The 131,873-nt window shown below is 50.0% G+C and overlaps 3 protein-coding genes across 6 annotated transcripts; 1 reads left to right on the top strand and 2 right to left on the bottom strand.

Annotated features, from left to right (window-relative positions):
* Positions 1-16,294: 16,294 nt before the first annotated feature.
* LOC8025563 (uncharacterized protein P19A11.02c) lies at positions 16,295-20,154 on the bottom strand. Its single transcript, XM_029976134.3, has 2 exons — positions 19,780-20,154; positions 16,295-18,030 (listed from the first exon to the last, which is right to left on the bottom strand). The coding sequence occupies exons 1-2, from the start codon at positions 19,832-19,834 to the stop codon at positions 17,579-17,581; spliced, it is 507 nt and encodes a 168-aa protein (XP_029831994.1). The 5' UTR covers positions 19,835-20,154; the 3' UTR covers positions 16,295-17,578.
* Positions 20,155-33,286: 13,132 nt separating this feature from the next.
* LOC8025554 (patronin) lies at positions 33,287-119,874 on the bottom strand. Of its 3 annotated transcripts, none has more exons than XM_029976135.3 (14): positions 117,983-119,874; positions 93,298-93,698; positions 90,920-91,067; positions 85,409-85,790; positions 83,519-83,618; positions 82,978-83,033; positions 82,313-82,394; positions 80,059-81,391; positions 72,198-72,636; positions 53,739-53,821; positions 44,007-44,134; positions 40,709-40,956; positions 33,965-34,227; positions 33,287-33,913 (listed from the first exon to the last, which is right to left on the bottom strand). In XM_029976135.3, the coding sequence occupies exons 1-14, from the start codon at positions 118,742-118,744 to the stop codon at positions 33,626-33,628; spliced, it is 4,713 nt and encodes a 1,570-aa protein (XP_029831995.2). In that variant the 5' UTR covers positions 118,745-119,874; the 3' UTR covers positions 33,287-33,625. The 3 variants fall into 3 exon arrangements, with proteins under 3 accessions (XP_029831995.2, XP_029831996.2, XP_029831997.2); XM_029976136.3 differs by having other exon boundaries at positions 53,739-53,815; XM_029976137.2 differs by lacking the exon at positions 117,983-119,874 and adding an exon at positions 99,398-99,466.
* Positions 46,191-53,764, top strand: LOC115314015. Of its 2 annotated transcripts, none has more exons than XM_040212760.2 (2): positions 46,191-47,009; positions 53,701-53,764. In XM_040212760.2, the coding sequence occupies exons 1-2, from the start codon at positions 46,278-46,280 to the stop codon at positions 53,704-53,706; spliced, it is 738 nt and encodes a 245-aa protein (XP_040068694.1). In that variant the 5' UTR covers positions 46,191-46,277; the 3' UTR covers positions 53,707-53,764. The 2 variants fall into 2 exon arrangements, with proteins under 2 accessions (XP_040068694.1, XP_040068693.1); XM_040212759.2 differs by lacking the exon at positions 53,701-53,764 and adding an exon at positions 47,010-47,570 and having other exon boundaries at positions 46,191-46,700.
* Positions 119,875-131,873: the final 11,999 nt, after the last annotated feature.

Genomic DNA, 131,873 nt, shown 5'->3' with positions numbered 1-131,873 from the left:
GACCTTGCGCATTGTTCGGGCGTACGATAGACTTGAAATGCAGATTACCTACGTGAAGCTGTTTCGAACAAAAGTTGGAAGAACTTCTGGGTGGCTGGCATGTCGAATCTTGAGGCTCGGAAATGCTGCAACTTGCAGCGGGGGCGCATTCCAACACCATTCGGTGGAAGCCGACTACGCCGAACAAGCGCGGCGAGCCGTTGACGACGTCCACTGCAACTTTAGAACTGCTGGGGTCAGTGTCCCAGACTGGTTTAGTTGAGGCAGGAGGGGGGGGAACAACAAAGCTGTTCTCTTTCTTGCACTTGGAGGGGGGCATGTAGGTGTGGAAATATGCGAGACAAGTTTGGAACAAGTGGCACTTGGAGGTGCGAAAAAGATTAACCAATTAATGACTCGACCCTCAGGCAGAGCCCCATTGCCTCGTGTAAGACCTGCAACACAAGCAAAGCACATGTGGGGATAGGACAGCCTATAGAGACTTCCCTTCTGAGTAAGATAGAAGGACACGTGGGTGTCTGTGGCAGCCAATTGCACCTGCCTAGGAAGCCCATTGTTCCCAGCCTTGGATAGGAAAGCTGAAGAGTTCCTTGAATTTGAAAAAAACTACCCTAATATCCCCAGAGATAGGCCACCTAAAATTGAAAGCAAATCTGTTGGAAATGAGGAGTAGCTCACTTTTGGTCTGCGATAAAAAGAAAAGTTGTAAAAAAATGTGCTTCAGATTTAGTGACCAGCGATACTCGGAATGGCAGAGAGCGGCGATGAACCAAAGACTGTCCAGTCAATGTTCGCTCATGTCCCTCCGCGGCCGAGTAACACCATTTCTGCCAAAGTCCCCGTTCGCCAGGGCCTGCAATTAGCCTAAGTGGGCTGTTTTTCGGTGTTTTTAAAGAAATGGCAAATTGTGCCAAAAAATGGGGGGCGGATTATTTTTGGGGGCTGGGGCATCTCTGGATGTTACCGTAGTTTTAATGCGGGTACCTTAAAAATTGTCTTCAAGGGGCACTAAAGTACTTTGAGATCCTCGTTTCATTCTCGTGACTCTAGGAGCTCTAAGCCTCCTAAAAAGCCAAAAATTACACGATGCACGGCCGATTTGCGTATTAAGAGACGAGACAGATGCCGTTTGTGCAGAACAACAGATGGCACTACCGAACCTCGCCGAATATGGATGCACGATGGATGGCGCCTGTCGGCCAAGCGGTGGGTTCCCGCGCGGACGAACGGGACTGGTCGGCCGCCCGCCCATGCGGGAACCCATCGCTCGCTAAGGGCCGACGTGCGCCTCCGTCGTTCGATCGTGTTCAGCCAGGTTCGGTAGTGCCATCCATTGTTCTGCACGAGCGGAAAGTGTCGGGATCTTTTATCACTCTTTTAATACGCAAATGGGCGCATCGATGTAATTTCGGGCTTTTTAGGATGCTCCTAGATTGAGTTTACAATGAAAGGAGGATCTCGCAAAGCACTTGGATGCCCCTTTAGGTTCTCTTTACATCTTAGCAGGGGCATGGTAGTCGCCAATCAAAATTTCGACGTAGCCCCGCCCGTCGAGGCGCGCCAAACGTGAAGGGAGGGAAAAACTAGCAAAAGTGACGAAATGGGCGGACGCCCCTTGCCCACCACCGAGTTGGCGACACTTCGGAGAGAAGAGGCGGCCAAAAGCCCCGAAGCAATCTCATATTTTTCAGTGTGAATGTGGTTTACATTCGCCTCTGCCCGAGTGAAGTGCCACAATCGAATTTGTGGGACAAAAGGTTGGATGCCTTGCGAGTGGGTGCATTTCTGTCTTCTGCGCATGGAAAAAGTGTGAAGGTGGGAACGATTATACTAAACTCCGCCTCCTCGGGGGGGGGGGGGGGGTGTAAACATTCGGGTGTCGGCAATGGCGGACGTGCTGTAGCAGCTGTGGCTGTAGCCGCGAGTTCTTCGCGTGGTTGCTGGTTAAAAAAGAAAGAAAATGTTCCGCTTCTGTCCTGTGTGATTTAGAGGTCGGCTCCAACCAGGCGCTGTCCAAGGAGCAGCGTTGCCAGAGGAAATGAAAACGTGCCGAGTCTTCAAATGTGGTGGGCGCATTCACGACTGTGGCGTATTTTAAATTTGTGGGAGGATTGACAGATTGACCTTTAAAGGGGCCCTCCGGAGCTTTCTGCGATCGTCTGTTTATGTTGTTGATATCGTGCGTAGTAGGTGCAAGTTAATATGTATACAAAGTTTTAGATTACAAAACCGTTTATTAAGCAGATGGCAGAAGAAATATATCGGGACTATTTTCTCTTGGGAGACAATCCCCCCCATTCCCTGCCCATCGCTAAAACTTGACCAATGGAAATGCTGCATCTCGCGGTGAATGCAAACATTATTATTGCAACACTTTTTAAGCTTGTTGTAAATCAGAGTTTGAGAAAAATGTAAACTGATTGTGGTGTGGGAAACATAGTCCGCAATTATCGCTCCAAAGCCAGCAAAGTATGTTTTCTCCCCACAAGCTTCTTGCTAGGGGGCGACGCGTCAGCTCGTCTGCTTCCCGGGGCGTCTGCAGGCGTGCGTTTGCGGGACACGTGTTTCTTCTTCCCGTGGATCCCGACTCCAAATCCAGCTTTGCAATCCTTCCACGTCAACGAGTCAAACTTTTCCTTGTCATCTGTGGAATGCGACTGCGTATTGCAGTAGCAGCGCGACGGTGCGGTGCGACGAACGAAGACTGCCGAGCACAAAGTCCGGAGAGATTCCTCCGCGGGTCGGCGGTCGGCCGCGTTGGTGACGCGCAGTGACGCCCAGTGACGCCGGACTCTTTCGCTTGCTATTGGCTGACGCGTAAAGAGATGCCCCTCCCGTTTTCCGGGGTCATCTCAGAAAGGGGGGCGTGCCGGGGACTTTGATAGCAATTTTAATAGGGAAATCCGCCGCGCATGACCGTAATTTTATGATTTTTAGGATCCTTAGGGCCCGTAGATTGAGTTGCCACCATAAATAGACCATCACAGAACGCTCCGGAGGGCCCCTTTAAGGCCCAGTGCAGTAATGCAAACCAGCTCGGGGACGCCAATGCGAGCCCCGGGAAGAGTTTTCTTTTGTCTGTAAGGAGTCCCTGGAATGAGTTCACCTCGAGATAGGGATGGTGGCTCCGTAGGGCAGTGCGGCTCTTGCGCTGTCTGGTGCGCTCGCCTCGGCCCTTGAAGACCGTGCCGGACCCACATCCGCAGCAGGTCTCCAAGGTGAACGGCCCCTAGTCGCTAGACCGATGTAGGACCAACTAAGAACGGCATGGCCATTCTTAGTTGGTGGGGCGATTTGTCTGGTTAATTCCGATAACGAACGGGACTCTAGCCTATTAAATAAGTGCGTGGTTCTCTGCACCTTGCACCCTTCTTAAGAGGGACAAGCGGCTTCTAGCCGCACGACACAGAGCAATAACAGGTCTGCGATGCCCTTAGACGTCTGAGGCCACACGCCCGCTTCACTAAAGGAAGCAGCGTGTTTTTGTCCCTGTCAAGACAGCTTAGAAATAAGTGGCTTGAGCAAATACAGAGGGCTAATTGAAGTCCATCGGTTTACGCCTGAGCAAGTGTTCGTCTGTTTAAATAACGGGGCATAGAAAAGTAAGTTTCCATAAAATTTTGCAAAAAAAACAAAAAAGCAATAATTACTTGGTGTCAATGAATCTATGGCATAACTTCCGCAATACGCTCGGGTAGCTCGATCGATCTCGCTCGGTTTCTCTTCCACAGATTAGCGCAGGTTTTCAAACTTTTGCAACTTGGGTTTACGACACACATACGTACCCCGATACGCTGACTGCCAACAGCCTTTTAGTCGAGCTAAAAAGTGGTGACAACGAGCAGCGATCGAGCACTTTTGGGCTATGATGTGCTCACAGTACCGATTGCACAGCCGCAATTGCTTATTTACAGTCGCTACACCGGCTGTCATCTGTCTTTAGCTTATTATCTTTGAACAACTCATTAAACGCGAGGCACCATTCATGAAACTTGTGCAACTAAACGTTTTAACACAGCGATGAACATGGTGTCTACTTACCTGAGCAAGCGACCTGCTGCGGCATGCTGCTCTTGGGGCGGTGCAGCCACTGCTGTGGAAGGTCCGTCTTGGACAGTCCATTTAGAGCCGCGTAAAAGGCGGTAGCCACCATGTGGCTGTACTTTGCAGCCCTGCAAGGGCACTTGCAGTGACTCTCCAAAAATTGGAGAGCGTCATCTTTACCGCGTAGCTACAATTCTTAAACGACGCCTGGACATTCGCAACTAGAGTGAAATCCTTCACCTCAAAAGAAAGGACGTATCCTTCGAGGTATTTCCTTTTGCCTTTTTCGAAGGCCACATTCTCGCCGGTAAAAAGGCGGTGAATCTCCGACAGACGCAGGAAAGGTAAAGCAGCCATCGCTTTGACTAGCAGACGTAAAGCAGACGACGTTAACTGCGCCAACCCGCCGACGCCGTTAAAGAGTGAGGGGTCTCGCCGCACACGAATGGAGGGAAAAAGTATTTGGGAGGGAACTTGCAGACACTAACCACCCTCACCTCTCGGTTCTTAGCAAGCAAACCTCGGCGCCTCGGGACACCTCGCCAGTGAGTCCTTTGACTTCCCTCCTTGATGCGCGTCTGCTAGTTGTTAGACAAAAACAACCTACCGCTCGAGTTATTTCGTCTGCCCTCTCTGAAAGCCGAAGTCGAGTTGGCTCGTAAAGACCTGCGCTTTCGAAAGTCGCAGGAAAGGTAAGACGGACACAGACGACGTTGCAAAGGAGCAGACGACGCTCGGATAGGGGGTCGCGCCGACCCACTATTTATTCCAATCGGCCAATTGGGGTCGGACGAACTTGCCCTCCGCATAGACTGTTGAGATTTTCAATGGGAAAATGGCGGCTGACAGAGCTCAAATACACGGAGCTCTATGGTGCCAGTTATTGAAAATGGGCCCCATTTTCCGGCTGAAATTTTAAGAAAATCACTTTTGACGAAGGTAATGCTTAGTTCTGAAACTTTGGCATCTGGTTCAGACTGCTGGCGCTCCATTTGGGCAGAGGATGAGCATTGGAAGACCTACACTAAGGTTGCCGCACGTTTTTGGTGGCGCGCCCTATGTCAACATGTTCAGACATGCAAACACTGCCAGTTCTGGAAGGCATCTAAGTGGGACATACCCCGTTGCCCAGTCCAGAACATCCGTTTAAGCTCATCGGAATCTACTTTCTCAAACCTTTCCCCAAAATCCCGGAGCGGAAGTCGTCGTTATAGTTACTGCTTAACCAAATGGGCAGAGGCCCTAGCGGTGCCAGATGCCACCGCAGATTTCCTAGAGGAGTTTATTGATGTTAACATTGTACCAAGACGTGGCACGCTACACTCAATAATATTGGAACGTGGTACACCACTTATGTCTCACCCTTTCAGAAACTGTCTGGCGAGGCATGGCGTACGACATTCTCCAGCATCCGTGTATCACCCTCAAACGAACAGTCTAGTTGAGAGGAACAACCGTACACTTACTGATATCTTGTCCGCCTCCGCGCATACTAATTGGTATAACTTTGTCTCGCACGCCATGTTCACACTGAACATATACCAGCTAGAAACTGCAAAAGAAGTACCGTTCAGACTCGGTTGTGACGCGACGCTGCCTATTGAGACGAGGCTGGGGGTGAACGAGACGCAACGTTGCACGGACACTCGGCATACTCTATGGAATTCGTAGACAGGCACGGGACGCCATGCGGCCAAGTCGGGAAGAGACTGGCAGTGTCGGAGGCCGGTAACCGTAATGTGCCCTAGTTTCAAATTGGCGATTCTGGCGAGACGGACCTTGCGGTCTGTCGGGAGAGCTGCTAAGCTTCCTCCCCGAGGCCTTATGGAATCTTGGAACGAAGAGGGCCTGTCGCCTACTGCCTCACTGACGGACGACCTCCTGGCACACACCGTTGCTTTCCCGCGTATGTGTCGCTTGTCGAGCTACACATCCCACGAGCGCGCCAAGTCCAAGTTCCGTAAAGAATGTGCGCATCTTTTGCAGACGGACTACGATGAAGATCACATTAACTGCATTAAGAGCAGTTAATGCGTAAAAAAGACCAACCTTGTTTGTTTTTTTCGAGGGGAGGGGGAGAGTGCTACGATAGTAAAAAGAGAGGAAGACGACGGGAACTGAGAACGGCTCGACTGAGTAACTGAGGAGAATTATCGTTACACTATTTAAAGGAGGAGACATTTTCAATGGCGTCGCCACCAATGAAGTATCTGTGATGGGCGAGATGCCGTTTCGAGGGGAAGGCTGTAGCTTTTGTTTTATGTGTGTTCATCTTCATCAGCCACGTGTCACACCAGTCTGAAACTGTCCAAGTCATCTTGTAAAATTTCACTATCGTGAGGGTCCACAACGAGACGGTAGATGACGCAACCATCAGCGAAAAGACGAGCGCACGATTTGACGTTAGAGTGGAGATCATCGACGTACATGAGAAGAAGCACAGGACCCAGTGCAGACACCTGCGGGACACCTGACCCAGTGCAGACCCCTGCGGGACACCTGACGTCGCAAGAGGAGGGAAAGAGAGGAGCATGCCAATCACAACTGATTGGCCTCTCTTAGCCAAAAGTTTTTCATCCATTTAACACCTGTGAATAAGTTTAGTCAGCTTACATATCAACCGGTCATGTGGTACGCGATCAAACGCTTTCGGGAAGTTAATAAAAATGTCATCGACGTGTCTGAACAGAAATGACCATCATTTTCTGTGAACAGAAAATGATGGTCATTTCACAACTCAAACGTCTCGCATGAACGCAGAGAGCCATGCTGGTTAATAAAAAGAAGTTGATTAATAGTTAGGTGGGTCATGATTTGCGACGATGTGTGTTCTGGAAGTTTACATGAAACACAGGTGAGTGAGATGGGTCTGTAGTTGCCAAATTAATTTTTATCTCCAGTCCTAAGTCTAGGAACAACATGGGCACATTTCCAGTCATTTCCAAATTTTCTTCGAGTCTGACTGCAGCATATTCAAGACATCGAAGAAGCCCCGCTTGGCCTCTTTTATCAATTTCTTGCAACTTAAGGCACGATAGGAAGTCCAATCACGGTCCAAGTCTGAGCTCTTTGCTCGCTTATATAAACTTGTTTTCCAGATACTTGGTTTAATTTTAGACGTAAACTGTGGGGTATGTAGAGAAGCTGCAATGTTGAAAACGGGAATGCAGGCAACTTGAGACTATCAGTTTGTTGTGAAACCAAGTTTTCATTTACGGAACACTCATCCAACCCACTCAAGAAAGAGCTAGAAAACATCTTGACATCAGCTCCCTCACAGCGCTCCTCTAACCAAAATTTGTTTCCCTAAAATATCACGTTTTGCAATGTACAGAGAGAAGGTACAACGTACAACACGGTGATTACTCATTTCATCAATAACATTAACCGGGGTACCGGACACTTGATGGAATGCCGTTTTCATTGAATCGCTTGACGCCGTTTCATCGAATTTCCCTTCATTGAATTTTGGTGTAATACAATACTTTTTATATAATTTTACTATCGCTTTTGAAAGTCTTGACGCCGCTCTAAATTCACCAGAAATAGAATTACTACCTGGACAATTTCTCGTCCACCTAAACGCTACTGAATCATAGAAGGTAGCTATCGTATCAAAACTTGAGTGGACAGTTGACTTATTCTTTTCTGGCGAGGAAGGCAGCTCGGCCACACTTTTTCCCACTTCATTCCTCTATTTATTCACGCGTGACAGCTATCCTCCACAGTGGCTTTTTTTATTTTGCATTTGTCGATGTACTTGCATTCTCATTTTATCCTAGGAGAATAGCTTTCTTTCTAAGAACATATATGTTCTTAAAAAAACGCTCCCCTCTTCGTTAATTTATTGAAACCGAAAGAAATTGGTAGAGTCATCCCTATTTTTAAAAGTGGGGATCGTAATGTTGTATCGAACTATCGCCCAATATCTCTCACCAGCATCTCATGTAAATTACTAGAGCACGTCATTTTCTCTTCTATCGTGAAATATCTGGAAAATTACGATCTGCTTTTTAAAAATCAGCATGGTTTTCGTAAGACACATTCGTGTGCTACCCAGCTAATACATTTCATTCGTGAGCTTCACAGTAACCTTGACAAGAGATTACAGACCGATGTCATTTTCATTGACTTTTCTAAATCATTCGATAAAGTTCCCCAGCAACGTCTGCTACAAAACCTAACCCAACTGCCTATTCAGTAATCACTTAGATATAAAAATTTCCTGTTCGATCGTACACTGTTGTAAACGCGTCCCGTTCACCTCTTTCTCGTGTAACGTTCGGCGTACCCCAAGGTAGTGTTCTTGGCCCCTTGCTGTTTTTAATATACGTTAACGACCCTCCTGCTCACCTAACATCTGAAATTCGCCTCTTTGCTGACGATTGTGCTCTATACAGAAGTAATGATCACCTACTCTTACAGGCTGACTTACTAGTAATAGAAGAATGGTGTCAAACATGGCAAATGACAGTTAATGTAAATAAAACGAAACTAGTGTCTTTCACCAGATCACAGTCCCCATCACTCTTTTCATATCAACTCAAGGACACAATAATTGGTCCCTGTACATCTTATAAATACCTCGGCGTTCATTTCACCTGTGATCTATCTTGGGCAACTCACATTAATTTTATTTTATCTAATTCATCGTTAGGATATCTTTGGCGCAACCTCAAACTGGCCTCGCCTGAAATTAAGCAATTATCATACATAACATTTGTTAGATCTCGTCTAGAGTATGCGTCTTCTGTATGGTCCCCATGGCAGCATTACCTAGTTATGAAATTAGAAGCAATTCAAAACCGAGCTTTAAGGTTCATTTTCTCAGACTACTTTCGTTTCTCTAGCGTAACAGGCCTAAGGAGCAAAGCTAACCTTCACACACTCTCATTTAGGCGCATTCTTTCTCGACTAGCCCCGTTTCATAAATTATACTATAACACTGCCTCTATTAGAGCATCCCTCTTCCTTCCACCCTACAGCATATCCCTCCGCCATGATAACTCCCGCAAAGTTCGCCCGCTTTTTAGTTCAACCGTATCATTTTATAATTCCTATCTGTCCATGACAATCAAGGACCGGAATGAATTACCCGATAGCGTTGTAACCGAGACTAACTCTGATAGATTTGCCGAAGAACTGATCAATTACCTGGAACTTACAAACATGTCTATCTGCTAATTCTTCCTTTTCACTGTTCACAGTGCATACCGTTAAAATATTAATAATATTGTGTAATGTTGATAACTACTTGTATTTTGTTGTTCTTTGATTCATCTGTATTGCTGACTTGCTCTCTGTGAGTGTTAATTTGTTTTAAACTACGATTATTAGTGTGTTATTGACCCCGCTTGTATAATGCCCCAACGGGCCCTCGAGGAATAATAAATGAATGAACGAACCGTGGACCTGTCAGATCTTCGACGTGCAGGTCATACTGTATGTCGAATATTCGGCAGGTCCACGGTTCTGTCGGTTACAATAAATTAACAAAAGACGAGAGCCTCTTTTTTCACCCGTATCACGGGGCACGGAGACGGATCACTGCTTCAAGGATGAAGATATATACGCCCTTGAACGTCCATCACAGCACCTGATGATCACAGCTTTAAAAAGGGTCGTCAGTGTCTCCCAAGATTACTATTTCCCCATTAGTGCCAATTTCTCCAACATTCGTGGAAATATACACCAAAAGTGCCGCGCATTTCCCTCTCTCGAATCGGTTCCCGTTTTCAGATCTACAAATCGTACGAGTGTGTCTAAATCTCCGCAATTGCCTTTGAACCCCACGTGTTCTGCGCAGCATTCCATCACCCTTTCACTAGCAGTCCCCGATTTTCCTCCTTTCCGTTCCCCTCCACATGGATTGCATCCCGCCCAAAAATAACCTGCCGAGTGAGCTGGTTTCTCCCTATCTCCAAGCTGTATCTCTGCCAGTCCATACAATACAAAATCATTTCATTGTTCCACAATCTCCTCGCGCTTGATTCTATTTCTGCCCCCTTTCTAAATCCTGTATTCAGGCCTCCTCCCAGCCTTCCTATTTGAACCCTGGGCCGCTGACGGGCTCCCTGCCGGCTCCTAGAAAAGCCTTCACTCTGCAGCCCTCCCCTCTCGGCTAAGTGGATACCTCCCCGTTCACGAGAGGGACGTTAGCGGACGTATTGAGCGGTCACACTCTCGACAACGGGGCTCGCACCGAGTAGAAGAAACAGGGTGTACTTGAAACGGCACTACGCGATTATGGCAGCAGCAGATGCAGAGGACGACCAACTGCTTCCCGCTAAAAGAGAGACAATTCTTCAATGGATGGATGGAACACGAAGGAATCCAAAACTAGGGATGCCGCAAACTTTTTTCGAATCGAAGTTTCGATGATCGAATCAAGCGGTTCGAAAGGTTCGGAAGATTTCGATTTTTCGAATTGTCTATATCGTAAAATTCGTCGAATTTTCGAACTTGTTAAGCTAAGAAGTTCGACGCTTTTCGAACCGTCGAACTTATTACGCTAAAAAATTCGATCTTTTTCGAACTTTCGAACTTAGTGCGCTGCAAAGTTCGATGCTTGTCGAACTTCCGAACTTGACTGACCAAAAAATTCGATGAATTTCGAACTTATTTATTAAGAGAATCGAAAAGTTTCGAACTTTCGAATCCTAAAAAGTCAGAAGGTCGACGAACTTCGAACTTTTAGGGTAAAAGTTCGACGTTCGTCGAACTTCGAAAGACCGGCGGACGGTTTCACTTGAATTCAACTAGTGAGGTACATTCATAATTTTTTTCTTGAACTTTAACACGTGGTGCTGCGTTCCTTACGAAAGACAATGCCGTTTGTTTCAATATTCTGGCATGCTTAGTTTTAAAGAAATAAATTCCCGAAGGGGCGAGGAAGGACGACGGGTTTTTGACGATTATCGTTTGTGCCAGGTTTGAAGCGCGCTGTAGCCGAAGCTATTTATGGTAGAGATGTTAAACTTTTTAAAAATGATCTATGTATAGCCTAGGTAAGTGTCGTCTTAAGATGTGATTATTGTTATTCAACGTGAGTTTCGAAGAAATGTCCAAACATGTATCTTGCAATTATGCCCTAAACTTGGTAATTTTTTTTCGTCTAAATTGTTTGAGGTATCGCATTTAAATTAACACCACAGACAGTACATATCATTGCCATCTGCAGAATACAAAATATTGTATTTATTGTTTTTTCACGTTAAGGAATAAATTAACTCATGGGAGAAGATTTCTAATAGTGTTCAAGTTCAGTACGTCATTAAAAGAAAACTTTTTTTTTTTTTTTTCGCTTCACGTTCCTGGGACGTGTTTTTGTTAGCCTGTACACATTTTGGTAGGAGAAACTTGTTTCAAAGCTCTGAACCTCTGAATATGCAAGAATCAAACACTTCCGGCGAATTCTTGATAGTTTTTTTTTCCAACTTTTTATCCCCACATTTATTAATATTGGCACAGGTATTTAGGTCGAAAAGACATAGCTTTGAACTTCCGAACCACTAAGCATGTGACGAGTAGTGCCTTCTGACAAAGAGTTTCTAACAATGACCATCTACGCAATCTTTTATGCAGTGAAGAGCGACAGCATAAATAATTTCAAATTAAAATAAGATCGACCACGCTCTCTTTCCCCGTATTGTTTTCTTTAACAGTCCGGAATGTCTGGAAGGGGGAGAAGGAAGCTGAAGCCCCCCTCCCGCTACCCTCTTTCCCCCCGTTTTTTCTCTTCGGACGCCGCTTGTATGGTAGAACGCTCCTCGACCTCGAGTTGTGTCGGCTTTTTGCGAGGCGATTCCTCCGTCCCAGAAAACAAACCTCCAGGACAATTACAAACTTAACTTAATATATATGCCAGCGTCACTCGGGCGGCGTTCAATCGGATTACTACCAGCGTGCAAGGGGTGGCGAGGTAGTTTGCCAGGTCGCTTCAAGGTTTTTCTGAGCCTCAACCTCCTGCTCGCCCCTGGCCGTTTCGAACTGGATGAGTCTCGTAAAACAGTATGTTCGTGTGATCACTACTTCGTGATGCAGGTTAACCCCCCCCCCCCCGGGCTGGCGGTCACAATTACTGATCTATGGTCACACGTCACTCTGCACTGGCAAATATTCCAGCACATCCGGGACACTCATCGTCTCATTTAATTGCCTGACCAACTTCGCAGAATCTAGATATCACACCCTAACCGCCGAATTCAGAAACCTCACTCAAGCTACACTCAAACTTAAGGGCCCCTCCACTTGCTCGAGGACGGCGCGAGGGCCGGCGCTGGCCAATCGCGACGGCGGATCCGTCCTCGCGATTGGCCAGCGCCGGCCCTCGCGCCTCCCTCGAGGAAGTGGAGGGGCCCTTCAGTTTGAGCGTAGTTTGAGTGAGGTTTCTGAATTCGGTGGTAACTTTTCTAAACTTGATTTTGTGAAAACCAGTGAGTCGTGAAAACGTTATTTGAAACTGAAACTGTTAAGGAACTTGAAAACCGGACTTCGAACTTTGAAAACTTAGACCAGAAAGGAATTCAAAATCTTTTTTTTTTTTTTTTTCGAATTTGGCGTTATAAGAGAATCGAAACATTCGAACTTTTCGAACTTTATGCAGAAAGAAATTTGAAATCTTCGAATTGTTCGAACTTCATGTCTATAAAAATTCGAAGCGTTCGAAGTTTTCGAATTTTATTTCCAAAGAATTCGAAATCTTCGAATTCATCGAACCTGAAGTAAAAAAACATTCGAAATATTCGAATCCGAAATTTTAGAAACCGTGAAAGCTTCAAACTTTTCGAATTCGAAACTCCACTGTGATCGAAAGTTGCGAATTTTTCGAATTCGAACCTCGGTTGGTACGAAAATATCGAACCTCAGTTCGCTTCGCAAGTATCGAAACCTTTCGAAATCGAACTTAGGGTGGTTCGCGACATCCCTATCCAAAACCAGTCGTACGAGGACGGCACCGAGGAATATCGAAGACTCCTTCGGGTGGACCATGTGCGTAACAGCTGCAGCCACAACGAGCGAGGCGATCCCAACGCCACTTTTGACATCTTGCTCGGCAAGATCTGTACAGTTGGCAGACACGCAAATAAAATAGCGGCAATTGCAAAAGGATCCCCCGCCGAGGCGAGGAGCATTTGTGCAGCCCGAGCAAAAGCCCGACGTCGTTACCACGCGACGTGCATCCGGGGCAACAAAGGGAGCGATTCCTTCGCCGTGTGAATAGCCCAGTTGCCTGCAGGTCTGCTGGAGGAAGTAGAACTGGCCGCTGATGGTCGCCTGTGTATGCCAAGTACCCGCCGACGGTTGGCTGGGGACAAAGTACGTTGGACCCAGTCTCGTTTGCTGTGGACAATTGCGCACTACCGCAGGCAACCGGCAAGTCGTAGTCCTAGCGCTCTCTCTCACATCTGCGTTACGCCAAGCAGACGGATTGGGGATCGCACGGTTTGGGGTTCGACTCTCGCCGAGCCCCTCGGTGAATCTCGCTCGTTGCAATTGTGCCCAGTTACCATTATTATGGCTAAGCATGCCTCGTATATGCTCCCAAGTAAGGTTATAAATTGGGCCAGTTGGCAACGATTAAACACTACGAGAAACAGCCTCGGTGAACACGGACAACGAAGAGGAAACAAACACGATTGCTGTGGGAAGACACCGAGACGGAATGACTCGAGAAATAACTGAAGCTTTCTTTATTAGAGCGCAGCTCTTAGGCGCCCGTTTCTGGCTTGAGCGGCGTCAGCGTAACTGCGCAGTGCATTATGGGACGTTTCCCACGATGTCACACGTGATGTCACAAGGGTCACCAGCGATGTCATGGATGATGTCCCGCATGCCGTCACGAGGGTCAGTGACATCACCGTGTGTTGCATTATGGGTAAATTTCCCCGCTAAATTTAGCGGAAAAGATTTCCCGCTAAACTTAGCAGAAAAAATTTCCCGCTAAATTTAGCGGAAAAAATTCCCCGCTAAATTTAGCGGAAAACCTTCCCCGCTAAATTGCCCCTAAATGGGAGGCGAGGATGAGGTGCCTAGCTTCCTCTCCGTACCTTCCCCTCCCTCAAGAGCTGCGCTCCAATTCGGCAGGGGATCCAAACTTCTCATTTTTTTCTTCATTGGCAGAGTCAGGGAACCGTCAGTGGCGTTATCCGAGAAGGAGATAACGTACCTTCGGTCAAGTGCCAATTTGTGAGGCGTCCTTCTGTTGCCCCGCAGGTGTGCGTCCTAATCTGCGCGTGGAATCCGTTTAAAAGTTTCCTTCGTTCCTTTTGCGTAGAATCAACTTCAGCTGCAAATCGGCCGTTGTCCCGTCGTGTTCGTTTCCTCTTCGTCGTCCGTGTTCACCGAGGCCGTTTTTCATTGTGCTCTCTATGCTCCACTGTTTATGTGTCGGCTGCTACGGGTCATGCATGTCCTACATAGCCTACGTGAGACACTTTTTCATTGCGCTAGAGCGTTGCGCTTTTTGCGTAAAACTGGGTCCATAAACACTTTCTTCGTTAAAACAAACCGCAGCTTTTTTCGTGAATCGCGCGGCTGAATTTAGCGATGGTTTGCAAATGCTTCTGCAGGATGCCCACTTTTTGATAAACTGTTCCACAGAATTCCCGCAAACTGTATGACCAAACAAGTCTGTATGGAAATGCTGCTAGAAATATGGAGACCTACGATAGGTTAAGTGTTTGGAGGAAGCTCCACCCACCTGCACTTTAGCAGAGCAAACGCTGGAGGGGTCGTCTCCTCTCTAGCGTTTGCTCTGCTCAAGCGCCAGGAAGAGTCTCGCCATCGGAAACAATTTCTTGCAGCTGCAGGCACACGTGCGCCGCAACACGACGCAGGAGCCAGGTCGGCATTGCTGGTTGTCCCCATAAGATCCGTGCAGGCCACTGCACCTCACTGGCTGCAGTCCAAATAGAATCGGTTCACCTCGTCGAGACATTTACCTCTCGACCGACACGTTGGATCTACAAGTTTTATCCATCGGAAGGCTGGTGCACAAAACTACGTTATACTGGTACCAATGTTGCTAAACCACTCGGTTGGGAAACTGCCACGGAGACTGCTCTGAAAAAGTGTCCCAGATCTGTCCTCGAGCACCGAGCTAATGGCAAACACAACGCCGCCATTTCTCCCGCAGCAGCCACTCGAGGAACTGCACGCGACGTCTATTTTGGCTTAATCTGGCATTTTAACGGCGAAACAGATACAGCGGAAAGGGTTACAGGAGTGCCACCCCCGTCTCCCCAGCGGACGCGCCGCGTCTTACTAACCAAGTTAAAATGCACTTAGGTCGGGACGCGCTACCTGAAAGTACAGCTGGGGCATGGTTGTATAAAAACAATATTAATTGTGCCGCAAAACCCCGCAAATTAAAGATTTTAAAAACATCACGCGCCCTTCATTTTGTACTAAACTCCAATAAATCTCATGCAAAGAGAGTTGTTTCCGTTTGTTTTTATGCAAAAACATGCTTTCCAAAAGCTCAATGTGACCACAGTACAGACAAATGATAAAGAGTGGCGCTGTTGTAGTTTTTAGCTCGGTCTCGGTGGACGCCAGCGGCCCACGTTTCGACGGAGAGTTTCCCAACCGAGTGTTCTAGTAACGTTGACTGGTACAGACCGTTTGTGAAGAGGTCCAGCATTGCAGGATTGTCACCGAGGAAAGCGTGCACCAACATTTGTAACAGCAGCATCTCCTTTGTGGAATGCATAGTGAATATAGTACAGAGCAACAGCACAAAGGAGCCACCGTTTCCTTTTTTAAACTGAAAGGCCGACATGAGAAGCTCGGAGGAAAGCGCTCGTTCGGGGCACTAACCCAACAGTTCAGTTCCATACTCCTGCATCCGCTGCCCAAACAAAATGCAAGCATCCAGATTGTATTTTCGTTAAACAGAGTGGCTCAGCTCAATATCAGCTCTCACTCATCCAGAAATTGAGGTGTCATCACCAAGTTGTCCAGCCTGGCTTTTTCTCAGTCCCAACCATTGCTAGTAACGATAAACCACTATAATAATGCAGATACGTATAATTCTAGGCCATGTCCCAATATTTATAAATATAATAATTTCGAAAGTCAATTGGACGAGATGCCAATTACTAACCGTGTTGACTGCAAGTTTGACCTTGACGTGCATTTTGATTATGTAGAGCTCGCGCATCTTTTTTAATAAATCTGTCGTGGTATTCAGTTGACCTACTTGTATCTGGACACACCTCCGTACCAGATGGAAGGCAAAGAAACGGAGTCCACCGAAAAATCTAGTACCTTTATTCGCTCCATACCAGAATAAATTACAGGTGCAGCTCCTATTTACAGGTATAGATGTCTCCCGACGGCACTGTGAGGATCCAGGGGCCAGCTCGCAATTGGGCAGAGCCCTTGCAGGAGCGGGTTGGAGAGCATCGCGTTAAGAAATCGAGGCAGCGTTTGCTTCAGATTGGGGAAAAAAATGTACCGCAGGCGTGCTTCTGCAGCAGGTATTAAGCCTGGGCCTAGAGACGCAAGGAACTTGGGCAGCATTATGTCGATATTAAGAACAAATAAAGCAATCTTTAGAAGTAAGCGTTGGAAGAAGCATTCTTAAGCGACTCCAGCAGAAGCTTCTGCAGCCATTAAGCGTGTCTCGTAAGTACGGGGCAGTCGGAGGGAATGTGCAAGCTGCACGAAAGCGAGGTGTCACCCTCGCTAAGCTTTGCAAGCCGCAGTAGGTGCACTGGGAGCACCGCGCGGGAGTCGGCACAAATCGCCGTACATATCTACAACGACCGCCGGTTTCGAGCGTCCGCGTCGAATTTGCAGAAACTAACGACGGCAGCAACGAGTTTGCGGGAGCAGCGCGAGGCAACAGGCGCCAGTGACAGAGGGGCCGATCTCTCCGCTCGCGACAGACCCATCGCGGATCGAGAAGAGAACGGGGACGCATCATTTAGACTCGCAATTTTCTTTCACGGCAACTTCTCACGGCGGTTACCACGCAGTTTACGGCGAAAGAATAGCGCCGACGCGCACGTTGACGAAACGGCCTTTGCGGTGCCCCCAAAAGAAATCAGCTAACGAGTTATGCCCGAGAGACAACCTCTATTCCACGCAAGACGAAAACGCCGCCGCAATTTTTGACTCTCAACTGACTGCCCCATCCACTAGGATGCAGCCGGAACGGCGTAGACAAAAGAGGCTAGAAAGGTTGAAGCGACCCAACAAAAGATTGTCCCGCAGAGGCGCGGCTCGGGGGACCCGACTTTTTACCCTTATTGCCCGAGGACGAGACCCCGACCGACTCGATGGCGGGCCGGCCGGGCAACCGTGACGGAGCAGCGAGTCTTCCTCCCCATTCCGCCGCAGTGGACTAGCCCTGGCGCCGCACGGTCGGGAGGACCCGGCCCGCCCGAGGCCAGCTAGCTCGCGCACTTGCCGCCAGCCGCTCGTCCCGGGGACGTCCCGCAGAAGGACCGCAAGTCGGCCCCGAAACACGGGGCCCGCCTCCGTGGAACCTGCGGAAGGTGGCCCCGGGGGCCGAGCGGGGGCGGGCTCAGAGCGTGTGGTAGTTGCGCTCTGTGCGTGCCTTGTAGAACTTGAAGCCCACGTAGAGGATGGCCAGGCAACCCAGGGACAGGATGATGCCCCCGACGAAGCTGAGGGCGTCGAAGTGCCGCTCGGGCAGCTGGCCCGAGGGGGCCGCAGTCGGCACCGACGCGGGGGTCGTGGGCGCCTCCGTCCCGTTGGTGGTGGTCGACGGGGGAGCCACCGTCGTCCCGTTGGTGGTGGGCACCGGGGGAGCCACCGTCGTCCCATTGGTGGTGGGCACCGGGGGAGCCACCGTCGTCCCGTTGGTGGTGGGCACCGGGGGAGCCACCGTCGTCCCATTAGGAGTCGTCACCGGGGGTTCGACGGTTGTCTCGTTCTTCTGGGGTGCCGAGGGTACAGACACCGCCTCGTTGGGCGAGGTCGGAACGGTCGTAGGCACGTCCGGAAGGTCGGCACCTGCAGTGACGGGGCTTTGCTGAGTGAACAAGGAAGTGCCAAGATGTCATAGGCTGCACCGGACACGCCGGTGTGCGACATTCGATCCCAGCTGTGCCGCACTGACAAAAGGGTGGACAGACAACTCGTAGTCTTTCGCTCATACTCCGCCCAGTGCTCCGCGTTTCCAGAGATCAATATACGACCATAGTCTTTCGGGGTTCATCCTTGGCTCGGACAATGTCTGCCCACAATGCGGCCGTGCACTAGCGCAGAGATGGCCGGAAGCGAGCAGGGAGTGTCCGAGCAAGGGCACGCACTGGCGACCCGTGCAACGGCTCGTCACACAGGACTCAAATACCGCCCTGCAGAGAGGGCAGAACCCGGCAGTTTCAAGAAGTGCCCCTCCACAGGCAACAGCTGCCTAGAGCTGCGGTTTTCAAACTGTGGTCCACGGAACCGTCATCAAGAGCGTTCGTAAAAGTCCTTGCCAAGCAAAGAAAAAAAAAAAACTCTCGACATTGCATTTTTGATGCGGAATGCATCGGGGGTCCCCGAACAGCCTCCGAGTGAGTCGGAGGGTCCGTGACGGCCAAAAGTTTGAGAGCGGCTAGACTAGAGGGCTACCTGCATTCCTCGGTGTCGGTGGCCGTCGTGGACCATCTCATACCCGGAACTTACGAGACCCGCCACCTTTTACCACCGAGTGATGACACGCCCTTTCTCGGACCACTCAAGTACACATCCGACAAAATTGTTTCAAAACCGGTGCATCTACCGAGTGAGCAAAGAGAGCTGGACTGGCAAGATCCACTTTGTGGGTTTTTCTTGGCCAGAAGTCAGCACCATACTCCTGATAGTGATAGTGATAGTACTTTATTGCACTTAAAAGTTTGTGGTGCCGTTCGGTGTGCAGGTGAGGAGGGAAAGGCGTGCGCCCATACACATATTGTGCCCCTTTCACCAACCGGACGGCGCTATGAAGACTATTTTAGTTCTTATAAAAACTAATCAAGACAAAAAAAAAAAACATGTTTTTCCACGCACGCACGCACACACACACACACACACACAACACGCACGCACGCACGCACGCGCGCGCGCGCGCACACACACACACACACACACACACACACACACACACACAGGTGATTATGCTATTGTCCGAGTAACTGTTCTACACAACTCGCGGATGTCGTCTCGGTTGCAGGGGATTGACTCCGTGAGGTGGTGTGGGAGTGACCTCCTTGTGGACTGGGACAATTTCGCACTCGTCTCGCCCAAAGGTAAAAAAAGCGCATTCTGTTTCAACCCTGGCCATGCTCCGTCCACCTGAATCAAAAGCTCCCCGTCATGTTCCGGCCTCTCATTCAGTCGGAAAGGTCCCTCAAGTGACAGGTGGGTGGTTCTAAGCGCGGTGCTGGCAAGGTCTGGGGGATCGACGAGAGATAAGGCACGAGGTAGCGGCACAGGCCACGTCAGGCGTACTTTCCCGGCTTATCACCGGGGGGACGTCAGCCCTTCGAGGAGGGGGGCGTCTTTCGGACAGCATTCTTGGCCGTCTCGTGGTTGCTTCCAACAGTGCCTGATGGAGCGAACTCGTCACGCAGCCCCGACCCGCAGTCGGGACTCGCAAGTGTGACTCGCAAGTGTGACTCGGGGCGGAGCCGTTAGCACAGACAGCCGCGCTCTGCTAGGGCGGTCGTTCAACCGCGTGCAACTGCGGGACGATCGGCGAAAGGCTTAAAAGAAGCCTCGCTGCGCACTCACCCAACACGCAGTGTGCGAGCGCGCACAGCAGCACTGCGACGGCGGCGAGCTTCATGCTTGGCGCGAAGCAGCTTGCGTTCACGCCCGGATGGGAACTGGGAAGAGGACAGCACCGCTGGCGCGACGGCCGTCGTCAGAAACGCATGCGGGAACACGGCCCGAGGGAGACGGAAAAACAGCTCGGTGGCTCGGTCGCTGTCACAGTCAACGTTGGCCACAGTGGTCGCTACTGCGCTGGCTGGATAAATGAATGGACGGCTGTACCCTTTTTAATAGGCGGTAGCTTGCGTCACCTAGCCTAGAAGCTAAAATTATGATACCTCCGCCCGAAGCGCGTGAACGCTTCTCCGGTCGCCCCATTCGTGCGGAGAGGAGGGCGCAATCGGAAAAAGACGAAAAAGAGAAGAAGGCCGCGCCTCTTCGCGGGGAGGCGTGCGTAGTCGCCAAGTGAATTGTAAGCGGAAGGACCAGTGAGGATGAGTGCACTCAAAAATATAAACTGATTTTTCTTCTATTTCCATTGACTTTTCACTTATGCCCCTTATGCCCAACGGCTACGCCCCCGAGTGCGAGAAATTGACGCGGCCTCGGTTCGCGTTACAATAGTAATAATATATATATATATATATATATTTTCTTTTTGAGGGCATCAAAACCTGCCCTCGCGTTATATTCGTGCAAATACGGGTATGTCACTGCTCGAAACCAAAACTGGGGAGGAAGAATAAATATAGAAAAGGAGAAAGATAACAAAAGTCCCGTAACTCTGCAACCTTTTTTTTTTCTTTTTTTAATCATGCATTTGCAGTTTTTTAGAAGCCTCCAAAAATGGGTATCATATTTTTTGTCCATTTCTAGTCTTGAGCGTGTGCCTTCTATGACCTTTGACTTAGATTGTCTTTGGTGGTTGTGTCTAAACCATAGAAAACGGCCCGTGACCACAGAGAAGAGAGCACTGATCTCTAGTGTCATATAGCGAGTTCGTTTCACACGCACTGGCACCGTTCGAGTTCTCTCCCAGAATGCATCGCACTCACAGAGTGTTGCACGGAAAACTGGACTCAAACGAACTCGCCAAATGCACCGAGTGCAGAAGACTGATGCTGCCGCCATCTATGTTGTAGAAAAGGCACCGACTTCAAACCGAAACTAGCGCCTTTCTGTTCGGAGTGATGCGTGGGAATGCGTGAATGCAGTCGCTACCAACGTTTATCTACGAACGTTGGTCGCTGCAACCTGTAGTTTATAGTTGCGATGACTTCAAGCAGCTCGGCTGCCGTAGAGGTAGTTACAGACGGCGTAAATTTCCGCAACCAGCTGTCTACAAAGCAGCTGGTTATTCTTATAACCGTTTACACTGAAGAAAACTGATGATGCTGTCCGAGCAGAAGCTTGATCCGTTTGAGCATGGTATTATGCGTGAACCACTGAAAGGGTACGGCTTAAAACTAGCCTGTTGGAATATCCAGCAAAACTGGGACTTTCGATTTGGATCGTCATTATAGGTGGATCAGATATTAGCCTTGGTGAGGGCGTCGAGAACGAGAGCTTTCTCGGACAAAATACGGCGGGGCAAGTTATCTGACGTAGGTAAATGTTAAACATGATGATGTTGCCCAATCCTCGGGTAAAGTTACCATCTTTAGCTTTCTCTGATGCTTATTGGGTAGTCAGAAGGTTTCTGCTGGGGGAGTTTTGTCGACAAATGTTAAATTTTTCACCCGCACACGGATGGTGATAGACATCTCGGGGGCCGCTGTTACGTTTGTTTTGAGCATTTCTTTACACACTGGTATATTCCAGCGTTTGTACGGCAACAGAGCGATTTAAAACCTGCAAATAAATCACGGGTTGTCAATTGCTTTCTTCGGGAAATAGCAGACGCTCACAATTCAAGCTCGCGTTTGATTTCGTTGCCCGCGGGACGCGATTTCTATCAGAAAATCTACTTTTTTTCCTTTCGGTTCCGCGACACATCGTAGCAGACGAACGCTCGTCGTCTGCTCCCGCTCCTCGCCGGCCCCGCCGGAGCGAGGCATGACGGGATTGCATTTTGGCGCACTCCCGATTTTCTCGGTGCAGCGAGTGCATGCACGCGTGGGGTGTCAGCGCTGAAACGAACTCGGAGAGTGCAACCACTCGTGGAGTGCCGGCCGAAACGAACCCGTTCCACGCTGCGAGTGGGCACGCGTGGGCACGAGTGCCGTGAAACGAACTCGCTAATAGAGATCAGTGGAAGAGAGTGAGCGCGACTCAAAGCGGCTAGGGGTGTCGCGAACTTTTGTCGACCAGATATTTTGGTCGAACTTCCGGGGTTCGACTGGGTCGAACCGGTTCGACGAACCTTCGAACTTTTAACCAGATTCGACCGGTTTGACTTTGTGGACAGTGTGGCCAGACCTTTATAAAAGCATGTCTAAGTTTGGAGAAATGTTTTTTATGCGAAGGGTTATCTTTAAATTTATGAACAGTTGCAATTAAAGAAACCAATTTTAATCACTGAAGAAGTTAATACCTTAATTGTTTTGTGCTGTATTAACTGAAATAACCAATCAGCGCTGCACTTAATTCATCTCTTAGCCATTATCATCCAGTTCGAAGCCAACTGGCCAGCCTGTCGCGCATGCGCACACGAGTCGAACCTCAATAGAAGGTTCGTCGAAATTTCCACAAAAAGTTCGAAAAAGTCGAACCTGGTCGAACTCGAACTGCGGCCGGTTCGCGACACCCCTAAAAGCGGCCAGTTCTCAATCGGCGGTTTTCGGGCGGAAGGAATTTTGAGCCGCAAATTGCGTTCTGGGCAGCTGGGCTCTAAGAAAGCCGTTTACAACTTTTTGTAATGCCGAATTAGAGCGCAGCTCTTGAGGAGGAGGAGGGAAGGGTACTGAGGGTCACGTGTTCTCGGGAGGGGGGGGGGGGGGGTCACGTGACCTGGGGGGGGGGGGTCGCGTGTCCTGGGGGGCAGGTTACGTGACCCACCAGAGGAATTTTTGTGCTAGATTTAGCAGGAAAATTTATCCATAATGCACCGCGCGGTTGCGCCGACGGCGACGCGGCTGAAGCCGGAAACGGGCGCTTAAGAGCTGCGCTCTAAAACCTCAATGAGCGTAAATTTCCTGTTAGTGTCCCTAATTTTCGGTACATGCGAGCTTGTCAACAGACATTTTATCGGAGAGTCCTGAACAAACAAAAACCCACGAACTAAGAAAAAAAGAAAAAGTACATTTTGAGAGACTGTGTCAGATGCAATGTTTCGACAGCTCAGATCAGCTTCGTTCTGTAATAAGCTGCGTCAGACTGTCGCCTCGAAGCGGCGTAAACGGGGCGGCCGGATGGGTTAACACGCACCCCAGTGAAACACGCACATTGAAATGTTCCTACAGCATGCAATTCATGTAACGGGTGTCGACGAAACACGTTCATGAAAAGTTGTCTCCAAATTGTAATTCCACGAAACGATAGGGACCCCTCCAGAATGAAAGGGATCTAATTCTAACATGGAACCGAACATAAGATTGGGTTCCACGTCAATTTCGAAGTTCGAGAACCAGATTTTCTTTTCAGCATGCAATACTGTTCGTGACACGATTAAAGCAAACCGTGAAACAAATATAGAGTGAAACCAAATACGATATAGCTTCGCCAATACTGGAAACTCCTCCGAAAACCTATGGGAGCGGCGGCAAACGCGACAGCGGCGCCCAGAGGTCGGCATTTTAGGTCGCCCTCACTCACCCTCACCCTCACAGCCACACTCACCCTCACCCTCACAGCTACACTCACCCTCATCCTCACAGTCACACTCACCTTCAGTCCTTCCCTCACCCTCACTGAACCTCACGCTGTCACACTCACGGCCCTCACGCACTCATGGCCCTCACGCCAGAGCCGTATATGCAGAGAGTTTGGCCATTCGTTGGGAAGTATAGGAGACAAATGAGGAGGCGCCATTGGCCGAAAGCGGGCTGGGCGTGTTCCAGGGCGTCTTCAGAAATTCGAATGTGACCAACCAGAAGCCGGAAATAATACCCTGGTGGTAGTCGCGAGAAACAAACCTGATAACTGCATTGGAGTAACTCTCGATGGATGAAAATATGGTACACGTGATGTTTCAATCACAATCATCCAAAATGATGGTGGAAGAATGCGACTAACGGAATGATCGACATAATCCATACGCCAAACGCCGAGGGCCGGGAATCTGCCGTCAGAGCGGTCACACTCTGTCCGCGCAAAATAGAGTTGAGCGGCGCATTCGTTTCTTACATCTTTCTGCATGATCATGATGAAAACAACACGTGTACCCTATTTTCAACCACAAAGAGTTACTACACTTCACTCTTACGCACTTATTAAAACCATATACGAACATAGACCTTCGATGATCGATCGGCTCAGAACTGTTTTTCGCAACCACCGCTAGGGGATTCTTTTCGGCTTCTGGTTGGTCAAGAGAGCATGCCAAGCCCTCTTTCCGAGTCTGCCGCACGCCCCGACTCTGCCCGCACCTCCCATTGACCAAACTCTCTACATATACGGCTCTGCCTCACGCCACTCACCGCCCTCATAACCCTCACGCCACTCACCACCCTCACGCACTCATAGTCCTCACACCACTCACAGCCCTCACGCACTCATAGCCCACGCCACTCACCGCCCTCACCACCCTCGCGGCCCTCACACCCCTCATGCACTCATGGCCCTCACGCCACTCAGGCCAGCTTCAGATGGGGCAATTTCGCCCAGAAACTTGACGTCGCAACACCAACAATACGGGCCACCCGCGATCACACGCAGCAACCAATTGCTGCAAATTGCCATCGTCATCATAAAATTTGTTTTCTTGCACTATTTTTACGCATCTAAATCTCGTTAAGAATACTAATGCACCTCTCTGAAACAATTTACTTCAAAAAACGATCGATTTCAAATCAGAACCAAGTCTTTCGGTGTCATCATCTCCGGCACGAGGTATCACGTGAAAATTTTGCATCCCTGATTAGATGCAGCCGCTTCAAACGTCTTCGAATTGCTCCGAGTTGATTGCTTATTTTGAGCCGGACCCGATCTCAGCTATTTGTGTCGATCTAGGGAAAGCTAGAGAACAACCCGCCATCAACACCAAAATTGCTGAGAAAGATGCTCCGTCTGAAGGGGGCCTCACGCACTCACTGCCCTTACGCACTCATGGCCCTCACACCCCTCATGCACTCACGGCCCTCACGCCTCTCACTGCCCTCACGCACTCATGGCCCTCACACCCCTCCCGCACTCATGGCCCTCACGCACTCACACCCCTCACGCACTCATGGCCCTCACGCCCCACACACTCATGGCCCTCATACCCCTCACTGCCCTCACGCACTCATGGCCCTCACACCCCTCCCGCACTCATGGCCCTCACGCCCCACACACTCACGGCCCTCACACCTCTCACTGCCCTCACGCACTCATGGCCCTCACACCCCTCCCGCACTCATGGCCCTCACACCCCTCACGCACTCATGGCCCTCACGCCCCACACTCATGGCCCTCATACCCCTCACGGCCCTCACTCACCCTCACCTCACCTGTGAAGATGAGGGTGAGTGAGGGCCCTAATGAGTGAGGTTTGCCAAGGTATGGTGGCGCCTCTAGCGGACTCGGAGTCTACGGAAGCAGACGACGCAATGGAAAAATATAGGCTCCGCGACATCCCCACGCTTTGTGTGCCCCGTTTCGTCACCCCAACAGCAGAAAATTTCATTACTGTCAGTCCGCTTGCAAAGTGGAATCCACTGATCGCAACTGCAACGACAATCGAATAACAACACCTGCAGAAACAAAAATAGAGCTGTTTATTTTGCGGTATCAAACGCCACTCAGGGGGATCACACACGTTTGGAGCTCATCCGGGAAGCGGAAAAAAGTTGTTTTGCTACTCGAACTACGTCGCGAGAGCTTACTGTTGATCCATTACAAACTGCATTGTCAAAATTTCTTACCTGAATAGGTGATTATTAAAATGTGCACAAACGACATGTTAAAATTACCAGAGCAAGCACACCAGCCTCTGCAGCATTACAAAAACAAAAAGTAACGAGAAAAATGACAGTGAAAACACTTCCCGAACTTTACAGAAAAGATAGGGATCCCCATCCCAGAAGAAAATAAAAAGAAATGCGGAATAGACGCGAACATCGTCGAATGAAACAAAAAAGTTACCAGGCGATACACATATACAAATCACCCAGCAAAGATTTCCTTCAACGACGACGATTGCACGGGGCGTCAGTGAAAGCATAGAAAATTAGCAGGTGGTGCTCGCTGTTGGTGTTGAGTCCACAAGAAACAAAGCAAAAGCAACAAGACGGAACTATTAAAAAAAAAAAAAGAGCTTCTTTTTTCTTTTTTTTAGTTGCATACTATGTTACAGATTTGTTTATTTGCTTTGGCGGCATTGGTAGGAACTAAGAACAAAACAGAGGAAAGGAATAACCTAGTCCAGCTCACACTGCCCGGTAAGTAAGAGTAGCACGCTGCAATCTGCTTGGTGCTAGCAGTGTGTGACCTTTTTTTGCTTCAGCATTTCTTTTCCCAGTGACTTTGGCAGGTTGATTGTTTGCTTGCTTGGCGCAGCAGTTCCAAAGTACATTCCAGGACTTGTTGACGTACACGTCCAGGCAATCCTTGCACACCGTGCCTTTGTTTTGAGTGTCGATCAGCGGCCTCAAGTGCGTTTTCAGCTGAACTTTTGTTTGGTGAAATATTTGTCTGTTGAGGCGTCAGTGGCGATCTTGAAGCCAGACTTGGATACCTCTTCCAGTTTAATTTGAAGCGGAAAAAGGATTTTCCACCACATCACAAAAGCTTGTTTCTGCAGCGGTAAACAGCACATGGCATGCCTGCCATCTCCAAGTATTCGCTGGTGTATGCCCGAAGGCGGCCGGTTCATCAACTAACGATGACCCATAACAGACGTGACCGCATATACTCAAACAAAACCCGAATGAAAATGTATAACGAGCTTACACTCTTTAATATATTTATTAAGTACCAAAACGTACACACAAAGATTTCGGATCAGAAGCTCAATCGAAAGCAAACATAGAAGGTTATCACAGACTACAGGAAAAAAAAAGAATAACAACAAAGTTGCAGACGGCCCTCCAGATGTCGGGGCATAGCGTAGCAGACGAACTACAGTGGCTTAAAGGGGGTAGTGTGGTTATCGCGTAGCCTCCACCGTGCATCGGGAATGGCCACTCCTTGCAAGACGATGTAGGTAGCGCTTCGATCCGCAGCTCCGCTGGGTGCCTCAATTGGCCGGCAGATAGAGACACCCTAACACGCTTCATAACTAATATAAACACATCAAAAACAATTATTTGTTTCCAGTGAACTTCCAACGACATGATTTGTGTTTGAAGGTGAATAAAAAATGTGAAACTAGCAGACGACAGTGTAGTCGACAGCTGCGAATCGGCCGGAGCTGGCCGGAGCCAAGCTGACCAAGCGGCCAAGCCGGAGCCATAGCCGGAACGACGGTGCTGCAAGTGCCAGTGCCACCCGCGGCCGTCTTCCAACGCTGTGCCGCTTCTCCGGTTTCGTTCGTTACACTATCCCCTTTAGGCCACTGTAGACAAACCGGGGTAGTAAGCGATAAAAAGAAAGTAAAAACTAAGCCAATCAAGGCAAAGCAAAATACGCGATGGTTCCAACGCCAAGTAAACAAAAGAAAGGAAAAAAGCAGCGATTAAAAAGTGCAACAAGACGACGGACACAGTAGAAGACACAGACACAGCGCTACTTACAACCCTGTCTCTTCTGCGTCCGTATGGTGTCCGTCGCCTTGTAGCGCTCATTAGTCATCACGAATCATCAACTTGCCCAACTTTCTACCCTCGTCAGCTTCGTAAAAAGAAAGTAGACTGAAAAATGGAAGTGCACGACCGTCCAACCAGGTGCCTTTTTTTTTTCTTCTTCTAACTCTGTTTTTATTAGTTTCAGTAATAGCGTCAGATCTGCGTGTGCACAATCGACTTCTTCCAGAGCCCACCGACATCGCTGCAACGTACGTGGTTCAGAATATTGCCTTTTGCTTCTTCATCCGGAGACGATCGCGATTAGCCAGCTCGCCTATTCGACGAAACGGTTCGATACATTCATGAGAAATTGGAATTGCAATAACCAAACAAATTGATCGATATGAACGGTAAAGTTGGAACGTAGCTATGTTTTAAAATATTTTTACATTGCCCTTTTTAAAGAAACAAGGGGAAGGTGCATTTGTGTTTTGCCTGGCTTACGTAAGTTCTGGCAGAGTGTTTTCTTCAGGAACTTGAAAACTGCACCCTACAAGCTGCAACGTCTTTCCCGTGCAAAGAAAATGTGCTTCACTCATGAGATTGCACATATTTTTTAACAATCGAAGCAGAGAATACCCGTGACAATGTTTTTTTCATAGGCCACCTCGCACGGAGATAGGCAAAAACAATGCGTTGTGGAGAATTCTTCTAGCGGAGACCCCGAGCTCGCCAGGGGCGCTGCGATCACTTTCCGCCCGCGATCCGCGGGAGTTGCCAGTATTGGTTTAGATGGTATTGGGTGAAACCACCGGTACCTATCCCTTCCATTTTATCACTTGCCCACCTACGGGAGTCATGCGATCGTAACAAATCGGATGCGAAACAACCGTATACAGCCCGAGTTCTAGAATCCAATAGCCCCTCGACGTTCGTGTCTGCAACCAAATCCGCGTCCAGTGCTTTAAGTCTCTCGGAAGTTGAGAGGGAGGGGGGGGGGGGGGGCGTTCTGACGAGACGTACTAGATGCGCATAAAAATAAACCCCACTGCCGACTCTGACCACGCTGTACCTGCAACCCTCAAAATGCTAATTCCAAAAATGTCACATTTCTGAAAACAAGCCATTTTCTCGCAAGATATGACTTTGATTTCACTAATGCTGGGGCCGTGGAGGAGGAGGGTCCCAGACCATCCGTTAAAATGTGTGGGGGGTCCGAGACCCCCCAGACTTTAAGCCCCGTCCGCGTCGATATCATTCACGGTATCTCCGTGGACCACGATATATCCGTTCGTTGTCGGAAACACGCCACTCATTCTTTTGCGAGGAACAAGCGGCGCATGGGTGCACACTGCGCCGGCTTTGTCCCAGTCGCAGTCTCTCTGCATGTCGTCAACAACGCACCACTCACCTTTCCCCCGCACGATCGAGCGGCACAACCCTCCTCACTGTTCACACCCGACGGTCTCTTGAATGCTAAAAGGCATTTGATCACTGCGGCGAGACTTTTAACCTGGGTCTTTAGCGAGAGCCACGGAGTAAAGATTCCAAGGGTGCAGCTAGACTGCGCGTAAATCACCAAAATTAAGAATTAAAAACCTCGGGAGAAGGAAACAAATAGGACATCACCGTCTCAATTTAAGAAGGGGGTTTGTAGTGTGTTCCATTTGTTTCGTATCGAGGTACTTTTAATTACGATTGTTCACCGGCTCGCCCATGTTTCGACTCTTATTTCGCATACATGGTGTTGTTAATGATTTGAGGCAGCCATTCGCGGCTCCACACACTTACCTGAAAGACGTCTAAACATTGCCAAATGTATCGTGCAGTGTACTATGCGAGGCTCCAAAATGGCGGCACGGATATGGATGAATTTGAGTGCCACGGCACTACCGTGCACTAAAATACGGGGTAGTGCTTCGACCGGCACGACTCGGCAATGGGAGTTTGTGAGGGTGCGAGTGTAGACATGGCAGGCAGAAAGTAGCCGAAGCCTGCACGTGGCCAACCACCACCCTGTTAACCTTACCACCAACGCGCCGGTGTCAACACCTGTCGAGATCGGGTCCCAATCATTTCCTGGAATTACGTTCCGGGGACAACTTTTTAGGAACACGTTTCGTCGACACTCTAACGCAAATGGACCTTTCCCACATACCGACGGCATCAGGCAGTGGCTGCACAAACTAAAAATCGAGGAAGGACCTACCTGCGCTACCGATCGATAATGTGAGCTACGCTACCAGTTCCTTCGCTCTCCGAGCTGCGACGCGTGCCCAACGCGACATTAAAGAGGGGCATCAGTGGCGTCCACCCAAACATCGTGTTTTTCTTAATGTCCACTCACTTTTTTTGTGTAACACAACTATATATATATGCTGCCATTACGTGTTCTATTTGCCAATCCACAGCCTCCTCCCAGATTTCCTCGATATTTTGTGCCGACTTCCACCGCTTGGCATCGGGCGCTCGCGCGTGTGCTTCTCGGAAAAGGTCTATTGCACGCTGTTGTCGCGCGTCTATCACTGGGGTGCTTTGCAATGACGGTCTGCAGCGGCTCCTCACCCAAATGTTCACTCACCCACCCAGGTGCACACGCCGCTTCGTGGCGACAGTCTGATGCAGCTTGTTACAGAAAAAAGCTAATCTGAGCTGTCGATGAAACAATCTGTCAACGAAACACTGTGTCGATAAAACCATCTATTGATGAAACGTCGTTCGATGAACCTATTGCCATTGGTCGGGATCAGCATGCGCCTCTTGCGAGCCGCTTCAATTCCAACACTACCCCGTATTCTGGAACACTAATGGCACAGAGTTTGGTAGTTACCCTGGAAAGGCTCTCGAGCGACTCTAGATCGGAGCACTTGGGAGCAGGCCAGCAAAGCCTCAGAGCACCTTGACGGAGGACACACTGGGCGACACAGAGCCCTGCTGCCCGACCATCGCGTCCTCCGGGTGGCGCAGCATCCCCGTACCTGCTTGCAAAAAGCGGACCAACTTGCTCACCGTACCGCGTCCCCACAGGTCGACTTGCAGAACACCTCTACTTGCATTCTACTTCGACACGTCTGGGCTTTTGGGAGTTGCTCGGAAAGCCAGCCCCAACGCAAAACTGCGCTTCAAAAAATACCCGGAAACGGGCTGCAACAGCCCGAAATCAGAAAAGAAGCAGACTCTGTTATTGGCACGTTGAAACATGTAGAGCTTTCCCCTTTTTCCCACTGGCGCAGGAATGCTAGACTCAAGTACATTTTCCCCATGTATCCTGGCCTCTTGGACTACACCCAGTATTGAAAACCCCATATTACTCGCATTTCAGGAGAGAGCCATTCTAAAATGATCCAGCCATTTCAAAGTAGAATCATCGTTTCACTCTTCTTTCCTAAAACAAAAGAATGGAACCTTCTGCCGCAGAAAATTGTCAACTCACGTTTCCCTACAGTTCTTAAATAATTTGAAGCGCTCGTCGAACAAGTTTTTTTTGGTTACCATAGAGTGGTGCATGTACATTTTGTAACGATGCTCCACAGTCATCGTAATATTACGAGCGTGCTTTTGCTTCGTTTGTGCGTTTACTTTAATATTGGCAAACACAAATTATGCTCCATGCATGTGGCACTTTTATTTTCCTGCTGCTGTTTATTCCTTTCCAGGGCATCTTAAGATAAAGCTTGGGATTGCCGACCAGCGGGCATCGGTGTCCCAGATGTGCTCGGAACCTGGGGTTGAGTCGCTCGGTGCTCTGCAAGGTCGATTCACTTGTGGGCGTCCTTGCAGCCCATTCTGGGCCGCCTCGGCAATTCCATTTCAATGGGTCCCCCGACCGGCGGTGTCACTAGGGTCAGCGACACCGAGGGCGGCCTGCCGCGACACCCCCTTCCCGAGCGCTGCACTTGGGGACCCTGGGTTCCATCTCCGGAACCCAGGGTCTGCTGCGTGACACAAAGATGCAAGGGCAGCCCTCACACTGCACTGGCCAATTTCCTCATCTACAGAGACGTCAAACACCATTGGGGGCCAATTTCCTGCCGTCTAAATACAACAGCCACCACAAATGGAAACAAGATGAAAGCTAAAGAGGATTTTTAAGCATTGGGGGTTAGTAATAAATACAAAAAGAGCCCAAAGCCCATCGAATGACGGAGCAAAGCGGCTCTTTGCGGGAGTGCACTTTGACGACACCTTGGCACGTTTCGAAGAGCCCGCTGGGGCCGCAGCTTTTGCCACTTGTCAAGTTACCATGAAATGAAGTACAATAAGCGGGCATGTGCACTTACTAGGAAGTCTCGAGTTGGAAGCAAATTCAAAGCAAACAGTGACTTTGGTTGTCCAATCGAATGATCCTTTCAATACCGTTGTACCATGCTTAAACAAACACCAGCTCAACTCCCAAAGGTTGTTCCCGAGCTTCCACTTGTCCACTTCCAAGCTAATCTTCATCCAACTAGATTTATGGACTGTGGCCTCGGAAACTCCCAATGCCTACGTTGGGCTGGCAAGCGAACAACATATTGGACGTAACACTATAAAGCTGTAAAGATGCCCAGCTACACTTTGTTTCACGATAATTGCGCAGGTACCCGCGACCCATTAAGAGTGTCAAAGCGATGCGCGCGACACCACGTCACGGGAGCATTTGTGTCCCTGCGCCAAATGCGAGGCCCGGAGGAACCGGCCGTCGTCTGCTGGTCAAGAGTCGTCTGCTGCGAAACCAACCACCTTCGGATGGACCGCCGCAACATCGCCGTCCGCGAGCTCTTTGGGAACAGTTCACGAGACAACCATGCGCTCAATTTACCCGCAAATCTGTGGGAGGCCTAACGCCAGGGCGACGTTTTGACTGCGAGTGGTCGATTACGAGGCTGCGATAGTTCGAGCATCGTTCAAAAGCCGCGTCCATCTCGGAAAATGGTTGATCCGAATTAAGTATTGTCGAAAAGCAACCTGTCTTTGTCTTTCTTCCGCGTCACGGAGCATAGTGTCGACCGAGATGCGACCGCGCAAGTTCAATTGCCGAAAAAAAAAAGCCCGAACTACTTTTTGTCGCGGACGGCGCTGCTGCAGTGGCGGTAACAAGACCTCGGTGGCCTGGACCATGGGGTGTCGTCACGTCCCGCGTTCCCAAGCATTTATTGGTTTGCGGAGGCCTCCACAGTTCGCCAAGTTATCGTGAAACAGAGTACATAGCTAATCAAAGAAATTCGGGAATCTTCTCGCTACATGCGGATGTGTTTTCTTCATTCTCAATCTCAAAAAAAGAATGGCGAACGCAGGTTGTTGAGGCATGTATGCTTAGCATATAGCCAAAGTTTAACGTAGAAAATTTCACCGCAATGTAGGTATCAACATTTAAAAAGTTTCAGTGTCTTTTTTTTGGACACACTGGCACGTGCGTGCACCATCCCGTTTTAACAGTGTGCTTTCCTCCCAAGCACACAGCTGCGATATTCGTGCTTTCTGAAGTCTCGAAGCGAATGTTGAATAGGGTATTATTCTAAACTACTGCCATACAAGAGAAAGATTATTTGCGCAATTCTGAGAATGTTAGCCCGGAACAGTACTGGTGTTTCTTCGGAGATGATCCAACGGGTCCCAGTGGCGCCGCAGGGTGACCCATTACTGGGGGGCACTTTTGCACAGTGCCAGGACCGAAGGAGGACGTCTTCCCCGCAGAGGGAAAGGAGGAGCCAACAGACGGCCAGCCACGGACGAGGCGGGAGAAAAAGAGAAGCAGCATTTATTGTTCAGCACCGTAACGGATGTTATGGAAGCTCAGCAAAAGGACCGTAATTAGAACTGTTAACCATTTAAAAACCTGGGAGAGAAACCTCGGGCGTCGGTCTGCCCTCGTGCGGGGCCGCTAGAAACTATACATTTGGCAAGCCGTATCACATGCGAGGCACCCGGGAGGCCCCCACAGCCCGTTAGTAAGTCAGGTCAACAACAGGGGGGCGCCACCCCCCAAACGGCCCACGAGGAACTGCGTCCACTATGTACAGCCCGGGGCCCCGAAACGCGCGGGGGGGGAGCTCGGCCCGCCGAGCCCGCCCGGGGCGCCATCACGAGTCCTTGCGGGGGGCCCTCTTGGCCGCCCACAGGCTGTTGTGGATGGTGAAGGCGTCGATGGTGACCGTCAGGTGCTTGGTGTGGATGCGGCTGAAGCTCTTGGCCCCCGAGTTGTACTTGAAGAAGAGGTCCATCATGGGGGCCGTCACCGTGCGGGGCCCCACCCCAAACAGACGCCCCACCTCCTCCCGCTCCGGCTGGTACGAGTAGAGGCCCCGGAACTGGCAGCCCGCGTCCCGAAACAGGATCAGGAAGTGCTTGCTGTCCGAGACGCCCATCTCCTGCAAGGAACCAGGTTCGGGGACCCCGAGGGACGTCCGCGTGGCACCCACCTCCAGCACCCGGCGCTTGGTGTCCGCGTTCACCTGGCCCGCCAGCACCGTGTTGAGGGCGTTGAGGACAATGCCCCGGTTGGACTTGGCGGCGGGCTTGACAAACAGCTTGGGCCCCGTGTAGTCGCCCAGGGGCAGCAGGAGCTGCAGCGACCCGCTGCCCGCAGAGGCCGTCTCCGAGGCGTCGCTTCCCCCCCGCTGCCAGGACGCGTCCCCGCACGGGGGACTGGGCGCTCGGCGGCTCTCGTCCCCGCGGCCGGACTCTGCGAAGGGCGTCCCGTCTCGGTGCCCCCAATCTCGCCCACGACCAAGTGCTACCCAAAGAACCAAGCTCAAATGCTTCTTTCCCTTCATAAATGTCGAAAGGCCCATCGCTGCACCCCATGTCGCGCACGGTGGTCGACGGCAAGAAAGAGGAAAGTAGATGCAGTCGCATCTCCCAAAAAGAATATGTTAGAAGCTCATTGATACGTTTTTCGGGGGAGTTTGTAAACATTCGTAGGTGAAAACTGAAGTAAATGTACAGAAAAGGTTTGCAAGCGTACGTAGGTCTCAAACAAATTCAGTTTGAAACATTCGTCGATGTGAACTCGAATACGTTTCAAAAAGCTCGCATCTTCCACCTGGTGCTTTGGGCGAGTGATTTGCGGGCAAGCGACGCAGCCCCGGGTTTGCGGATGTCCGCATCCCTGCGCCCTCACCACTTGGGTACACCACAGCTGCAAAGAAGGTCTCGCTGGGTGAAAGGCTGTGGCGGGCGTGCCGGAAAGATGGCGGCCTGCTAGACCATTTTTTACGGAAGCTTCTCGACACGGACCCAGAATATTACCGGAACTTGCGGCACATCACAGACGGGAACAGCCGCTGCAGCTTCCCTCATGCGCGAAACTAAAAATTATAAAAAAAAAAGAAAAAAATTTGCGTCATCGCGATACAAGACGTTTTTCGAGTCAATCCACCGCCAAAGGTCCGCAAGGGGAGTGAAAAGCAGGGACCTAAAAAAGTCGAGCGCCTTTTCACTCGGGACTTTTAGGGGCGGAGCTCCTTAGGGCCTAGCCTTGTCCGTCCGTCCAGCGTCCAGGCTCACATAAAAAGAAAAAATGTTTGCGCAGTCGACAGGATTCGAACCTGTGCGGGGAGACCCCAATGGATTTCTAGTCCATCGCCTTAACCCCTCGGCCACGACTGCGGGACGAGTAGGAAGCTCCGAGATGTGGTAGTAACTCAAGAGCTGGGGATGTCATGGATGAAACGTTGCATGTAGCCGCTCAACATCTACAGGAGAGGGCGCTGCGGTCAAATGCGTATATAATCGCGCTAAACTTTGCATGCATTGGCTCAACATTTATAGACGAGAGGGCGCTGCGGTCAAATGCTCAAATGCGTATATAACCACGTTCCCATACCACACATTCCATACCAATGCAACCCGGAACTCAGCACTACCTATGAGCAATAAAAAAAGTCAGCACCATCTGCAGTACCTATGAACGAAATCAGCATCATGAGCACCACCAGAGCTTCGCCCCAATCAACATCATTCACCACGTGCAGATGCGGTCATTTTCGGAAGGGGATGGACTTGAAACCACTGTAGTCTGGCAAAAATTTGTTTTTTTTTCGTAGGAGTAACGCAAAGAAGGCGCATCATTTTGTATTGCTCCGTTTTTGTTTGTTCGCTAGTTCGTACTCCTTGGTTCCACGCGTGAAAGAAGCCGCAAGAACTTTGCCCAGCTGACATGCTGCAGGTTCTGGTACTCCCCCAGCTCTGTGTCAAGAAGTTTGTCAGAACAGCCTCCGGCAAGACCAAGAGCCAACCAGGTTGGGCAAGACCCTTGGCGGCCGTGGTGCGCTCGACTGTTGAAGGCCCTCCCCATGGCCCTGGGGCTCCGTTGCTTTGTTACTCGAGCAGGGCCAGAGCTGCCTTAAGCCTTGGGTTAGTAAAGCAAAGGGTGCTTTGTGCTGAGCCTCTCACGGCATTCTGTCTCGCTTGATACGTAACGGCAGCACAAAGCTCTTTTTCCTTCTAATGCGACAGCACTGCAGAAACAGTGACAAAGGTCACAATTGCTCTCGGACGACGGTGCCACTGTGCACTGCCGGCGTCTCGCGGCACTGTGAGACGCAAAGATCCATCCTCGCTGCTCTCTGTTCGTCTCCATTTTCGCGTCAACGGGCTTGGGAAGTGGACGGTCCGCAGACGTGTCGTCACCCGATGAATGCATTCACGGATCTGTTCGTTGCGTGAATCGACCAATGCAATGTTGGCGTCTTTTTGAATAAAAAAAACTGGGAAACAAAACGCACTACACGAGAAATTAATAAGCGCATTGTTACGGGAGCCAGGCGGGACTGGCGCTTCGGAACGTAGAAACCGGAATTCTATCAACGAGGTCGGACCATTCTACGAATTGAATAAAAAATGTTACTAAATACTAAATGCCACAGAATCACTCGGTAAGAGTTGAATTGTCATAGTTTCTGTACGTTGCCCGTCACTGCCAAATGATAATACCGAAATTAAACGGTAACGCGGAACCATGTCTAGAGATGACCCCAAATATTTCGAGATTTGAAACTGCGTAGTTACAAGAAAGAGCTTCGAGCGGGAAGTGTCGCTTAACTTTCCCTCCCTCTCATTGGCCACCGCAATGAGGGCTGTCTGCCGACTGGTCAATCCTGCTCTTGCAATTGCCAGGGGAGTTTCCTGCACACGCACCTGACATTTTAAGTCTTTCTTTAGAGGCCCTCTACATAGTAGTGGGTATCTCACGCTTTTTAAATAGGTAAAGAAGAAAATGAACACGAAACTGGTGAGCGACGCAAAGAATACCCCAAACTTCTTGATCTTTCGACTCGGATAAGCTCTCAAAAGTCCGAGAGGTGATCCGGTACCGAAAAGACCAACTCGTCCGAGCCATCTTTTGCACGTGCAATCCCAGTTTGTGAAAAGATGATCCGTATCTTTCATTAACTCGTGCGTGCGCTAAAAACCCGGTTTGTGGGAGGATGATGCAGGTCTTTGAATAGCTCTGGCACATGCTGAGCATCTTGGTTTGTGGGAGGATGATGCAAACCCCCTCAGAAATTAGCAGTTTCTTCTTTTTTGTTAGTAAAGGAAGACAAATATTGAATGACAACCAAATTGTTTCAGCCAGGTTGGGGACGGCCGTGTCTGTACTCGTAAACTGTAAAGTGCATAGACCACTACGCGCAAAAAAATGAGACCAATGCCCCCACCTCAGTTGTGAAAGCAGCCCTTCCCCGCGACAAATAATTGCGGGCTACGCCACTGGTACTTGTAGTTAGTCAAAAGTGGCACATGTTTCTAGCTCCAACTCTCGCTCACTACATTTTAAGGAAACATTTTTACGGGATAGGTTGTTTTATTTTAGAAATACTTACTGTCGAGGGAACGTAATTCTAATAACTCGACGAAGTTATTAAGACGATTTATTCTCGCTATATTAGCAAAGAAAAAAACCAGTGCTGCCCTTCCTTAAAGTGTTTCCCTCGACCATTTAGTCACCACCATCCAAAGTCAACTGAGCCAACCTCTCGCGCAAGTGCATAGCAGCCAAACTCTAGTCAAACTTTCTCGAACAGAGGGTTTCTATTACAGTCGAACCCAGGTATTTCGAGTTGTTGTTTCTATCGAACCGTCCAGACATCCCCTCGAAAATCCCACGCAATGGTATAGGGGTGCTGTCTTTTTCCATCCAACTGCCTCGGCGGGGACACTCGACATCCAAGCCCGGCTACCCACTGCTTTTCCCCCGACTGCAGATCCGATTGCAGCGGTGGCAAACCCATCGCTTGCCTTGCGTGGCTGGCAGACTGCCAAGCCACCTTACACGCTGGAAGATACCCAGTTAAAGATCACTCGTCAAAAAAAAACCAAAAAAACAACGACAATGAACCGTAAAAAAAGAGGAAAAAAGTGGAGGGTGGCAAAAGCAAGGGGAAAGGGAAGGGCACGCTTGTGTAGGGAGAGCAGGGACTGCCCGCTGTCCTAACGGCAGACTGCGCCCTTTCCCGGAACACTGCTGATGCTGCGCGACTTCCTAGCCCCAAAATAAAATAAGACAAAAAAAAAAAAAAAAAGTCCTCCACAAGTCCAGTCTGTTGACAACAACGGTTGCGCAATCACATTTTGAACGCCTTTTCTTTGCTCACCTTTTCCTTTTGCCCTTATTATTCTACCCATTTTTTTTTTTAGAGCGCAGCTCTTAGGGGCCCGTTCCCGGCTTGAGCGGCGTCGCCGTCGGCGTCGGCGTAACCGCAACCCTCGTAACCCTCGTGAGGGTTACGAGGGTTACGAGGGTTAATCTCATGAGGGTTACCCTCACGAGGATCACGAGGGCCACGAGGGTTACTTACCCTCGTAACCCTCACGAGGGTTACGAGGGTTAGTTACCCTCAAAAGGGTTACCTTCACGAGGGTTACCCTCACGAGGGTTACTTACCCTTGTAACCCTCACGAGGGTTACGAGGGTTAGTAACCCTCGTGAGGGTAACCCTCGTGAAGGTAACCCTTTTGAGGGTTACGAGGGTTAGTAACCCTCGTGAGGGTAACCTTCACGAGGGTTACCCTCACGAGGGTCACGAGAGTTGCCCTCACAAGGGTTACTAGGGTTACCCTCACGAGGGTCACGATGGTTACCCAGGTCGTGACCCCCCCTGGGGTCACGTGACCTGGGGATACCCCCCGAGGTCACGTGACCCCCCGTTGACGTCATAGGCACTGATGACGTCGTCAGTGACGTCACTGATGACGTCACCGGCATCCGCATCGTCATCGTCATCATCACTGATGACGTCATTAGTGACGTCACTGATGACGTCACCGGCATCCGCATCGTCATCATCACTGATGGCGTCATCAGTGACGCTACTGATGACGTCATCGGTATCGTCGCGTGGCCCCAGGTCACGTGACCCCCCCGACGTCACGCGACGCCCCAAGGTCACGTGACTCCCACAAGGTCACGTGACCCCCAAGGTCACGTGACCCCCCGCCCCCCGAGGTCACTTGACCCACCCCCCAGTACCCTTCCCTCCTCCTCCTCAAGAGCTGCGCTCTAATTCGGCGTTACAGGGAGTTGTAAACGGCTTTCATTTTTTGCCTTTCTTTTTTGTTGCCTCTATTTAGTGACTTTCTTTTCTGTTGCTCGCTTAACTTTTTTTTTTAAGGATCAAGGTAAATTTTTTTTATGCGTCTCGCTCTTCCATTTTTCTTTCTTTTAATAATTTTCGTGTTTTGTCGCTTATACTGGGTGAAGGTCCCGGCCAGGCAGGCGTGTAAGTGCGGCGGCGTTTGCGGTCTCCGCCAACTACGCTCTACTCTATTTAGCCACTCTTGGGTGCTTTATTTGGTAAGCTCCCGTTTGTCGCGACCTTCGGTATTAGCGGCTTAATTTAACATACATTTCTATATATCAAATTATTGATATATCAAACTATTTTACGATCCCCTTTGAATTCAGTATATCTGGGTTCGATCGTGTAAGCTCGACCAGTGATTCCAACTATTCTTACTCCTCCGTTTGCACTGAACGGAAATGTATGACCAGATGCACCACTCGCCAACGGTAACTCTGTCAAATGGCCACGACATTTGAAGATCCTCCTCGAGGTCGTTCTTGAGAGAAACTAATATTTTTATTTTTCGATTAATAATGGTTACCGGTAAATAATTTACAGTTACTTACGGCTGTGGTTTTCATACATTTCAAATAACTGTTTCGTTCCATCTCCAGTCTATGAACAACTTTCGTTCCTAAAGAGTTTTCGGTTTTGGTCTGAGTCCCCGATATTTATAGCTGGAAAAGAGGAGGATATCCAAAGTTTGAAGTTAATCCTTCAAAGAGTTACGTACAAGAACGTCAAATAAACGCTGCGCCCCCGAGAAAAACAATCGTTTAGAAAAGGGAACAACAATGGCCAGTCCTTTGGTGACAGATACAGCATAACACCCGCCTGATGCGGCTATGAAAAGTAATTACAGAAATTATAGAACATTTAATAAAAATTCAAAAAAAAAAAAAAAAACCTTTTTATTTTTTTGTACTGTTGAAGATACTGCAGCTTTTCCTAAAAAAGACATGAGAATGCAGAAGCCAAGCTCACAGTCACGTACCTTACAATATTTCGCTACAGAAACTTCAAAAACTGACTCCACGGATCAATTGCCAATCAAATGATCATTTTCCTGAACTGAGATTTGGTGCCAAATAGATCAACTGAGATAAACGAGTTTGAAAGATGAAAAAGCTGCACTTTAGATGGTGCAGACGCATCATAAATTATTCCGGAAAAAATACTTCAGTTACACTAGTGAAGCTTTCTGACAGCTAGGATATTTAAAAGCCGTTAAAACTACTCGAAAAAAGAAATTGCAATTGTAAGGTAGTGTTTCTCCTTACATAAGCTTACTGGTTTCGAAACTTGGAAACAAATTAGAGAGTTTTGTTACCGCAAGTGGCGTTAATCCGAGCAAAATATTCTCGAAACATTTTTGACATTGTCTTTTAGGCAGACACTCTTTTCACGGTGTTTACGATGTTAGAGGGGACCCTAGAGTTGCTCCGAAAGAGTAGACGCGTGGGGCGACTTTCTGCCCGGCGACACCTCCCAACCCACGTCCCTCCGCCGGGTTCTCCGCGCGATCCACCTGTTCCGACTCTTTGCCCCCGGATGAAAGATTCCCGTGGCGGTTCCGGAGGGGGTTGGGGAGGGACCCACCGTCCAGGCTGGCCTGGGAGCCCCGGAGGCCCGGAGCGGTGGCCCCCAGGTGGACCGACTTGGGCCTGGGCCGGGAGGACGAGCGGGGCTTGGAGGGACGGGTGAGGGTGCCCCCCGCCCGCGGGGACGAGCCCGCCTCGGCCCCCTCCGCCTCCTCCCGGGCCTTGCGCTGCCGGTACTGCTCCAGGATCTGCTGGCGCCGCTGCCGCTCCTCCTCCCGCTTGCGCTCCTGCTCCTCCCGCTTGAGCCTGCACCCGCCGCCCCTTCAGCACTCCCGGCAAGCCTCGGCTGGGCCGACTCCCTTCGGCGGCTTTGCAAGGACGGCCGTCGTGCGGCCTTCCTTGTCCAAGGCCTCCGACAAACGCGCTTGAGCGCACCCCATTTCCCAAACCGCTTGTCCACTTGCACCTTCCCAAATTGCATTTTTCTCGGTGCGACCAGAAACAAAGTAGTTTTCATCGTTTTCCGCCGAGGGTACTGCGGCAGCGGCTAAAGACGCGTGATGTGCAAAGTGTCGCCAGCCATTCGTCCGTGTTTAACGTTCCACGAAAGGGCAACCGCAGTCAACATTTTCAAATTTGGGACTACGACCGTTTTCAGCCAAGCCAGTGTTGCTGAATTACGAGGTATAATTTTTTTTTCTCTTCTCGTTATTGAGCGCTTTTATAAATGTCGTTGCTCAAATTTCGGTATTGGGCGTCTACGGCAAGACCGAAACTATAGACGCTTTAAAGGGATACTTCAACGAAATTTGAAATATTCCCGTCGTGTTCAAAAATAGGTTGAATATGATCCACGATATCCGTAAATGACAATCGCACGTTTGTATTTTGAGCCTGGTGGCTGTATTTTTCGTTATAAATGGCCCACTCTGGCAAGCGCTCAAAGAAGGCCCAGCGGAGACCACGTGACATCCAACGCAATCGTGACGTAGGTCGTCTCAAGACGAGCAAAGCTACGACGAGGCTGACGTCGAGAGGATGGCCTAGTCGTTCCAGCCACCGAAGCGGCTGCTTTTGTACGAATTTCGAGTGACGGGTTAATCTTCTGTAATCTTGTAGGGGGACAACAGCGACTTCTGTGACACACAAAAGGCATTTCCGGGAAGAGGGGAGTTCCTCCTGCCCCTCTTCTCTCGTCGTGGCCGGAGGCGAGAAACTCATCGTCACTAGCTGTCAAGGTTCCTAGACGGGCATTGCATGCGAGGCGTTAGCGACATCCACCAGGTGCTCTTTGCTAATCGTTTAATTCGTTTTAAAATTCCTTTTCGTGACTTTTTTTAACAAGATATTGGTATGTTCCATGTGATACTGCTTTTTTGAACACATATAGACCAAAAAATGAGCGCCGAAAATTCGTTGTAGTATCCCTTTAAGGCAGCTGTGCATGGGCACCGCCCTAACCGACCTTCAGTTTTTGTTCCCTTTTATTCCACTCGCTTCGCTTCCTCATTACCACAGCAGGACTGGTTATTGCCATTTTGAGCGTTACTGCATCCTTCTCGCGGCATAGGCCCTTGCGGAGACTCGTCAAGGCCCGCCCCAGTGGCTCGGCATCTTGGTAAGACGAGAGAAGGCCGGCAATGGTGGCTCAGTCTGGCGCGTGCTCAAAACGTCTACAGAGGGATGGCAGCACTGATCACAAGCTGTACGGCCGCAACGTGACGCCAAGGTGACGTCACAGCCGCAGTACACACGGCCCGGTGTTGCTCCTCGAAAGGCTAACCCACTTGCCACCTGCTAAAGAGCAGCTGGTCGCATCTCAAGAACAAGTTTTAGTGGAGTGTGCGGCTTCACTTTGACGTAGCGTCTAGGCTACGATCGTATTTTGTGCCAATAAAGCCCTACCAGTCGTTTCTTTTGGTTTCGTTTTTGACCGGAGTTGCTCCTTAATCAGTTTGTTTCCCCGTAACGGGGGGCTGCAGCCTTAATAGTCGTCCGCTCAAGTCGCTAAAACCGTGAATGCAAATGTATTCCTTAACTTTTGTTCCTAGTCCGCAATTAAATTTAAGATCTTTTTCCGAGGAAAAAAATCTAGAATCTAAATGTCCCAGTAGGCTAATCTTTTATGAGTCAGTAGATAGCGCGGGCATTCCCGCTCGCAATTAATTCTTCTCCAGGTGTAAAAAAGGGGAATCACTGGAAGCACAATCCTGGATTTCAAAGAACATTTGCGTGCATCTCCAACATTATACCTTAACAAATTATCAAGCAAAATCTGGCCCAAATGAAAGAAACCGGATCTGCAGTGGCACACCCAACCGACACCATTTTTGTTCGGGAAGTGCCCGGGACGCTGCTCCCAATGTAGCGTACATTTTGTGCCAATTTAAGTGCAGCAAGAGACTGTCCTTAACCCCACAAAAATGCAACGGATCCGGTGAATGTTCACACGGGGAGAGGTTAATCGTCTTGCTCGTGAGATACGCAAAACTCCGTTCAATGCCGGGGAAGAGCAATTTGAGGAGCCTAACTCCGTAGCCCGGGGTATTTTAACGCGCACCAGATGGCAGCGACTGCACGGCCATGCACCGATAACGTTGGTCGTCCACATCGAGACAAACGGGGTAAACTACTAACCAGTCGGAAAACTTTGGCAGCGTGCGCTTTAGTAAATGTCACCCCAAAGCAATGCCAATAAAAATAAAAAAAAAAAAATTTAGAAAAATTTGGATAATATTTTTAAGCCTACGTAGCAGATTAACCACGTTGAATTAACCTGAGACTGGGGTAGGAAGAAGCATCAAAACGTAGAAGGGACGGAAAATAGACGGGACGACGTCTCAAAAATGAGCCGATTTTTGAGACGTCGTCCTCTCTACTTTCTGTCCCTTCTACATTTTGATGGTTCTTCCTACCCCAGTCTCAGGTTAATTCAACGTGGTTAATATTCACCAGCTCGCCAGTACACTTACGACTTTTTCCTCCGTAGCACCCTCGACGGGGCGTTCCAATTATTGGGAAATAATACAACCCCCGGCGTCTCGAGCAGGAAAGGCGTTTCCAATTACCCGTCCGTACTCGCCCGCGTATCCGGCGACTTTCTCCGTGGCGTCTTCTCCGAACCCACGCCCGTTCGTCGGGTTCTCCGAGCGATCGGTCGACTACCGACGTCGGCAGAGTGCCCGGGGCACTTTGGTTCGTGTCTGGAGAAAGGTTTCTCGTAGCGCGACTACAACAACAATCCAGACCGGGTCGGCTAAGGGCCGCAGTACCCCGTGCCGGTAATGAGGCTCGGGCGAGCCTGCGCTCTGGGACGACCGTTTCCCCCCGAAAGAGGAGCGGAAAGGGCACTCAGCTGTTCCTGCATGCGCTTGAGGGCGTTGCGCTGCTCCTTGGCCAGGCGGCTGGCCTCCTGCTCCTCCCGCCGGCGCAGGGACACCATCATTATCAGCTCCTTGCGCCGCTGCATCTCCGTCTCGGCCTCCTGCCAAGCAAGTGGCTCTCCTCACAACCGGCTCTTTGGGGAGAACCGGCCTCCGACGGGTCCCGCCGACGACAACGTGCCTACCGGGGACTCTTTGGCCCTACCCAAGTGGGGTTCCGTCTCGGAACACGGTTTGCTGAGTCCGGGAAATGTGGCAACGCCAGGAAAGGCTTCGGTTCTGGAACCCAGTTCCAGAACCCAAGCCTTAAGACCTTCGCTCTCGTCTGGAAGAACATGACTGCTTCTAGTTCGCTCTCCCCTGCCTGGCACAGTAAGCCCGAGCCACCCCGATCGACCGGCCACCACAATTCAAAGTGCACGCCGATACATTCGCGCGAAATTACTTCGGTGCACCGATGGGAAAGCTTTTAGCTTACGACTAGTTATGCACATGCTCCGCTCGCAGAGTGGAGTATCGCGATGGTCTCAAAGTTTTGACTCCAAGTATCGCGGACAAAGCGAACGTTGCTCTCCCGACAGACGCAGCGGGTACAACCAATCTACCGAGCACGCGCTGTCGTACGTCTCCCTAATCTCTCGGAAGCGCGTGCGGGCGGGCGGAGAAAAATGGCGCCACTACATAAATGCGCAATTTTTCGGACGGCGAGAAACGTGCACTTCTATAACCACCCGCATTTGCTCGGAAAGAGCAAACACGAAGTAGGAGTAAGGGCGCGTAACAATGAAGTCTAGGGAAAGGAATGAATAACAAGGGAGATATCTTTACAGCTTTCCCCGTTTGTTCCTCTCCTTACGTCTTCCTTGTTTCGGGCTAGTGCCTTCCATCCGACTTTCCCCAACTAGCCCAGCTCTCAATTCTCTTCCTTTATCCTACTCATTTTACTAGAGGAGGGCTCTGCTCCTCCCTTCAGTGTGGGCGTAGCCTCTCCCGCATATCCTAGGCCGCAAAAGAGCCACAGCAACAAGGAGGTGCAAATGGTTCTTCCAGCACCCAGTGGGAACTTTCCCAGGGTTGTTTACAAATGCTGCCAAGCTAGGAAGTAGCCACGTTTATCTTAGTTTTTATTATATACAATCACCTCTGAGAACACGTATGCTCGGGTATCTAACTATAGGATGCAAATACATGTACTGAACCAGTGTTGGAGCTAGCGACGTGCGCAACTTTTGACCAATTAGAAGCACTAAGACGCTTTTGAGTTCTCGTTGCAAATGTCCCGTGCTTGGATATCTGGGACTACTTAAAACATTTATTATAGAATGGCTGCGTAGCATTTCAATAAAACAAATTATTAGAGAAACCGGAAAAAAAGAAAACAACAGTTCTTCGGAACATGTAGTTGGTAACCAAAACCGTAAAAATTAAAACCGTAAAGAACCAAAACAAAACTGATATCAACGGGAAACAATATCCATAACAAAATACCAAACAAGTCCAAATTATTGGCATCCAAAAATTCGGTTGGCGACTGCACAAGCAGGAACAACTTGCGTGTTACGGGACCCGATATTCCGTGCACAGAAAATGCGGGAATCCAGTACCAACCAGGAACTCAAACCAAAAAAATACAACGTTTGCTATATTTTCCGGTTTGAGTTCCTAGTTTGTACTGGATTCCCACGTTTTTGTCCGCGAGCTGCATGCGCAATACCGATTCCCGTAACACGCGAGTTGTTCCCGCGTGTGCAGTCGCCAACCAATTTCTCTAACGCCAATGACTCGTTCGATATTTCGGACCTAAAGGAGGATCTGTGACCTAACCGATAAAAGTAGTGCATATTTTCGACCAATGTTTCGGACAGCTTCAAGTCTGAAAGTTTGATTTTTCGGGCAAAATTGTCGCGACGATCGGCGGGAAACATGACCGAGAAGCGGCCATTTTGGATTCTATGTCGGCTGCACGTGGACTGGCTCGGTTTGGCAGCGCTACTTGAGTACTGCTAAGTCCGACCGCTAGCTGACACTGTACAACTTTTTCTCTCAAGCTGCGCGTCATTATCGTCATTGTTGTTACTATTTGGCTTTGTTCACTCGTCACTGCAGTCGCGGACTTGCGCCGCTCATCTCCATCTCGTCTCGGTGAATCGTATTTTTGGACTAGGCTGGTTTGGACGTCATTGCCCATCTGTTCTTCCGTCACCGCGATGTGCCGCTAAGAAGCGCAGAAAATACTCGACCATAATGCTAGAAGAAAAGGCAGCGATTCTCAAGCTAATAGAAAGTTGCCCTAAGAGTGGGCGAGATAGCACTCCAGGCATGCGGCCACGACCTAACCACCTGTTGTTCGTCATCCAGGTCCTGTCATCTTGGGTTCTGCGGCCAGCTGATGACGGTGGATTTACAACGTTCCCCGCTTCGTACAACGGTTGGGATATTATCGACGAAACGGCTTGTTCGGACCACGTCGGGGCCTGCGGATTCCCGTTGGTTCTAACGGCCGCCGGGACATTTCATCTGGCAACGCCGTTCTATGTGCGTGTAGCCCCAGTGTCATCAACATCACCGGAACCTTCCTGCAACGCCCCTTTTGCCAACCTCGTCAGTGGGCGAGATAGCACTCCAGGCATGCGGCCACGACCTAACCACCTGTTGTTCGTCATCCAGGTCCTGTCATCTTGGGTTCTGCGGCCAGCTGATGACGGTGGATTTACAACGTTCCCCGCTTCGTACAACGGTTGGGATATTATCGACGAAACGGCTTGTTCGGACCACGTCGGGGCCTGCGGATTCCCGTTGGTTCTAACGGCCGCCGGGACATTTCATCTGGCAACGCCGTTCTATGTGCGTGTAGCCCCAGTGTCATCAACATCACCGGAACCTTCCTGCAACGCCCCTTTTGCCAACCTCGTCAGTGGGCGAGATAGCACTCCAGGCATGCGGCCACGACCTAACCACCTGTTGTTCGTCATCCAGGTTGGTAAAGACCGTTTTTATTTTGATGTGAAAAGCAATAACGTCTGCCTGGTAGTGCTGCCTCGCCTGAGGGCCTTCTTGAAGTGTGTTGCCGACTGTTTTGATTCGCTCTGTCTTATTGTTCTTTTGCTGAGCGGTGACGTTGAGCTTAACCCGGGTCCGTTTTCTGAAACTCAGCTTGCGGCAATTCTCGATGGCCAGAGGGCCCTTAATGCCAGCATATCGTCGATTGGAGACAGATTGGACGAACATATTCGCCAAACAAATCAGCGGTTATCTTCAATTGAAACGAAAGTCGAGGGATTTTCGCAACTTGTCCCCAACCTCGAAAGATGTGAGAACTTAGTCAAGGACCTCGGATGCAGGGCTCACTCCTTGGGTTCCAGGATTAGCTACCTAGAAAACGCGGGCAAGCGAAACAATATTGTCGTTTACGGGGTGGCCGAGAGTGAGGCTGAAACGCCCGCATTGCTAAACGAAAAGGTGATTTTAGAAATTTTTTAAAAGAAACTTGATATTAGGCCGTCGGTTATAGAAAAAATTCACTGGCTTGGGAGATACTCGGCGGAAAGAGCACGACCGGTGTTAGTGCGTTTCTCGTCCCTCGATGAAAAAAATGCTATCATGAGAAAAGCATACAAGTTAAAGGGTACGTTCGTGTCTTTGTCTGACGATTACTCATTGGAAGTTAGAGAAAAGCGACGTCATCTTTGGGCGTACGCTAAAGCTAAAAGGGAGGACGTAACGAACAAAGTAAAACTAACGCATTATAAGCTTGTAATCAACGGAAAAGTGTTTACTTGGGATACCGAGACCGAGCAGGTTGTACCCGTTAAACGTGCCTGACGCCCCTCTGATAAAAAAAAAAAAAATAGTATCACGGAGGGATGTTGTTTTGATGGTCGTGAATTGCAGAAGTGTAAAAAACAAAATAGAGGAATTGTCCGGTTTGATCAAATCTGTACAGGCTGATGTTATCCTTGGGACGGAGTCATGGTTGGATGACTCTGTTCCTGATCATGAAGTCTTTCCCAGCAATTTCAATGTTTACAGAAGAGATAGGTCGCTGCACGGAGGAGGAGTTTTTTTGCTTATTAGTACCTCCTTACAAAGTTACCAACTAGATATAGCTGGAAATACAGTTGAGTCAGTGTGGTGTCGGGTCAGACTGCCCGATGGTTTTAATTTTATTGTAGGCGTATTCTACAGACCCCCAAGTTCTGACCCCACTGTTTTATGCCAACTTAGCGATCTGGTTTCTAGTGTTTCTAATGACTGTGTGCTACTTGGTGGGGATTTTAACCTTCCAGATATGATATGGAGTGACGAAATGTGTACCTGTGGATCACTCAGTCGTTTAAACCTTGATTTAAAATGCATGGTGGACACTTTGGGCTTCACACAGCATGTTCTCACACCTACGCGTGGCTCGAACATACTCGATTTATTATTTTGTAACTATCCTGGCATTGTTAAACGAGTTGACGTCATTCCTAGTATTAGCGATCATGACGCTATTGTGGCCACGCTTAGTTTTCAATCTCCCCGTAAAAAATTGAATGCAAATCGAAACGTATTTCTGTACGCAAGGGGTGATTATGAGGGTATCAGTTCTGAACTTCGCGAGAGCTTCCTTTCTTTCGAATGTATTGCCGAAGAAATGAGTGTTGAGGACGTGTGGATGCTTTTTAAACAGAGAGTTATTAGCCTCACAGAGAAATACATTCCGAGTATTGAGGTACGTAAGCTAAAGAAAAGAGAAAAACCATGGATCAATGGTGGTCTATTAAGAATTATTAAAAAACGCAAGCGTGCGTACGCAAGATATAAAAAGAAAAGTTCGGCCTCAAACCTCCAGATATTAAAGGAATTGACTACGACGTACAAAGAGACCGCAAAAAAATCTAAACAGGATTATCTTCAACGTCTTGAAGACACGATGAAAACTAACAATAAGCAGCTCTGGAAGTTTATGAAGCTCTGTGGTAATGATCAGATGGGAATACCTGATATAATGGTACATGGCGAACTACTCACTGACGCAGGGCAGAAAGCTTGCGTTTTTAACAATTATTTTAAATCAGTCTTTCTGCCTCCAGAAGATACAACACTAGAAATGTGTTCAAGCAATTACGATGTGATGCCACCTGTAGTAATAAGTATGGAAGGTGTATTTAATCTTTTGGAACATATCGATGAAACCAAAGCGATGGGCCCTGATAACATTTCCCCTCGGGTTCTAAAGAGTTGTGCAGACGCAATAGCGCCTTACCTTTTCATAATATTTAACAAGTCATTACTTAATGGAGCTTTGCCAGGGGACTGGAAATTAGCTAATGTTACTCCTATACATAAGAAAGGTCCCAAAAATGATGTCACGAATTACAGGCCGATCTCCTTAACGTCGGTTTGCTGCAAGTTGTTTGAGCACATTTTATATTCCCAGATAATGCAACATCTCACGTTTCAGAACTTTTTTATTGATTATCAACATGGATTTAGAAAGGGTTATTCTTGTACTACACAACTCACTGAATTGTATCATGATCTTGTTACTACCGTTGATAGGGGTGAGCAAATTGATTGTGTGTTTCTCGATTTTAGAAAAGCGTTTGATACAGTATCGCATTCCCTCTTAATCCAAAAATTGGCACTTTTGAATCTAGATACTTCGGTACATAATTGGATACAGGCATATTTGTGTTCACGTCGGCAATGCACGGTTCTAGATGGTGAAACATCAGATTTTGTTGAAGTTACCTCTGGCGTGCCACAGGGGTCGGTACTTGGACCTTTGCTGTTCTTAATATTTATAAATGATATTCACGTTGGCGTGACCTCTCAGCTAAGATTGTTTGCTGACGATTGTGTTGTATATAGATGTATAAAAAACGATGAGGATTCCACACAACTGCAGGCTGATTTGGATCAAATTGAACTCTGGTGCAGTCTATCAAAATTGCAGTTAAACGTCAGCAAATGTGTACATGTTACCTCCACCCGCAAAAAAAAAAACAACTTCACACTCAGTATTATTTAAATAATGAACCACTAAAAAGCGACGGTAAAGTAAAGTACCTGGGGGTGACCTTATTAGCAGACTGCAAGTGGAATGCGCAAATTGACGATGTCGTCATGAGGGCGGGACGGGCACTCGGTTTTATCCAGCGTAATCTAAAAAGGTCTACACAAAAAATAAAAGAACTTGCATACCTTACCTACGTTCGACCTCTTACAGATTATGCTTGCACTGTGTGGGATCCTGCTCAGCAAAATCACATAGACGCTTTAGAGAGGATCCAAAATCGTGCGACACGCTTCGTCCTGGGGCTGTACGACCGCTTTTCGAGCGTCACGGACATGAAGAGTACATTAGGCTGGGATTTGCTGACATTCAGGCGGAAAAATTTGCGCTTAAAATTTCTATATAGCATTTATAATAAACACACTGGTATTAACGGTTTTCATTACCTTCTACCCCCTTACTATATTTCCCAACGTAAAGATCATATCCACAAAATACGCGAATATTCCACCAGGACGGAACTGTGCAAAAATTCTTTCTTTGTTAGGACCATTAGGGATTGGAACAATTTAAGTGTTGAAACTGTTTGTGCCGCAAATGCAGAAATGTTTTTTTCTATGTTGTTCGCCCCCCGCAAAAATGCCTCAACGGCGCTGCAGGAGCTACCTGAATAAAGAAAAAAAGAAACGCAAAGTTTTTTAATCTGCCGATTTTTCAGACTTTTCTTCAGTCCCTGCAAAGTCCAAAAAATCGGTCGGCGACTGTATATTGCCGGGGTGGCCGGGCCAAGCCGGCCTAAGAGCCGCAAAGGAAGCCACGGAACTTTTAAGAGCCGCCGAAAGGGGCTGCCTGGTTATCCCCCCTGCTTCGGCAGGAGATGGGTGGGGCGGCGGCTCTTTGGCGTCACTCTCGCAGCTGTCGTCCTCCTGACCCTCAAGACGCTGAACCGATGCGATGATTTCGTCGTCAGTCAATTGACCGCACACAAGCACTCCATCATCTATCGCAACGTAATCATCGAAACTAACGTTTTCGGGTAGAGCGGACATTAGAGCACTGCACTCTTCGTCAAAGTTTTCATCTTCAATTGTGGTTGCCGATGTTGTAGCCGATGCAGTTGCCGATGTAGTAGCCGATGCAGTCGTCGAACTCGCGGTATTTCCATCACACGAGAAACCACAGTGACGAAAGCAGTTCGCGATGACCTGGCTTGGCATGTCCGTCCAAGCTTTAACAAGCATATGAATCGCCGCCAACAGAGTGACTTCATAGCGCTTACCCTGGTCCAGACAAAGCAATATTCTTGCCATGAGATGCTTGCCGTACAAGCCCTTCAGGTGTTTGATTATTCCTTGATCCATTGGTTGCAAGAGTGAGGTGGTTGCGGGTGGAAGGAAAATCAGGCGGATCATAGACAGCTCCGGCATTTTTGTGGGCGCACTGCAGTTGTCCGCTACTAACACGACCTTGCGCCCCTTGGACGCGAACTGGCGGTTCAATTTTTGAAGCCAATCTTGAAAGATCTCACGTGTCATCCACGCTTTTTTGTTGAAACGGTAGTCCGTTGGAAGTCGCGGGATGTTCCGAAAGCATCGTGGCGTCTTGGATTTCCCGAACACCAAAAGAGGCAGACGTTCTGTGCCTGTCATGTTGGCTGCCACGAGCACGGTCACCCGCTCTTTACTGCGTTTTCCCCAGTGCAAGGATCCCCTTTGAACGTTATCGTTTTGTCGGGGAGAGCTTTGAAAAACAACGCCGTTCCGTCGCAATTGAATATGTCCTCGGGCGCATACTCCGCAAGAATATGTGCGAGCTCCGACGTCTTCCAGTTTTCACACAAATCTTCATCCACATCGGCTCTTTCACCACACACATGCTTAACAATAAGAGAGTGCCTCTCCCTGAATCTTGCGAGCCATCCCTCGGAAGCACGGAATACCTCGATGCCCAAACGTTCGCTGAACTGTTGAGCCTTTGCGCGAATCATGTCTCCAGTCATCGGAAGGTTGTGCGTTCTTACTTCTGTCACCCATTTGTAAACGGCTTCTTCGAGTTTTGGATGGGCTGCACTGCGAAGGCGTTTTCTTGAATTCACAAATTGCTCTTCTTCAAAAGCTTTCACGATTGCTGCTTCATTCCTAATGTAGGTAGCAAGCGTGCTTTTCTTGAGGTCATACTTTTCGGCAATTTCTTTTCTGGACAATTTTCCCTCCCTAACTTCGTTGAGTATGTGAACTTTTGTTTTTAAATCATTCGAAGAGTACTTTCCTTGCTTTTCTTTCGACGTTTTCCGGTATGAGCGTTAAACGCCGCGCACTCCAAATAACAGAAACCAGAAACCGCGTGACAGCACGGTCACTCTTCATCGCTGGCTCATTTTTCTCCAGTCTCCTTCTCCATCCTCCCGACGTTCTTTTTCACTTCATCGCTCACTCATTTCCCTCTCGTTGCTCCCGTCTCCTTCCGCGCGCCTCCTCACGTGATCGGGCCGGTGCGCTCTGACTGGGTCTTATCTCGACTAATCAAATCGGCCCTTTCTCCGGCGCGAGGCGCCGGCGAAAGGGCGCCTCTCTGCGCGGGCGCTCTTTCGCGGAGCGCGCCCCGGCTCGAGGCGCCGGGGGCGTCTGTGGAGTGTCGCAATCAGGCGCCGGCTCGCTGCAACGGCTGTTTGCCAATATGGGTATTTTAACCTTTAAACTTATAGTGTTAGCTTAAGAAAAATATTTCCCGGTTACGAAGATGCCGGCTCCCGGGACGAATTATCGGGTTGGGGATATTTACCAGATCGAAATACCGGGGTTTTCTGCCTATTGAAGCCTGTACATTTCTGGCGGTGCTAAACGGAAGGATCGAATTAACGCGATGATCGAAATAACGGGAGTCGAATTAACGAGCTTCGACTGTACTCCAAAGGAATGCATTGTTTTTCGAGAAACAGAAATGAAGCCGAGCTGCTCTCTCCCAGTGATGTCAGAGAAAACTAAAATTCATTCTTCATTCTGTTTCAGGTTTCACTCACCTATTCTCGTTTCTTGATCCGATGAGGAACTGATTTTCAGTGGGTGAGGCTACTCCAAAACCAAATCTGTTCTAACTTCTTTTTGCTATCGTAGCTCAATTTCTTTCACCGTTTTATCTTTTCTCAAAACATCCGGCTCGCCTGTGCGGGGGATAACTTCGATACTATTAATCCAATTCCAGCTCCGTTTGCGGCAATATATCCCTAAATAACAAATACCGTGGGTGAAACTATTCGATGATGAATATCTTAGCTGTAGCTTTTCTGAAATTAAGAGCTAAAACGTACGGCGAAACAGGCGGGACGGACGGAAGGAGAGAATCAACTGCCGAGCAAGAATCGGCGTTTCCTTGTCTCCTTTGTTCCGCCCCGTCCGTTTCGCCGTACGTTTCAAATAATCGTGCCTCAGCAACAGGCCCGAGGTTCCATTAACAGCTAAGCTGGACAAAACCTTTCCGTACAAAAATCTTCTTTTAATAGAAATAAAAAAAAAAAAGTAAGCCAATAGCTACTCCCCCTGGAGGTATGTGTCGGGGCATCACGCGCAGAGTTTCATCACGATACCCGAGGAGCTTGCACGAGGCAGCCAACGTGCAAACTCTTCTCATTCGGAAACTGCGATCAGAAAGGCTTCCAACTTTGTGCAGCCGTGAAGGAACCCCTTGGAAGCCAGAAGGGGTCGTACCGGGTCCGGGTTGACCAGGTCGGCCCCAATGACGAAGCCCAGGGCGGCCGCTCCGGTCTTGGGCTCCAGGCTCCCCTCCGCACCTGCGACGTAACACCAGCTCTGCAAACTACGGCTCTGCTCCGGGGAGCTGCACGAAGCAACGGGTCTCAGCACTGGGAGAAAAGCTCTGGCGCAGCAGCTTGACCAAACCGTCCCAAACCCAAAGATATTTTTCGCGCATCGAGTCCGAAAGTGCGGCACAAAAAAGGGGCAAACGCAAAGAAGTGCTCCGCATAAATTAAGATGCGCGCTTAATCTGCTAGGCTCGCTCCAGCTCTCCCTCGCTCTGACCTTTGAGGATCCGGTTCAGCCAGAATTTCGAGGTACGACCCAGCCGCGTTTCTCAATCTCGGCCAAAAGCCCCTCCCAACTATTCGAGGCTGCTACCTCGTGATGAAGAAGGAGTGTCCACGATAGCGGGACGGCCAAAGGAAAGCCATTACCACACCCAACGAGTCGTAAGAAAACTATCTTTCACATTTTAATCGCGACAAATATTATCCATCGAGTCTTCCGCCAAGATATCGAATACTTAACCGCCACGTGCAAAGTTCCAGATGTGGCCAGAGGTGGGTCGGTAAAGAGACGCACCGTTAGCATCCCCTCACAAAAAAAAGGAGCACCACCAGAACCTGCCAGGCCTTTCCCCCCTTCTTCGAGCAGACTAGAGGAATTCCGTGGACCATGGCACCCATATTCTCGCAACTTTCGAGTCCCAGCGCCGCAGACTCGCGAGTCGCGCCAAATTCTGGCCCTAGAGGCACTAGCGTAAGCTCAGTGTCTGCAAGATGTCTCCATCTTCCACCAACGTGCCAATACTTTTTTCAGCCATATGCCGAGACTGCAGCCAAACCTACAAGCGCAAGTTAGCCCACACTCGTCGCTTCGGGACGTACCTTACTAGTGCGAGCGCTCGTTCCGCGAAAGAATGTTTCTAAACCCCGACCTCACGTTCTCGCGCTTGGAACCCCGACTGCAGTCTCGGTTAAAGGGGCGTTAAAGGGGCTAGGACACAAAAATGAAAGGGAAACGCTAGTTTTAAATGGAACTCTCATAGACGTAGTATGTACACCACGTTTCACGACTTTCAGAGCTCCAGTGATTGCAATATTCAATTTACGAATTTTTATCATTTTCATTTGGAAACCAGGCAACACTGCCCAAGTTAGTCGCACCATGGTGCCCATAAACCTCGTGACCACGAACGCTCTCTCCTTCCAGGCACCCCCGTGGTCGCCCAAGCTCGCCTCGCTGTGGTACAATCAAAACCGCTCAAGCGACTCGGCAACCCTGACGCTGTTCTCGCCCCCGGCCCTTTGACCTTTCACCCAGACAGCGGCGACGACGGTGACGAGTTCAACCTCAACTCGCCGGTCGCCAGTGGGTCGCAGTCAAAATAAACAGGTTCCAACATCTCTCGACAACAATTTCCCTCATCGCTGCTGCAGACTTTGTCGAGCTTGCTTCCTCTACAAAAGCAGAACTAAAGGTGCCCCCCTCACTCAATGACTCTTACCACCCTTTTTATGTTGACAGCTGTTTGTGGGCATTCAGAGCGTCTTCAAGTTCGAACGGCCGCCTGGTCGTTTAAACTGTTTGTCTGCTCTTTCTAACGTTTCTGCTTGTCATCTGTTCTTTTAGACGACACCGGCCCGTAGACCAAATGTTGGCCTCATACTTGCGATAAGAAGTAAGTGCAGGTCTCGAAAGACTTTAAGTGTCAAGATTGGTAAGCAAACTCGATGTAAACAGTAGATACAAGAAGATGTTGATCATTGTTACCAGTGGCCATCACTGACTTGTTATGCCTGATTCACTCGGTCCGATTCTGCTAGCGATTTTCAGTATCGACGTCGACCATCTCAGCTTCGGTTCACGCTTTTGCAGCACAAGTGACGTCGCGACCGAAAATTTAGAGCGAAATCTCATCATGCGAATCAGGCTGTAGCGTACATTCTGCGGCGTCCACGCGGTACGGATCGCCGCATGTCACATTATTCACGCGAAGTTTTGCGGTGTAATGAGCCTCGGGAATTTCACTGAGGCCGCTCAAGTAGTCAGACATTGCCACGAAGACGTAGAATCGACAATTCTAACGCAAAAAATGGCAGGGGGACTCACACTGATGCCAACAACATTGCATTTCAAAGGTCTGTTTATGGGCGACGGCGAGCTTCTTGCCCACACTCCGTCGCGCATACGGGGTGCCGGTGGCGTCCGCTAGGGGCGCTCCAGTTTGTTTGTAAACACGAGTTGGTATATACAGTCTTTCTCGCGCGAGTCCAAACGTGGTGGCGCCAATATGCACACCCAACCACACCCAGTTCTGAACTAGACGGCTGGTTCTCTAGGATTTGCCAAATCAAATACTATCTTCTGGAATTGGCCGCTTACAGCTCCATCAGAACCTAATTCACTCTTACGATGAAAGAATGAGGAGTAAAATATGAACAAATATAAGTGAACCAGAGGTATGCCGGGGCTATGCAATAGACAGCACTACCGAGTTTGTTGCCTAACAAAAAAAGAGAAGAGCTCTACCAAGTGAGCTATCGAACAGACAAATTTTAGCGAATTCAAAGCAGTATGTAGATCATTAAAGGGGCACTGACACATCAAAATCACTTTTTTTTTATTATACGAAATGATCGAAAATGATGCCGGGACATTACCCTCAAAACTCGAAACTTGGGATTTCAGTATTTGTGAATCAAAAAAACTATTTCCAAATGCCGAATTTGAACTTCCCACGCGATCCACACCAGTGGAGTGACGTCAAATTTGGCGGTCTCCCGAGTCGACTTTCTTTCGGACCTCCGCTCCACGCTGCGAGACAAAGCACCGTTGCCACCGCGACCCGAAGCGAGGAGGAGGTGAGGAGCGGGAGAGAAGGGCACCCGCCCGGGAGAAAAACGGCTTCTTCCCCAACTGGCCCATCAGCCTCTGCTCGAGTGCCGCCAAGTTTTCCGAGGGAGGATACAAATCCAGGAAGCGACATCACACTGGACTCTGATTTTGGGTATTTCAAAAAGAGGGGCCGCAGTGCATTTGCAATTGCCTTTAAAAACATGTTTTACGATTGCCGTTATTAAATGTTATAGAAATGTCGGCTACAAAGCTTCTAAATTTCATGATTTTTGACGTCACTGATCAAAAAAACCAAGGAGGTGAGCAGCGGGGGAGAAAAATGGCAAAAATAAAAAGGCGAAAGCAAATATATATATTTTTTTTTGCGCTGTGTTTTTTTTTGTGCGTCTATGCACAAAAATTAGCATCGTTTTAGACAATAAAAAAAAAATATGACCTTTGGGGTGTCAGTGGCCCTTTAAGGGCTTCTGGCCGGCGTCATTTTCGGCATTCGTGCCCCCACAGCGCTCGAATTCCTCGCTTCCTGAAGCGACGAACATGCACGTGCCAAACTGGGGATTTGTAAACGCCGCAAAGGTGCATATATTCCATTTCTTTCCACCTTCGGCGATGCTCGGAGTTATGTATTACCCAAAGCCTTCGTTCGGGCGGCTAACTCAAACATACAGAAAAGGGGAAAACTGGCTTAGCTCGTGTCGACTTCTGCCGACGTTCCCAGACGCACACATGCAACATCCTTTCATGGGACGCACGAGCGCCGAAACTGGTCACCGCCCGTCGCTAGGTGCACTCCAGGTGTACCGCGTGGCATTATCTGTATCGACTAGAAGCCACATAAAGACGCCAACATCGGTTGCTACGACTCCCGTTTTTGTTGCTCGTGCGTCCCCCGCTTTACGGAACGGTCCCGGTAACGTAGCGGAGGTCTCCGCTGCAGCGGGGAATGGCACTGCCGGCAAATCTTCTGGCAGCACCAGCTCGCTTAATTGAATATGCGACGATATTCAATTGGAATGTTTTTGACTTTACAGGAGCTTACTGGCACTAGTGGGACTCAAGGATACTCGCACGCAACGCCACTGATCAAGAAACTCCTTTATTGCGCTGTAATTTCGAGGACAAAACCGAGTGTCTTCAATCAATCTCTCCTTCGCAAAACCTGATGACGTAGCTGGGCGGTAGCAGTACCGCCCAGTGACGATATTTGAATGCGGCTCATAGATTGGGCCCCAGCGTGGCGTGGACACTCGATTTGAGCTCGTGATAATCGATAGCTCGAGAAGCATTCGGGGAGTGGCCCCTGTCCAATCGCTGCACTGACGACAACAGCCGAACCATAAGAATGTCTGGAACTTAGCGCGTGTCCTGTACCTTGCCAACCCCAGCGCATGGCTATGATCAACATTGGCGGCATATAATCGGCTCCAGATCACGCGGCCGCTTGTTCTGGCTGCAAGTTGAGGGGGCGAATGCTGCTCGTTTTTCTTTATTTTTTTCTGCGACTCTGATTGCGTGTGTTGAAAAACAAACGGGTATTTCACAGGTCATTAACGTCAGGGATCCGTTCTTAGCGGTATTTGCGCAAAATACAAAAATCTTTGCATTGCTCCCTTAAAGGCAATGCTGGCAGGGTGACGGACGGGCGACTGGGCGTTGGGCCAGCGCCGCCTACTGCTGGCAGTGGCCAACGGGAACGGCGGGACCGAGATCCCCGGGCGCCGCAGGGCTGTAACTCGCGCCAGGGTCTGGTGGCGCATTTGCAGAGTTGGTCCATGTGCACGGCGACCAAGATGCTACAGAAACAGGGCGATGCTCCGTTGCAACGACGACTGCAATGCTGCCAGCTGTGGTATCCACAACACGGAGTGCCATTTCTGCGAGTCGAGGGGCACGTCGTCCCAGCCGGCCGTCCCAAGAAAGCGAGAACCGCCCAGAAAAGTCAAGTGCCGACAAATGGGGACGTGCCAGGGAGTACGGACTTTGCCAGGTCGCGAGCGGCACCTCCGAGAAGGTGCTTCGACCGTGCATGCGAGGACCTACGCTCGGTAACCTGCGCACCTTGTGGGAGAGGTGACCGTGCGGGTCATGTGTGGCGACGGAGAAGCTCAGCCAGGCTGCCTAGCCAATTATTATTTTGCAATTCCCCGACTTTTCCAGGTTTTCCCGGACAATTTCGGGAGAAATTTTCCGACCACTGCAGAGGCGGTTAAATATACAAGACCATTACAACACAAGGCAGTAAGCATTGAGCACTGTGAGCATCATTTTGCAAGGGCTTAATCCAACTCGCATATTCCGAAATATTCGGGTCTGTCTAGTCCGGATTAAGCGAGCACTTTCTCGCCGCCGACATTGTCAGTGAAGAGACCTCTTCTGGAAACACGATGAAAACACGACGCTCAACCACACACGTCAATAACCGAATGGCAGCATGGCCGCCAGATGCACACTTTTGGATACTTTTGGCTTAAGGCTTGGATTAGATTGGAGTCTGCGGATTTTCCATTTGTTACTAAATCTAGTAGCTCCAACTGGATCTAGCCTAGTGTTGCACCCTCCATCCGATCCAAGGCTTGGGCTGGATTTTCGGCTGTTTCCTCTGCGTCGGGTGGTAAACACTCTACACCGGGTGAGCAGAGCCTGCGCTCCGCTCTGAGCAGAATTTATTGCCTATTTTTCTGTCCCCAAGTCTTGGCTCAGGGCACTCGATGGCATTTCCGGCTCATTTTCCCTGACTGGGTTCACTTTCTGACAATATCCCTGAAAACTCCACGATTTTTCCCGGTAATCAAAATTTCCCCGACAAGTCCCGGTTTTCCCGGTTGTCAGCTCCCGCTACTCGTCACGAAGGAGGCCAAAATCAACGTTCCGGCACGGGACTGGTTCCAAACGTCACGCCTCTCCTTGGACGGGCTTCACCGGCTTCCTGGAGCCCCCCCTGAGCCGGAACTGTGACGGTAAGAGCCTTCCGGCTGTTGCTCGGCGGCACGCGTTGGGGACGAGTCCCCTCGAGGACTTCTCGCAAGTGTCTGAGCCGGAGAAGGGCGAGGGTCCCCCGGTGCAAATTCCAGCGGAGGATTGAGCCGCACCCAAATGCCACGAGGCATGTCAAGCACCGTTCGCGCTTCTGCCCAAAGTGGACGAAGCCGTCGAGAAGTTGGTGGAACAAGGTATCTATGTTCTGGTGAAGCACTCTTCTCGTTTGGCGACGCCCATCGTCCCGATTCTGAAGAAGAAAAAATCTAGGCGCTTCCGGTACGGGCACCGCGCTTCGGCCCCGTCGAACCCTTCGAGATGTACCGGCTGCCCTACGACGACAAAGTTACGCTTCAGCTTTTCCGCCGCGTGCTCCGGTCGTCGCCAAGTCGCCACAAAGCTGTTGTTGCCCCCACAGGTGCGGTTGCATGCCCCGAAGGTTGAAATTCTTCTTCCCCATCGCCACCTGCTATATACGGGCAGCTGCCTCGGCTGTACAGAAAAGGCATGTTACGCAAGATGCACAAGGTTTGCAGCAAGTTCCCCGAATGGCGAACAGTTCGGCATGGCTCGTCTTCACTTCTGCCGACTCGCCCATGTTGCCAGACACAACAGTTGGAAGTCTCGTAAACTTCCGATGCAAGAGGACGGCAAAAGGCAAGGAGCGCGTGCAGGGGGCTGCACTCCACGGAGACTCCTCGATGTTCTCACCTCGACTACGGGAGCTGTTGGTTGTGGCACGAGAAGACGAAGCCTGCGCTTCGCTTTGGCAAACCAGGTGTACGGTTCTAAGCTACGGGATTTCTAGAGCGAAACAACGGGAAAATACCGCGACAAACCTGATGCGACGCAAACTCTGGACCGCTCTCGGCCAAATGGCTCGCAAATTCTTACCTGTGCAAGTACCTTCTCGGTACAGAATGGCAAAACATCTGCTTCGAAGCCCAGCCTGCAAGGCGCGATCGATGCCTTCAGGCGTGCATTGGCTGAGAATGCACGCGTGAAGAGCAAGAGATGCCCAGGCGTCATCGAAACTAGGAAGTTCACGCTGGAGGTGGGACAACTGAAACTGCTCCCCGTCGTCCTCACTCCGTCTGCGACTAGACTACGACTCGTCCGCACTGGTGACGTCAGTCCCGTCATCACTGCTACGTTCTCGAAGCACGTCATTGGCGTCGTTTAACGAAATCTCACACTTTGCAAAGGGCAGCATCAACCGCATGTTCCGCGCTTGCTCGGCGATCGCGTTGCGCAGCACGGGCTGGGACCGATTGCACACTTTTGCGGCAAAACGTTGCGAGCCTGACCTCCAACTGCGGAAGGCATCTCCACCTTTCCAGACTTTGGCCCGTGGAAGCCCCTTCGTTTGCCGTCACAGTTCAAGATCCCGCGCCAATGCAGACTCCGCCAGAGCATCAGCCGCTCCGACGGGTCGAACTTGCGTCCAACAGAACAGTTGTTGGTTGCTTCTGGGTTAAGAAGGGCTACAAACGAGCACCAAAAACCTAGACTGCCCGGATCATGCGTGTCAATACAAAAAAACATGGCGCTCCAGCACAATCTCGACACTCGATCAAACGACGTGCGACTGTGAATCGTGCAAAACCAGCGAAAAGAAGCCGCGGGGAGTGAGCCGTGAGGCTGTCGCAGCAGCCTCCGGAGTGGCTCTTACGAGAAGTGCTGCCACCCCTGGGAGTCGGGCACGCCGTGCACTCTTCACCGCCGTACATTCGGGTTGATTTGCGAATCACCATCAATAATACTCGTTCGCTCAAATAAAAAAGAAAAGAATTTGTAAAATGAGCGCACCGAATAGTGCAATACTAGAGGTACAGCCAGCTGAACTTGTAACAAGCCGAGGTGTTCCCGATATCGCAATTGTTTCGTTTTTTGTCGGAGGTGGAACGCTTCCGATTATAACTTCAGATTTTCCAAAACTGAGGAAAGGCTTCCTGTACATCCGGTGGACAAGGAGCCCAGCATGGCCTTGCCCAGTGAGAATCGCACCCTAGCCAGCTGTCACGCCAACACCTCCCCGCTCATCCTGTCTTTTGTTTCTGGTGCGCTGATTCAACCTTCATTCCGAGTTCTACGTTGGGCTATCCTTTTCCGTCTGTGACAAGCAACCGCACAGCGCCTCTGAAGGCATGTACTTGCGGCAGTCCTTTTTTGCAAACTATGTCGGTTGAGAAGATATTCCTCTAAGCACCTTGGTAAACGTGAAACAACTCCCATTCATAGAAGAGCTCAACGAGCTATATGAAACTCCTCACAGCAAACGTTGGCAGCCACCAACGTTACTAGAACACTCGGTTGGGAAACTCGTCGTCGAAACTCGGGCCGCTGGCGTCCACCGAGACCGAGCTAAATACGACAACAGCGCCACTCTTTATCATTAGCCTGTACATGTGGTCACATTGAGCTTTTTGAAAGCCTGTTTTTGCGCAAAAACAAACGGAAAAGACTCTTTTTGTATGAAATTTATTGGAGTTTAGTACAAAACGAAGGGCGCGTGATGTTTTTATAATCTTTAGTTTGCAAGGTTTTGAGGAACAATTAATATTGTTTTTATACAACCACGCCTCAGCGGTGCTTTCAGGTAGCGCGTCCCGACCTAGGTGCATTTTAACTTCGGTAGTAATCCGCGGCGCTTCCGCCGGGGAGACGGGGGTGGCACCCCCGTAACCTCTTCCACTGTATCCGTTTCGGCGTCAAAATGGCCAATTAAAGCCAAAAAAGAAGTAAAAACTTAAAAGTAAACATTAGACAGAAGTCTGTCTGGTTGGGGAAATGATTATTAAAATACGACGACCAACCAATCCCTAAATCAGGGGCCCAGCGTTTCGAAGCCGGCTTCTTCTTCAGGGGCGACTATGGTGGAAAGGAGCCGCCATCTTCTTTTCCCTCCAGGACGGAGGCGAATGTGCACGATCCCATCTTCTTCCTCTTTGACCGTTCTTTGAAGACAACTGGTGGAGTCCGTTCACACACACAGATGGCAGTGCGCCAAGAGACCTAGTAATGTTTGTTGGCGTGGTCTGAATGTGCCAAGATTCAAGGAAGAGCCTCTGGCGAGGATTAGTTTCAATGTCCAGGATGCGTGTGTTTAGAAAGTCAATGCGGTGGTCATTTTTTTCACAGTGTTCAGCAACCGCGCTGCGCTCTTGATCGAAGTTGCGCACATCAGCCTTGTGTTGACGAATCCGTTCATGATAGTTCTTTGTTCCCCCATGTACGAGGACGGGCGCTCCGCACAAGGAATCTCGTACACCACACCTTGCGCTTTCTCTTTAGGGGGCCGATCTTTTGGTCGTGGCATAAAGCGTCCGAGGGTTGAAATTGGCTTGTGGGCCATCCGAATGCCCTCCTTTGCTAGCACCCGTGCCAGCGCTTCACTTGTTCCCTCGATGTATGGGACGCCGATGCGCATAATTGGCCGGCGTTTCAACCTGCGACTGGCGGTGTTGTCGGCTTCGGTTTTGACGACTGGCAATGCGCTGTATGAAGCTGCCCGTATATCCGTTCTTCTTGAGGTCGCAAATGATGGTTTCTTCTTTTTGTCGGTCAGAATCAGTTGAGCAAAGGTTCTTTGCCCTTGATAGGAGTGTGTCTACCACCGATACTTTATGGCTCGTTGGGTGGTTGGAGTCAAATTGTAAGTACCTTCCGGTGTGCGTTGGTTTGCGGTACGCTGAGAACTGGAGATGGTCTTTCTGCCTTTGTACAAGCACATCGACAAACGGTAAGGAGTTGTTTTTTTCCCGTTCCACGGTGAATTCGATGCTCGATCGAATTGAGGTGTGTCAAAAAGTTGTCTACTTGAGACAACTCTTCCTTGAATCTTGGCACATTCAGACCACGCCAACAAACATTACTAGGTCTCTTGGCGCACTGCCATCTGTGTGTGTGAACGGACTCCACCAGTTGTCTTCAAAGAACGATCAAAGAGGAAGAAGATGGGATCGTGCACGTTCGCCTCCGTCCTAGAGGAAAAAGAAGATGGCGGCTCCTTTCCTCCATAGTCGCCCCTGAAGAAGAAGTCGGCTCCGAAACGTTGGGCCCCTGATTTAGGGATTGGTTGGTCGTCGTATCTTAATCAAATAGAAGTAACGTGCAGTTCGTCGTGTGGCCGCTGCGGGAGAAATGGCAGCGTTGTGTTCGCCATAAGCTCGGTGCTCGAGGACGGATCGGGGCCACTTTTTCGGAGCAGTCTCTATGGCTGTTTCCTAACCGAGTGGTTTAGCAACGTTGGCAGCCACGTTTGTTATCGATGGAAAGCAGAAAAGGTGATCGCGTGATATTCTTCGAAAGAGTTACTGCCTCTGCTCCATGTCACTAGCTGCGTGCACTGCGGGCCAAGGCAACGCCAGGCAAAGAGAGAAAGGGCAAGCGCTAGGAATGTCAGAAAGGAGAGCAGGTTTTTCTCCTCCCGCCCAGCCTTCCTCGTGCTTGCCCTTCCTCCCCTCGCCTGGCGCTGCCTTTGCCTCTACTGCACGCTACTAGTGACATAGGATAGATTGCTGGTTTTTCAACCATAAAAATATGTTGAATAACCAAAATATCTCGAACCAAACAAGTACCCACGGCAGAAAGAAACAATTTTGTGACAAACAATCCACACGTCACCCATTTGCCCAACCAATGCGAGCCGAGAAATGTAGCGTAGCTCCATTGCAACTCCAGAAGCGAGAGAAAGCCAGGGAGCAGATGGAACGCTCGAGAGAGGAGGAGGTTTCCCCTCTCTTTTCCTCCCCTTTCCCTCGCCCTACCTTCTGGAGTTGCAATGGACCACCTTTCGCTCTGGGCGTCTAGTAGCAGAAATATTGCAATAAGTTTTTAACGCGATGGCATTAAGGAGTGTGTGCCGCAGAAAATCGATGGCGCGGCAGAGAGGCCGGTGTCGGTGGCGTGCTGCCAAAATCCCGATTGGTCGACGGGGTCACGACGTCACGGCCACATGACCGCGCGCGGGAATTTTGAACAGCCCGCAACGCTCGCGTGAAACGTGACGTCACACGTGGAATGAAAGCGATTAAAAACGTGCCACGTAATGCGAATTAAAGGTCACCGCGTGTCTCGAATGATTTCACCCTATACAGTCGCCGACTGTTTTTTCGGACTCCGATAATTCGGACTTGTTCCATATTTTGCACCTAAAGGCGGAATCGTGACTTACCCCGTAGAAATAGTGCATATCCACGACCAGTGTTTCGAACAGCTTGAAGTTAGAAAGTTTGATTATCTGGACAAAATCGTCGCGAGCCATCAGCGTAAGACACCATTGAGAAGCGGCCATTTTGAATTCTATGTTGGCTGCAAATGGATTAGCAGCGCTACTCGAGTACTCCCGAGTTCTACCGCTAGGTGACGCTCTCCTAGCCCTTTGTTTTCCAGTTAGCTGCACGTCATCATCATCATCATTTTGCTTTGTTTTTCCGTTTCTTCACGTCGCTAGTTGCCATTTTGCGCTCGTAAATTTGCGCTTCTTATTTCGTTCGGACAGCGCTGGCTTGGACGTCATGCCCCGATCTGTTGTTCTACCGCCGCGATGTGTCGTTAAGCGGCGCAGAAAGTACTCGACCTCAACGCTAGAAAAGAAGGCTGTGATCCTCAAGTGAACAGAAAGTTGCCAAACGCAAACGGAGGCGTAACCTGAAACAAGGCTCTATTTACGGCTTCTTTAAAGGGACCATGAAGGCAATTTAATTTTTTTTTTAAAAAGAAGGTGTTTTCGGAAGCATTGGGGTCCTGGCATGCCATACAATTTTTTGTAGAACGTTGTGACTCTTATTTCTGTACCTGGAAATAAATTTGCGAAACCGAAACAAACATTCAGATTTCTTCCCTTTTTTGCCTCTGGAAAGAGAAGTGACGTCAGGGAGCACTGTCGACATCGGTAGGATTTACTGCGCACTCAGTGTGGTTCCCGTGGTTCGCTCTAGTGCACGGCGGTCTGTGAAGAAAACCTGGAAGAAATGGACGACAATGCCGCGCTTTCCTCAGACGCGGGAACTTCATGTTTTTACCCAGACTCCGGCTGACGTGAAGGTGCTGCTCAAAGTCTCCTGGTCGAAAATGCAATGAACAAATCCTGACACCGCTGTCCACAGCTCTACGCAAGACGACGGCGTGCAACCAAATGCTGCGCATTGCTGCATCGGTCGGCAGTTTATGCAAACTAACGTCGCCCGATCGACCACCGCACGTCTTTAGCCGACCTTTCGCGCACCCTACTACTGCACATAAACGCGGCATGATTGGTGAGACACCAGTTCGCAAAGAGAACACGAGACGACGCACAGAACCAAAACCAAGAGTCCGCCGCCCCCGGCGCTCGTACCTCTTTTTTTTTTGTCCATGGTTGCTCGATGCTTCTTACGCGCCCAAGGTAGCAGTGCGGGATGCGTTCAACCAGTGACAAACGGAGGGTTACGCCTTCAAAATAATGCTTTTATACACGGTATGAAACCTATTAATTCCCAACTACAACTTCAAAAGATTATCCAACGTTCAAATAAACTTTTTTCATCACAACTCACCACCGAAATCGAAACCAAGAGCGCGTCTGTCGTTTGAACCAATCGCCAGACGAGGAGCCCGTTGTCGTCACGCTTCGACGGCGCACTTTAGTTCCCCTTTCTGCCGCCACCTCGGTGGGGTCTCGGGCATCGTTCCCGGCGCTGTTATTACCGCGCCTGTTTGCTCGATTGGTGCGGCACCCAAACTTCTGTTCGGGCTAGAACTTGGTCAACAGTGTCTGATACGTGCCTGACATCCATTTCAATCGTCGAATAAAACTTCGAAACTGCCTTCATGGTCCCTTTAAGTCCACTTGGAAGTGATAAAGGCAAGTTTCTCAATCCGCTGATTTTTTGGACTGCTCAATTATTCAAACGTTTTTTTGGTCCCTGCGAAGTCCGACAAACGGGTCGGCGACTGTAAAGTAGTTTACTTGATACAATAGTAAGGGTGCAGGCGAGCTGGTGGATGTTAACCATGTTGAATATACCTGAGACTGGGGTAGAAAAGAACATAAAAGTCGAAGAAACAGAACGGGACAGGACGACGTCTCAAACTCAGCTACCAGGTTTATTCAGTCCTCCTCCTTATATAGTCCACAAACAGCCCACCACCAACACAAAGGGGCAACTCTAACCAGTTCAACCGCCAAACCCTCCAGACAGTCACTACCAACACAAAGGAGAGTGAGAGAGGCATTGGAGTTGAATCTCGTAAAGTTCCAAGCAGGTTCAGGTATATCGGTAGAGAGTTTCCTAACGATCCTTGAGGTTTACCTGAAGTCGACGGTAATCGAGTACGAAGGAAGGAAGTATGTTCAAAAAGACGGAGTTGTATAGGTTTGTCGGTCGCACCGATTTTGGCGGAAGTGTACTTAAACTCCTTGGATCGAGTAGTGCATAACAGACTAAAGGAGAAGCCCCCTGGTATGGCGTTAGTAAGAAGATATGTAGACGACATCATAATTTGCACGGTAACAAATGATCTCACGGGCAGTCTGGAACGTGAGATAAGGTCAGCGGCTCCGGAATTGAAGTTTACTACGGAAAAACCAGAAAGAGGGGTCCTAGAGTTCCTGGACTTACGTATACATGTAAATCAAGGGGTATGTTGGGAATACGGAAAAGAAAGTTCTAAACCGGTGTTGCCAAGGATTAGCTGTCATTCCAAGACCGTAAAAGCTGGGGTTGTAAAGTCGTTGGTCAGAAACGCGCTGGACAGATCGTGTGTTCATTTCATCACGGATTCGGTTAAAAGACAATGCAAAAGGTTGATCAATGTAGGGTATAAAGACAGTTTTATCAAACGGCAGTTAGAAATAGTTATTAAAGGAAGGAGAGAAAAGGAACAGGGTAAAAGGACTGGATTCGCCGTGATCCCCTATTTTCATGAAATTTTGCACAACTTGAAGGCTTGTGCGAAAAAGTTTGGAGTAGACACGGTCTTCAGCTCAGATTTTAAACTTAGTAGATTGACGCCATTTCAGACAGGTGCGAACAATTGCAGAAAGAACCATCGCGAAAAATCGGTAGATTGCGAGAATGGTGTGGTGTATGAGATACCACTGGAATGCGGGTTTAAGTATGTAGGACAAACATCACGATGCATCAACGACAGATTAAGTGAACACAAAAGAAACGTGAAGAACAATGCACCAAACTCAGAAATCGCAAAACATGTCAACGAATGTAACAACTGCACTGCTATTTGGTCGGAGACAGAAATCGTTCACAAGGAGAGGAATGATACAATAAGGCTAGTAAGGGAGACGGTGCGAATAAAGTCTTTAGGTAATTGCATAAGCCAGGCGTCGCTACAGTTAGGTGAAAATTCCAAAAGTTTTTTAAAAATATAGTTATATTTATGTGTATATATATATGTATATATATAAACGAATATGTGCAGATGAATGAACCGTACTTAATCCAATGAATTAAAGAATCCAAGTTTTCAGGAACCCGCCGAAAGCCAAAAAATGGCGGAGCCAGGATTTGAACCCTGGGCCTCCCAATGTCCGGTCGGGTGTGCTAACCACTACACCACTCCACCTTAGCTTTCTGGCGTTTCCTACCTGTCTTATTAATGCACAAGAAACGAAATGTGTCCAATCGGAGGTGTTCTGGAAACACACGCCGCCGCGTGGAACGCGGTACGACGCTTAGTGTCACGTGGTACGTGCTCGTTTGTGCTCCAGAAATCCTCCCACTGTTTGTCTCGCCCCGTGTACATGTAGTATTCTTTGTTTATGAGCATTTAGAGACACGGTATCATCATCATCTGCGAGGATCAAGAGCCACGTTATTGAATATACAACACGGGCACTTCAAGTCATCGTACGTGGTCTCCGAGGGGGATATAAACGAATATGTGCAGATGAATGAACCGTACTTAATCCAATGAATTAAAGAATCCAAGTTTTCAGGAACCCGCCGAAAGCCAAAAAATGGCGGAGCCAGGATTTGAACTCTGGGCCTCCCAATGTCCGGTCGGGTGTGCTAACCACTACACCACTCCACCTTAGCTTTCTGGCGTTTCCTACCTGTCTTATTAATGCACAAGAAACGAAATGTGTCCAATCGGAGGTGTTCTGGAAACACACGCCGCCGCGTGGAACGCGGTACGACGCTTAGTGTCACGTGGTACGTGCTCGTTTGTGCTCCAGAAATCCTCCCACTGTTTGTCTCGCCCCGTGTACATGTAGTATTCTTTGTTTATGAGCATTTAGAGACACGGTATCATCATCATCTGCGAGAATCAAGAGCCACGTTATTGAATATACAACACGGGCACTTCAAGTCATCGTACGTGGTCTCCGAGGGGGATATAAACGAATATGTGCAGATGAATGAACCGTACTTAATCCAATGAATTAAAGAATCCAAGTTTTCAGGAACCCGCCGAAAGCCAAAAAATGGCGGAGCCAGGATTTGAACTCTGGGCCTCCCAATGTCCGGTCGGGTGTGCTAACCACTACACCACTCCACCTTAGCTTTCTGGCGTTTCCTACCTGTCTTATTAATGCACAAGAAACGAAATGTGTCCAATCGGAGGTGTTCTGGAAACACACGCCGCCGCGTGGAACGCGGTACGACGCTTAGTGTCACGTGGTACGTGCTCGTTTGTGCTCCAGAAATCCTCCCAGTGTTTGTCTCGCCCCGTGTACATGTAGTATTCTTTGTTTATGAGCATTTAGAGACACGGTATCATCATCATCTGCGAGAATCAAGAGCCACGTTATTGAATATACAACACGGGCACTTCAAGTCATCGTACGTGGTCTCCGAGGGGGATATAAACGAATATGTGCAGATGAATGAACCGTACTTAATCCAATGAATTAAAGAATCCAAGTTTTCAGGAACCCGCCGAAAGCCAAAAAATGGCGGAGCCAGGATTTGAACTCTGGGCCTCCCAATGTCCGGTCGGGTGTGCTAACCACTACACCACTCCACCTTAGCTTTCTGGCGTTTCCTACCTGTCTTATTAATGCACAAGAAACGAAATGTGTCCAATCGGAGGTGTTCTGGAAACACACGCCGCCGCGTGGAACGCGGTACGACGCTTAGTGTCACGTGGTACGTGCTCGTTTGTGCTCCAGAAATCCTCCCACTGTTTGTCTCGCCCCGTGTACATGTAGTATTCTTTGTTTATGAGCATTTAGAGACACGGTATCATCATCATCTGCGAGAATCAAGAGCCACGTTATTGAATATACAACACGGGCACTTCACGTCATCGTACGTGGTCTCCGAGGGGGATATAAACGAATATGTGCAGATGAATGAACCGTACTTAATCCAATGAATTAAAGAATCCAAGTTTTCAGGAACCCGCCGAAAGCCAAAAAATGGCGGAGCCAGGATTTGAACTCTGGGCCTCCCAATGTCCGGTCGGGTGTGCTAACCACTACAACACTCCACCTTAGCTTTCTGGCGTTTCCTACCTGTCTTATTAATGCACAAGAAACGAAATGTGTCCAATCGGAGGTGTTCTGGAAACACACGCCGCCGCGTGGAACGCGGTACGACGCTTAGTGTCACGTGGTACGTGCTCGTTTGTGCTCCAGAAATCCTCCCACTGTTTGTCTCGCCCCGTGTACATGTAGTATTCTTTGTTTATGAGCATTTAGAGACACGCTATCATCATCATCTGCGAGAATCAAGAGCCACGTTATTGAATATACAACACGGGCACTTCACGTCATCGTACGTGGTCTCCGAGGGGGATATAAACGAATATGTGCAGATGAATGAACCGTACTTAATCCAATGAATTAAAGAATCCAAGTTTTCAGGAACCCGCCGAAAGCCAAAAAATGGCGGAGCCAGGATTTGAACTCTGGGCCTCCCAATGTCCGGTCGGGTGTGCTAACCACTACAACACTCCACCTTAGCTTTCTGGCGTTTCCTACCTGTCTTATTAATGCACAAGAAACGAAATGTGTCCAATCAGAGGTGTTCTGGAAACACACGCCGCCGCGTGGAACGCGGTACGACGCTTAGTGTCACGTGGTACGTGCTCGTTTGTGCTCCAGAAATCCTCCCACTGTTTGTCTCGCCCCGTGTACATGTAGTATTCTTTGTTTATGAGCATTTAGAGACACGGTATCATCATCATCTGCGAGAATCAAGAGCCACGTTATTGAATATACAACACGGGCACTTCAAGTCATCGTACGTGGTCTCCGAGGGGGATATAAACGAATATGTGCAGATGAATGAACCGTACTTAATCCAATGAATTAAAGAATCCAAGTTTTCAGGAACCCGCCGAAAGCCAAAAAATGGCGGAGCCAGGATTTGAACTCTGGGCCTCCCAATGTCCGGTCGGGTGTGCTAACCACTACAACACTCCACCTTAGCTTTCTGGCGTTTCCTACCTGTCTTATTAATGCACAAGAAACGAAATGTGTCCAATCGGAGGTGTTCTGGAAACACACGCCGCCGCGTGGAACGCGGTACGACGCTTAGTGTCACGTGGTACGTGCTCGTTTGTGCTCCAGAAATCCTCCCACTGTTTGTCTCGCCCCGTGTACATGTAGTATTCTTTGTTTATGAGCATTTAGAGACACGCTATCATCATCATCTGCGAGAATCAAGAGCCACGTTATTGAATATACAACACGTTATTGAATATACAATACATTGAATATACAACAATATACAACACAATACATATATATATATATATGTATATATATATATATATTTTTTTTTTTTTTTTTTGTGGGGTGGACAGAGGGAAATGCTGTACTGTTCAACTTTACACCGTTTTAGGTTAAGTGCGTGTCATCCTTTCGTCGAGGAGGAAAGGAATACAATTTAAGTAAAAAAAGGTTGTTTTTTTTTTTTTTTTTTTTGTGGATCCTTGTTACTTTGGAAGAGGTAATGGTCCTTTTGTTATATTTTGGGGGAGATTGCTGAGTTATCTTTGTGAATCGGCATGAAGGCCGTCCATAGCGCTAGTTTGGAATTACAGGGTTTGGCGTTTGGACTGTTTAGAGGTTGTCCCTTTGTGTTGGTAGTGACTGTCTGGAGGGTTTGGCGGTTGAACTGGCTAGAGTTGCCCCTTTGTGTTGGTGGTGGGCTGTTTGTGGACTATATAAGGAGGAGGACTGAATAAACCTGGTAGCTGAGTTTGAGACGTCGTCCTGTCCCGTTCTGTTTCTTCGACTTTTATGTTCTTTTCTACCCCAGTCTCAGGTATATTCAACATAGTTTACTTGCCTTAAAGAAAAATCTGAAGAATTTTAGGCAGGATTCGAACCCACGACCTTTCGGCCACGAGCCAGACGCGCTACTGACAGGGCCGTGCAAGGCACGCGCGTGGCTTGGGAACAAGCGGGAGTTTATATGTTCACATGTTTCGCCATTGCCCGTTCCACTCTTAAGCGAAGCTTAACCAACCTTTTTCAAGTTTTTTTTTTTTCTCGGAAATAGTTTATCGTAAAATATGTGTTCCATCTAAATCCATTAAAGAACTTTCATTTTTTTTTTTTTTTTCATTATTTTCAGAGGCCTCCCCTTCTATCTTGGAAAGAGGTTGTTCCCTGACCGTCGGGGGGGTTCTCCCTGGGCGCCTCCGGGTCCTGGGCCGCGATGCGAGGCCTCAGCCGGGGCTTGGGCTTGCGGGGCTGCTGGTCGTCCAGGCAGACAAAGAAGCCCGCCTCCCCACGGGGCACTTCCTCGCCCCCCTTGGGCCGGCTCACCCGGTACGTCTGGCCAAAGGCACGCCTGGGGCCCTCCCTGGGGGGCTCCGGCCTCGGGGGGGGCTCCTGCCTCGGGGGGGGCTCCTGCCTCGGGGGGGGCTCCTGCCTCTCGGGGGGCTCCACGGGGGGAGCCGGGGGGGCCGGGGGCACTTCGGGGGGCGCCAGGAAGGGAGGGGGGGCCACCCCAAACGGCGGGCACGGGTACGGGTCCGCCGGGAAGCTCGGGTAGGGGCCCCGCTGGTCGGCCCCGTTCTGCCGCGGGTACGCCGGGGGCTGCTGGGATACCTGCGAGCCCAGACCCCCGCATCTCTCTCCTCCATCGATTCGCTTCTCCAGTGCCGCACAAGGCAGCCTCCCAGTGGACAAACACGCCCGCGTAAGAAAGAGGCCGACGCAGACAAAGTCTCCAAATGCGCAAACTCTGTCCATTATGTGCGAGCAAAAAAGAAAGGGCGAAAAAACGCTCGGCCGAGACGGTCCATCCAAGGTGCGTAAAATAGCGCGTCGTCGGGCTGGTTGGCGAAGTGATGTAATCAAGAGACGAGTAAGCCGTGAATGCGACGCGGCCGCAAGTTTTAGGCGTGACAACGTCTACGTGCCGAGTATAGCGAAATGAAAGGCGCAAATAAAACACTTCAGTCAAAAGTCACACGGGCAATCAAAACGCAAGTTACATTTCATCTTCAAAGACAGAACTCGTGGACAGGCCTTGCGCAATGGATTACAGGAAGACGGTTGGAGAAATACGAAATACTTCCGTGTTGGCACGATTCTAACGCGCCCCGAATTATAACGCAGATTGAACTCCCAGACATTCAAAAAGTAAATTGCTGTTCTACCGTGCAGGTTAAATAATGAAGCTGAACACAGAAGAGATTTGACGAAACACACACCAACTCAAAAACAAACATGCACACAAGTGTCACAGAAACCGGCTGTTCTAGAAACCGACGGGGGTCGTGATGACGTCTGCGGAAGAATAATGGCCAGGGAAGTAAACGACCGCCTTCGGCGGATGAGCTCGCGGCCAGGCGCGTGTCAGGTTACGCAGGGAGCGCTTCGTTGAAGCGACCGCATGTTCGGTGTTTCTTCGTATACACAACCTAGAGTGGTTTCGGGGGGTACACAGGTCTCTGCAGCCCCAGATTTACGAGGCGAGCTGGCGGCCCGCTGTTGGAATGTTTTTCGTCAACGCTCGAATTGCCTGGCGGGTCTTGGTATTAAGAAGAACCCTGCTTTAGGGTCAGGGGTCAGACCGAGGGGGCAACAACCTACCGTGGGAACAAAGAGAGTGCGGGAACCGCGGGGTCGCCAGGACTGACAGTGCGAGAGAGAACTCTAAGGCGAACGGTCGGATCGCGACGAGACCCTGTCGACGGCCCCACGCCAGGCACCGGACGAAGCCTCCAGTGAGTGTGCGACCGCAAAAAGTGGGCGTGCGGGGCCAGTGAGCCGCGCCCACGGTGTGCCAAGCCACCCGCCGGAATTTCTCCACCTCGGACGGACCGCGCAGGGAGACGCCAGCACCTCAACGCCAGATGAGACTTTTTCTTTGCACTCACTTATTCTCCTACTTTAGTTTACCATTAGGACTCTGTTAAACTTAGTATTTTTCTAGTACTGTCTAGGCAACCCCGAGCATGAAATTGTAAACCGCTATACTGTGTGTACCTGTGCTATCTGCCGTTTGATGTCTACGTGATTTTTGCATATTATATAGCGCCTAATTATCTACCCTATCCCTTTCAAATTAAACGTCATTTATATATCTGACACACGCCTCCGTCTCTCTTCATTGGTAAGACTCTCCACCAGAGCGTGGCCCTATCGCTCGGTCAGCGGTCCCCTTCTTTCACATCGTTACTCGGGAGGCCGACCGCCTTCCTGTGACAACAAGTCGCTGTCGTCAGAACCTTACCCAAGTAAGGCAACACTCAGCACTTGTTCCATAGCTTCCTTAGCAGGGACTCTACCTCTAGAACACGAGGGGGAATCCTGCCTTTTTCGGAAGACATAGCCCAAGGTCGAGACTCTGGCAAACTATGAGCTGATAGAGTTTCCTGCATCTCTATGTCCCAGACAATTCCAACGGACAGGTCCAGAAGGGAGGCCACCAAGAACGCCCGCAGAGATGGAACGCAGTCTTTGTTATTCTTCCCCCTTACAACTATGATGATTGCCTCGAAACCAAAACTAACAATATCGAGGGCGCTCAAGCGGATTCTGAGATCTATTATTTATGGTGCATTCTACGAGTTCTAAGCATCCTAAAAAAAAAACCTCTAAATTACACTCGTGGAAGTTCCCTATTAAATATCTCATTCAATTTAGTAACGCGCCTCTCTTTCTGCACCTTGGAGCGGACACTAGGGAGTGCCATCAGGTGGCATTTTGAAACAACAATTGCCGTATTATGTCTCCTAAGACCCGAGGATTTTACATTTTTGCCAACACATAATGCACAAAAAAGAGCAATAATAGTCGTGTTCGGAATCTCTATGCAATTACAGTCGAGCCCGGTTATATCACACCCGGGTATTTCGAATTATTGCTTATATCGAACAGTCCAAACATGCCCTTGAAAATCACGTGTAATTGTATAGGAGCATTGTCTTTTTGTATCGAACTTACATGAACTCCCATAGAAATATAGCTAATGAAGCACGGCGGCCCTTCTCAGATTGCACCCATAGAGCACATAGCTCCCTTTGCCGGGCTGGCAGACTGCCAAGCCAGCATAGGGGCACGGAAATACTCAACAAAAAGCGGTTGTAGAAAAAGAAAAAAAAAAGCGGAGGATGGCAAAAGCAAAGGGAAAGAAAGGCACGCCCGAGGGAAGGCAGGGAGTGCTCCTTAGCCCCAAAATAAAAGCAAAACAAAACAAAAAAAAAAGCCTGTCAAGTTGAGTGTGTCTACAACTAGAGCACTATATAGCTCCTTCGGAGCAGAGTAGCGCAATCTAGAACGCCGCCTCTCGGCGACTAGCGGCGAACGCCCGGAGGTTCCAACTGCGGTCAGAAATGCATGGAGAATGTGAGAAAATCGTTGTTTCTTCAGTAGTGTGGGAATCTACGGAATCGCAATCGTTTTTGACATAATAATGGAACACTTTAGAATAATTTGCGCTAAGTTTCGTGCCCCGCAAGGACCTGACTTTTTTTAAAAAATTGCCTGAGCGGCATCATGCAGCAGACGACACGGCGACGTCACACCATTCACGTGACCCGCTCCGGCCAACCCGAAAAGCCCATCTCCGCTGCGAGCAAAAATCGTCTTCTTCAAACGCCATTGCCTTGGAAATTGCCTTCTCAAAATTTGCACAGGCATCCGATATTATTAAAACTTTAAAAAAGTGTTTAGTGCTTTACTAACTTCACGACAGACTAGTTCTGAAAAGTGTGAACTCGCCGTTCATTTTTTAATCAGCCGTGTTGTGTCGATCTCCATGTATTCTCCCATAGGGCGGGCCGCCTCCTGGAACCCTGAGTACCACGTGACTCGCGCCGAGCCGCTCTGTCGGCCATGTTGTCGGCAAAACACGGGGTTCAAAGGATTGCGCTACTCTGCTCTGTAGGAGCTATATAGTGCTCTATCTACAACAACGGTTGAGCACTTTGAATGCCTTACCTGTGTTTACCTTTTCCTTTCACAGTTTTTGCTTTGCGCGTTTTTTTTTTTTTGCTTTTCTTTTTTTGCTGTTTGAATTTAGTGAGGTTTCTTTTTTTGTTGCTTGTTTAACTTTATTTTATGGATCGAGTGTTTTTTTGTTTGTTTTTATGCAGCTCGCTTTTTCCGTTCTTTCATTTTTTTTTTTAAATTAGTGTTTTGTCCCCGGTGCTGTGCGAAGGCCAGGCGTGCGTAAACAATAGCATGTCGCGTAAACGCGGCGGTGTTTGTGATCTTCACCGACTAAGCTCTAGTGTAGTTAGCGGCTCTATTTGGTAAGGTCCCGTTTGTCGCGGCCTTCGGTATTAGCAGAGACGCGCCGAAATTTCAACCGGAGCTTAATATAACATCTTTTTGTATATCAAATTATCGATGCCGTATTTACTCGAATGTAACGCGAGTTTTTTTCCAAATTTCCCTTACCTAATTTGGGGGTTTGCGTTATAATCGAAACGCCTCAAAATTTGCCTTGCCGGTCTTGCAGCACAGGCTCTTTAAAATGGCTACGACAAATGTCGCGATCTTTCAATCTTGTGCTGGCAACATACACACTGGAAACAGGCAATCCAATCCTATTCTTGTTTGCGACTCGTTGCGCCCATATGAGGGTTACGGGTTACCTTCACAATGCTTTCCCGTTCTGTTAGGGTTACCGTACCCACGTGCCCGTGTAGACCGTGTTTTGTGAGCTGCTGCTACGTGCTTTTGCGACTGGAATCGAGCAAATGGCGACACGACGAGCTCAGTACGACGCCCGCTTCAAAAGAAGTGCAATTAGGATGGCCGAGGAAATCGGAAACTCTGCCGCAGCTCGACGGCTAGATGCGACAGAATCAACTATCCGTGGGTGGAGGCTCCAACGTGAAGCGCTTTTCAAATGTGAACCCGGCCGAAAAGGCTTCCGAGGACCACGTTGTGGCCGTCACGCAGAACTTGAAAAAAAAAGTGGCCAAGTTAGTAATTGAGCAGCGAAACCGCCTCTTGGGGGTCAGCGTTGAGCTGATACGATGGAAAGCCCGAGACATAGCCCGAGAGATGGGGATACCTCGGGAGAATTTCAAGGGATTGCGTGGATGGGCGCAAAAGTTCACGCGAAGGAATGGATTCTCCCTCCGGTGAACAACACCGATAAGGCAGAAGCTACCATCGGATTACGAAGCAAAGCTACTAGTTTCAGCGCCACGCGATCGACCTGTGCCGCTCGTCGCAAATGCCGTTGGGGCACATTGGCAACGTGGACCAGACTCCCGTTTTCTTGGACATGCCCATGTCAAGGACTGCTAGTGAAACAGGTGCCCCCCAAGTTCGCATAAGGCCTACAGGAAACGAGAAGACGCGGCTAACCGTGATGCTGGTCTGCTTGGCGGATGGGCACAAGTTGCCGCCATACATCATTTTCCGGCGCAAAACCATCCCGAAGGAGCTGTTTCCCAGGGATGTGATTGTCCACTGTCAAGAAGAAGGTTGGATGGACACTCGGCTTGTGCTCAACTGGGTCAAGACAGTGTGGTGCCGACGGCCAGCTGCACTCCTCCACCCTGCCTCCATCCTGGTTCTAGACTCATTTCGCTGTCACCTGACTCTTGAAGTGAAGAAGATGATGGGGGAAACTCAAACGCAGCTCGCTGTTATTCTTGGAGGTACGACGTCCGCGTTGCAGCCGTTAGACGTCTGTCTGAATAAGCCTCTCAAGGATAGGATGCGGCAGCTGTACGGAGACTGGATGCGTGAAGATTGGGCTTTGACGCCTTCGGGTAGGATAAAGCGACCAAGCGCCGCGAAGATTGCCGAGTGGGTGTCCGCCGCGTGGTACAACCTCCCGCACGACATGGTGGTTCGCGCGTTTAAGAAGTGCTCTATATCGAATGACCTGGATGGCACGGAGGACAATCCGGGAGGAAGAAAGCGGCAAAGAGGGCTCGACCACCGGTGACGACGGCGATGAAAGCGACGGGGACACTTGATCACCGATGGCGAAAGCGACGACGAGCGAGCAAACTCATTTTATTTTTAGAAACCGGCAGGTGTTGGCCATTATACGTGCAACAAATAAAGGTACTTTTTTCCCCTTACTTTACTCGCGTTACATTCGTGTTCTTTTCTTTTTTTTTCGCGCTGTGAAAAGTTACCCCTCGCGTTACAATCGTGGTCGCGTTGCATTTGAGTAAATACGGTGTATCGAACTATTTTACGATCCCCTTTGAGTTCGATAAATCCGGGTTCTGCTGTAACTAGTTTCATTGGTCAAATCTCATGGAGGTGGTGGGGACCCGAGGACGGCCCCCTCCTGAGAGAAAACAGATCTCGCATATTTCAATTGTTGTGGGTTTACAAAGACGTCTTGCGTCTAGAACTGGTCATCTTAATTGACTAAAGCCCAACATGCAATATGTTTTTTTTCTTTATTCAGAGATTACCCCGCAGTGCCCGAGGGCGTTACAGCAGGGGGGTTACAATGCTGAAAAAAACACACCTTCACTTTCACTGCACACTTGCAGCTCCGACAGCCCATTCCACTCTCGTATCGTTTTAACAAAGAAAGAGTTGGCGTACATGCTCGTCCTGGCGCGGAACTCTAATTTTGAAAGCATGATCGTTCCGTTTAGAAATGTAATATGGTTCTTTTAAGTAAGTTTCACTGTTAATTCCAGTTTTATTTTTAAATATCAAAAACAGAAACTTTAAACACAATTTTTTACGGCGGGCTGAGAGAGGTTCCCAATTCAGTTCAGGCTTCATTTGAGTACAGCTCTCTCTCCGCCCGTAACGTCCCAGAACAAACCTAGCAGCTCTATTTTGTATTTTTTCAAGTTTGTCTATTAATGTTACCAAAAAGAAGCTTCTAAAAAATTTAGAGCCCTTCAACTTTACGTAAAGATGGCGGACCAGCAAAGCTCTAATCTTTTTGACGTCTAGGACCATGTCTAGGATGACCTGAAGGACAATGCCTGGAGGACGACCTCGAGGACGAAGTCTAGAACAACCTCAAGGGCGACTTCTAAGACGACCTCGAGGACAACATCTAGGACGGCTTCTAGGAAGACCGCAAGGATGACGTCTAGGACAACCTCAAGGACAACTTCTAGGATGACCTCAAGGACGACGCCTAGGACGACCTGAGGGATGAAGTCTAGGACGACCTCAAGGACGACGTCTATGGCGACCTCAGTGACTTCTAGGATGACCTCGAGGACGTCTAGGACGACTCCTAGGACGGCCCCAAGGATGACTTCAAGGACGACCATGAGGACGACGTCTAGGACGACCTCAAGAATAAGTTCTAAAATGACCTCGAGGGCAACTTCTAGGACGACGCCTAGAGAAATTCAAGCCTTTTCACTCCGGTGAAAACCAGAGTGGAAAGGATAAAAAGGTTGCTGCCGTCGCTCATAGATGGCAGTAGCTGTCAGGAATTTTGTGTTGACATTTGTTTGTCTGCGGACACGATTCTGGGGGAACAAGCCCTTAACAGCTCCACTGTAGAAGCACTAGAGTGCCCCGTTTAGCATATTGTAACAGACAGGACTTGGGTAATGCCGACCGAAGGAGCAACGGCGTGATGCCCCTCTCGATCAATCGAGTAATGCGCCCGTCCCACGCGTTTCTCAGACTTTCTCTCGTCTATTTTGTGCCTCCTTCATTACGCGCAATAGCAGACGACCGGTTCTTTACCGAGCAATACTTTCCATTGGAGCAGAGATATTTCCACGGTAAATTTCGAGAAACAATTGTCCCGTCATGTGGCACAATGGTGTAACGCGACACAGTGGCATCGCGCGACACTGACATCACGCAGCACCGTGACAGGACGTCGCGACGTCACCCTTCATGTCGCGCGACAGTGCAATGTCATGCGATGCCAGAACGTAACGTGCCACCAACGTCAGGCGGTTACACCGACTTGAGCGGGAAAGTCCGTTGGGGTGTCGAGACATCAAGCTAGAGAAACCGGGAGGTCGGCAGGCCGCCGCCCAGCGCAGGGAGCGCCTCGCCATCATCTTTGAGAGAGGTTTGCCCGGAGGAAGGCCGAGGGGAACGCACCTGGAAGGTGCCGGAATCCGCTGGGTACAGCAGGTAGTCCCCAAAGGGGGCCACGGAGGGCCCCCACTGAGGTCGGGAGTGGGGCTGCTCCGCCAGGGCCACCACGGGGGGCCCCCAGTGCTGCTCCGGCTGGAATTGCCCCCACTGGCGCCTGGCCGGCTGGAACTGGAAGGCCGGGGCAAGCTGGGGGGGCAGCGACAGGGGCGGGGCCGCGTCCCCGGCACGGGGGTCCGGGGGCGGCAGGCTTTCAGGCTGCGCCTCGTGCAGGAAGAAGCGGGCCGGGGCCGGGGGCGCCCCGTGCACCAGGTCCCGGATGGCACGCTGCTGGCGCTCGATGCGTCCAATGTCGGCCTCCAGGTCCGTCAGGCTCGAATCCAGCCGCTCCACGGTGGACACGCAGCCTTCCAGGTCCAGCTCCTCCGAGCGGGGCGACGACTCGTCCGAGGCGCTGCCGTTGCGGCCCAGCCACTTGCGGCGCACCGCGTCCACGTCCGCCTCTGCGTCGCCCAACGGGGCGGTCTCCCGCGGGGGCGAGGGTGCCCGGCGGGCTTCGGCCCGTCCCACGGCCTGCAGAAAGGCCGCCTGGCCGGCCTGCTGGCGCTGCCGCTTGACCCGCTCCTCCAGGCGCCGCTTCTCCCGCTCGATCTTGGAGCGGCGCTCCTCCAGCTTGAGGCGCACCGCCCCCAGCCGGGCCGCCAGGGGCCCCTCCTCGGACCGCTCGGGGGCTCCCCGGGGGGCCTCCCGGGAGTAGACAATGTGGATGCCCGGCTCCTCCTTGGCCCGGGACAGCTGGGCAAAGCTGGTGGTGCGCTTCTCCCGCTGCTGGGCGAACATGTCCGTCTCAAAAGGGTCGCTCATCTCCAGGGCCGCCTTCTCCCCGGAGAAGTTGTACACGTGCGACAGGGAGGACTCCTTGCGCAGCGGGTAGCCCGCCGTGCGCTGCAGGGACTCGGCCCCCCCCAGCTGGTCGTAGTAGCTCTCCAGGGTCTTGCGCCGGGGGGGGCTGCCCCGCACGTCCGTCTGCGAGGCGCTCCGGCTCAGCGAGGGCCGGAACAGGTCCGTGCCCGAGGGGTTCCGGCGCAGCGGGGAGCCCCGCGAGGACAGCTCCGACCGAGAGGCGCTGCGGCGCAGTCCCGGCTCCTGGGGAGGGAGCTCCGGCGGACGCTCCTTCGTAGACGGGGCGTCCTCTCCACGCTCCGTGTGCTTGGGCTCCCGGTTCTGGCGCTCCTTGGCCTCCCGCAGCCGGGCCGGCTGCAGCGGTTCGGGGCCCACGCTCGACCGTCGCCGCAGAGAGGGGCGCCCCGCACGCTCCTCCTCCTCGTCCGACCGGCTCCTGCGGGCGTAGACGTTTTAAGACACCTCCACGGAGCGGCGAGCCACAGTTCTTTCGAGGCTCTACGTATCGTTTCACGCCTCCCGGTCTCGCTTCGGCGACGGCAGATGCGCGGGAGCTTCATAGTCGCATTTTGGCGCTGTTCAACGCGATCGTGGGTCGGGCTGGACTCTTGTCTCAACAACCGCCCCAGCCCCGTTCCCGACGGGCACAGAGGGCCTCGGCACCCTCATTCGAGCGTCGACCTCGTCGCCTCCCACATTACGCGACGAGAAAAGCAGGATCGCGATGGAAGCTGGAGGGACGGCGGACGCACTTGACCCCAAGGTATATAGTTGGCAACGGGTCGAGTTTGGGGGAAGCTCCCCCCCCCCCCCCCCCCCCTCGCCACTCGAGCAAAGGAAACGCTGAAGAGGAGGTCGCCTCCTCTCCGGCGTTTGCTAAACAGGAAAGAGGAACTTTCCCCCAAACCCGACGATAGCGTTTGAGTTACCAAAGCCACGCTTTCGAACGGCAACAATTAGAAGGCTCTGGACGTGGTACTGGCACGCTCAAGCTCGCGATGACAGGTCCAAGATGGACAGGGACGGGAGTGCGGCGACTGGAGACGACGCCTCCTCGGGGGGCTCGGTCCCGCGGCGCCAGCCTCGTCGAGGGTGCGGCGCCCGGAGGGAGTTTGACCGGCGCGATTACCACGTCCTCGAACGCGGTCCCTCTATTTCCACCCGACAACCGCCACATCACGGCAGTGGAGGCGGGTGCGGCAGACGCTCGTTCCCCTGCGGCTTGCTTTCAGCTCGACGGTACACGCGAGCTTCCGCAGCAACGTGTCGAGACGCCGGCGTTACCCGGTCGTTTTCCCCGACATTTGTACGACCGAGAGCCAGGACCAGGACGTTCCCGCGGCCGAAGGCCCCTCACCTGGACTTGGGGGAGGAGCTCAGGGGGTCCGAGTCTCGTTCGTCCCTGGCCAGCAGGGAGCGCTGGCCCCTCGACGTGCCGCCTGCAACGACGGGAAGGACACCCCCAGCGTTGGACAAAAGCGCTTCCCTGTTTTTAGAGCTCCTCGCCAGAGCACAGGTTTGCCCGACGAGACTCCACCGCACACTCTATAAAGCACGGTCGTTTGTTCCTTTTTCCGTGCTCCCTGTACGTACAAACGACGTAAGCCTTGTGCCTCGGTTACGACGTGCAAACAATATAGAAACAAACGAGACAAAAAGAAAGTTTGGGGCTCTTTTCTCGGGGAGGGGGGGACAAATTAAACGGGGCATCGAACATATCCTAGGCAATGTAAACTGCACAAATCTGAATATGCAAGTTCGCTCGGCTGGAAATGCGCTACAAGTCTGGAAATTTAATTGTGGGGATGTCAACTTGCCAAACTGCCACGACCCACGGATGAAAAGACGGGAAATGTGAAAGAAAATTTGCAGTCGGCATTGCAGCACTAACTGGCCGGCATCTGCTAACAGACGCACGCAACTGGACTGCTTGGGCCGATGGACGACGGGGGCATTCCTGCCACGTCGTGCCAAGTGTTGGTTGTGCCGGTGTGTGGTCCAAGGTATTGGAGAGGCCCTCACCGTCATTCTTCGGTCCTCCCTGGGGATGTTCCGGCCAGGCACCGTTGTGCTGCTCGCTGCATACGACCCACGATCAACAAGGGTCAGCAAACACATCTTTCAGAGCTCCTCCCTCGCTCGCTGTCGCGTCCCCATAACCCACCAAATTCATTCACATCGCGAGCTGCCCCGGTATTCTAATCCAAGCACGGCCAAAGTTCCGGCGGGATCTAAAATGAAAACCGGTTGGACCGCTTTCGTGTATGTTCCTCAGCCACGATAAGCGGAACATCATTTCATTTTTTTAAGGTTAAATTTTGTAGAAATGTACATTGAGAAGCTGATATACCATGTATCGAAGCACCTTCCTAGACCCTAGACCAGTGGTTCTTAAATGGGGTCCCTAAACGCCTTTTTAGGGCCGAGCAACAAAACTTTTTTCATTCGCTTCCAAAGGCGCCGACCAAGGCCTCGTCGGCTAGACGCTTCCCGGCGAAAAAGCCCGAGAGACGGGCGAGCAAGACCAGGCGGCTCCGGAGAGCCCGGGGCCAGACGGACTCACGTGTGGGGCTCGCCGGTGGCACACAGCAGGTCCGGGATGTGGCTGCACGAGTTCTGCAGGGCCCGGGCCTTGCGCAGGGATTCCCCGTTGTGGCGGGCCACTGCGCCCACGCCAGTGTTCCGTGAGCACGCCCCCCGGTCAACCCCAGGACGCTCCTTCCATTCATCCAGTGATCTTTACTGCCTGCCATTTGCAGGCTTCCCAGAACCTGGGCCGCTAATTAGCACTTGGGAACCGCACGGGAAGGTAAGCTCGCCGCTCTTGGGTGACCGTGTTTTTCGTGCGCGAGTGAACGACCAAATTTGGGACAGACCAACGGCCCACGGGCAATCCCGTTGGTCTCCGTGGCAGGTCGTGTGGCTCCCAAGCATCGCGACTGTCGGTGACGTCCTGCCCCGTAAGCCTTCGGCACGACACTTCAATTTACGTCTCGAATTGCGACGACGTGTAGCGGCGGTACGTACTGGTTACAACGGAGCAATGTGTTTTTCTTCATATTTTTAAATCGCGAAATTTGTTAAAATTAGTTTTTTGCAAAAATTACCCAGTCTCGGTATTTGACGTGGTTGTTGAAACAGGAAAGAACCATAAATAGTTCTTTAATACAAAAAAAAAGAGGTAAAGAAAAACAGCCGGATATTTAAAATAAGAAACTTTGGACAGAAAAAAAAAAGTTATTGTTCAGAAAAAAAGTTGTCATCGACGTTCCCTCGTACGTAAAATGCTTCCTGTCAAAATGAAAGAACCACGTGAGGAACCTAATGGGGCAAGCAGATGTCGGCGTGCTAGGTTTTGTTCAGCTTTTGCTTCTACTCTGTTCAGCCCACCCTTGAACCGCTCCCTTTCATTGCCTGCTCTCAGCGCGTTGGTATGGGCGTAACCAGCTGGGGAAAGATTCTGGGAGGAGTCGTTTTTTCAGCTGAAAAAACGACTCCTCCTAGAAACAAAACCAGACTGGTGGTGATCCCTTCACAATCTAGGAAGCAATGGCTGCACACTCCCGAGCTGGTGTTTCCTGCACCAAATAAGCGTTCTCATCCACATTCCAAACAAATAAGGGAAAGAGGGCAAAGTATGCCACAGCAGTTTGTAGGTTCCGCAGTGGCAGGGGTGGACAACATTCCTACGGGGAAAATTAAAGGAGGGGCCAACGGAAAGATGCATAACCAAGAGGGAAAGAGAATATGCTCGGTGAAGAAAGCAGTCCCCGTCGGGCAGGGCACTGCGGTAAGTGCCCAAGCAGCTCCAAATGGGAAAGAACAACGATTCTCGGGAGTTGCGCAAATATAACGGGCATTTTAAGCGAGACAGCAAGGGGAGAGCCCATGTATCAGTGCCCTCACAGATGAGGAGGTTTTCTTTTGAGCAGCCAGGCACCGCACCCCTTTTCACCCGAAGAAAAAATCAAGTTCTCCGCATTGTTCAGGTGGCTCTTACAAGATGTGGTTCTCGGAGAAAGAAGCCATGCTTTTCAAAACGTCTCGATAAGGTAACACGTGCCTAATCTAAAATGCACCTACATATCTCCGCATAAAGGGGCAAATTCGTAATTCGAGGAGCTAAACTCGTGTATTACGGTTCTCGAGGTGAAGTATGTTGTTTCCAATAAACCTTCAGTTGCGAGCGCGCTTGGCCTCTGTCTACTTCCAAACGACAGCAAGCTTTCTCAGATCCATTCGGTAGAACCTCTTCAAAACCTCCGTAGGGCAACGGCACTTGACAAAAGAGGGAAAGCTAAGAAAATCCCTCTCCTGTGGCTACTTTAAATCCTGGAGACTCAAAATTTGCAGTTTTTTTTAGATAGCTAGAGATGGCATTGTAAAATCGCATTTGGTGGGGACGTACAGCAAAAAGAATGGAAACTTTGCTCTATTCCAGAGAGGCCCATACCCTGGAGGCAGTGCTGGGGGCTGGGGGTCTCCTGGTCGTGGCGGAGCCCCGGGCGGCGCACGCACTTGGCCGGCCGGATCTCAAAGAGGTACATGAGGTCGGCCAGCAGGGCCAGCAGGTTCTGGCGCACCGAGGGGTGCACAAAGAGCACGTCCTCCACCGACAGGAAGCACACGTCGTGGGGCAGGTGCTGGTCGCAGAAGCGCTGGGCCAGCTGCAGGTTGTACAGCGAGTCGGCCAGGCTCATGGGCTCGTTCAGGCACAGGTCCTCCCAGGGCAGGAAGGACGGGCAGTAGAAGCTCAGCAGGGAGGCCAGGGCACAGCCGTCACTCAGCTCCCCCAGGTCCTGCACCACGGGGATGTGCGGCACCAGGGGGCGCCCCTGCCCCCGGACCGGCCTCAGCCCCCGTTGGGACGCCACTACTCGGCAAACTTCCTACCAGGGTCGTCTCCCCATCTGCGCTCCAGGCTTTCCTTTATTTGCTCCGAAAAAAGAAAGCCGTATCATGTTTCGCTTCAAAGGCTCGTCGACAATAAAAGTTCCTTCCCCATTTAGAGAGACTGCGCGACACCAAATTTGGTTGTGTTTCGGTCTCGACCGAGATCCAAATAGCGTCCCATCTCGGCTTAGTCGAATCGAATCACGGTCGGGGCCGATACCCGCCGTCGTCCCAACGACAGTCGGCTCGCGTAATGAGGCTATCGAGGGTTTGACTGTCCATCTATCCGGAGGTCGACACCGCTCTCCCTTTCGGGGGTTTCTCGGAGCGGCCAGAAAGGGAAGACGCTCCTCCGTTTTGCAGAGAGCAAATCAGAGACCCGCTCCTTTCGAGAGGGTGCCAAGAAAGGGTGCGGGAGGAAAGGGACGGAAGGAGACTGGGAGATGGCCTTCCGTGCGGCACAAGTCTCTAAGGCAGGCATTTACTTTCCGTCCCAAAATTTCGGCAGTTGTGGCATTTTTCCAGGTTTTGACGCGGCGACAATGTCCCCGCAAGCGACGCATCTTGCTCGAGTGGCTATGGAGGTGCAACGTTAATGCGTAAATGTTACGCACAAAAGAAATTTTGAATCAATCGTGTCAATCATTGCACCTAGAGAGAAACGTTAAGAAAATTTCGAGACAGACTGTGGTTGCATTATCTACCATAAAAAACTGCAATAAAAAAAAGAAAACTTGTTTTCGATATAATTTATGCGTAGAAAACCCCATAGAAATGTGAAATTGAATGTTCAGACAGCGAGAGATCGGAATTACGCCGCAAATGATCAGTACAGCTCTCCCTTACAGGACCACAAGCGGGCCCAATGCTCGTCGAGGGTGGAAACGAGCCTCTTGTAGCGGGTCTGGGAGCAGAAAAAATCTTTAGACCAGCATAGAGGAGCAAAAAGTCCGCTATGAAGCAGGTTAGGAGCGGCACTAGGTCCGCTTTGGAGCAGGAAAAGTTCTCCTTTGGAGCAGCTCCGGAGCCACAAAAGAGGGTCTCGTTTTATGGCCAACAAAGAATCGCAACTTTGGCCTAAAGAGAACGAAACAATGGGTTTATCGAACCAAACTGCAAATTACATTTGTCTCCAAAAAACAGAACCATTCCGAGATAATATAGTATGGTCTGGAATAAAGGGCAATCTTTGGTGACTACACATTCTATCGGTAGAAACTGCGAATGTTCAGAGTCACTGTTTAGCAAACGTAAATCAATTCCATTAGTCTTCTTCTCTAATAAATAAGCATTTTCTCAGAGACGTTAGCTCCGTTACTCAGGCTAACAAAAACACGCAGGACTGACAAAAGTGCCGAAGAAAAAAATTGCAACTTCAAGATAATACCTCTGCTCAAGAACAAGCCGGACTGATGAATTAAAAAAAAAAACCACAAGCTCGAGGGTTTCGATACATATAAAAAAAGAAATTGACAAAATGATAAATGAATACCACGAAACCAAAGACTTCCATCGCGATGAAGACAAATAAAATAAACAACTTTTTCTTCCAATGATGGTGTAGCCGGCTCGCCCTTTGTTGCCGGCACATGTATTCGCCCTGTACATCACTTACGGCAAAGTTTGCATATATTACCAACTATCACGCTCAAGTATTCTCACGTTTATGACAAGAATGAGTTAACGATGAAACGCATTTTTGGTATGGAGCAAACGACACTTAGCAAAAACAACTAGACCGTGCGACGGAAAGAAAAAAATTATTGCGCTTATTATTTGTTTAACCTCACGGGGTCATTAGGGAGTGTTTGAATAGTGCACGCTAAGAATAGTGTCGTCGCAACTGCAGATGCGCCGAACGCTAACTGCGCTTTGCTCGCACTATTTTAGAGAGTGCTATTTTTCGGAAATCGCACGTACAAAGAGAGTTTTTGTGCTCGTCCAAGGTGGGTCGTGACGCACGAGAAGTTGGCTCAAGTCGAGCACAACTAGGAAATGGCGGCTCCCAAGACCACCGTGTCGGCATCATACTTCATCGCGCACTGGGAACACGACAGGAGTGCTCATTCGGTGGCAAGGCCCAAGCATCTGGTGTGCCACCGAACGGACCTATCCTAGGCCTAAAATTAAACTTAAAAATGAAAGGGGAATGACTAGAACGATCATTTTATGCAAGAAGTCAAGTTAAACGAGCTTAAATACTAGCACACGCTACATTATGCTGTAGTTAGCGAATGTCCTCTCGGCTGGCGGGAATCGGAGCAGTCAGGGAGTCGGGCAGGCTTTGCCAAAATACGGCTGCTCGTAGGAGGCACGACTGGCAAGGATGGGCTGGAGGACCATTCTTGCATGTAGGAGTGCAACTGCCGATGCGCTCCTACATTTAAAACAAACCTAGATGTCACTTTCCTCGTCTAAATTAAAGAAGCACTGACACATCAAAATCATTTTTTTTTATTATCCGAAACGATTGAAAACAATGCCGGGACATTACCCTCAAATTTTGAAATTTGGGAATTCAGTATTTGTGAAGTAAAAAAACAATTTCCAAATGCCGAATTCAAAATCCCCACGCGATCCGTGCCGGTGCGTTGACGTCAAATATTGCGGAGTCCTGAGAGTCCACTTTCTTTCACGACTCCCTGCTGTTGCCATTGCGACCGAGAGCGAGGAGGGAAGGAGCGAGCGCCGGTGGACCGGTTTGGAGTGGTGTCGCCTGTTTTCCGTCGGAGGATACAAATCCAGGAGACGGCGCCACAACAAACTCCCGATTTTTGGTATTTCAAAAAGAAGGGCCGTAGTGCGTTCGCAATTGCCTTAAAAAACATGTTTTATGAGTGCCGTTATTAAATGTTATAGAAATGTAGCCTACAAAGCTTCTAAATTTCGTGATTCTTGACGTCACGAATCACAAGAAGTGAGGAGGCGAAAAGCGAGAGAGGAGGGCGCCAAAAACAAAAAAGAAAAAAACAGGCGCGTGCGTAAAATGTATTTTTTTTTGTGATGCTTTTGTTTTTTTGCATGTATGACTACAACGTGCATCGTTTTAGACAATAAAAAAAAAAAACTCTTGGGGTGTCAGTGCCTCTTTAAGAAAGTGTTTGTGGACACTGATTTCTCCACTCCTTACGATGTGGCTAACTTTCAAATTTTGTAGCTAAGTTGCCGTAATCCAAGAAGTGTTGTGTACTCGGACATCCACGCGCTCCGGGCGTGAGACTGACAAGCCGAGAAGCGCATGCCTTGCGCCGAGGCTCGTGACCAGATTCTGACCGGCGTCGGCGGTCGAGAAGCGCCGCTCTTCCAGAATAAAACCTTCAGGTTTCCACCCTCCTTGTGCTTTACTTCAAGAAGCTCTTTGTGAATATGGCCTCCGAATACTATAGTTTGTCCTCGAGCGTGGAAACGTCCAGACTTCAAGATAGAGAATGGCGTTCAAAGTTCCTTTTTAACTGCAGGGAAGGAAGTGGAAGCAAATTGCTATCTGAATTGTGCAAAGTATATCTTTGTTCGCTCGACCAAACTTATTAATCATCGTAGAAGTTTGTTATTTGAAAGAGATCTATTTTTTTAAATAACGGGGCGGCGTGGTCGTCATACCTCCGATTGCATAACGAGACAAATTTCTTTTTTCTGCGATACATAGACGAGATGAATTTGTGAAACAGCGCTGTTTCTCTCTACCAAGAAACGGTAATTAAAGCGAGCACAATACAAAGAGTCATAAATAAGACAGAGCACACACGAGGGTAATGTATTTTTATGCTCGAAAATTGTACTTACAATCTTTAATTGCATTCTATCTACCGCGTGGACTGCTTTGCCTCACCCCTCGCATTTGCCAAGAATTCCACGGAGACATTTGACGGGGTACTTCTAAGCGGCACCAGAGTAGAGTGAGAGAGCCTGGTTGTAATGGATCATTTCCTTTGACCCGAATACGAGGCTTTCGTTTTATCTCCGTCGAAAATTAATTACTAACAAATTCAAACCCAACCACACCGTTACATTTTTGCTACAAATATATTGGCCGTCATTATAATTTCAGAAGTGTTATCCCGAAAAAGAATATGGCTCCGTAATCTGCATAACGTATCACGCTCGTTGTCAATGTTGACCGAGTCGTCGATTGTGGGCACACAACGGCACTACCGTAGAATATTGCGCATCCGCCCATACCACACTAAGCGCCCATACCCAAATTTGTAAGATCTGAGAATATATGCACAGTGCACTGATATGTAAAATTGATGACCGGACACCCATTTTGTCACGATTATCTCAAAATTTTGAGTGGGCGCTTGCACGTTATTTTTCGGTAGATCTTGTCCGCAACCGGCTCCTTTCGTCGGCGCCTCGCCGCAAAATGTTTAGCAGCCAGGCACCCTGACGTGTTTCCTCAGATTGCACCTCGTGGTATCGGCGATCTGAGTTTGTTGTCACGCTCGATTTGCAACATGGCACGCTACAATTTTGAGGCATAGAGTGTTTCGTAATTCTCGCGGAACCTCAACAGCCTGTAAAATTACTCTATAAAACGACAAAGAAATCGGTCACTCGCGCGGGCGCAGATAACAGAGCAGCAAAAACACCCGAACTTTGGCCGCATTCGATGCTTTCGCCGCAGCTTTGGCTTTTGCAGTTTCCCTCATATGCCCCCCCCCCCCTATCCGTCACGGCAGACGGAACAAGTTCTCCCCCTCAGAAACACTCTTTTGCTCGCAGGAAGGGATCGAGGGGCCGTGGAAGGATTGACAGATCTCACACCATCTAGACGCTCCATGTCCACTCCCAACGGCTTCCGGTGCAGAGGGCAGCCTGGTGCTCATCTGCTCGGACCAGGTCCCGCAACCGGTCCCCGGGAAATGGGAACAGCCCGGGAGGGCCTAGAGCCACTAGACGAACCCCACTCCTTCCAAGCGTCGTCGTTCCGTTCTCCGATCATTTCGCGGACACCGCCATTTCGTGGCCCAGAGCAGAGCGAGTGCAACCAGCGACGGAAGACGGAAAAGCATTTCTCCGAATAAAGTTGCGGATCAATGGCAAGAGGGATTAGGAGCGGCTGGCTCACCTGGTGCCTGCCGTCCTCCGAGCGGCAGGTGCCCAGCTGGTCTTCGATGCGGTGCCGCATCTTCACCGAGCACTTGTTGAGCCACAGCAGGGCAGCGTCCTCCGCGTCCACGGGCACCTCCTCCGGGTAGCCCACCGCCGCAAAGCGCCTGCCGGGAACGGGGCCTCAGGCCGGCTCTGCCGGGCAGCCCACCACCCCCACCACACTACCAACTGCCACTTTAAGACCCATTTCGACGGTAAATGCGCCGGTCAAAGACGCTAACTGCGCGCCCGAATGTGCAACTGGGGTCCTAGACTCCATTGCTCGGTTTTTTTGCCCAATTTATAAAATGTACTACGCGTAACTCGAAAGCTAATTAACGAGGTGTAGTGAACTAGGACCGATAGAGACAGTTATCGCGCCGTCCAGAGTCCGGCGAGCCCTCAGCACGTGTGGTGAAGACGACCACCCCCCTAACAGACACATCGGAATTTGGGACATGTTTCCGGAGACCGGAGGTTTAGTTAACCTAAGATCTATGCTTGCTCTCACCTTGAGAACTGTAGCAAAAAAACTCCAGCTCTTTGCAAGCTAATTTCCTCCTTTATGCGGAGAATTAAGATATATGCATTTTAGATTAGACATTTCGAACACCAAAAACGTTGCTTCTTCCCCTGACAACCAAATCTCGCAAGAACTACTCATAAACAAAGCGCAAAATTAGCTTTTTTCTCGAGATGACGAGTATACAGTCGGCGTCAGATACAGGAATTTCCAACGGCATCAAATATTTAAGTTCCAAGGAAATGCGAAATCTCGTCCGCAGTTTCCCCGACGACAGCCAGGCCGGGCAAAACGTGTTTACCCACAGCCCGAGCAAAACTTCCTACTGCACACCGTCGCTGCAAAGACCTCGGAGGGTCGTTGGCGTCAGCACGGTCCTCGGATGTATACTACCGCTTCCTGGTCAGGAAACTCGGTTGCTTTCCGACCTAGAAAACTCGGATTAGTGCATCCAGGTAAAAGCGGAAAAAAAAAAAAGGATATTGAAAACATTCTTTTTTCAAGGATATCCAGAACCCTTCAAGGGCATTTTCATTCCAAAAATGATATGAGCCCTGAATCGCAAGTAGAGGTGGCATTTCTGAATTTTCATCTTCTCGACGACTTCCTGGGTTTTCCCGAATGAGCAGATGCAAGCGCCAACTTTCTGCGCACTGGCTCGTCCAAACCCCCAGTGGCAGAGGCAGGAGGATGGTCTAAGGGAAGACCATCCTTTGACAACTACCGAACTGTTCCAGCCAGCCGGGGGGTTGGGGACAGCCGTGTCCGCACCCGTGAATTGTTCAGTACATCAACTACTACACAGAAAGATGAAACAAGACCCCCCCCCCCCCCCAAAAAAAAAAACAATTCCTGGCTACGCCACTCGAACTCACGTTCGTCCGTCGGGTTCTCCGAGCAACCTGGTTGGCCGACTGTCAAAGTTGGTGGCGTCGCTCTGGCGCTTCAATTTGTCCCTAGGAAACACTTTCCCCTAGCGTGACAAAAATATTCCTGACCAGAGGTCTGACTTGGTCACTGCAAGAACGAGATCTAATTTGCCTCGTAGGGCACGAGCCAAGATATCGTTCGCAGGCGGTCCTTCCGCTAACTAGAGAGGACGGGACTCCTACGATACGAAACGTACACACTGTACGTTGTTTACTAACGAACTACAAGAAAAAGAGCGCACAAGAAACTCAAACGCAAGAAAGATGAGTACAAGAGACGAGCACTTGTCCGTCGTCGTTGTCCTTGTTTGTGTCCTAACTATCAATCGCTACCAGCTGGTCCGGGTCTCGATGCTTCCGCAGAAAGAAAAAAAAGTCCATTGGCCGCTACGAACCAAGCACCGGCGATGGACCTTTTTCCAGTACGCTTCTGCGCATGCGTATACTGCGCCTGTCGCCATTTTCGCGAGACACCGGGACGCGGTGCCCTGCGAAAATGGCAACAGCAATATTGTCACCATCTATCTGCGCGCGTATTTAGTCTATTTTGACGCTTTGTTTTTTAGTAATCGGTAGTATGGGGTATAAAAAGCACCGAAAACCGATACAACCGCACGATGCCAATGTGTTTTGACGGGCGGAGGCATGTTGGGCTGCTCTTCTATTGTAGTTCACAGACAACTCCCCAGACGGCGCTCGTTACTCGAAAAAGGTCCATTGTGACCGTCCACCATTTCGCGCTGGATGCGATCGGCAACCCGTACACGAGCCGACCGGCGGACGAAGGAACGCTCGGGTGAGACCGCGATAACCGTCTCGCCGTTTCTGCGTCAACTCGCGAACGATCGGAAGCCCCCGGTCGGTGGACGCGGGAAGCCGGGAGGTCCGACCGAGAAGGCCCACCTGACGACCTCGAAGACCTTGATGGGGATGAGCACCTCCTTGACGTAGAGGTCCATGATGCCCCCGATGACGGCCATGTGGGCGCTCATGCGCAGGGGCGCCGTCTGGGCCAGCACCGTCTCGGTGAGCGGGGTGCGGTCCTCGGGGGGCTCGAGGTCGACCCCCTTGCGCTGCAGGGCCCCCACCACCCCCTGGTGGCTCAGGCTGTGGTAGTTGGGGTCCGCATAGATGTTGGCCAGGGCCAGGCAGTACAGCTCCGCACTGGCCAGCCCCTGGCCGATCTGGGGCTTCAGCCGCTCCTGGTCCTCGTGGTCCCGGTAGAACGGGTCCCGCAGCTCGGGGGGCACCCGGTTGTTGTGCGCCTTCGACACCAGCCACAGCACCGAGGCCCGCTGCTTCGCCTGCGGGGAAACCGGACGTCAGGGGCCTCTGGGGCGCACCTCCCCTCCCTCCCAGCTCATTGCTTAGCTGCGTTTTGAGAAACAATTGAGCAGCCCTGCTCTAATCTACAAGGCAGTAACAGCGTCGGCTGCGACACCTCACGGCAAAGGCGCAGGGCAACGGCGTCATGTTCACGCACCATGGGGTGCGTGAACAAAAGTGTTTGGAACAAAGTACACATCTGACCATTTTGTTCCCAATGCTTTTCTTTCTCTTTTGTTCCAAAACGCGTCTCCCGGCACGAGCTCCTAGCATTGATAGCGCTACAACGGCATTTTGTTATCGGCTTTTCTTCCTTTTCCAGAAAGTGCGTGCACTGGGCACAATAAAAACCCTAAGTACACCGTGGCATAGCTCCACGGTAATGCCTTTGCTTTGCAAGCAGCCAGCCAGCTTGAATTCCTGCAGGAGGCGGCGATATTTTCGAGGATTTAGCAACATCGACAACCAAGACCTTACGCCTTACTGCACCAACTACAACATAGACAACGACAACAACCGCAACATCAACGAGGGACATTGTTCCAGATGCGAGCGAGATTTTCCTTTTTCTTCTTCGCTCTTCTCCGTTCCCGCAGGTAGTTGGAGCGGCTGCCGCGACAGAAACGACGGCGCTACAATCTCCCCGAGCTCGGTGCCAAGGAACGAAGCGGTTCCCCAGAGTGGGCTCCCGGGATAGTCTCCCAACCGAATCGTTCTACGCACACCGATGTTGGGGCGGGCAACAACGGCCGGCCAGCGTAGATATTGCAAAAACCGGAGGAATGGAGAAAATGGACGACGCACTCGAAGGTCTCGAGAACGGCGCGCACGTCGTCCGTTTCTCAATCGGCATTTTTTGTCACGTCAAAATTTTGCCAGCTCGATCGTTCTCAATTTATTTCGAAGAGTAAGCGTTCAAGTCCCAACACTTTGGTCAATTCTCGAACGATATCCTGTTTGTCTGGCAATCGAATCTGCGACGCCTAAAACTTGCTCCCTTAAGTTTGTCTCTTTCCATGGCCATAGTCACCGGCGCAAGGGAGGCCTTGAGCAGCCAAAGGAAGGCTGCGCATGCCCACGGGAGAGGGAATCCCCCCGACCAATGGAGAGCATCGTGCAGCCCACACTGAATGAGCATACAGTGGTCCCACTCGAGGCACCTCCCGGTAATTGGCCGTTAGGAAACGCCCCTCACCATATATCGCGAACTAAACACTTTTTATGTTTCTGATTTCTCGTTACAGAACGCCGTGTAAAAGTAATCACTATAAAACAGTCATTGCACCAGTAATACTAACTTTAAAAAATATAAGAGACCCGCTTATTTTCGGGAGGAATAGAAGAATGCTTGACATAAAAGCGTTACACCGTTACCCAGGGTTACGACCAATGAGAGGAGACGAGGCGCCCAGCTGCTGCGGAGATTGGGGAGTACACTCGCGTTTTTGGCGTTTAAATTTGAAGCATTCGAAGCTGATAATAAAGCACCCACTGAGAAGCTGGTAAGTTGTCTATTCTAATTTTTGTTATTGCAAATAGCATTGTGTTATATATTATACTTCGCTTCTTCGAACGTCTTCCTTTCCGCGTCAAATATCGCTGAGGAAGTCGCCGTTACACAGACTCATGTGCAATAAATTTAAACAAAGTAGCGTTGAATTATAAACGTGTGTATATTAAAGGGATACTTGAACGAAATTTGAAGTATTCCCGTCGTGTTCACAAATAGGTTGAATATGATCCACGATATCCGTAAATGACAATTGCACGTTTGTATTTTGAGCCTGGTGGCTGTATTTTTCGTTATAAACGGCCCACTCTGGCAAGCGCTCGGAGAAGGCCCAGCGGAGACCACGTGACATCCAACGCAATCGTGACGTAGGTCGTCTCAGGACGAGCAAAGCTACGGTGAGGCTGACGTCGAGAGGATGGCCTAGTCGTTCCAGCCACCGAAGCGGCTGCTTTTGTACGAATTTTGAGGGACGGGTTAATCATCTGTAATCTTGTAGGGGGACAACAGCGACTTCTGCAAAACACAAAAGGCATTCTCGGGAAGAGGGGAGTTCCTCTTTCCCCTCTTCTCTTGTCGTGGCCGGAGGCGAGACAACCTCCATCACTAGCTGTCAAGGTTCCTAGACGGGCATTACAAGCGAGGCGTTAGCGACATCCAGCAGGTGCTCTTTGCTAATCGTTTAAAAATTCCTTTTCGTGACTTTTTTTAACAAGATATTGGTGTGTTCGATGTGATACTGCTCCTTTGAACACATATAGACCAAAAAATGAGCGCCGAAATTTCGTTGTAGTATCCCTTTAGGTTTTGTGAGGTGCTGACTTCCCTCCTTGCATCGATGAAGCTAGTGCCCGAATCGTCTTTCTATTCGGATCCATGAACAACAAAGTAGCTGCGGCTTTGCACAAGCAGAGAGGGGCTCGGAACTAATGCAGCCCAAACGAAACTGAAGAAATCACTGAGCGTACTCCCGTGTCGCATGTTTCGATTTAGTATTTACTGATCGCGTTCGTTTTAATGTGTTCTGTAGTGCTCTTAAAATAAAGGCACCCAACTGGTGCAAACATGTGTGATTGTTCTGGTAGGTACAAACCCTAATTCAAATTGTATTAAAAAAAAAAAAAATTGGTGAACTGCTGCGTTTCAAAAGGCACTATGTCTCCTTGTCAATCGGTGTTCGAGAAGAATTAAGTGTTCACATCAGCTAAAAAAAACAGGGATGTAGCTGCTTAAACTCTCTCGCATGTTCGGTTCATGGTATTAGTCCACACAAAACTGAGAGAGAAAGAAATGTATCATTTAAGAAACCTCGTACAATGCGCGCCATGCCCTTGATCAGTAAAAGGGCTCGGAGCACTCTAAAAAGCCTGAGCTTTTATCTAAGCAAGAGAACTTATGACACGGAAACAGTCAGATGCTTTCAATTCTGTAGAATTTCTTAATTAATGTAGATCATGCTGCGTGCATGCAGTTTTGAGTTTGTATTGTTCACTTTTTGATGTGCTCTGTTTTTCGTGCCTCTTGATGTCCTTGTGACCTGACAAAATCTGTTGCACTAAGCCGTGTGTTTGATCATTGTGTTTCACACGTGCCCTAAAAGCTGCCATCCACAATATTTCTGTTGTCACATGCCAGTACACCGAAAAGAAACAAAAAAAAAAAGGGTCGTCAACCCCGCTTCATGTTTGTAAATCGACCGGCATCCGTGCAAACCTTCGTTGTATGGCTGTATCATGTGCCATGTTTGTGACTCTATTTGATCAAACTATGTATAGTACCATGCAGAGTTCCAATAAACAGTCCCCCCTACGTGAAAAAAATATTTCTTGTCTGAATGTGATCGCCCGGAAATGCTGTCCTGTGACGGGCGCTTCAAATTCAAGCAATATGCAACGCGAGGAATAAGAGAACCAAAATACCATGGGGGCTGCCATCTTTGAAAGCAAAACAACAAAACTGAAGCATAAAAAGTGGTTTAGTGCACGATATGTGGTGAGGAGCGCTGCCTGCAATAATGCTGTCAACACCATGCTTCCTGATTACCACAGGCCTAGTTTACAGTGGGCAAACTGTGTATGATAAACTGTGGTGTAGCCGTCGTACGACCGGGGAGCAAGGGTGGAGGGCCAGTTACGGCGCCGTCCAAACAGCACTTTCGTCGTCTCGAGCCCACCAGGGTTGGGGTAAGCACTTTGCGGCGGCAACGGTAGGTTTGTTCCCTTTTCCCGTAAGAGCTCTAATCGGTGCACACTGCCGTATTCGATCGACGGGTGCAGCCCATCTGAAAACAATTCGGAAATTATGCGCCACGCCATATTTTTCTGCACCGGCGTGGGCCGACGCAGGTAAATCCAACGAGCCCGGTGCTAAAGAGCGAGTAGACGGTTGGATATACAGGCGGATACAGTTGAGCCTCTCAAACCACGCAACGCCACCTCTCCAGTGTTCCTAACATGTACAGACGCAAGAAAAGTTTCTAGAAACAAAATTCAAACAGGGTCTTCGGTGGGGCGTACAGATTGTACATTATTTCTTCTTATTCCCAACCTCTCAAATTGAGACCCGCAGAGGGCCGCAAGCGAGCCAGAACATTTCGTGAATTTGGTTTTAGAATGTTTTATGGGCATAAAATGCCGCGATGAGAAATGGTATACAAATGAAGAGAAAATAAAGCCCCATTCTGCCAGTCCCCATCAATAAACTATGCATCGCAGGAAGTTGGAACTCCACGTGAATGTGATGCTGCAGCAGTGGCGACAGAATGTGAATGTTTTGGAGCATGACATTACCTGCATTAATATATAGAACAGAAAAACTATACCCCTCAACGAGCCGAGGTCCACATAGGCCTAACATTCGACAAACCAAGAAATGGCACTGTGGGCGCCTGTGGCATTTACGTTGGCGAAGAAAGCTCGGCCACAAGAAAGACAACCTTGGTTTCTTTCTTGCTGACAAGATTTTATCTTTTGATACAGATAAGGAGTTATTCAACTGTCTATGATGCATAGGTAATTTATGAGGGGTCGGGTCAAAAAACATTTTCAGTTTCCGTATCGGACCCTGGAATCGTTGCCATGGGATTATGATACGCGGTTGAATTTTCTTAAGATTTCTTTAGACTGTCAAAGCTTTGGTTTTTGTGAAATCTAAGTAGCTTAGGCCCGCTTCAGACAGGGCAACTTTTCCAGCAATTTTGAGGTTGCTGGCGGATTGTTCCCTAGCTTTCCCTAGATCGAAGCGAATTGCTGAGATTGGGTCCGGCTCGAACAAGCGAGCAACTCGGAGCAATTCGAAGACGGTTGAAACGGCCGCAGCCAATCAGAGACGCGATATTTTCACGTGACACCCCTGTGGTGGTGATGATGACAGCTAAAGACTTAGTTCTAGTTTGAAATGGATCGCTTTTGGAAATAAACAGTTTCAGAAGAATGAATTAGTATTCTCAACGCCGTTCAAAGATATAAGAACGCGTTTTTAGCGCGTAGCTGGGTGTCTAAATAGTGAAAGAAGAATCAAATTTAATGATGATGATGGCAAGTAGGAGCAATTCGGTTGCTGCGTGTGAACGCGGGCGGCCGGTGTTGCTGGGGTTGCGACGTCAAGTTGCTGGGTGAAATTGCTCCGTCTGAAGCGGGCCTTACAGTTGACTAAATTTTAAAGCATTATCTCGACACAACTGCGCTCTATTAAAGTAGAAACTCGCCGTATAGACCAGTTAGCTCGTGCAGGAACAAACTGAGTCCTAAACCAATACATATTTGTCTCATTATTACAGACCCATGATTTCTAAACCTGTTTTCAAGTTGGACCAAGGCTTAGACTCTCGCTTCAGCGCAGGAGAGTATGGGAAGAAATAAAAGGTGGTTATAAAAGTTGGGATGGCCTAAAACTAGGAAACTATTTTGTGCCACTATGTCATCAGCGCACGTGATCGCGAGGAAAGCAGTGAGAACGGACACCACCCCATGGTATTCCGGTTCATGAGAACTTTCTCCTTGACCTCTTCCTTCTCGGTGGTCCAAATTCCAGAGGCGGGGCGCCGACCAACGCAAAGTCGAAGACGTTTCGAAAAGAACATTTGGGAGGCCTGGGCTGCCCCCCAGATCAGAACGGAGCCCGGGCCACGGCGGCCTTCGGGGCGGCGCGTGGGCCGAGGGGGCTTACCTCGCGGGGTCTGTACGCGAGTCCCTGGCGAAACACGTACTCCGAGTCGGACATGGGCCCCACCATCGCAGCAGCCAGCGCTCGGCGGCGCTCCCAGGACTACGCAGCTGGCGTCGGCGCCGTGCCGCAGGGTCGCGGGGCGAGGCGACCCCCGGCCACGCACGGCCGTGTGGGCGCCAGCGAGAGAGAGCCGCCGACGCCCGCCCCCCTTTGCGAGCCCTAGATGGCTGCCCAGAACGCCGTGGCGGGGCTGCCGTCGCCGCCACGGCCGACCCCGAGACGGGCAAATGCTCGAGACGGCTCGTCGCTACGACCGACACCTCTCGCCGTCCGTCGCAGACGCCAGCGACCGAGGAAGCGAGGGACACGCGATGACCGCGAGGCTCTTGGACCCACCTCCGGGTCGACGATACAACGCGCGTCACGGGCGGTTCGAGAAACTTGTGTATCCTTTTCGGAAGCGCACAAAAGGTTCCAGAGCACAAGACGAGGTCTGTTGCCCGACCCGAGTCGACGGAGGTCTCTGCTCCTCGCGTCAACATTCCAAATCCGGGGAGGGTCCGGAGCGAGCATTTGCGCAACCTGGATCCTGCGACACGAGACGCAGCAATGCCAGCTTTGGAAGTCCCTTCTCGTAGATTCGACCGAAGTAATGCGACGATACCTGACGCTGAAAGAAGAAAAATAAAGATCCATCGGAGGATCCTTAGGGAATGCGTTAGCATGACCCTTGGGAGACGCCACGTACGTCCCCCTTTGGGAAACGCTGCCCCCTTTGCTGGCTCTTTTTGGTTTAATTACGGGGTCAGCTATCCCCAAAGGGGGACCTGTGTGGCGTTTCCCTAGGGCATTCCCTCAAAATCGTCCAATACTTTTCATAATGCGGCGCAAGAAGCGTCGGCTTGCCGCTTCTTGCGCCGCATTTCGGCCTTCCGCTGCCCTGTCTCGTTGGCCCGCCTCGCAAGCAGCGGCATCCGCTGCCTGGCGCCCCTGCATCCGCACTGAACTTTAAACAGTTATTAAACATTAAACAAAAGAGTTATTGCCCAAGAAAGCATTTATGACAATTCTAGGGGAAGCTCATTGCTGTTTGAGGCGAGGACGGGTGTTCTGCGAACCAGAACATACAGAGTGAAGTACCAGGAAATGGATACAGTGTGCACTGCTTGTGGAGAGGAGGACGAGACGGCTGAGCACTTGATACTCTACTGTAAAGGGCTTCACCCTATGCCTACCGAAGACAACGTAGATTTAATAAAGTCATTGGGTTTTAGAGACAGCGAAGGGAGAGTGGATTTCAAGACTGTAGAGATTACCAAGCAAAGATTAAGTGAATGGTGGCAGAAATCGAGAGAAAACTAGGTATTTTCTTATTAACTGATGGCAAGGGGGTTTCATAGCCCCACTTTCTTTGTAGTGCGGAGTAAATATAAATTTCACATTTAAATATTCTAAGCTTAAATTAAATGGTAAAACAAAATGGCTAGGTGGCATAAGCTACCGCCCGATCCAAAGGGCTCAGCCGCATTCATCCATCCATGGCTTCCGCCCAGTGACGTCGCCTCCCTCTCGCCTGTCTACTGTTCAGTCCGCAGACGGACGCCGTGAGCTCTTCCCTGGCCTCTCCAAACACTTCGAAAATCGCCAGGCAACACGACCCCGGCAAAAATCGGAAAAGTTGAAGCGCCCGGCAGTCTGAACACCATCGAGCCAACATCACGATTTCGCTTACTCCGCTTTATGATGACCTCGGTCCTCGTCAGACTTGACGTGACACGCCGGGTGGTTCCTGTTTCGACCCATTCCCAATACAACCTTCCCGTTTGTAGCTCCCCGTTTCGACCCGGCTCAAAACGACCGTTTCATCCTTTCCCATTTCGCCCTATCCCGAAACAACCTACCCGCTTCGGCCATCGTTCGGTTCATTTGTATTGTTCGTTACCACTTGATTAGGTTCAAGTGTCCAGTGTCTGTTCTCCTTGCTCACATCACTTCTCCCGAAACAACCTCGGAGACATGGCACCGTAAGGTAAACGCTGTGTCAGGGAGGGCTCACCCGGACATTTACAACTTCATCGACCTGCAAACGGGATGAGGCCTGGACAAGGATATCGCTACAGCAGCTGGCAAATGGTGGTGCCGTGTGGGTCGGGTGACCGCCGCCAACTATCACAATTGGAGTGTCGCCTTTCTGACGGCGCGATTTTCCTGCTCAACTTCCTCAACCAAGGCGATAGCATTTCGTGGTTTATGATTTTTGCCTGTCTACGCGACGGTTCTGTGTTTCAACTTGTAAGGAAATGAAGTTGCAATCCTATGCCCGTCAGCCTGTCTGATTTATCAATTTTAAAAATATCCCGTTCACTATAAGGAAGTTTTAGAATAACGTACGCGAGCGTTTTGGGTAACCTAAAAATTGCGTCGCGATAGAAAAGCTTAGGCAACGCTAATTTTTGCTTACTCAAAGTGCTTGCCTGCGTTACTCCAACACTTTATTAGGGAGTTTTCGTAGACCGCGTTTCCCCTTTCGCTAAGCCCAACGAAGAAGCCGCTACTGCGCCTGCGCGCCGATGGTCTTGACTGAAGAGTTCTGGGTATCGTAGCGGGTAGTGGAGGAGCGTCGCGTGACGTCGAAAACGGTCTCCGAAAGCTCCCTGTTATTGTACAGAGCGCGAACAAGCGATTGTTGGTTTTGGCTCTTTGTCTAAAAAACATCACAAGACTGCCAGCAACATTATCAATGTGTTTCAAAGTGCTCATCTGGGCCATTAACCTAAGCGGTAAAATGTGGTACCTTCTAATACCATTTCGAAGTAAAATTCGAAAAATCGCCAACATCGTGTTCGTGGTAACGTTGTCCCGCAGCGTACATAGTCCATTTCGTAGTTACGGATTTTGGGGACCATCTTGAAAGAAACATTTTAAGTGGTTCAAGTAGAAATATATTTCGTTGAAGCTTGTCTGAAAGTATTGCATATTTTAAGAATATGCTTACAAGCAAAGCTATTTTACAACATAACTGAATTGCTCGCCTGCATCTTCGCATTAATGGCATTAACATGATTTCGGGAGATATTCTTCAGCAGAAAAACTGCGCAAACCAGGATTAGAACGATGGACACTTTTCGCGAAGAGGTTGAGATGTGCGTAGCTTTATACCAACGGGTTCAAACGGGATGTATTCAAACGTAAAATATGTCTTGGCTACGGGTTCAAATATGAAGGGCGTTTCGGGAAGGGGTTGAAACGGGACAGGTTCAAACGGGAAGGTCGTTTCGGGAACGGGTCGAAACGGGACGGGTTCAAACGGGAAGGTCGTTTCGGGAATGTGTCAAAACGGGACGCGTTCAAACGGGAATGGGTTGTTTCGGGCTACACGCCAGCTGCCAATGCTGTCCACCCGTTCTGCCGGGCCCTCGCATCCTACTTGGCTCCAAGATTTACTCGATCTTACACCTCCTTGGCTGTGTTCCAAAATTTACTCGATCTTGCAACAGGGTAAGGCTACCTTCGCGATCGAAAACCTGCCCGCGTCCAGTGCCGCTCCATCTGGGTTATCACGTGACACGACCCACCGGAGTAACTCGAAGCCCGAGCTCGTGGCTTTATTTTTGGCCTCCTTGGGCATACTGGGCTTGCAGCCTAGCAGTGTTGCTGAAGGGGCACCCCCATTCTAATTCCATTCCGGGGAATTAAAGTTTCGATAATTCAATTCCTTTCAACTCCTAGGAATGGGAACAGTGGGCCCATTCCCACTCCCGGAATGGCTGGATTGTTCCATTCCATTCCGCTAATTCCTAAACGTAAAAATTGGCACTTGACAGCTATACTGTGTTGTCGGCATAAGCAGCATAAAGCTGCCATTATCAACGCTGAGACAATTGCAAAAAAAAAAAAAAATGCTAAAGGCCCCAAAAAACACTGAATTTGCTAAGCGGAGCGCTGGTGGAACAAAGTGTTTGTTTACATTGTACTGCAAACACCGAGAAAGCCCCTTGATATGTCGATGCTTGTTTAAGACATTGGTCTTTCGACCACGTGGCTCGCAACAAACAGCAACACTCAAATTCACTCTTTTTTTTAACTTTTTTTTTTTTTTTTTCATTTGACTTTTAGGACATACGCGACCAGCGTGTTTGTCTGGTAAGACCATAAAAATACCCAGTTCGTGCGTGGCGCAGAAATAAGCTATATTGCTGTATTCTTCAAAAACAGCAACACGGCTATAGTACGCTGCTGGAAGCGACTCCATGCAGAGCAGCAAGAACACATCCTCTGACAAAGTGAAACCTCTACGGCGCAGTACGAGGGATCGTATAGACCAGGTCACGAAACTGTTTTTCTGCAAGTCCAGTCAGTTCGGCCACGCAACAAGAGCGGTTACCATAGTCTACTTCACCTTACCATGAACTGCAACAGACAGCACGAGAGCTATCCAAACCAATCCAGTGCCTTCTGAGTGTCGCGTGACCCTGGGGCGCAGCAACGCGCCGTGCGTGCAGTCCCGCTCACAGTGCTGCAGACTGCCTGGGGTCACTCGTAACGTCCACAGCGGTCCATCGCAAGGTGAAACAAAGTATGCAGAGACTCAAGTCAAAGGAAATGAGCGGGAATGCGCTAGCTTGCTTGTAACCCTAACCCACTTCAACGTAGAACACAGAAAACAAGCATCGGAACAAAGACCAAGTAAAACGCGGACTTACACATAAAAATGCAGTACAAAAAAAAAAAAAAAGCGTCGGAGCAAAGCGCAACTGGAGAAGAGAGAAGTGAATCTGGTTTTGTTTTAATGCCGAAGCAGACCCACATTTCGCACATCAAAGGAGTGCGCGGGAATGAACCTGGAAGGCAGCGGGATTGGCAGCCTGCTAAACAACGCTTTTCGAACAACTGATCCTCTTTCGGCGGCGCGCGAGTCAACGAGTTATCAGAGCTGATGAGGAGCCGTGAACGGCGGTTTCTTTCTTTGCCGCTCCCTTCGTTCCTTTTGCTTGGTTTCTTGTTTCGCTCTCGTGTAACGCCGGTGAAGCCCGTAGCCTGCGCGTCCGTAAACGCCGCCACCCCCACACACCTTCCCCCCTTCTGCTCTTTGCTTTGACGCTTGTTTTTTTTTTGTATTGCATTTCCTTGCGCATACGTCTGTTAGGGCTCTAGGCCGGCTAGCAGTTTCCCGCTCATTTTATTTCTGAGCAACTGACTCGGTGACTGGCTCGGTTTAGCTAACTGTAAACGCACACAAAAAAAGAAGAGCTTGGCCCCATTCCATTCCCGTTCCATTCCGGGCAAAAGGCATCTAATTCCATTCCCATTCCATTCCCCTCATCGTTGGCGCCATTCCATTCCGGGGTCGCGAAAATGCGGAATGATTCCGGAATCATTCCAACTCCGGAGTGGCAACTTTGCAACACTGCAGCCTAGTAGTGCTATTGCCATTCCGGTTAATTGACATGAAAAGCACGAGGATACTGCGTCCACAAGATAGGCCATGTGAGCCCAGTTATGTGGCGCATGAGGAGCCGCGGGGTGCTCGAGGGCCGCTTCCCAGAGCGTCGCGTATTGCAGAGCCCTGGTTTAGCACGTCCGACCCTTTGTACCCAAAGTGAGGCGAGAGAGAAAGCGTGGGGAGGGACCCCAACAAAAGGAGGAGGAAGTGCATTCTCCCCTCCCTCCCTCCCCACGAAGCCACTCACAACTTTCCTCGACCAGCAAAGAAGAAACAAGTGCAGCGATTATTGGTCTTTATAAATTACTTCGCAAAGTTTGTGCCCAACATGGCCTCGAAAACGGCCCCAATGCGAGAATTTATTAAGGACAGCTCAGTATTTGAGTGGTCTAACACACACCAAGCATAATGGAAAGGTTTAAAAAATCTCCTGGCTACAGCCCCAATGCCCTTAGATCAAAAAAAAAAAGAAAAACAAAAAAAAACAAAAAAAAAACATGAAAATATCTTCGGTTGCCCCTAAGTAAGGGATAGGCACGGCGCAGAGCATGAGCAGGGATGGCAGCCAGTGGCACTTCGAGACCTCTCTAGTGCGGAAACGCGCTACTCCCAAAGTGAAAAGGAGGCCCTTCGAGTGACGGGCGGTCTTCCGTGTACGGACGGCGAGTTCTAGCGGAAACTGACCACAAACCATTGACTGCGATTGCACAAAAGAGTGTGAGAGATATGCCGCCGCGATTGCAGCGATTTTTCCTGAGATTCAAGAAGTTTCAGCTGGTGCACTACATTCCTGTCAAAGACTTGGTGGTGCCAGACGTCCGCTGGACGTCCAAGCGGCACGGAACTGACCGATGTCCAAGTGCATGCATTGGAGGTACAGCAGAGCCTTGTAAGTGAAGCAACCAAGACTCAACTGGTGCGTGAAACTGCTCAGGACACTGCTCTCACGGAGACAATATACCGTCTCCGAGAAAACCGTCCTGTTCAGGGCGGTTTTCCCTTCGCTTTCGCTTTTGCGGAGAGCTAACACAAGTAGGCGGGACCTTGTTCGAGGGCGCAAAAGTGATCATCCCACAATTGCTGGAGCGAGTTCATGAAAATCATCTTGGTAAGTGCGAGGCGAGAGCGAGACAGTTTTCTATCCGGGAATTAAGGGTGACTTCACGACGATGATGCAACGACGTCCAATCCGCACACTATCTGCGTACCAGCAACCGAACGAGCCACTAATGATGCGAGCGGCTCCAAGCTTACCATGAACACGCATTGGCGTAGACCTGTTGGAACAGGCTGGGAACACGTATCATTGTTGCCTAGGTTGCAACTTCCCATTTCCCAGAAGTAGAGAGGACCAGAGAGGCGACGTGAGACTTCGGCATTGATGTTTGCTAGATACCTCTTGAAGTGTGCAGCGACAACGGCCTACAGTTGTCATCACGTCAGTTCCAGCGGTTTGCTTAAATAAAGTAGGATTTTAGGCACACAACGTCCAGTCCGCATTTTCCTCGCTCCAACGGACTGGCGGAAAAGGTTGTGCAAGTGGTAAAACGAATACTGAGAAAAACTGCCGAGGCTAATAAGGACTTCTGGTTGGGGTTGCTGGGTTACAGGTTTACACGTCTGGAGGACGGCTGGCGCCCCAGCGAGCTTCTCATGGGACGCCGCATTAGGACTGGCCTTCTCGAAGCCCATTGTCCCAAAACCAGTCCGAAGACGCAGATAGCAACAAGCGATGCTCCCTGAGGCCACTACAGGAACGTGACGTGGTACGCCCGAGAGAAAAGGGATGATAGACCACGAAGGGTCAAGTGCTACAAAATGTAGCGCCCCGTTCTTCATTGGTCGTCACGGAGGACGGGCGGGAGTTTCGACGGAACCGAATGCACCAGCTCCAGACGATGGAAGACTTAGCGCGCACGGATGACTTCGAGGATACTTGTCCAGACTGGGAGCCAGTCAACATTCAAGTTGTTCCTGCCGCGAGCTCATCTGGAACCCTGACCAGCACCCTGGTTCCAGTGACCCCAGCAGTGCAGCAAGACGGTCCCGGGTTGAGTGATCGGGCCTTTAAAGCGTGCGTGCTACTCGGATGTCAGCTCGAACTGTGCGGCAACCTCGACAACACAACGACGAATTCCAGCAGTGCAGCGTACTCCGGGCTTGGTGTAATTCTTTCCTTCTTTTCGTTTTAGAGCGCAGCTCTTAGGCGCCCGTTTCCGGCTCGAGCGGCGTCGCCGTCGGCGTAACCGTGAGGTTACGTGACCCCCGTGAAGTCACGCGACCCCCGTGAGGTCACGAGGGTCACGTGACGTCACGGTTACGCCGACGCCGCTCGGAGGGAGGATTAGCAGGCAGGACGAGGGAGGAGGGGTATACCCACCCCTCAGTACCCTTCCCTCCTCCTCCTCCTCCTCCTCCTCAAAGGCTGCGCTCTAATTCGGCGTTACAGGGAGTTGGAAACGGCTTTCACTTTTTCGTTTTGAATTATAATGCAATTGAATGCAAAGGTGCAAGCGAGCTGGACAACAATGACGAAAATAATCCCTGGAGAAGCGGAAAAAGAGGGACAAAGGACAAACACAAATCTCCAAACACAGCTAGGTGACTGGTGCGCGACCGAAAAAATCCGCCTGGTCCGGGTATCGAACCCGGGACCTCTCCATTACAGGTGGAGCGCTCTACCAATTGAGCTAACCAGGGGTTAGACATCAGTAGAGCAAACGGGTTTTATCAGCCACCACCAGTATAACACCAACAAGGGTGAAGCTTGCAATTTAAGGTTATGAATTATAATGCAATTAAATGCAAAGGTGCAAGCGAGCTGGACAACAATGACGAAAATAATCCCTGGAGAAGGGGAACAAGAGGGACAAAGGACAAACACAAATCTCCAAACACAGCTAGGTGTTCACCCTTGTTGGTGTTAGACTGGTGGTGGCTGATAAAACCCGCTTGCTCTACTGATGTCTAACCCCTGGTTAGCTCAATTGGTAGAGCGCTCCACCTGTAATGGAGAGGTCCCGGGTTCGATACCCGGACCAGGCGGATTTTTTCGGTCGCGCACCAGTCACCTAGCTGTGTTTGGAGATTTGTGTTTGTCCTTTGTCCCTCTTGTTCCCCTTCTCCAGGGATTATTTTCGTCACTTTTTCGTGTTCTTTCGTTTTCGCTTTTTTTTTCCTTTCTCTCCTTTTTTTTTTTTAAATTTGATAACGGTTTGTGCATAGCTTTGTCTTCCGAACTACCAAGAAAGGGAGACGTAAGAGTAGTGATGCAGCAGGCACACGCGCGTACTTGGCTGGGATAAAGAAGCCGCAGTTGGTTCCTGCTCACCGAGCCCGATGTGTCGTTGACTGATTCATGAGGCCCATCAACTATACATAGTTTATGGGCTTTTATGGATTATGGTAACCTTGGCCGTGGGGGTCACTCGATGTCCAGCGACCCTCGCGTTGGCTTTAATTTTGTTCGAGGAGGAAGGGGAGGGCTTTTCCAGTCTTCCCGAAAGGCCATCGTTTGCGTTGTTTTTCGACCTTGTCAGCGAGGTTGAGATTCTAACAAGGGTGATTTCTGGCGGGATCGGCCCAATGCGACTGGCCCTAGTTTTACGCTTCGGCGCGTTTTGCCGGCGGGCGTGTTGTTCTACCTTCGTGCTTTTTTTGGCTTCGGCCGTGCTTTTGCCTTCGGTGGAGTGCTGTAACCTGCGCACTTTCTCTCTTTTTTCGTTTCGGCAGTGCTATATGTTGCGTCGGTGCGCTGAGCGACGAGACGCGATCTGCAGGATCCGTGTTCAGCCAAGCTTCGGTGGGCTTTTGAACTTCCCCCTGGACTTTGGGTTCAGCTGCTTTCGTTTTTCGAAACTTTTCTTCGCGCCGGCGAACGTTGTTTTTTAGTTGTTTCGGGAGTCGAGTGCTGCTCTGTTTTTCTTGGTGGCCTCGCTGCCCGAAGGTGCGTCAGTGTGTTGTGCGAGTGACGCGTGTTGCGTGTGCTGGAAGGTTTCGTTCGTCGCCGTGCGCGGCTTCTTATCGCCTCATGAAATTTCTCGTTTTTATTCGAACTGCGTTCCGTCACCTCTCCGTTGATTTTCTCAGCGGGCGTGTGTGTGAAAATCACCGGTCCGATTCAGCATTCTTATTCCTTTATAAGTAATTTATCGTTTCTCATGCGGACGTGGTATTTCATTTTTATTCCATTTTCTCATCACTGGGTGACAATGCCGTTCCTTCGGTGTCTCTATGCCCGGCGTCATTTCCTCGTTGGGAACCGCTGAAACGCGCTGGAAGAGGGACGAGCAGAAGACTTCCCGTCACGACGAGGCGTCGAACGTCCAGAGATGTCCTCTCGTCGGCGCCATCTTGGGTCCGCACGAGCTCCGTCCACACCGCGACAGATGTACCTTTTCCTGGCATCGAGGCTCCGTTAATATTGGCTCTGGGAAGCGAAAGCCCCGCGACGAGAGAGGGAAAACCGTGCGAGTCGTGCGGCCCCTCCGGCGGTGAGCGGCACGTACAAACCGGTCGCCCGTCCTCTCGGCGACGATTTATCGGCCGCCTTCATCACTGGGGCGGATGGCGTCTTTCGGCCACCGTGACGAGGCCACGGAGCCAGTCCACCTGGCCGCCCCCCGTGCTGCGCTGGACATTCCCTCTTGCCGAGAAGGCTCGGCAGCCCATCATGTAGCAGCGCCAGATGCTTGGCCAGCATTTGCCCAAGCTTTCTGCGATAACCGCAAACTATAGCATTCAACGGACGCCATAGTTAAGCGCACTGAGCATCCCAAGACCCCTCGATGGTGTGGAATGCCACTGTGCAAGGTCGCCGTCAGCACGCGCTGAGCAGCACTCAGCTGGCCGAATATCGAGGTGAACCCGTTTTTCCTCGGATGGAATCTCTCTGCCCAAGGCCACTCGAGGGATCAACGCTGGCAACTCTGACGGGGGTCATTCGTCCCAATGACTAAGCAGATTGGAATGAGGATAACATCGTATACCGCCCAACAACACTGGTCCTGTACAGACTAGCGATGCAGGAAGAAAAATGGGCAGAAAATATTTTAGCTGAGCTACACAACTGGTTCCGAAGAGAGAGAAGATTAGATGATAGCCTAGTCATCATCAATGTATACACGTGGCACGGATGAGACAGGGCCATATATGGAGAGAGCTTGGCCATTCATCGGGAAGTATAGCAGACAAATCAGGGGGCGCCACTGGCCGAAAGCGGGCTGGGCGTGTTCCAGGGCGTCTTCACAAATTCCAATGGGGCCAACCAGAAGCCGGAAATAATACCCTGGCGGTGGTCGCGAGAAACAGAGTTAACAAGTGCGTCGAGGTAAGTCTCGGTGACGGAAAATATGGTGCACGCGATGTTTCAATCACGGCCATCCAAAATCACGGTGGAAGGGTGCGACCAGCGGAACGATCGACAGAATTCGTACTCCAAGCGCCGAGGGCCTGCCGTCCGAGCGGTCAAACCTTGTCCGAGCAAAACAGAGTTGACCAGCACATTCGGTTCTTACATCTTTCTGCATGATCATGATCGAAACATCACGTGCAACTGCGTGTACCCCACTTTCAACCACGAAGGGTTACTACATTTAGCTCTTACGCGCTCATTCAAACCATATACCTATGTTTACAACTGTTTCTCGCTACCACTGCGAGGGGATTCTTTTCGGCTTCTGGTTGGCCAAGAGAGCGTGTCAAGCCCTCTTTGTGCGTCTCCTGGCTCTGCCCGCGCCTCCCATTCACCAAACTCTTTCTACTCTGCGCTCGGATTAAAAAAAAAAAAAAAAAAAAACCATTGTGGATTTCTAGACATTAAGGGTGCGTACAACAGTGTGAGTCAGGAAGAGCTGTGGGGACAGCAGAAAGAGCATGATTTCGATGCCCATTTGATTAGGCTTCTACAAAGGGTGTACGCGAATAATAAGTTCGTTATAACGTGGGAAGCAGAAATAAAAAGATGACTCAGTGAGGGTTGCCCCTATCACCTCTACTTTTTATCATATACCTGGGTTGAATGGGAAATAAATAAGAGTGCAATTTAGGTTATGGCGCGTCATCTATAGAGAGGGGGGCAAAAGTAAACCAAGTTTTACCAGGAATGGTCTACGCAGGCGACATTGTACGCTGTTAGCAGATCACCGGGCTAGGTTCCAGGAGCTGATTCTGTGGAAAGGAAGGAGACTCTCGGGGCCTGAAATTCAGTAGCGGCAAGTCGGGGATAACGGCTTCTAACGATGAGAACCCGCTGAACATTCGTGACGTTTTTAATCACAGAGAATGGCTGAATGAGGGAGTACTTGGAACAACAGGAAGAAATTATGCTAAAAAAAGGAATGCGGCAATTATGAAGCATAGGGCACTATGGAATTACAATCGATATGTTAGTGGAATATGGAAAGGAGTCCTGGTGCCGGAATTATCTTTTGGCAATGCAGTAACATGCATGAAATCTGAGGTCCAGTGGAGCTTAGAGACCCGGCAGAGGAGCCTGGGAAGACTGTCACTGAGGTCGCATGGGAACTATAGAAAGGAGTGCCGGAAGACACGGGCATCCTTCGGAGCTAGAGAGGCGATCAGCACGTTGAAATTTGAACAAAGGCTAGACACAATTGAGGATACACGGTGGACGAGAAACGTGTATAAGCATGTATACATGAAAGGTGTGAACACTAAATGGACAAACTACCTCCGTGGCAAAGGGAGGAAAAGAAGCCGAGAGGAAAATGTGGCAGGAAAGGATTCGGGGAAAATCAGCTTTAAAGGAGACGAAAACAGAAACTACGCGAGGAACATTGGTACGATAATTCACGGGGGAGCTCATTGTTATTTGAGCCTAGAACACGAGTAGTATTGAGCACTAATACCCCTGTCAGACGGGCTAGTTTAGTGTCACTACAAGCGAGTGCACTTCGCCTTTAGTGTCATTTCTGTAGTGTGCCACACGGCTCCTTCCTGAGGAACACACTTCGCTTGGAGTGAGTTTGACGAACTCACTTCGCTCGATCGAGCGCCTGGAATCAGTAGGAGTGTTTCAACAGTAAAACATAAAGACAGAAACCAAAACCGTGGCGTAAGTTTTTTTTATAAAGAAAAAGAAATTCGTGAAAGCGACGACATGTAAAAGGATGGCATTGCGAAAACAAAATAGTGGGGTGGACTTGGAGTTTAGGCTGCTCTTGATCAAGACTAGCGGAGCGCTGAATTGATAAAAGACGACGACAAAGTCAGTCATTCATGGCTATCTTGGTTCGCAGCGAATGATAGAGCCTACTTTTGTTTCAGGATGTAACTATTCGAGACAACACGATAATTATGATCTGATTAGGCAGTGTGAGGGCCTCCTCGTAGACTTCCGTGGAACGAAGCGGAACGCCAAAGTTGGATATGCTTCGTTCTTTATCTTGGCTTGCGATGATCGATCAGAATAATCCAATTTGCATAAAAATCGTTCATTAATGTAACGTTGTTTTAGAGCACAGCTCCTAGGCACCTGTGTCAGGGTTGAGCGGCGTCGGCGTAACCGCGCGTTGCATTAAGGGCTGTTTCCCCAAATGACGTCACACTTGACGTCACGCGTGTCGCCACGTGTGACGTCACAAGGGTAAAATTTTCCCGCTAAAATTTGCGGCAAAAGTTTTTGCTAAGTTTGGCGGAAATTTTTTCCGCTATATTTAGAGCGAGAATTTTACCCGTGTGACGTCACGTGACGTCACAATTAAAATTTCAGATGTCCTGTCATCTAAAATTTTCCCGCTAAATTTTGCGGTAAAAGTTTTTGCTAAGTTTGGCTAAAAATTTTTCCACTATATTTAGAGGAAAGATTTCACCCGTGTGACGTCACGTGACGTCACACTTAAAATTTCAGATGACGTGTCATGTGATGTCACACGTCAATTCAGCGGAAAAATTTCCCGACTAAATTTAGCTGGAAATTTAGCTAAATTTTTACGCTAAGTGGGACGGGAACAGGAGAGGAGGATGGGAGGGTACGGAGGGGGAGCAGCTGGCATACCCTCCCCTTCGGTCCAAAGGCGGATGCAGGAATTTCCTGGGGGGGGGGGGGGGGGGGTCAGGTGTTGGTCAGAGTACCATATGTTTAGGAACCTCCTCCCCCTCTCCCTCGGTTCACGCCCTAAATTTTACAGATGAAGAAATCACGAGTGGGGTCAGGACATCCGGACACCCCCCCCCCCTCTAAATCCGCCCTTCTTCGTACCTTTCCTCCCTCCTCCTCAAGAGCTTCACTCCAATTCGGCATTTCAGAAAATTGTAAACGTCAATTTTTTTAAAGTGTCTTTATTAAGGGGTATCGAAGCCAAGTGGGCTAGCGCCCACCTGATCGGAGTACGTGGAGAGGAAGCTCGCGCTGGAGAAGGAAAACCCAGTGATTCTGAGCTCAATCCCCAGCCCTGCCCGAAGAACACACTTCCAATGAAGTGAGTTCGGGGAGCACACTACGCTCGCTCCGATAGACCAAGTGTGTAATCTCGATAGCAGTGTTCAATGAGTTAAAATAACAGAAGAAATTAACGCTGCGTAAAATTAGTATTATTTTGATAAGACTAATGTTAGATGCGCATTTGTTTTCTGTTGGCAGGAAAGTAGTGCATTGTAGAAAAACAAGCGGCTAATCTAGTTTTCAGCCTTGGCCCCTGCGCGATGGCCGACGAAGGCCAGAAGGCACCTGCACGACTCCACCAGGAATCTGAAGGTGGCAGGAGAGACGCGAAAGGCTTTCTTGAAGTAGAACTCGCCCAAATGGGGCAATGTGTCTTCGAACCACCGTTCGTTCCTCTGGAAAGTCCACCGTTTTCGACTGATCACGGGTAGGTTGTCGGTCATGAGAGTTGCTATGGTGAAGGCATTGGCCTGCAGCTGCTGATTGATGTCACTTGAAATTCTTGCCTGTGCGTCGGCATCCAGGTCCAGCTGCCTCTTATCTGAAAGGCGTTGGGCTCTCACAGAGAAAAGTGCCCCAAACATGCGCTTCCACTGTCCAACATCGCGGATATTGCCCTCCGGCTCGTCCTCCACACACTCCATGTTTCGTTGTGGCGAGTGGCGAGTGGCCGAGTGGGCTCGCGCACACCAGCTCGGAGCACGTGGAGCGAAGGCTCGCGCTGCAGAACCCAGGAATCCTGGGTTCAATCTCTACTTCTGCTCGTTTCGATCTGTACTCCGTTTCACCTTATGTTGTACCGCAGACAAGGCTAGATGCGCGAGCTCATAGCGTTGGGAGCTATTCTTAACGCACGAGAGCTTGTGCCGCCTTGATATGCCCTAGAGCAAAGAGCTCGCGCTTGTAGCCTTGTCTGCGGTACATCATAAGGTGAAACAGAGTATCGTACCGGCGTGCGGACGTGTATCACTGGCTTGTAATGGCTGATCGTAATGATGAAATTGGATTTAAATTTGGATTAAAACTCGTGAATTTAGCGCAACAATGTGTGGTAACGTGTTTCTAATAAGACGACGAAGTTATTTATGAAAAAATGCGTATGCACTGTAATATGTTGCGTGCCCATTACTTACCCATCGTTATTGCCATCATTTTGGAATGACACTAAGTTTTCCCGTGTAGCACCAACACACTTGGAGTGTGTTTCGACGGGTTGAAGTGCACTCGCTTGTAGTGACACTAAACTAGCCCGTCTGACAGGGGTATAAGACGTATAGGACAAGTATGAGCAAATGGCGGTGTGCTGTGTGCCAAGATCATAAGTTGTTGAGGCGGCTTGCTTCCGCCCTCCCAGACGGATTTCGCCGGAGCGTATGCGGACGAGAATGCTGGAAATGAACGACGTACAATTAATGGGGACAGGCGGGACATTGGGTCCCGCGTGGCTGCAGTATCCAGCCCGTCTTCCAGTGGGCCCAGTGCCAGGGGAACGCCGACCAGGTTTCCCCAGAGGAAAAATGGAGACTCTCTCGCCGGGTGGGGCAAGTTTTCCGTTTTTTTGCCCCATTCCCCAAAGGTCCGTCCGCGTCATATCCCACACCGGTTGGTGAGAGTTGCGAAATTGGCGAAGGAAAGAAAGCATACTTTTGGTTCTTAATTTCTAGGGTAGGTGGCGCAAGCTACTGCTCACTATCAAGGGTATAGCCGTCAACGTCCATCCGTCCGTACGTACCACGCTTCATGGCGTGACCGCCTTAATCCAATGGAAAAGATTGTTGTAGTTGGTTTTGGAACTTGGAATACATTTTAGTGCTCAAAACACAAGGACGAGAATCAGCGCACTGTGGTGTCTGATTCTCGTGTTTGTGTTTTGAGCGCTATTCCAAGTTTTATCCGATTCAGAAGACGGACCGAATCGCAATTTCCGCAGACCACGGGAACGTCGCCGATTCCTGCGATCCGCGCCTCGCCCGCGGACTGATCAAGTCGAGCACCTTTTCACTCGCGGATTTTGGGAGGGAGGTTGACGCGTAAGCCGTTCAGTCTGGCAATCTGTACAATGTTTTCATGTTCTCTTTTCGGGCGATTACGATAGAAATGACGCATCGTTGTGTTTTGTGCGTTCGCTCGTTCATTTTGTCAGCCGATTCGACGCGTGGAAGAAAGTGCAGAACCTTTGTCCGACCGACGCGACGCAGGTTCCGGTATTGCCCCGCATCCATGAGAAGAAGCTTCCGTCCAAACTCATCCAGCACGCCGCGATAATTCTTGCACGTCCGATCGGCGTTTCAGCGAGCAAGACCTTTATTGCGGCTGCGTTGTACTTGAGCGTTGTGCACGAGCATGGAATGCGTCGAGGCATCTCCCAACGTCCGTCCGCGAGCCCAGAATTTGGTCGTTCCTACGCCGAAGCCTTTTCGAGCAGGACCATGCCTCGAATTAGTAAAGCTAGTGACGCACGAAGCCTATCAGGGTGTTCATCAGCTCGTATGAAACGCGAACACTGACGGAACCTGGAGCCCACTAGCGGCGCAGCTTCCAAGCTTGGTGTTGTGCTTGGCGAGGCCAGAACACGTTGGAGTAGGACGCACAACCTCGGAGCGCCCCACTCCGATGTGTTCGAACCTCGCTGAGTACAGGCCAAGCTTGGGTTGTGCTTTTGCTCAAAGGTGTGTCACTGTCATTCCATTCGAAACAGCGGCGTAGGATTCGCTGTAGCAAGCGTGGATTTCTCTCTTGGACAACGGTATGATGTTTGGCGGCACTGTGGGGCGGCGAACGGGTCCGTCGTCGTGTGCACGCGCCTGGGAGACGGTCCATCCATTTGGGACGGATGAAGGCGGTGTTGCTGCCGACTCGTTTAATTGCCAGATACGGGCAATGCTTTGTCCTTACCAATGCTGCGAGCGTACGGGACCAAGGATACAGCATCCGAATGCGAACCAATCATGCACAGGAACCGCTGTTTGATTCACCGCCTGGTAGCGCCGGATGCGTCTGGGCCACGCCACCGGCCGCTTTTTTCCGAGACGAAAAGCGGACTTTTCCTTTCGTTCTGGGAAAACATGACGACGTGGTCACTACCCCCGAGCACGATAGGCATAGACTGGACACTGCTTGCTGATGCGAGCACATCTGTCCAATCGCTGCAAATCTCAGCACGTGCTTTGTCAACCGCAGGCTACGTTGAACACCACTCGTTCTGCCTGCGACTGCTGTTTTCTGGGCAGAAAATCGGTGTTCTCTGGATCGCCAATGATGAATTTAAAGGGCAACTCCGGTCGAAAACGAAACCAGAACTAATGACTGCTATCGCTTTCGTGGCACGAACTATGATCAGAGCCGAAATGTAACTTCAAAGTAAAGCCGCGTACTCCACTGAGAACGATTTTAAATATGCGCCCGGCTACTCTTCAGCGGGCGGCAAGCGGGTTAGCCTCACTGGCGCAGCACCCCCGTGACGTCACGTCTCGGCCGTACGGCTGATGATCAGTGCTGCCCTCGCTGTAGCAGATTCCGGCGGTTTTTCCGTAGACGCCCGAAACCAAACTTTCAACCGTGATATTTATAAAACTAGGCACAATCGCGAGAAAAAAATGTATGCCTCGTAATTCGGGGACACTGCCTTAGCTGAAAACAGTCGTAATCCCAAATTCAAAAGTACAGACACCGGAGTTCCCCCAAGGTAGGAACGACTAGAGCACTATATAGCTCCTACGGAGCAGAGTAGCGCAATCCTTTGAACTCCGTGTTTTGCCGACAACATGGCCGACAGAGCGGCTCGGCGCGAGTCACGTGGTACTCAGGGTTCCAGGAGGCGGCCCGCCCTATGGGAGAATACATGGAGATCGATACAACACGGCTGATTAAAAAATGAACGGCGAGTTCACACTTTTCAAAACTAGCCTGTCGTGAAGTTAGTAAAGCGCTAAACACTTTATCAAAGTTTTAATAATATCGGATGCATGTGCAAATTTTGAGAAGGCAATTTCCAAGGCAATGGCGTTTGAAGCAGACGATTTTTGCTCGCAGCGGAGATGGGCTTTTCGGGTTGGCCAGAGCGGGTCACGTGAATGGTGTGACGTCGCCGTGTCGTCTGCTGCATGATGCCGCTCAAGCAATTTTTAAAAAAAAGTCAGGTCCTTTCGGGGCACAAAACTTAGCGCAAATTATTCTAAAATGTTCCATTATTATGTCAAAAACGATTGCCATTCCGTACATTCCCACATTACTGAAGAAACAACGATTTTCTCACGTTCTCCATGCATTTCTGACCGCAGTTGGAACCTCCGGGCGTTCGCCGCTAGTCGCCGAGAGGCGGCGTTCTAGATTGCGCTACTCTGCTCCGAAGGAGCTATATAGTGCTCTAGGAACGACCAAAAAAACAAACATCGTAAAAAAAGAAATCTGCGCAACAGAATGTTTGCATCTTTTCAGTTGGCGACGACGGCAACCCGAGATGAAAGCGACTGGTTCGCGAACAGCGCGCGAACGATGTACCGACGGCGATGAGCTGCGTCATGCGCGGACGCCGGGAAACTCGATCGAGGTCGGAGCTCGGTCGAGGCCTCGAACGAAGCGCCGGAAACAGCGACGCAGACGAGAGAAAGCCGGAAGGGCCCTCGGGCGGGACGCGCGAAACTGGGCCGCTGCCGCGGGCGAGACCGGCCCTGAAACGAAAGGGCCGGCCGAAACAAGTTCACGGCCCGCCAACTGGGTCGGGCCCGGCGGGGCTCACCAGGCTCCACATGTGCTCGGTCTTCAGGTCGTCCCTGAAGTTGTCCAGCAGGCGCTCGTTGCGCAGCCCCTTGCGCCGGGCGTCGCGCTGGAGCTCGAAGAACTTGAGCCAGAGCCGGGCCGTCACCTCGGGCTTGCGGCCCGGCCGAGGCAGCGCCGGCGGCGCGCCCAGCAGCACCGCCTTGCCGTCCAGGCGAAGCGCGGGCGGCTTTTTGGTCCTCCGACGCCGTCTCCGGCGACTGGCGCTGCTCGCCCACGTGTTGTCCGAGGCCAGCGAAGGCGCACGCAGTCGGGTGCGCGCGTACAGGCGCCGGGCGCAGCGCTTCAGAGAGTCCATGAGCAGGGGTGTGGGCAGCCTCCGGGCCCGGGCCTTGAACTGCGAGCACTGCGACCGCAGCTGCTCGGGCTTCGGAGGGGCCCTGCGTTGCCATTGCTGACGCGGCTGCGGCTCCTGCGGCTGCCGCCGTTGCTGCTGCTGCTGCTGGGCGCGCAGGGCGTCCCAGGGACTCGCGCGACGGGGCGGACCCGGGGATGGGTTGGGCGGGCCTCTTGCCGACGAAGGGACACTCCACTGGGACAGGTCCGAGTCCGGGCGTTGGCAGCGGGCGTACGAGGGCAGGGCGTCGTCGCACCCGGTCCCCAGCCCGTGGCGCACCGTGTCCCGTCGGCGCCGAAAGAGCCTCAGCAGCTGCACCAGGCCCGGCACGGACGGCACCGCGTCCCGTCGAGACAGGTTGCCCGTGCAGGCGAACAGCGGACTCATGGCCGCGTCGCCCGGCGAGCGGACCGCTTCTGCCGGTTCTTGGCGCGGCGCCGAGGGGGCGCCCCGCGCTCCGAGGAAGTGGCCGGTCCGCTGACCCGTGGACGACGCCGGCAGGCCAGCCGTGACGGCATTCCTGCGACGACCGCGGCTCCCGCCCCCCGCTCGGACATTCGGGCTCCCCTCCACAACCGAGGATACCGTCCAAGAGGGACGCCGATATCTCCAAACCCTTTTCTCTTTCTTTTTCGTTAGAGCGGTCACGAAAAGAAAATCTACCTGCCCAATCTTGTGATATTCAATAAACCGCGAAGATTCTTAGAAACCGCGTTTGAAATGCGTGTTTCTTGGCCTGAAATGCGACAACCTTCGCCAGCATGAGCGACAAAACGTGACGGCAGTAGCTGGGGAAAGAGACGGAAACCTTATGGAATCTTCAAACGATTAAAATAATTAAAAAAAAAAAAAAAAGGTGCACGATTGCGATAATGTTTCGGTTGCAAACATCTCGGGGTGCTGCTCGTCGCCCGTCGGCGTTCAGCAACTAGCCCAACTACGAGTTCTTCCACAGATGTGGTTGTGGAACACGATTGTGCCTCAGATTCCCAATAAGACAAAGTGAAGCAATCAAATGGATGACTCCCAGAGCATTGGAACCCAGAAATTTGCCAAGTCCGTACGGTTACCGGTACAACGGGTTTGGGAGGTTTACGGACGGATTTGCACGATTTGCGCCGATGTAGTTGTAAGACATTCTGTTTGTTCCTTTATATCATGTTTTTTGCAGCAGGTACCCCCAGGTTGTGTAATGCCCGTAAGGGCCTTCGAGGTTTAATACATGATCTTCCTGGGCACCAACTTGACACGCTGCAGTGCTCAAGTACGCAGAGGCGACTACTTTCCTTCTCGGCGGAACAGCATTTTTCTGGTCGATGCGAGGACGCCTTGGCGGCTCGTCGTTTCTCTCACGTGTGGTGCTGGCCCCCGCGTCCCGCGATCCACCGCTCCGCGCTTGCCGCCTATCGCTGGGAGCAGGCGACGCTCCACTCGGGAGAATTCCAAGCTCTTTTCGGGCGCTTTCGGCGAATTCTTTGAAACGGGCTGAGGTCGACGAGAACGCGCAGTGCACTTTCGTGAGGGGCCACGTTTCTCCCTGGAAGGCTGAAACGGCGGGATACAAACCGAAAGTATATACAGTGCACAGTTGTTCAGACCGTTTGACGATTTCCTCTTCCAAGTCTGTCTCAAAAAGAGAGATCATCCTCGGTGTGCCGAGCACCGCCATGTTTTCCGAGGGAGGAGAAAAAGCCAGGAGGCGACATCACTCCGGGCTCCGATCTTCGGTATTTCAAAAAGAAGGGCCGTAGTGCGTTCGCAACTGCGTTGAAAAACACGCATTACGAATGCCCTTATTAAGTCTTCTAGAAAAGTCGCCTGCAAGTGCTGCTACATTTCATAATACCTGACGTCTCACATCAAAATAACCGACGAGCTGAGGAGCGGGAGAGAAGAACACCAAAAATAAAGAGGCCCATGCGTAAAAATTTTTTTTAGATGCGGAGCATCTCTTGCTCGGGTCTATGTCCAGCGGCGTCGTAGTCCGCACTCACACTACGCATGCGAAACTCTCCTCCTTCCCTCTCTCCAACAGCTGCGCGTTACTCTCTCCGCTCTCTCTCTCTCTCTACGAGCTGCGTGCACTTCGCGTGCGTTCGCTTCTACTCACACCGCGCGCGCATGCGCAACTCTCCTCCTCTAGTGTCCTCTCCTTCAAGTGTGAATATAAGCAGCGGTAGCGCGCTGCGGCGTTCAGTTCGCCCGCTGTTGACTCCACTTCACTCCGTTGTTCCGATGAAGTGTGATGGAAGCAACAGTCCCGTCAGTTAGTGGGTTGGCGCAAGCAAGCGTGTTGCGTTGGTTACCATACATCGCGTGAACGTTGTTGGAAACTCCGCGATGCTCCGCACCACCCCATGGTTCCCCTCGGGAAGATGGTGTATTTTTTTTTTTTTTTTTTTGCGTGCCTGATTACAATTTGTATCGTTTTCGACAACAAAAACAAACAAGACCTTCGCGGTGTCAGTGCCTCTTTCAGTGGTAATTCAATTACAGCGATTGAATCACCGTAATTTAATTACTTTTTGGCAGATTGTGATCGTAATTACTTTCGGTTAAAAGAAATTGTAATTTAATTACTTCCTAGCGTCAGCAGTTGCAAAATTTCAGGCCCAATTCCTTTTGCAAGACCGCGGTGCCGACAGAAGCTCCCAGAAAGCCTCAGTGCTCGCACAAGCGGCCTCGTACTCGCTGACCCAATCACACACTCGAGCACACGCAGAACAAACGTAGCGTCGCATCATTTGCTGTTTTGTTGCTTACACTGCGAACTGAGAGGCTCTTTGGAGCTACACCTTAACGGCGCCGTGTGGCGCCGTCTGCGGTGCGAGCAGAAAACAATAGCCTAAACATACGCCAAAATACTGAAAGGAAAAAAGAAGCGTCGCGTCTATATAGATTTTTGTTTGTTTCTTTGCCAGTTTGTTTCCGTCCCTCTTCCAGTACTGTCGCATATTTGTTTCTTCCGATTATTTTCGAGTTTAGTTCCCGCCGGTTTTCCATCGGAGGTTCTTTGCAGAAGCGTTCTGGAGACTGAGCTCGTACCTGCGAACATTGTCACCATTACTTCGGGAGATTCAATTCTTAGATATTTCTGAGCCATTATAATTTCGACGCAACGAAGACAATTCGCAATTAACCCGATGTTTGTTGGTCGTATTAGCGAGTGTGGATTGTAGTTTTATATTTACACGATTTAAATATTCCCGTATGACTAATTGTCAGACATTTGTATTTGCCTGCAGCCAACTAAAGTGTGTCAACCTCATTTTTTCTGTAGCGATCTGGCGTCTTCGGGTATAGGAACTAATGTATTATAATATAACGAAAAGAGAAGAACGTAGGACTCCACTGCCCCAAGCTGTCAAGTTACATCAGTAATTTAACAAAATTCATAAAAGGAAAGTACAATACCTGACATGTATGCAGCGATGCTTAAAGGGGGGCCCTGCAATCCTATTTAAGCGTCTACCTTTTTGCGGTTTCCACGTCTCTTGGGGTTCGGGCAAGCCTGCGGGTGCGGAGAGAGTAACTAAATATCAGCGCGTCATATTTTAACCGGACGACGCGGAAACCTCCTCCACCGACGGGGGCGACCCGCGGTGCCGAAAGCGCGCGATATGTGACGTCTTTGGTCCTGGCCTTACTACTGGTCAGAGCCGCTAAAAGCCGTCCCGCTGGCAAAGCTCGGCGTCTCGGCTAAAAAAACTCCAAAGATCGTCGCTTTTTTTTTTTTTTTTTTCAGTTGGTGGATCGACGTGCCAGGAGTTGGGGTGAGTCCTCGTTCAAATTTATGCTTCTGGTTTCGATGGAATGCTTATGATCCCAGTTTGGACACGAGTTGCGTGTGTTCGAGGAATTCAGCGAGAAGAAAAGGTTCCACCCTGCGAGCCGCCGGCCAGGTAGGCCTATCTCTGGCTACTCGCGACTCCAGCACGTTGCTCGCCCTCTCGCAGCGGAAAAGGGAAGCGCTGCAGTGAGGGTTTCCCGGTCTCAGCGAGCACGGCGAAAATGCGCTCGACCAGGACTGGAGAACGGTGATTTCTCAATGCAAACAACACTTAATCGAAAGTAGTACTACAGAAGCTATGGGATTTGTGCTATAGAAACAAACGCAAGCGCTATGCGTTGCGTGCTCCGCACTGATCCTGTGGGTCTTCGCCATGTGCCAAGACCGCGATTTCGGGCTCTGCGCACGCGCAGTGAATAGGGTGGCCACCTTCTTGCTAGCGAATATGCGGGACACGCGGGGCAAGGGGGGGGGGGGGGGGGGGTAGGGGAAATTTATGAACACGCACAGCACGAACCCAGGCTCTGTTAACACATTTAATATCCTGCGCTGTTTATACACCTGCAAATTGTATTGCAGCAATTAAGCTGAAATAGTTTGCACTCCCAGCGATATATTTTTTTTATGCCAAATATGTTATTAAATGTGTCCAAGTTGAAAGTATAAAAATAAACTGCAGCAGCACTCAATGCATCAAAATTAAGGAACAATAAATCTTTTTCGGGTTACTGCATGTTTTCTGTCAACGCTTCCTTTTATCAACATGGTCCTTCACAAATTTTTAACATTATGTTCTTTCTCTTTTTACCTCGTATGGCTGTCTTAAAAAAAATCCACGGCGACACTTTCGCGTTAATACAGCGATATGAAAATAATGACAATAAACGAGCAATTTTCTCTTACAATATTCTGCTACTAAGGGGAGAGGCACAACGGAGCATGCGCGTCGGGTCTCCTGCAAGAACGACGGTCGGTTCCCGCGAGGCTTAGCTAGAAAATGGCGTACCATTGCGATTCACGCGGTTACCAGCGACCTCCGCGCTTCCCCGTGTCCCGCTGTTGGGCAGCACCGTGAGTTGCAGAGTGAAGTTTACGACAGCATGAAATGCGGGACATTTTGAAGATTTGGGACTTTCTCGCGGGACACGAGCCTTCAATGCGGGACAGTCCTGCGAGTCGCGGGACGGGTGAAGCAGTGAAGAACACGCAACGCTAACGCGAACACACAGTGCTTACTTTCGCTCGTACACGCATACGAAAACTCATCTATCTTATTATTATTAATGCAAATTTCGGCCATGTAAGCCCCCAATAAACACCCCAAAAATACGCCATTTAACCACAATTGTCTTTACAAAAGGTATCATTTTGTTTTTAGCGTATGAAAAACATCGTTATAAAGACAGACCCTGGATGTAATATAATGTCTTATGCGTCTGACCCCAATAGCTTTGACTTTTTGTGGTAGGGTTCATCATTTATAGCTTTTGGGAACATCTTCTAAACTCATGACCCGTAGCGATTTTTTGTAAACTTTGGATAATATCTGTTATTCTTGCGCTGAGAGTAATGCTAAAGCAAATAATTATCTAAATAAAAAAAATAAAAAACACTAAAGGACCCTTAGTTTGTTATTTCACATGACAGATATCTCGAGTGAGCAAAAGCAGCATGGAGACAAAAATCACAGCGCTCATTTGTTTTCCACAAATAAAATAGTACATGTTCCCTCTCAGGTGTATGAAAGGCCCTGCCTTTAAAGGGGCCCTGCAATCATATTTCAGCGTCTACCTTTTTTTGCGCTGTCCGCGTCTCTTGGGGTTCGGGCAAGCCAGCGGGCACGGAGTGAGACGACGCGGAAACCTCCTCCACCGACGGGGGCGACCCGCGGTGCCAAAAGCTCGCGACATGTCAAGTCTTTAGTCCTGGTCTTACTACTAGTCAGAGCCGCTAAAAGCTTCTTTTTAGTCGGAATACAAAATATAAGTGGCGCGAACCGTTTCAATTATCTATAAAAGTAGTTTTTGTTCACTAGTTTAGATCAGAAAAGGAACAAATGTAGTTTAGAAAGTACGGAAACGAGAAATGACCCGTCGACATACCCGCCACCAAGCGCTGGAAAAGGCGGCGCATACTATACTCGTTTTCACCTGAAGAAAAAAGGACGTTTTGCGCATTGTTCCTACGCCGCGGGAAGTAGTTCTTACAAGATTTGGTTGTCGGAGGAAGAAGCGATCCCTTTGGCGTTTGAAACGTATACGTCTTGATTAGATAACATATATCTAATCTAAAATGCGCCTACATATATATTAATTCTCCTCGTAAAAGGGAAAATTAGTAATGCTCCGCGAGGAGCCGGACTTTTTTTACTTCGGTTCTTGAGGTGAAAACGGGTATAGAAAGGAGTAGTGGGATCAGGCACCGACGAGCGGCGAGCGTAGAAAGGTCCCGGATGTACGCGGCGGTGCTGCGGTCGTATACGGGCTCGAGGATCCGACCGGTTCCGAGCGTTCCGAAGGCCTTCGGCGAGGTTCGGGTTGCGGTTTGGCGTTTGGCGGTATGGAAGCGCGAAGTGGCTCCTGTTCTGAACTGATCTTCACCCCGTGTTTGCTGTAGTCTGTGGCCAATGAAGTGACACGCCGAATTGGTCTTTTTATCGCGCAGCAAATGCAACGCGAGCCGCCCTGGCTGCCCGCTTCATACATGCTTTAGTGGCGCCCACTCAAGGTGTCGACAGAGAGTGCGGCAGCCGCGAGCGCTCGCTGAGCTCACTACCCCTCCTCTAGTTCACGGCCACTCAAGCGACCAAGGACGCCACGAAGGAGGTTATTTTTTGCTCGTTTTTGTAAGTTTAATTCGCCTATAACTTTTAAAATAAAGCGAAATTCGAGAAGTTTCATTAGGTTCCTACGTTCAGTGCGCTCAGGTTCGGTGCAAATTAAAAACCGGTAAAAAAGTCCTCGCAGGGCCCCTTTAAAGGGACACTGAACTCGCAAAACTATTTTGAAGTGCTTGGATGGGGCACATCACGAAATAACGTTTTAGCGGACAATTTCTTTAGCTCGAGAATTACGCTGTGAGACACATCTCGATTTAGGCGAGAAACCGAAATTAAGAGCTATATTGAGAAATCAAATCGAAAATAGAAGTTGGGTTCGGTATCGTTCCTGAATTAAAACGTACCTCCTGGCGTAACGCTAAACACCGTTTGTGTTTTCAGGATAAAGAGGTGACCCGCGCTCGTAACATTCCTCGTACAAGCAGGAATAATTTGTGCCGCTCAGTGAAACCAGAACACCAGACAGGCTGAGCAACTCGTGTTCTCCGACCCTCACTATAACCGCCATTTTGGAAAGCGAGTGGAGCCACATATAGACCCCGAGCCTGTCAAAGTTGTAGCCGAGGAGCGAACCCTCCGTACTGTCGCCGTTTTTGCGATGGAAGCAGACGGTGTTCACACGTAGAACAGCTTGGCCAAACGATACGCGTCCTGGTTTAAACAGATCCTGCAGGGACCCAATGAAAATCGACGGTCGACTGCGAGGGACGCTTCTGTCCGGGCGAGCGGATGGCGTGCCGTCGAGATTTAGAGGAAGGGCCGTTCGGGAGTTTGCTACTCGAAAGGATGACACGCCAGCGGAGTCGCTGCCAGCTCCGTCTCGAGCGGATTCGAGGGAGGTGTACACGGTCGGCTCCGTCGACTCCCCCGTTCCCCCCGCACGGCCGGCGAACTTCACCGAGTGCCTCGACTTCCGGGCGTCCTCCCCTTCATCAGGATGACGTCCACTTCGTGGCTAGCGATCAGCGGGAGTGTCATTTCTATCACCTACCGCTGTTTCAAGCGCTGTCGAGTCCATTTGAATGGTTCCAGAGCTCTGACCTGGGATTGTGCTGTGGGACGCCTAGATTTGGAGTCACATCATCGTAAGAAGTTGCCTGTCACGATCATTCAGCGTGATAAATGCGTCGTTTCTATCGCTCTTTTCCATCCTGGTTGCGAGTCCCTCGAAAGATATTTTTTGCGACAAAGAACTCGGTTGTTTCTATTTAATCGGATCTCTTTTGTCTACACCTGCCCGGGTTTCAGCACATGTCGGTTCGTATCGTCTTTTGTAGCGTGAGGTATACACTGGGCCGAGGTTGAGCAGTTTCGCCTGGCTCCCAAAGAGCCGTGCTGCGCATGCGCGAGGAGCAGTGACGTCACCCGGCGCACAGCTGGCGCACCTGAGCCGCCGCCGCCGCGCGCGCCCGGCCGGTCTGCGCATTCCAGAGGAGTGACGTCATAGCCGCGGCAGACGCACTGGCACCGCCGCGTGCCCAGCTGTGCGCCTCCGTTGCGCAGTAGCCAAGTCTGACGCTGCACCGGAGCAGCTTCATAGCGCCTCTCATTTTGTGCGCATAGGCTCACGCTACGTATATCCCGGCATAGCCGAGCTAAGCCACCGCAATTTTTTTTCACTTACAATATGCATTTCGGACTCAAAGTCTAAAATAAACTTCCAATAATGTACTAAACTGCATTTTTGGTCTATGGTTCCCACTCATTTGGGTGTCTAAGGGCCGAGGGGCTGAAGGGATTTGAAGGATGAGGGGTTTGAAGGGCTGAGAGGGTCCCATAACACATCAGGGCTGAAGTGTTATTTTCAATAGGGTTGCGAGGTTGGAATTCCCATCTTTTGGCGAGTCGGAACCCCACCGCTAAATGCTGACGTATTTCGTTGAGAATTAGCGTAGCGACAGCAGCAGTTTGGGCAACATTTATTTCTACGCGTAATGGCAGTCGAAGGGAAAAAAAACGAGAAAGACCAGCAGCATTCACCACCCCTCAACTCGCAGCCAGAGCAAGCGGTCACGTGATCTCGAGACGATTATATGCCGGTTTATCGTATCCACAAGCTGGAGTTGGCGAAGCACAGGTCACGTGCTTAAGCAATTGAATGCATGTCGAGGCATTGACTGTCACGAGCCCAAATCAAATGCTCACGCAGTGCTCGTGTATGGGCCACATTTAAACCGCGGGGTCCGCAAAGCGAGATGACGAAATCCTGGGGATTGTTGACAATGCCAGCAATACGTTGCCCACAACTTGGTCGTCGAGTTTTGCGAAGGAGAGACTGAAAGAAAACGTTCGCTTTTATCCTCGAAAGGCCACAAAGAAGCTCCTTGGTCAGACTTGGGTGCCACTATGCACTTCCGTAAAGTGAGCAACACCCGATGCCTGCTTCTTTCATTATTTGATTTGTCACATTTTTGCTTATTAATCAAATTCTGCTTGCACTTAAAGGTCTGTAAATGTCATACTGTACTTTCCTACGTAGCTATAAGTCGCGTCCCCCCCCCCTCTTTCCCTCCGAAATTTCCATAAGTATGGACCTTACCTGCGGAAATTTGCCACGGTGGGTCATATTTCTCTCTGGATTCGTTGACGCGAATATTGAAAGCTCGCTCTCCCATATATAGTGCGATCATGATACACATCTGCGGACTTGTCGACGCAGTCTCGCAGCGCCGACCGTTCAAAAAGATAGGTGCGACTTGCGTTCCAACCTTTTTTTCCCGAAGACAGCCGTTTCTAGCGGGTTTCACAAAGGGGACACCAAAAAACAGTCTAACAGGGTAGAGAGCTTTTGCCGAGGCTGGAGTGGTTCGGCGAACCTTCCGACTTGGGCCAGAGGTCGACTTTTGAAACGCTGCTGCCCGACTTCGACGAGACATCTGTCCGTTTGGGGGAAAATACTCAGACGCGCATTTTTCGAGCTTTAGACAACCAAGAAATAGAGAATCAAACGTATAGTACAGGCTGTCTAGCAAATTATTCTCTCGAAATTCCCCGATTTTTGCAGGTTTTCCTCGACAATTTCAGGTGAAATTCCCCGACCACTGCAGAGGCGGTTAAATATACAAGACCGTTACAACACGAGGCATTGAGCGTCAGTTTGCACGGGCTTAATCCAGCTCGCATATTCCGAAATATTCGGGTTCGTCGAGTCCGGATAAAGCGAGCAGGTTCTTGCCGCCGACATCGTCAGTGAAGAGGCCGGAAACACGATGAAAACACGACGCTCAACCACACACGTCAATAACCGGTTGGCAGCGTGGTCGCCAGATGCACACTTTTGGATAGTTTCGCTTTAAACGGATGCTGAACCGAAATTCGGATTTGACGAAATAAGCTCGCAGAAGTGTTCCAAAGGGCGCCATAAAGCACGAAACATTACAGCCATATCTCGAACGGATGGCCGTATTTGTGGAAAATGAAGGAGCGCACGAGGGAGAATGCTGACGTCATCTTATCGCAGATGCGAAGGAGGAGAAATGGCCTCGCTCTCTTTGCTCTCCGCGCAGAGTCAAAGCGAAAAGAGGAGGAAATGCCAGCTCACGCGTCCTTTCGGCCTTGTGCGCTTTTCTTTTACAAAAATACGACGATCCGTTGGAGATACCGGTTTATTAGTCACGTTTTGGGATCTGCAGCGTCTCGCCTATCGATTCTGCGTTGTTTTCTGAATTTCGAGTCAGCTTCAACGAAATTTGAAGCATTCCCGTCGTGTTCAAAAATACGGTGATTATGATCCACGATATCCGTAAATGACAATCGTACGTTTGTATTTTGAGCCTGGTGGCTGTATTTTTCGTTATAAACGGCCCACTCTGGCAAGCGCTCGGAGAAGGCCCAGCGGAGACCACGTGACATCCAACGCAATCCTGACGTAGGTCGTCTCAAGACGAGCAAAGCTACGGCGAGGCTGACGTCGAGAGGATGGCCTAGTCGTTCCAGCCACCGAAGCGGCTGCTTTTGTAGGAATTTTGAGGGACGGGTTAATCATCTGTAATCTTGTAGGGGGACAACAGCGACTTCTGCGACACACAAAAGGCATTCTCGGGAAGAGGGGAGTTCCTCCTTCCCCTCTTCTCTCGTCGTGGCCGGAGGCGAGACACTCACCGTCACTAGCTGTCAAGGTTCCTAGACGGGCATTACAAGCGAGGCGTTAGCGACATCCAGCAGGTGCTCTTTGCTAATCGTTTAAAAATTCTTTTTCGTGACTTTTTTTAACAAGATATTGGTGTGTTCGATGTGATACTGCTCCTTTGAACACATATAGACCAAAAAATGAGCGCCGAAATTTCGTTGTAGTATCCCTTAAAGCGGTACTCCAGATTTTTTCATTGTCTCCGATTTGCTTGAAATTTTGCTAAACTAACCAACAAACATCGCTAAAATAATACCCCAAATACTGGGTCAAAATATTGTTTGTTCGCGAAGTTATTGAATTTAAAATTTTGGTCCTCACCGTGTTTTTTAAAGTGATAGTCTCTACAGGCAACAACAAAAAAGTAACGTCAGTGGAAGGCAAGGCTCTTTGGACTGTAGAAATTGTTCCCAACTGATTGGAAGCAGCTTCATGGTGTCAAATGAATGCTTTGGAAGCTCGCTCCAGTCCCCGCGCTCCAGCACGGAACAAATGCTTGGCATATTCTTTTTTTCGACTGCTCGCTCGACTGGCAAGCCTGCCTGCCACTGACGTCGCGGCACTGAAGAGTGCGCGTATATTTGAATGTTGGTTTTTGCATCATTTTCATTTGCCGATTTCACAATAATTATTATGAATTTCGCGATACCAATAGCCTACCGGAAAGTGTAAAGGCCGGGGAGTCAGAAAATATAGTTAGTTGAGGTAGCTCAAAAAATCTGTGGAGTACCCCGTTAAGGCTCGGATTGGAGTCTGCGGCTTTTCCATTCGTTACTAAATCTAGTAGCTCTAGCTGGATGTAGCCTAATGTAGCGCCCTCAATCCAAGGCTTCGACTGGATTTCTCGGTTGTTCCCTTTGCATCAGGTAGCGTACATCGAGGGAGCAGAGCCCGCGCTCCGCTCTAAGCAGAAGTTATTGCCTACTTTTCTGTCGACAAGTCTTCGGGCACTCGATGGCGTTTCCGGCTCATTTTCCCTGACTGGGTTCGCTTTCTGACAATATCCCCGAAAATACCCCGATTTTTCCCGGTACTTAAAATTTCCCCGACAAGTTTCCCGGTCGCTAGACACCCTGGTATAAGCTTTTAGTTAATTCTAAGGCTGCACTCTACACCAGGCAGTGCAGCTCGTTTTAAAATTACGCGCATGCGCATAAAAGGTTCCGTCGAGCTTCGTCGAACTTGACGCAGAAAGTTGGGTATAACTCGGCCAGGTCCCCATTAAAAGCAATTGCTTCTACGCTGGGAAAGGGCAAGCCAGACAGGATTCCGGTTAAAACATTACCTTTTCCAATGACTCCAGATTTTCATAAGGACAGATAGATTTTTCCGTCGGTTTGAATAGAAACTACCGTAGATTACCACGCATCCACCCATACACCACACTAAGTGACCATACTTAAATATCCAAGATCTGAGAAAATATGCCCAGTACATTGATATGTAAAAGTGATGAGCGGACAAGCGCCCATCCCGAAATTTTTCGCGATTATCTCTAAATTTTGGGTGGGCGCTTGCCCGGTATTTTATGGCGCTTCTCTTCCGAATCCAGCCATTTTGGTCACCCCTCCTCCCGTCGGCTTGGAGGATTCCTTGCTAGGAAACTTGAACAAAACAAAGGGAGCCCTTAAAAAGGGGAGCGACAAACAGTTACAATTTATTTCAGTATTAAGAGTCGTACATTCTTCGAGTAAAGCGCATAAAGAGAGGGACAGAAGAAACTCGATGCTAACAGGATCTATTTAGTTCTGTTCCTGTCTTTAGGTGGTTTCACTCGAAGAATTTTAAGACTCGATTGAATTACTCTTCCAGGTACTTCATTATAAATGTATTCAAAACTATCCGTCCAAAACTGTAGTAAACAATGTCCAATATCAGTCCAAAAACGAATCGATGACGAGTAATTTGGTTCCCTGTCATGAGTACGGTACAAGTGAGGCTGCGTCGAAGCAAGATGCCCAACAATGCGATGCCGCTGTTCCCGCGTTCTTGCAGCGCACGGACAAATGAACAAAACTCGTCCTCGTGCTTTGTGTCTTCCCTTATTTCTAAAGCACTCGCCCTCGAAGAAAACACTCGTGGTGCGGGTGTAGATTTACCCTTTTCTTAAACCACCTCACACTGTGTCAGGGATGGAACTGGCCAAAGCATTTTCGGAGCAATGTTGGGAGCAGAAAAAACTGCAGTTGTGAGCAGCAAAAACGAGGTCTTGGACCAAATCGGGAGCAGCATAAAAGTTTTAAGAATAGAGGCCAAATGGCACCTGGTATTCAAAACTCGAGGAACTATGACAAGCGGATAACTTCGCGTGAAGCTTCAATTAACATTATACTCGCAACATTTTTTTCTTTAACAAATTCAACGTGAAAATTACACAATATATATATATGTAAGCAGAACTACACGAGAGTGTGACACGTGATGGAGCCGACTTGCAAAGAAGTAAGTACGAGCAAAGGGGCAGAAATCGCCCTCAGCTCGTACCTTGTTCCGTCCTCGCTGCTCGCTAAGCCTTTCTTCTGTCCCCAAGTTTTCCGCGTGGTGCTTGAGGCGCGGGCCAACGCGGGCTCGCGATATCCCTAAGAGCGTATTCGGCCGCGTTCATTGTTGCCGCTGCACTGGGCTCGTGCGTTATGAGCTGGCCGCAACTGCGAGCGAGCGCTGGCTGCACTCACTTTGCACGTGTGTGGACACTGCGTGTGGACTCCTGATTTTTGTAACCAGTGCAAGTACAGCCAAGAGGGAGGCGCGCCAACTC

Source organism: Ixodes scapularis, unplaced genomic scaffold (assembly GCF_016920785.2).
Source record: "Ixodes scapularis isolate PalLabHiFi unplaced genomic scaffold, ASM1692078v2 PGA_scaffold2__306_contigs__length_199485367, whole genome shotgun sequence".
In the NCBI taxonomy this organism is placed as follows: domain Eukaryota; kingdom Metazoa; phylum Arthropoda; class Arachnida; order Ixodida; family Ixodidae; genus Ixodes; species Ixodes scapularis.
The sequence above is the reverse complement of the archived record's forward strand: the minus strand, read 5'-3'. Positions and strand labels throughout refer to the sequence as shown.

Bases quoted from the DNA above. Each gene is read 5' to 3' on its own strand.
- LOC8025563 (XM_029976134.3), bottom strand. From the start codon at position 19,834: ATGAAGCTCGCCGCCGTCGCAGTGCTGCTGTGCGCGCTCGCACACTGC. The intron at 18,031-19,779 runs GTGAGTGCGCAG...CCGTCACTGCAG, and splicing joins GCTCGCACACTGCGTGTTGG to GTGCCGACCTTCCGGACGTG.
- LOC115314015 (XM_040212759.2), top strand. From the start codon at position 46,278: ATGCTAGAAGAAAAGGCAGCGATTCTCAAGCTAATAGAAAGTTGCCCT. The intron at 46,701-47,009 runs GTCCTGTCATCT...TTCGTCATCCAG, and splicing joins ACCTGTTGTTCGTCATCCAG to GTTGGTAAAGACCGTTTTTA.
- LOC8025554 (XM_029976135.3), bottom strand. From the start codon at position 118,744: ATGAGTCCGCTGTTCGCCTGCACGGGCAACCTGTCTCGACGGGACGCG. The intron at 85,791-90,919 runs GTGAGCCAGCCG...GTCCGGGGGCAG, and splicing joins CGGAGGACGGCAGGCACCAG to GGGCGCCCCCTGGTGCCGCA. The intron at 53,822-72,197 runs GTCAGGGAACAA...GTTACGTCGCAG, and splicing joins CAGGGAGAACCCCCCCGACG to GTGCGGAGGGGAGCCTGGAG.